Here is a 123426-nt window from a genome sequence, read left to right as displayed (position 1 = left end):
GTGTTAAAATATTGGCTCACGTAAATTGTTTCCTTTTGATGCTATGTGGGGATCCAAAGTGTTGATATTCTTACAGACACGGGAAAGGTATTGCCCTCTTGTTAGTCTCCGCCTTCAGTTGCTCTTGGATGCGTATTGACGACTCCGATACATTGCAGAGGTCTGGGATTTAGTGCGTTGGCACTCGCATGTCCCCGTAGCTGAGCATAATACTGCATGCTTTGTCCGCTGGTATCTGGACGCCCACTAACGGGCCTGGGAAAAATAGCGAGAATCGGCATTTTTTTGCCGATTCTCGCTTCAACTTGACGCCAAAGTTCCGGTCGATAATTGTCTTGGCCAAGACGCTATCGTCAGGCCTTCGTCTTCGAGGTGACCGGTATACCGACCGCGCGCTGCCGCCAGTGACTCCCGACGCAAAATCCTCCTGATGCCGCGAACCTATCGTCGAAATGCAAAGATTCCCTTTGAGGGGCAAGTGCCGCTACCTTCTTGACTTGTAACCGACTATAGTTCAGAACTTCCTGGCCGAATCGAACAGACCTTGATTATGCAGCGAAAACCGTAACCAACAGCTTAGCCATCTCGAAATGATACCAGAAGTTGTATAGCACGCGTGCAGCCCGATATCTGTTTGACCCGCGTGTGAAAAGAGCGTAGCTACGATTCACCAAGCTCGTACAAGGTAAGTGACGACATGCATTGGAACGGTTCGCCGTTTGCCTTCGACCCGCGGACGTCGCCTCTGAGGGAATGACCCGCAGCCTCATCACCGATCCAGTGGATCCGCCGAAATGTGTACCCAGATGCCGCTTCGTGTACCTAAGTGCCGCTTCAGAGGCGAAATCTGCAAACTTTGCTTTGCAAGCGCCCCTAGTTCGATCGGCGTCCGTCGCGGTTGTGTTTGCGCGAAACGGCATGCGTTTGCTCGAAGCTTATGGCTGTCTGCGAGTAATATCCTGCTAAAAGGTGTGACTTTTTTTGCACGTGCTTGGGAACTGCATTAAAAGAACCGTATTTCAGTAAGGTACTGCCTAGGAGACTATATAATTCGAAACAAAATACAAGATATCCATCGACCAACGCTTGTTATCCCGACCATCCGACAAATCTTTGCGTTTTATGACGTCACGCAGCACCTACGGATGTCAGCCATTGGCACTGGCGAAATTCGGGGTGCAGTTTCGTACATAGGATCATGAAAGGTTTAATTAATAACGGGAGATCTTATATCAAAATAAAAATGACGTTTGTCTATATAAAGGCTCCCTCGACGTAACGAGCGCAAGAACTTAAGTACTTCCGGTTTCGACCGGACAATCCCTTTAAGATAATTATGATTTAGATTGTACGGCTTGCCTTCATATCGATTGTTAGTTCTGGGGCCTTCTTTCAGGAAGATGTATGTAGTCACCCGAATCGATATTATGATACTGTCATATAAAACGGCAAGGGTATTGTACGAATGTCAGGGAAGGCATGTCTCACGACGTGTGCCGGCTCAGAGTTTCCCAGAGCTTTCCCTCGTCTTCGAATTCCCCGACGCGGGCGAAAAGTGTCTTTCGACGCCTCGCTCGGCGGTCCCCTTCCCCTCACCTGGCCCGTCCAGGCTCGGTGGGACAACGCTCATATCCCTCGTTTCTGAACTTCCCTCGCCGAGGCTCGGGATACTCTCGAAACCATAGACGGCAGACGACCGCGTCTGGGACATCCGCAGTCGTAAATATGACGAGGCATGTTTTCTTGTGACTCTGCCTAGAGGCAAACGAGGCATAAAATATATACCAAGAGGTCTTTGAACCGCACAGGGTTGCGCCACATAAAACGGCAAGGGCAGACCCGCAGGGCAATGACCGTCTGGGGGAGGGGAATAGTTACCTTTGGTGTGCGAGCCTGGCTTTGGGTGTCAAGAACAAAGGGCGGTGCGAGAAGAGACTCGGATTCGAGCGGACGCATCGTGTCGTCGAGCTTGGAGGGACCACTGTCGACGGCCCCACGCTAAGTACAGGACGGAATTGTCCCGTGTGTGTGTGCGCCATCTCAAGAAGTGGGTGTCAGGCCAGGGGTTCACGCCCATAGCAAGCCAGCGAACCGTCGGAACTTATTCACCTTGAACGGACCGCACAGGGAGACGTCGTCAACCATCGCACTCGCCGGTATATTTTTTTTAATTAGCGCATTTGATTCCTTTAATTGTAGCAACTTTATCAGTGATTGTATAAGCATCCGTGAACACATATTTGTTAGCCATGTTTTAGAGCGCAGCTCTTAGGCGCCCGTTTCCGGCTTAAGCGGCGTCGGCGCCGGCGTGACCGCGCGTTGCATTACGGGACTTTTCCCATAATGACGTCACATGTGACGTCACTTGCGACGAAACCGCGCCTTGTATTATGGGTAAATTTCCCCGCTAAATTTAGCAGAAAAATTTCTCGGCTAAGTTTTGCGGAAGAATTCCCCGCTAAATTTAGCAGAAAAAAATTCACCGCTGTATTTTGGCGAAAAAATTCTCCGCTAAATTTAGCGCAAAATTTCCCCGCTAAATCTAGCGCAAAAATTCCACGTTAAATTTAGTGGATAAAAATCACCGTTAAACTTAGCGGAAAAAATTTACCCGCTCTATTTAGCGGCAAAAGTTCCCCGCTAGATATAGCGGAAAATAATTCCCGCTAAATTTAACGGGGAATTAGCGGAAATTTTAGCGAAAATTTTCTTCCAGATGGGAGAGGAGCAGGAGAGGAGGGTAAGGATGAGGAGCAAGGGCATACCCTCCTCTCCGTTCCCTCTCCTCATTCTCCTCAAGAGCTGCGCTCTGATTCGTCGTTACATGGAGATTGTAAACATTAAAACTTGGGTTTGGGCTAGTTGGTCCATTACTGAATAAAAGGTTAAAAAGCGCGAACAAACGAGGACAATAAAGAAACACGAACGACAGGACAGGCGCTTCACTCTCAACTGTTTTTTATTAACACCATTGTCACCTATATATACACATTGCCCAAAGGCACCGTGCTCCAAGAAACACGCGGTGCAATATACAGCGTGCGTCACCAATGTGGTGTACGAGATTCCGTTTAGTTGTGGCAGAGTCTACATTGGGCAGACTGGGCGCTGCTTCAATGATAGAGCACGTGAACATAATTTGTGTGTGAGCAACAACGCGGGGGCCATCTCGCTGACCATTGTAGGCGATGTGGATGTAAACCTGACCTGACTGGCGCCAAGTTTTTAAGGAAGGCAAAGGAAAAAACGGAAAGAGAGATTATAGAGGCATTCTACATAAAAAAGAAAGAAAACAATTGCGTCAGCGCTCCGTCTTTGTATTTGCTTCAGAGTGAGATGGTGTTTCTGGAAGGTTGGCTCTGATTGTCGCGATTGAATCCAATGTGGTTTGGGCAATGTGTATATATAGGTGACAATGGTGTTAATAAAAACCAGTTGAGAGTGAAGCGCCTGTCCTGTCGTTCGTGTTCCTTTATTCCTTTTATTCCTTAATCTTTTATTCGGATTGTAAACGTCTTTCATTTTTTGTAGTAGTTATACCCAATGTTACAAAAGCGATTTGTGCAAAGTGTCGTAATTAGCTTCCTGACTTGAACCAAATTAAATTGTCTCGGTGTCTTCGTCATGCGGCTCCGGCCCTCTTCAATGGTCAGACTCTCCACCAGAGCGTGGAACTATCACTCGGCCAGTGGTCCACCCTTTAACAAAGTCAGGCCCAGAGAACTCTCGGAATTATGGGTGTGACAGATACCCTTTAGATAATTAGAAGACAAAAAACACAGTAAGCAAACAGTTAAGCCCCTACCTGGGATTTTTAGATCGTCTTTTAAAATGTTCCGTGCGACGTTAATCAGAATATACTAATCATACTGGAAGCCGCTGAGTAAGCTAAAGTTTATCTGTCTTCTACGCCATGAATTGATATAATGTGTGTATATTTCAGATGTTAACAAGCTGTGGTATTGTAAGTACATAACCAGATATGCCGTATTTAATTAGTGCTTTTTTTAAAAGAGGCTATTACTCTCCAAAAATAAAATACGAGATAAACTGTACCTCTAGAACTCATCCAATATTAATATATTTATGCTAATATTATCTTTTCAACAACACACTAGTTTCGTAGGTGAATCCAGTTTAATCGCGGGACCCTCACATTCACCAATCTGGGAAGGCCGCCATGTTTAAAAGGTTGTTGACGCGCACTTTTCACGGTCCCTAGCGCCGCGTCGTAGCGTCGCACCGAGCGCAATTCGACCGTCTCCTTGCACAAACTTGTAGGCTTGGCTCACCCGGCGCTTCCAGTTTCAGCTTCCTCGCTTTCCTTCCGTGTTTAAGCACTCAATCTTGAGATGACGACGTCTAATGCGTCGCTTCCTTCGTCGGGGTCTACTAGTTCCGACAAGTCTTACAGTGATAAGCATGCAGAAGCGAAGAGAGTGGTTGTTATCAAGAAATTTCGGGAGCTAATCATTTTGACTTCGGCCCACTGACGTGCATCGCAGGCTCTAGAAAACAAAAGCTCTACAGAATGGCATCGGTCGTTACACACATTGGAACAAGCCTCATCTCTGGATAAACTCGAAAGCTCTGTACATTTTATAGTTTACACGCCCATTGATCGTGCGCAGAATTTCCGCTTCGATTTCAGAACTCGGATTGGTCTTTACATTAATGGTAATCATTATGAGAAGAATGCACAGACACCTACACCGTTTACAATCATCTGCCCTTTGAGAAGCCAACCACGCCGCTCAAAGGAAGAGAAGAAACGGAATGGATGGCGCCGGACGACTTCAATACCACCTGAACGAAGCAGATATTTGACGAAGAAAAATAGCGAAGCGAAGATTTGAGGCCGTTTGCTGGCTGAAAGCCTTATCGTGATTGCTTGGTGTTGCAGTTATCGAACGCTTATCATCTACAAGTTTCGGAATTCATCTTCACAACCGGCGACCGTGCTTCAAACACCAGGCTGCCCATCTGTTACAGCATCGGTTCCACCGGATCAAGCAGTCCACTCAAGCGGAAATTTCACGTCGTCCGAACTGCACGGGCGGCGCCACCGGGCTTCATCAGCGATATCTAGCAGCACAGCTGCGGACCTTCGGAATCGGCGGCCGTTTACTTGCCGGAAGGTTTACCGTGACTCTGGTTGGTGTTCCAGGTAAGAATACCACGGATCTTTCTTTGTTTCGCAACAGTTCGGGAGCAAAGGCCGGAGTGTTCTTTTTGTCGCGCATATTTGTTTACGAATATGGGCGTTTCTATCTCTCCTTACCGGGCATATATTGTGAGCTTCTTTCGGTCCCACGCCCCCAGGAAGGGAAAGCGACACGTGTTGTTAGCTAGACTGGATCTGGCTCTCCCGAGAGCCCGGAATGTGTTTGTATAATCTGCATATGCGCTTTATTTATCCTTTCTGAAGATATGGGCAGAATCCTGGCCCTGAAAGAATGGAAAAAAAAGAGAACTGCATGCAGGCTTCCCTTGAAAGGCTGCTAAAACACACGAAATCTTAACGGAAAACAAAACTCGGAAAAATTTTAGCCGGGTGTCGCGTGTCATGCTTTTTCCTTGAACTGGTAGCCTCACTTAATATGAAGCATAGAAATTCCGGTGACTTCAACGTAATATTTCGTAACGTAACTTAACGTGAAAAATTGGGGCAGTGTGGACAGTCCTTAATGGTCAAGCTCTAAACGACTTCGATTTAATTCACCTTTTATTCCTCGCAGACATATTGGGCATGCAGCAGGAAGCTCGAATGCAAGGCAAGAGCACATAGCATTGATGGGGAAGTCGTGCAACTCATCCACGAACATACTCATGCCACCTGCCAAATGGATCAAGAAGCCAAGTTGGCTAACTCCTCGATGAAGGAGAGAGCCAAAACAACGGAAGAATGCAACCCAGCCGTTGTCAGACGCCTCATCACCGAGATGACGCCGGAAGCGTGTAGCTACTTGCCACCTCAAGATACCATCAAGAGAACATTGAGGTAAGCATTTATAGGCTACTACAATTTCTACCCAGTTTGCAAATATAGACCTTAATTATATATTTTGGGAGGAGAAAATTTAGAAAAGGTATGGAAAATGGCAGTGGGAAAACAGTTACCATACTTTCGTTATTTTTACAGTTAAAAAAAGTGTTTAAACGCGTACCTCTGATGGGCTAGTCGGTTAAACATCTAGACTGGCAAATAAAAAAAAAAAGTGCAAGCGACTAGGAAAATAAGAAGGGGACAGGACGGCGCTCCGCATAAAAACAGAATAAATAACAAGGCGCGCGCTACAGTTCACGACTGTGAGCAGTCTTGTCCCCCTCTTACTTCTTTAGTCGTCTGCTATTTTTATTTCACAGTCTAGAGATGTTTAGGGCGTAGCCCCTCGTAATGTTTAATATCGTACATTGCACGCATTTTTTATTCACATGTGTCACTGTTTTGAACCGTGATGCCAACGATATCTCAACTTTTTTACGTGCAGGAGAGTTCGTGCAAAGGAGCAAAGGCCCATACCCCTACCCTTGAGGTTAGAAGACGTTGCCATTCCAGCTAACTACGCGTCGAAGAAAGACGGCTCGAGGTTTCTTGTATTCGACTTCGGTGTGCAAGATCAGGACCACTTCCTTATATTCCGCAGTCCGCAGATGATTGCACTTCTTCAAACATCCAAGAAATGGTTTGCCGACGGTACATTCAAGGTTGCACCAGAACTGTTCTTTCAAGTCTACAGCCTACATTGTGAAGTTGGCAAATCTGTTCTGCCCGCGGCTTATATGCTGCTAACCCGTAAAAACTGTAGTACGTACACGCGAGCTCTGAGCGCCCTTATTAGCGAGTGTGGAGGGGTCTGCGAGCCAAGTACCATAATAGTGGACTACGAACTTGCAGTCGTTAGCGCTTTCAAGACGGTCTTGCAAACATCCGACGTGCGTGGTTGCTTCTTTCATCTATCGCAGTGCGTTTATCGCAAGGTTCAATCTGAAGGACTGCAAGAACTCTACGCCTGTGATCCTCAAATCAACTTGGAGGCCCGCATGATACCTTCTCTTTCCATGGTACCCCGGAGTGATGTGGAGGACATCTTCACCGAACTGGCGTCCAGCGTACACTCAACTCTGCAACCAGTGATGGATTACTTTGAAGATACCTTCATAGGACGGCCAACGGCTGGGGGAAGGCGAGACGCACAGTTTCCAGTGGAACTTTGGAATCACCATGACACCGTGCTCTAGTGCGACTCCAAGACCACCAACTCGGTGGAAGCATGGCACAGGGGCTTCCAGGCTCATGTGCAGTGCTCTCACCCGTCTCTTTGGAGGTACCTGGAGGTTTTACAAAGAGAGGACTGCATGCAGCTTCACCGGCTCACACAACTTGACATGGGGCTGCGATTCAAGCCGGCAACAAAGTATGTGAATGTTTTCGAGTGCCTGCAGACACTTGCTAGAGAGTATGACCGCAACCATGCTCTTCGATTTCTCAGAGGCGTTGCTTGTAACGTATCCTTCTAAATTTTTTATTGCACGTGTTTTGTGAATAAACGATGTTTCAAGTTAAAATCTTCGGTCTGGCCTCAGATGTTATGCTTGCTTCTTACACCGAAAGGCCAGTGCACCGAAAAGTCCGTGCACCGAAAAGTCCGTGAACCGAAACGTCCATGCACCGAAATGTCCGTGCACCGAAAACTGCGCACCGAAAAGTCCTACACCGAAACGTCCTGCACCGAAATGTTCAGATCCTCAACGAGTCAAAAGGTCCAATAATGGATCTTATGACTCGTTGGATCTTTTGACTCGCCAGACACGAGTCAAAAGATCCAATGTGGGTCAAGAGGTCCAACGAGCCAAAAGATCCACCGAGTCAAAAGGTCCACGGCGAGTCAAGAGGTCCAACGAGTCAAAAAACCCAACGAGTCAGAAGGTCCAATAATTGATCTTTTTACGCGTTGGATCTCTTGACTCGGAATCGGAGGGGAGGGCTTCGAAGAAACTTGGAACAAGAACAGCAGGAAAAGAAAGAAAAGCAAAACAACCATGTATGACGCATTTCGGGCAATAACGAGGGAGTGACGGTCACTGCACTGCAACGGGATGGGATCCCAACAATAATAGCAAGGCAACAAAAAAAAAAAGGAAGGTGGGAGAAGACGACACAGAGGCCTCGGGTACGACAGGTTTCGGAATCCTAAATGGGTGACTGTGTCATGGCGTTGTGCGTTTTCCATTTCAATTGGCTGGTGACCAACGCCATCTCTTCGTGATGTATGCTTGATTACCGCAGGAATGTTCCAATAGTTTTGCGCGCTGTACAGTCAAAATTAACTGTTAGGCTAGTTGGCTACACATTGTATAAAAATTTTAAATTCGATAAAAAAAATAATTGAAAACAATTTAATGTTTTCTAACCTTATCTTTGACCTGATGATTTTGTATATACTTCTTAATTTTTATTACATTCTTATTTCGCTAGTGTCAAGGGGTGAAGTCAGATTTAGTTTAAATTTTTTAATGGATCTATAAACTATAACAATAATTTTTCTTCTTTTTTTTACCTTCACATGCCTAATTCTTCATTTATATCTTCCTCAGGGAATGCATTAAACTTCCAGTTGGAGTAAGCGCCCTGTCCTGTCACCTCTTCTTTTCCTTGGTGTTTGCGCTTTTGAATTTTTATACAGCGCTGTACAAACTTGGAAGTCAGTACACAAATGCACACGCGCAAACTAAAAGCGCAAAGCCGCGACGCACTCTGTGAGTGATTGAACTAGCCGGTAATAACATGCACAAAAAAGTCAACGAACGCCATTACTACGTTTTGTTTTCACCACTGCTTGATTGGTCGTGTCAGTTCGTAGCGTTGGCTGCACTGTGACTTTAGTATAACGTAGTTCAAACGCAGGAAGAAATTTAAAACAGAATCTGAAAAGATTTTTTGTATAATTTCGAATTAGCGCAATGGCGGTGCCCTAAAACATATAAACATACATGATAAATCAGACATTATCATGAACATACTACATATTTGTACTAACGTGCATGCAGTCTGTATGGCTACTGCGTGATGCACCAGAGGCTAGCAGTGGTACTGCACTGTCGAAAATTCGCGTCTACAGCGTCAACCAGTGTCAACGCTCGTCAAAGGCAGATGAACCTGACACTGAATAAATAAGACAAACCTCAAATATATATATATATATATATATATATATATATATATATATATATATATATATATATATATATATATATATATATATATATATTTGAAATTGCGTGTTACACAACAGCGTCTTTTTTGTGTTAATTATATCAAATATTATCATTGCTATAGTATACGCTTCCCTTCTTTTTGGATCAGCTACTGCATGTAATGTGTTGTAAATTGAATATGTAAACTTTAAAATGGTTAGTGTTTCATATCCTGAGTATTCAGCAAATAATGTTTTTCTATGTCCAATTTGCAGCAAATGAAAACAATCGAGTCACCCCCGAAGAACAAACAAACTTAGTCTCAAAATTTACTTGGGGCCATTTTGTCCGGGTTTACGCTTGGGACCATATTGTCCGGGACCACCGGATCCCGGATCTCACGCAACACATTTTGCAAGGTTTCAGCTTCTCTGCGGTGTTTCTGAAGGCACGAATGAAGATAAACTAAGCTAACTCATTGATGCTATCATGCACATTGTCAACATTATCATGCTTCACCGAAAACTTGAAACAATAGAGTTTGATTCACACTTTCACGTGTGTCGGGTAAATTATGCTTCTCACTCAATTTTCCGTCATGATTGAGTTGTTTTTCGTCAGCTTAGCGCGGCTGACCTTGAGAAAAGAGTAAATAAAGAGGTCATTAACCCCCACCCATGTCGGTGTGATTGTGTGGTGTTTTTGCCATTGTGTTTTATTCGTGTGGGTACACATTCCTATTTTGTGCTTTGTATGAACACTTTTCCAACGCGTGCTTTTCAATTTTCCGCTTATTTAATGCCTTGTAGAATACGTACATCCTATTCCCGACTGAAAATTCATCGGATAAAAAATTACTAGAAAAAATCATGAGCAATTCCACTGTGTGAAGTTGGATGACCAGCGAAGGTGTTTAGCACACGAAAAGACCCGCCCCAAGGACCCGGAGAAAACTAGACACGCGCGATGGTAGCTCCACCCGGAGGAGAGTAGACATGCGTGACGGAACTGCCACGCCAGGAGAGCGGAAGGAAAGTAAGTTAGGCACGCAAGCGGCTTGCAACGACCACAAAGAGAGGATGGTGCGAGCGTAGACATGGCCGACGCAGGTCGCACAGCGGCACATCTGAGAAACCTTTATTACCTACCTGAGAGTCTACTGATCTTGAAAATGGTGTCTATTAATAACTAATCTACTGAATAGACCTATTGCTAAATTACCAAAGCATCAAGGAGAATGCCGGGAATGATGTTTCACACGCCGCACGTGCCGGCGTCTGCAGCAGTATCTGTTCTAAAGCAAAAGCCTAAAACAAATGGTATCTTGCACGCGCGTTCGTCAACGCTTCATTGGGCGCGTGCAGCGGTGCGAGAGTAGTTTTTAGCCACGGACAAGAAAAATCCAAAGAACCCTAGCCTCAAACAGCTTCGCTGTTAAAAGCTCGCTATATACTATTTCTCCGGACATAAGTTCATCTATTTTTAGATAATGAATAACTTTGTTTACACACGGTACATCGCCACTCAGATCATTTTTTCGCCTGACTTTTTCATTTAGGTGTTGGCAATTTGCTTACTGTCTGCTTGCTGGCCCACTAATTATTCGTGACTCCAGGAAAATCGACGTCACCTAAAGACCAAGGTGACGCGCTTTGAAAGCAGGTTTTCTCGCCGTGGTAGTATGCTTGTTCTGTTTCGTTTTCGCGGACATTACTGCTTTACGGACAAAAATGTCACGGTTCAGCGACGCCGCAACAAAATTAGGAGAGTCCCCTCCCCTAGTCGCGGAAAAATCACAAAGACGGAAGGGGACTATTTCCCTTTCTTCCTGCAGCCGCTAGTGCCGGCCAAGAAAATACGCGCGTGACATGAACTGGGTGAAAGAGCTAGCAAGCTCAGTAAGCATTTGCTCGATTTCAGGCTGCATTTTTTTTTCTTTTAAATGTTGTCATGAAAACGTGAAGAGACGCGTCATGACTCATAATCCTCATATTCGTCACTCTTGTTACTCCATCTACCCGAAGCGAAGAAAAGCCCTCCCTCCCCACTTCCCAAAGCCAGCGACCCAAAACCGGATGTCTCCGGGTGCACCACTCGGGCCCGTTTACCGGCCGCAAAACGGAAAACGGTGCGGAGTTGAGCGGCGCGTCAAACTTAAATCTGTCTCACTTTCTATTTTTATTTTTTTTAACAAAAGTAAGGCCCTCGGTCTAAAATCGTTTTCTGACCTTTATTGTGGAACGCATCCTCTTGGCTATTCGCGACTCCAGCGACCTATAGGGGGCGCCACCACCAAACAAACATGGCGGCTGAGTCCAGGTCGCGGCGGCTCGGCCGGGCCGCCTGAACAGGTGGCGCGTTCAATTTAACAGATTTTCTTTTGTTTAATGCCCAATTTTATAGGTATTTGAACTGAGACGGTTAAGTGTAGCCGGTGCAGATAAACTTGCAAAGCATAGTTTTGTTTTGCCGGTGTTTATTTGTTCTTTTCGTGTCAAACTTTCGTTTCGGAGATTTCGTTCAAAACCGAAACTATGGGCTCCGGAGAGACGGTAATATACTAATCAGTTTTGATCATCTAAGGAAAACGGCGATGACTTTAGAATTGTTCCACAGAGAGTAACTTTTCAGCTAACTCGCATGCCTCGACCATGCGACTTATCTGTCCGCGAAATCGAGCTTTTCTGCGTTTCCGCGTTGACGAAACAGCTCCAGTCGTCTGCTCGGCCAACAACACAGGCTGCAGGAGAATTACGAAAATTAAGCAACCGCTTCTTGAGCCAAGGACCATGTTAACCCGCCGGCGCCCCACTAAGCAGCTGATACTCGTATTTCAATTCAGGTTTTAGTAGCAATCGAGAAGTCATTTTGACGAGCGGGTTATGTATTATATTACGTACATGGTCCCACTAAAGCGATATTAGTATATCCTTCGGGTTGAAATATGAGCTTAGTTGACTAGCTATTAGGTGAGCTGCTGAATAAAAGTATATTTGACAGACGGAGACATACTACTTAAACTTAGCCAAATGGTTCCATAGCCGGCAGCACAGAGACAAACTGAAGAGAGTCTTCATTGAAGATCCACGCAGAACCTCTCTGCATTGAACTTTTCTTCGACCAATGTAGACGCATATTGCTGCTGGCTTCGACGTCCTCGTAATATAAATATTGGAGGCGCGATAGGTCAAAATGCCGTGACAGCATCTAACGTTGCGAGACTTGTCTCCCACCTTTTGAAAACATAATTTCCCTCATTCATCATTTGCAGCGAGCAAGTTTTTTTTAATCAAGTATTTGCGAAATCAGCCCAACTCCTTCAATGTGGTCCAGAGGCTTTTACGGCGAAAAGCAGCTAAGATGAATAGCCAACGCACCGACCGGCGTGGGTGGCTCAAACTTGAAGCTAACCGAACACAACCAAACTCAAGAAAAGCAGCTATCGAACCTTCCCATTCACTTGACTGCAACATTGATGTTCCCACCAGTATCAGTTACCAAGCAGTCGTCACTTTGAATGATATTCGAGACAAACAAGAAATCAAAAAGTTTTTCCGTGATTCCTCCCCATTCAAGAAATCGAAAGCACGCGACCGTGTGCTGTAAACGGGCTTTCAAACACGTAATAGAAGAAAACAATCTACTGAGGCTTCACCACACTAATGATCACTCAGGCAAACTTAAGAAATATTCGGACCTTCGTCAAATTACATTGTTCCCCACCGCGCCGACAAGTTCTCCGCGAAAGACACCAGAGACGCGGAGGAGCGCGGAGCGACCTGGACCGGCTGGTTCCCGGTTTTCCCGCTTGGCGGCGTCCGTTTTGCTGGAGTCGCGAATAGTCGGTGACAGGTCAAGAGCGAAGTGAAGGCTCCTCCCACCCCTTTCCACTTCAGCGGAGCGAACGGTGGAGAGGATGTTGCCCTTCCCTCTAGCGTTCGCTCTACCAAAGTGCAAAGAGGTGGAGGAGCTTCCACTTCGTTCTTGACCTTTCACCTCCTATATGGAGGAGTAGTGAGGGGCTTTTCGTGATCTTTTTGCAATATGACGCGGCAATTCGCTGAGCTTTTGCTTTTGACGCGGCAACGAGTCAAAAGATTCATTATTGGACCTTCTTACCGGTTGAATCTCTTGACTTGCCGTTGATCTTTTGACTCGTTGGATCTCTTGGCTCGTTGAAACTCTTGACCCACATTGGATCTTTTGACACGTTTCTGGCGAGTCAAACGATCCAACGAGTCAAAAGATCCATTATTGGACCTTATGACTCGTTGGAACTTTTGACTCGCTGGATCTCCTGACCAGAAGCGGTACCGCCGCTAAGGGGCACCTCCTATATATAGGACGACCTGCCTTTGCTGCGTCAGTTCGTGGAGTGCTACCGAGCCAGGAGCAGGGTTTCTTCGTTGATTCGTTGAGATAGACCTATAAACCTACCAGTGTGGCAGCACCGTTTGGACCCTGCCCGCTCCTAGCCTGCCTCGTCGTCCTTGGCCTTTGGGCTTCGCTATGCCACCCAAGGCCCCAAACAGTGCCCTCAACCAACCTACGGATAATGACTCTGATGACGAGAGCCGCGACAAAAGCGACTCTCTTCGCGCTCTACACGAGCACACTGCTCAGGCTCAGCAAGTCGTTCAAGCTGAAAGGGAGACTGCAAACCAGAACTTCCAACGGCTCCTTCAGGAAAATCAAGGACTCGCTCAGGAGTCGCCATCGACAATGGCTGACGCCCTGGCCACAGCGGTTGGCAGAGCCATCTCACAGAGCCTCCTCCCCGGAACGGCCCAGACCCAGTCCGGACCGACCTCCCAGCCCCCACCTGTCACGGCTTTTGGAGGACTCAGGCTGCAACCGTTTCCACCTACGGACTCCTAGTCCGCCTTCACCAGAACCTCGGCCTCCAACTCCTGGTCGGCTGGTACACAGGCCTAGTAAAAGCCCACCAACTCTACCCATGCCGCTGCAGCAGCTCCTCCAGAGCCCGTGTCTTCGCCCCCTTTGCAGCGGCCCCCGACCCCGGGCGCTTTTCTGTCGCCTCCGTACACTGCCTACAACCTATACGCTGCCTACAACCTGCAGGTCGCTGGGTGACAGAGAGTGTTCACAGTCGCCGACCCGTCTACAAGACGAAACATCGCAGAAGCATTCGTGCACGTACAACGAGCTGCCAGACATTCACAAAATATCGGCCGCAGGGAGGTCGCCGAGCTCCAGCTTCTGGAGTGTTACGTCCAACTTTGGGACTGCCAATGCATCGGACTTTCTTCCCGTGACAAGCTGCGCATCTTAGACAGGGTTCGGCTACTGTACCACGTTGCGCAGTCCGGGTGGGGAGCCGCCTTGGAAGGGTACGCTGACCCCTCCGCATTACTCCTCCTGGGACCCCCAGACCCCTCCGTCGCCCTGCGACAACCAGAGGAACCTCTCCCGACCGCTCCGGCAGCCCCACACGGCCTGCACGACCCAACACCCGCAGCCAACGTCATCCCAAGTCACCCAAAAAGTCCAAGAAATGAGGGACCTCCCACCAAGGAAGCTACCTCTGTGGGCCTTCCCCGCACCGCTGCACTCCCTAGACCACCTAGAAAAATAAAGCCGGCCATCATTCGAACTGGACCTTCCCCGCGTCGACCCTGCCCATGAGCTCGTTTTTATGCCAGAAACTTCCACTTTTCTCCCGGAGTGTCTAGCTCTCTTGGACTCGCTCGGTGCACCGATCGGTATACCCCAAGCCGATCGGTATCTCCCGCGCTGGTGTAAGGTGTGCCTACACTGGCACTTTTGCAGGACGTCCTCCTCAAGGACGTTCTTGCTCAAGCGGTCCGCGAGGCTGGTCTTCCCACCCTTTCGTCACCGTTGGCGACGGCCCTCCCGGGCTCCCCTCCCCTCCTTCGGTATCGCTCACGGGATCCGAAGTTGGGTAGGACACATCCGGGCCGTGCCGGCGTCCGGGTCTTCCCTGGAGTCCGGTGAGGACTCCGACCCTGAGCGGGAACAGGACAGCCTCGCGGACGCCGCCCTCCGTATTTTGCGGTGGCTCGCCCTCCACCAGCCCTTTCCTGCCCCCGACGGGGCCGAGGATGACGACCATGACTACGGATAGTCGTCGCCCAGCGGCCTTCCCGCCTGGTCCTCCCCACACGCCCGTTAGGACTACTGAGCCCCCCCCCCCCCCAAGTCAATTGGGACCTCGCGACCACGTTATATGGGTACTCCCCGCCTTTTGATCCCGGCGCTCTTAGCTTCTTTGCTAGGAAGTCCTCCGTTTTTAACGGACGCCCCCACCTCCATCTCAGCTCCCGGTTCTCCGGGACGCGGTTTAGTCTATGTGCAAGGCAGGTATCGTCGAACCAACAGTGCGGGGCCCGTACCTTTCGCCCATCCAACTGGTCCCAAAGTCAGCTACCGCCTCGCGGTTCGTCTTGGACTGCTCGCATTTAAAGGGATGTTGAACCGAAATTTAAATTTCCCAAAACACGCGGCAAAAGCGTGCAATGGGATGCTACAAACACCAAAACGTCACTCATACAGCGATATTTCAAACGGATGACCGCATTTTTCAAAAAAGGAGGTGCATTCGGCAGGAATGTTGACGTCATGCTTCTCCGAGAAGGAAAGGGAACGGCCCCGCGTCTTCTCCGCCTCGCGGCCTTGAGGGAGCAAAGCGAAGAGAGGAGGATACACGGCATCTTGACGTCACGCGCCTCGTCGGCCTGGTTCAATCTCTACCTCTTTTTCCAAAAATACGGCCGTCTATTCGAGATATCGCCTTGCGAGTAGTGTTGTAGGGATTGTAGCGTCCCGGCCTACATCTCCTGCATTGTTTTTGTTTTTTTTTAATCCCAATTTCGGTTCAGCATTCCTTTAACCCCGCATTTACCTAGCCCTTCCTTTTTGTCGCCCCCTTACCACGGGCACTCACATTTTGCAACTTGCCGCGACGACCCTTTTTTAACGAAAGTGGACCTTCGCGATGCTTTTTATAACTTCTCACTCCATCCGAAGACCCGGTCGCTTACCCGCTTTCGTCTGGACGGCAGGTACTTTCAGTATATTGTCCTCCCGTTCGGGATTCGACCGGCCCCCTTCTACATGCAGAATCTAGCGACGACACTTGCTAGGGAAGCTCGCGCGCGCGGCCTTTGGGCATGGGCTTATGTAGACAACCTTCTGTTTGCCCAGGCATCTTTTCGTTTCTCACTATTTCAAACACGTCGCTTTATCCACAACTTGCTCCGCTGCGGGTTCCGCCTGAACCCTGCAGATTCACAGTTCGAACCCGTCCCCTCCATTATTTTTCTAGGTTTATCATATGACGGCAATTTAGAACGAATTTCTCACACGCCGGGTCGCTACCGCGACCTCGTGCGCACACTGCAAGACCTTCGGACCCCCAGACTTTGAAAGTGTACCAGCGACTCGCTGGCGTTTGGACTTTTCATTTTTCACTGTACGGCACACACTATCACGTACTCTGTTCGCTCCATCTTGCTGCAACTACAAGCCAGCCGGTACTCCCGTAGTGGGTGGATTTGTTCGCGTATGTACTTACCCACTTGCCTGCCTCCATGCCGTTCGTGACCATCAGTGTTGTGAACGAAGCTTACGCCTATGCAAACACCACCGGCTGGACTTTGTTTTCCTGCGGGCAACATCGCAGTCATCACCACCACACCGACACGTATCTACAAACATGAACTTTGGGCAGTGTTCTGGCAGGAGGGGGGGGGAGGTCTGATGACCCCCCCCCCCCCCCCCCAGAACGCTGATTCGCTGCTTCAAAAGAGCTGTAATAGTGGCACTCACCCGAGGACATGGACGGACTTTTTCTGCAGTAGAGGTGTTCGTTGCCGTACTTTTTCTTACAAATAAAGCATCCTGGTTAGTGTGGATCTCCACCGACGAGAACCCAGCCGACGGTCCCTCTCAAAACCACCGCACTCTTTCCAGTGGAAGCGAGGGGGACCGCCGGTAGGGGGCCGCTAATATATATTGGACGACCCGCCTTTGCTGCGCCAGTTCGTGAAGTGCGACCAAGCCAAGAGCAGGGTTAAAAAAAAAAAAAAACACCCTATTGTAACATATGTAGCGTGTTCCCCACTATCCACCGCTTTGTGATCAAGCATTGAAGCCATACGAGGGTATCAACAAAGCCAATGGGCTCGAACCATCCGCAGAAGCATTGATTGAACATGTCTCCCGGCCGAAGCACCCCAACGCTGATGTAGCACGGGTGTACAATTCTCTTTGCCCGTGCTAAGCTCTAATATCACGTGGCGTCCACGTTCGACTGCTCTTGCCCTTCTGGTCCTTGTGATGTTGCCGAGTGTGTCGCATTGATTGAGGCCTGAAAGCGCCAATCGAAGCTACGCGCTCCTTCGACCTTTGCTATATCGCTCCCTTCTATTCTTGCTCGCAATAGACGGACCCCAACAGCGGTTCTGCACATGCTTGACGCCTGATTGGCGCACGCGTCAATCAGGCGTCAAGCACGCGTCAATCAGGCGTCAATAACGCCAGCAGCTTGCGTACGCTGGCGTTATGCCAGCGTACGCAAGCTGCTGGCTTGCGCATGCTTGATGCCAGCATTCTTTACGCATGCTGGTGTTAGGCATGCTTGACGCCAGAGTGGCGCTCCCGTGAGACAATGGAGACCGACGATTCAATCTGTTGTGACGATCCCAAAATTCTTGAAAACTGGCGTATAAAAACATGATGTGTTAAAAAAATTACGCGGTCAAAAAATGTGCGATCAGAATAATGGAGCTTTGATGTTGCAAAACGCCCGTTATTTCAAACACATAACAAGTTTGTTGTTGAAAATATACTTATGTAAAAGCAGAAAAAAAAAAGCAAGACGTTTACAGTTCCCTGCAATTCCGAATTAGAGCACAGCTCTTGAGGACGAGGAGAAAAGGGAACGGAGGGGAGCGAAGCACACGGCGGGTAATTTACCGCGAAATTGCGGGACAAATTTTCAATAAATTCCCCCTAAATTTAGCAAAAAATTTGTTCGCTAAATTTGCCGGAAAAATTTCCCGACAAATTTAGCGGGAAATTTTCTCTGCTAAATTTAGCGTCGAAAATTATCCGATAAATATCGCGAAAAAATTTCCCCGTTAATTGGCGGGAAATTTTCCCTGCTACATCTTACGGGAAAATTTCCCCGCAAAAATTAATAGAAAGAAATTCGCGAAAAAATTTCCCCTCTAGATTAAGAGGTAAAATTTCACCGCTAAGTTTATCGAAAGGTTCCCCTGCTAATTTAAACGGAAAAATATTCCACTAAATTTAGCGGGAATATCTTCCGCTAAATTTAGGCGCCGTGAGACGTAACGACGGCGACCTCGCACGTATCATCACTCGTGACACTCAAGACGTTCGTGACATCACTCGTGATCCTTGTGATGTCACACGTGACGTTACGTTTGACGTCAATACGGGAACCATCCCATAACGAAATGCGTAATTTCGCCGACGGCGACGGCGACGCCGCTCAAGCCGGAAGCAGGCGCCTAAGAGCTGCGCTCTAAACAAATACAGTGAGGTCGTCAGCTGGGTGCCGTCCCCCGGGGGGGGAGGGAGCATTGACTCAGCGGAAAACAAAGGGGATATCTTGTCAACCCAATGTCATGATAAAAGCCTTAAATTTGGCTGTCACATTTGATATACGTGAAGAGGCTCTAATTGCGTGCATAATAAAGGATATCACGCTGTCGGCGTGCTATCGAACCTGGGACCCTGTGTTCTGTAGCCCAAGGCCCTATCAACAGACTGTAGCCCAAAGCCCTATCAACAGAGCAATGGGACGATCACGTCTAGAAGTTTCGAAGCTCATTCTTTGTGCACCCGATGCCAACAGCACGCGCTCGCTATGTCAATAAAAAAAAAACAGGAAGTGGCAAATGATTGATGGCCAGATGGTTACATGACTATGACCCGTAAGGGAACGTGACAACCGTTAATCGATAGTCACGTCACCATTGTCTATGGGTTGTCACACCTTGTCAAAAGCTGGAAATAGCGGGCCAATGGTGGTCGGATGGTCACGTTATTCACGGGCTTGAGTGAGTCGAACACATCCTGTGCTTTTCGGTTTTTGTCAGAATCATCAAGCTGGCCTAACATTTTTGTTTTGTTTCTTGCAAACATTCTTTAGGGCTTGTACTGTCCGCTACCAGCTTGGTTTTGGACATCTTAGGTGACGTGGAACTTCTAGCGCCACTACCACGGAGAGAGAAAATGTCGTGGATGTCAATAAACGTCAAAGTCTATGTAACATACCAAATCTTACAAACTTCCCTGTAAACACTGGTGCGCGGCTACTATGGCATACATTTCAATAATTTTATACCGTCTATGATACGAGAGGTGTCAAAGTAGTCAGCCTGATACTTTTCGCGCAACGTACTCTTCTCCCTAAATTATGGAAAGACAGTTGCTTAATATATAACACTAACCCTGGTCAGCAGAACATGAAACCCTAGAACATGTTGGAGGTTGACGGCCGTTCTCAACGTATGTGCTAGGCACGTAGCCACGGGGGTGGCCCAACGTGCCCAGCCGACTCCCCTTCCCCCTCTCCCCCCCTCCCCTTTCCCCATTTATGGCGTATCGCCATGGCCGTACGTGCCTGAATTGTGCGCAGATTTTCGTCGCGCCGAGAATATTTCTACCTATAAACGCCTAAAATCATTTTGTTCAGTTTGGGACTGTAACCGTGCTAAAACCATACGTACACAGACCAATTGAAAGCAAAATCGATACAGCGCAAGTGTTTGTGACCAGGGACTCAAACCGAAAAATATTACGTTTCAGTTAAAGTTACGGTCACCGTTTCCTGTTGATATCGGTTTCGCTTCGGTTTCTTACGGTTTTAATTTTTACGGTTTTGGTTACCAATTACACGTTCCTAATTTTTTTTCTTTCCTGCGATTTATGTTATTAAAATGCTAGATCAGTGGTTCTCAACTGGAAGTCTGCGGACCCTGTGGGGTCCGCGGAGGCATTCTAGGGGTCCGCGAAGCTTTAAGTCAGGCAATAAAATTTGCATTTTCTTATATTCAAAAGAAACGTTCCAATTTTCAGGTGTGTTTTCTCAGGTGTATGACAATGAGAGAAGTCTGATTTACACTAGCCTTGAGTTATACCCAGCTATTACATCATTATCATATCCAACTTATACGTTTCCCCTCCCCTCACCACGAGCGGGGTTCTACATCATTTCCTCCGATCCACCAAAAGACCCCGAAACTTCAAATAAACGGTTTACAGTAGTCCAAGATATCAAACAACGGGACATTCACAATAACAAGAACTCAAATACGTCTTAGTAGCGCATTATTCTATCTATAGTCCGCAGTGGTCAATTTAGGCCGAAAACAAAAGTTTTTCCTTAGATAATCAATGCCTGGTGCATATTCCGCATGCCGTGGATAGCCCGCACCTGTTTCTTAGTCGACACGAAAATCTTCGCATACACAGCACACCTCGACAGATGTCTGCTTTCTCAGCTCACAAAAAATCATGTATTACACATAAATCATCATTGAGATACTCTTTCACTCACAAATTCCATCACGTCTTGTCACAAAGAACGATCTTGAAAAACGAAAGTCCTGTATAGTCCACACGCGTAGATAGATAGTCCGCAAAGCCTAAAATTTCAACTTTTAAACGTGAATAGTCCACGGACTATAGCCCGGAAAATACGGTGCTTCTGATTGGTGAAAAGTTGCACACGATTCTAGCTCCAAAACGACTTCACTACATATATTTGCATATATAGTTTGATACCCAAGCACACATGTTACCCTCACTACTTGTGCTGCAAGAACCATTCCTACCTTCACGTTGCCATAGTTTGTTGGAACCTAAGATATGCAGAAGGGGGGGGGGGGGGGGCTTCGCCCTCACAGAAGGAAGGATCAGATCTATAGCCCCCCCCCCTTTTAGTGAAATATTAGTAAGCGGAACAAAGAAATAAAATTGTTAGCCGGGCTATAGTTGGTGAAAGTCAAACATCATGTAAATGCAATAGCGCGAAACAAGGAAGGCAAAGGAGAGGAACGGACGACATAGAAAGCTGTAAAGTTATGTGCTGTGTTGTTCGTCCCTTTCCCTTGTTTCCGTTGTTGTGCGCTGTTACACCGACGTCATGTTTGCTATTTCCGAGCAAATGCATATGGTTATAGAAGCGCGCTTTTCTTTCGGATTCTGTGACGAAAGAAAAGTTCTGAATTTCTATAGTAGCGCCATTGGTCTTCGAGTTTTGGCTACGCAGCTTCTCCTACATATATGTTACAACATGGGATGCCCCGAACTTTCGATGAACCGGATTTTTTCGTCGAACCTCAAAGTTCCACTGGGTCGACGAAGCATCGACCTTGAAGCCAGATTCAAGGTTTGACTTTCTGGGCAGTGTAGTTAGACTTTGATACAAGCATGACTCGGTTTAGAAAAAAACTTTTTTTTAAGAAATAGGTTGTTTTATTTTATAAATCAACGGAGCATATTTTAATAACTTAAATGTTAATAGCATAATTTAAATATTGCTATATTACAAAAACAACTAAACTCTTTTGCCCCTACTAAAAGTAGAATATTTGACTTGATCATTTGGTCGTCAGAATCCAATATAACTCAACTGATACAACCCTTTGCGCATGCGAATAACAGTCGAAACATAGTCGAACTTTCTCTACGTTATAATAAAAGTTTGCATAATTTCAACTTGGTCGAATTCGAACTTCAACCGGTTCGTGGCACCCCCAGTTTCCTCCCCATATGGCATAAATTTGGAACTTCGATGATTTTTTATGCTCATCTATGTGGCTGCAAATTGGCAGACCGCATCAATAACCCTTTCTCAACTGATAGCCAAAATGTTTTATAAAAATAAGAAATTTTCCTTGAAGATTTTGAATTTTGAATTTACGCCAGTCGCGAGGGGTATCCAGGAGGCGACTCTCTGTGTGCAACAATAAAAAATCCCTACTTTTCAATACCCACGCACGTCACCGGCGGGCAAGCGGACAAGCCACCCGGGCAGTCGCGAAGTGGCATTCCGGGCGCCAGCGATCGAGAATATTAATGCGAAAGTGTTAACTGGTCCCATCGTGCGAGCCGACGTCGTCAGCCGCGCCAAACGGCAGATAAATTCCTGAAGCCAGGATCTGAGGCATCCCAGCTTTGAAACATCGCAGTAATCCACTCAAAACGGTAGTGATACGAAGCCGCCGGGCGTCAGCTTCAATTAGCGCTTCCACATGGAGCTGCGTGTCCGCAAGGCAGAGGCTCCTGGAGCACTGCACGGTCCGCAACTTCTAGGCCCGGCAGAGACACTGCCCAGGCCCGGCCTGGGTCCGGCTCAAGTTTTCGGCAGAAACTTAAACCGGGACTGAACCTGACAATTTTTTTATTTAATATAAGCTTGACCCCGGTGTGAGCTCGCAAATTTTATGGATGAGCCCGAAAAGTTTTCATGCTTTAACCTAAAAACTTTCTAAGCAAAAAGAGAGGATATTTTTTTTTAAATTTCTTTTATTCTTAAATTGTTTTTTGACACAATAAATATTTGGACTATGCATTTGCGAAAATATGGCAAAATACTCACTTCATTAATGATTATGAGAAAAAAAAAGGCAATATTTTATTTCCTGTATGCACCTGTATGCATTTCTTGAAGAGATCTTGGACTTTTCGTTGTTCTATTCGTTCCACAGAGAACCTCCCTATGTGTTTTTGTGAAGAAACTAGCAGCATCAGTCTAATGCATATTCAAAAGGCTGCATAGCCATTACATTTTTAATGGCTGCGAGCTTATCTTTGCGGGCACAGTGCAAAGTGCAAATCAAGCTCATGCGTTTTGTTTTAGATAGTTTCAAAAGCAGAGGAAAAAGACACTCAATTGGTACCTTGCGACTGGACTGCCCTCGTGTTCTTGACCACATTTTCCCACTATGCTAGTGGAATCCTATACGTTCCTTTTTTTGACGTGAGAACTTTCCAAACAAAAAGATGTTTCTTTTTGTTGTTGTTGTTGTTGTTGTTGTTGTTGTTGTTGTCGTTCTTTTTGGGGGGCGGGGGGGGGGGGGGCGATTAATGAGCTTTTTCTTTTTTCGAACAATTTAGAATTTGCTGCCCACGACTGCCCAGTCACGGCCCGAAAACCTTTTTTGTTCAAGCCCGGACCCGGCCCGCGCCCGAGAAAATGCGCGCTAGCCCGCCCGAGCCCGGTCCGCGGCGCGGGCCGGGCTCGGGCTTTCGGGTTGGCACGGGCCCGTGCAGTGCTTAGCGGCTGCGACGCAACTACGCCGCAGACGAAATAAGAGAGCGGAGGAACGGCACGCATGCTTTCGCATTCACAACTCATAACAAGTGCTTAGGTCTACCTCCAGCCTTTTGTTTCGCAGCTTCAAGACTGAAAGTGTCTTTGCGATGGGTAGTGATCTATGCTTCGCGGTAAATTGTAAAAACAATGCACGGAAAATATTTTTTTTAGCTTTGTTTTTGTGAGAAAAAATATACGCAACCCGGCAGCAATGGAGACAAGCCACGTCAAGATGCTTTTGCGCCAGCTGTGTGCCGAGAGAACTAGTGGCACGTGAAACATTCTTATTTATGCTCGGAATACTTTCTAGCCACGTGCTGCGAGTTGAGTATCCTTCTGGCGCTCCAACCGCTTCAAAAGTGGCAAGCGCTCTCTCAAACCGTCTGTGACATCTACAACATCCGCTCAAAAAGGGGTGCTAATAATATCGAAAAAATTGGTGCACATTCTGGCAATATAGTCGGCATTTGGCGCGGTCACATTTGTTTCTTACAATTGCTTCAGTGCTTTTTTCTTTTTTTACGTAAATATTGCTTTTGTTTTTGACATTGAATATGGCTCGAGCTACTCTCATAGCTCGACTCCCGTGGCCGATCTGTTGAAGACGAGAAGTGAAACGTTCAAACAAAGTTCAATTCTGCGTTTAGACACGACTTTAGACATGTTGCTATTCGTGTCTAGTATTACAGAGAATAATGAAGCAGGTGTAGAGCTCCATTAATATACGACAGTGCACTTTCCTGGTCTGTCAAATAATTGGCGTGCAATATTCTCTCGCAGAAGAGGAGGTGGAAGCGTTTTTGTTTTATTCTATTACGGACAAATGTATATGTGTCTGAAACGATATTAAAACCGCGAAAATATTAATGTCGCTGAGGTGAGGCCTGTAAATTTAGAGCTGACGAGAACAGTGCAAAAACTAAAACTTAATTTAAAAAAAAAAAAATTGAAGTGGCTTAGCTCGGCTATGCCGGAATATACGTAGCGTGATCTTAGGTACATCTGGTTATTTTTAGCTTTCCTGGCTGTCTAGCTTGGTCATCATGCTTACTGCTGCTTCAAAGACACATACACGGTATACGCATTATGTGACACATGTATGCGGAGGGCAAGTTCGTCTGCTTCTTGCGCAGGGGGTAGCGGTGACGTCACAACGCCGAGCCCTGATTGGCTGATCGCGACCCCCTATCGGAGCGTCGTCTGCTCCTTTGCAACGTCGTCTGCTCGCAACGTCGTCTGCGTCTCTCTTACCTTTCCTGCGACTTTCCGAAGCGCAGAAGCCAGATTGACGAAATGATCTTACGCCAAAAATGTGCGTAAGACAAAACTTAAGAACAAATTCGCATTCACGAAACGAAATTTTTGTAAGTTTTGCGCAGGTTAATGCGAAATCCTACGACAGCTACACTGTAAAAAATGGGCCGTCAAAATTACGGTAAGTTGACTGGCATTCCGGCTGCCAGCAACTTCTCGTAATTTATACGGCAGACCGTAAATTCAAATTTACTGCCTGACCGTCATCTCCCAGTAAATTAAACGGTCGCAGTAAAAAAAGATACCGTTAATTTTACGGGGCGATGCTGAACAGACCGTAAACGAGATTTACTGACTGCCGCTAAGATCACGGCATGGTGGCAGTTTATTTGCCGGTCAACTGACTGCTAATTTAATGGTCACCGTAAAAATGTTGACCGTTTATTTCACTGCCAGTTGTCCATCGTAAGAAGTAAATTGAAGGTGCAAAATGCTGGCACAATGAAGCGCTAGCACTTCGTACAACACGTCAGAAAGTATGGAAAATTCGACAAAAGTAAGCATTGTCGGATTTTATCACCTTCCCACCGCATTGTATGACATGCTTAGCGTTTCACCGCACATGTTTTGCTGCTTCGATTTACTTCCTACTACTGGTAAACAGACAATGAATCAAACAATGGGTCATGAAGTCTCCTTATGTTAGCCATTTTGTGCCTGTTATATATGTGGCATGCTGTTTATTGTAATTGTAGTGTGGTCTTCATGTCTGCAATGCGATCGTTGTGTATGTACATGCAAATGCAATTAAGCCAGAACACAGCACATATTATGTGTGGGATAGAAATAAAAACAGAACATTTATTTACTTGGATGATGAGGACCCAGGTCCATATACCCTCTGATCTGGAAAAGAAAGAAACCAGTTATCAATATAACATATATAAATGTGCCAAAATAGAAGCAATTTAACAGATATGTTGTATAATGTTAGCCACGCTTTATTCACTGTGCAAAGAAACTAATGATGCTGATATTGTTTACAATGTTTGAAAGAAGCTTTAAGTGACAACAGAACCCCCCCCCCCCCTTTCTAGCTTAGCTTCTCCTAATCAAGTCAAACTTCGTTATATCTCAGTAGCTATATATTAGCCATGTAGTACATGTATTCTGGTTTTCTCGAATACCATTTCAGTATCCCAGCACAGCCCCTATATACATGGGCAAATGAATGAGAGGATATGCACAAAGTTTGGCAGAGAGTGCTGCACAAAAATATAGCTATTTTATGGGAAAACCTACTATTCACTTACTAGACATTTTTCAACTTAAGAGCTGAGTGAGTTTGTGTTCAAAATCAGGGGTTGACATTAATTAAGCAGCACACATAGAAATTTACTCCTCCTCTTCATCTAGTTAAGCTGGTTGACTGTTGTTGGCACTAACGTAGAACTAGTCTTTCCCCACCACCAGAGACTGCAATTCTCTTGCCACCGTGCACTAATGAACAGGAATCATTAATCTTTCTCTGACATGTTCACACCATAAGAGATACGAATAGTCGTGGCCGGTTGCATCAGGGCAAGCTACGAACGTCAGGCTTAGCTGGCAATAGAATCTCTGTGCACTGTGCCTAGTGTCACTTCAGATAAACAAATGGTTAAAGCAGTGTGCTCAGCACTTCAATTTGAGATGATATCCAAAATAAACATGGACAGCTTGTGATGCAGCTGGGTGATTTCAGATAAGATCGAACAGGGCGTGGCTGGTCGACCTTTTTAATTTGCTTCAGAATTTTATATGTTATTTCCCAATGTCTAAAATAAACAAAATCAGAATTATTTTCACCAAGAAAAAAAATTGTCGGACGCAAAAAATCGTACATCACGTAGAGGTGGAAAGTCGCATTTGCTTGCATAGCCAGAGGGGGCAACTTTGGTGATTAATAACTAAAGTTATACTTCTTAGGTGAGTTTCATAATATTTTAGCACAATCTATATGTACTTAGAAATACGAAAAAAATATTGCTATTGTTTAATATTTTTTTTAAATAAATAAAAAAACATCAATTTCGGCTCCTTGACCGTTTTCCCCAAACTTCGCAGGCCTGTATCTTAGGAAAAAAATTTAGTCAGAAACGTCATATTTTAAGTAAATACACTACTTATAAATGGAAGTACAGTCACTAAAATTCAAATTTATTTAAAGGGACAATGAAGACGATTTTATTTAATTTTGTTAAATGGTGTTTTTAGGCTTCTTGGGAACATAACATGCTGCCCAATATTTGGTAGACATTTGTGACGCGTATTTTTGTGCCTACGAAAGAAGTAAAGAAACCGAAACTGAACAATCTCCATTCTCGTTTCTGGGCCTCCGAAAACGGAGGTGACGTAAAGAGTGACGTCAAGTGTGAATAGTCGGTATCGGTAGTATTTAGGAGATCGAGACTCTGGTTACCGCGGTGGGTTATAGCAGCGCGGTGGCGCGGTCGTTTCGTCGAATCTGTCAACATGGACGGCAACGCCGCTCTCGCGAGCGAGTTCAAGCGTCCATTCAGCGACCCAACACAAATGGAACGGGACTATGTGTGTGACGGCCTCCGCCATCACCTCCTACACCGTGCCCGAGGGAGACCGCCCAGCCGGTAACGAGCGGCCCGCATGCCGAAGTGCCCATAGTTGGCTCGTTGGGCGTTTCGCGCCCCGCGTAGCAAAGAAAAAAACGATTATGCGGCTTTATTTACGGTTCAGTAATCATTTCCGGTTCGATTTATCCTTTTAATGGTTATTCAAGCGGAAATTAGAACAGTATTTCTAAAAATCGCGAACCAAAACGTGACCGAGGGCACGTCTCTCGTTTCGACCAATCGCTGACGCGTCTCTTGTGACGTCGCGCTTCTTGGTCCCGCATCGGCCACGTGAGCTCCGCTTCTCCCGGTTTCTCCCGCAACTCTCGGGGCGTCGCCTCAGTCGATCCCGGTACGATTATTACCTCGACTGTTTAATTGATTTTCGCGGCAAACAAGCGCCGGTTTCGGCTGAAATTTGGACAACGTGTCCCAAGACGTGCCTGGAACCCAGTTTAAGCGCCAAAAAGATGTCCGAAATTGCCTTCATTGTCCCTTTAAGCGCCGGTTGAGGAGATTTTAGCAAGCAAACACGAGACAAGCACCAAAATAAAAATATCTTAAGGGCGATTAAAAAAAAATCCCGTTCTCGATTTTTTTTTAAACTCTGACCAGTCATTCTACTCTATTTGGGGGTTAATATCCATTAAAAACATGTTGCATTATATTAATGGTGTAATAGATACAGCACCTCTACCGACCCCCTTCCGCGAAGATCGGCACGGTGTACCCCTTTGGTGCAACGCAGTTATTGCGACTTCTTACTCCGAGAGAAAAGTATTTTTTTATTCATTCGAGTATAGCAAGTAATAGTTTGTCACATCTTTGGCAGGTTATAATAAATTGAGCATTAAATATAATAAATTACACATCATATACCACACAGTTCTGCTTTCATAGGTTTCAAAATGGACAGATTTTGACGCAAACATTTTCTGACAGTGTGCACTTAGAGTTTCTTCCAAGGGGACCCGACAGTCCGTGCCAATTCCAAGTCACAGGTCAAAGCTTCTGATGTTTTGCATAGCCACACATGCCACGACTGAAAACCAGGAAAGGCGCGCACTCCCACCCACCCTTCATTTTTGCGTTCACGGAATTCAACAACCTTGTCTTCGTCCAGAATTGTGAAATTCATTCCTTTTAGTTTTTGGGAAAGACTGTTCACCATGCATTTTGCAGACTCTATGGCCTTTCCTGGAAGCTGTCTCAAGTTGTGAAGCATTGCTTGGTGTTTGACAAGCCCTCCAACTCCGTCACAAGCGTTTTTTCCGGGCCCAGTGTTTTTAATGGATATTAACCGCTAGATAGAGTTGATCGAATGACTGGGTAGATAGCTGGGAAATAACTGGGTAGACTAGAGTTTAAAAAAAATAAAGAACGGTTTTTTTTTTTTTTTTTAAGTCGCACTTAAAATATATTTATTTTGGTGCTTGTCTCGTGTTTGCTTGCCAAAATCTCTCCAACCCACGCGTATACAAATTTGAATTTCAGTTAATTTACTTCCATTTATAAGTAGCGTATTGAATTAAAATATGACTCTTCTGACTAAAGTGTTTTCTAAGATACAGGCCGGCAAAGTTGGGGGAAAACAGTCAAACAGCCGAAATTGATGTCTTTTTATCATTTTTTGAAACATAATAAACAATAACAATATTTCTTTCGTACTGCTAAGTACACATAGATTGTGCCTAAAAATTGTGAAACTCAGCTAAGAAGTATAATTTCCGTTATTAATCACCAAATTTTACCCCTCCGGCTACGCAAGCAAATGCGACTTTCCACTTCTACGTAACGTTTGACATCTTGCGTCGGACGATTTTTTTTTCTGGGTGAAAATGATCTTGATTTTTTTTTCCGGACATCGTTAAATAACATATACAATTATGAAGCAAATTAAAAAGGTCGACCAGCCACCCTCTTTTCGATCGTATCTGAAATCACCCTGTATCTGTTGTGTAATTTATTCTATATAATGCGCAATTTATTATAACGTGCAAAAGATGTGGAAGAACTATTACTTGCTATACTCGAATAACAAAAAAAAAGAAAAAAGTTTTCTTTCAAAGTATGAAGTCGCAATAACTGCGTCACACCACGGGGGCGCACACCGTGCCGAGCTTCGCAGAAGGGGCTCAGTAGACGTGCTGTATCTATTACACCATCAATATAATGCAACATGTTTTTAATCTATATTAAGCCCTAAATAGAGTAGAGTGACTGGTCAGAGCTTGAAAAAAATCGAGAACGGGATTTTTTTTTAAAAATCGCCCTTAAAATTTTTTTATTTTGGTGCTTGTCTCGTGTTTGCTTGCCAAAATCTTCCCAATCCGCGCTTAAATAAATTTGAATTTCAGTTCATGTACTTACATTTATAAGTAGTGTATTTACTTAAAATATGACGTTTCTGGCTAAGTTATTTCCTAAGATATAGGCCTGCAAAGTTGGGGGAAAACCGGTCAAGGCGCCGAAATTGATGTTTTTTATTTATTTTTTAACACATACTAAAGAATAACAATATTTTTTTTTGTATTTCTAAGTACATATACATTGTACTAAAAGATTATTAAACTCACCTAAGAAGTATAACTTTAGTTATTAATCACCAAAGTTGCCCCCTCCGGCTATGCAAGCAAATGTGACATTCCACCAGGCCACCTCTACGTGATGTACGATTTTTTGCGTCCGACAATTTTTTTTCGTGGGTGAAAATAATTCTGATTTTGTTTATTTCGGACATTATGAAACAACATATAAGATTATGAAGCAAATTAAAAAGGTCGACCAGCCACCCCCTGTTCGATCTTATCTGAAGTCACCCAGCTGCCACTTACATGCTTCTCATTTCATCGACCTATATTTCAGCGGCGTAGAGTTTCCATTTTCCCGGGGGGGGGGGCAGACCCGGAATGTGCCTCAAAAAAAAAAAAAAGGGGGGGGGGGAGGCTGCGGGGGGGGGGGGGGGAGAGGAGGAGAAGGTCCTTGTTTTATTTGTTCCGTGGGTTCTCCCCATAAGGGTCACCTGCAGCAGTCGGAGCCTTTACCGAGCATTTTGGGAAACCCGAGACTGGAGAACAAAGGACAAGGACATAAACAAACGGACACGGACATTGTGACAGCTAACTACCTGGTGTCCCCAAATAAGACGCTCCGCAAAAGAATGACCCGGAAACTTCAGCGGTTTGACGCATCCAGTAGAAATTTCTCTGAATACGTGTTTTACTGGCCACATTTATGCAAACATATTGCAAGACTAAACTACCAGTACAAAAAAGCGAATCTTTTTTTTTTTCTGCAGGGGTAGTTCGGGTCTAAAATTTTGTTGCATAAATGTGACCAGTAAAACACGTATTTCAGGAATATTCCTACTTGTTGCACCAAGGATCTAAATTTTGCGGGCCATTTTGTGTGTAAAGTGTATTTTGAAGACTTTGACGAGCGTGTTGGGACAGATGTAACAGTAAGAAAGCACAAAACAAACAGAGGGACAAAAACAGACATGTACAAGCTTTCACTTGTACATGTCTGTTTTTGTCCCTCTGTTTGTTTTGTGCTTTCTTACTGTATTTTGAGATGCCCATATAGTACCAAACTCCCCGAGTGGATACGCAGGCGCACCAAAAGTGTTAATCCTTTGATCCCTAGCAGACACAAGTTGCCGTCGGCAGGGCTTGTCTACGCTCACTCTCCGCCTGGAGGCACGCTCCCCACGCGGCGACCTTGCTGTCCGGGATGCTCGTTCCTTTCGGTGCGCCGCCTCGTGTAATCACTTTTTGACGAGCTGGACTTCGCTTTTCAACGCAGGGACCCATCGGAGAGCCATTCGTCTTAATTTTTACACAGGATACCGGACGAACTGTCACGTTCTTAGCCGAGTCGGAACTGGGCGAGTCGACTTCCTATGAGAACGGCTTACGTTTCAAGAATGTCAATGGGTTCTGAGTTTAGGTTTCCATTTGCGGTGTTCGTGTCGGCTCACGGTTTAAGTTTCAATTGAACTTCGCTTGGCCCCGCTCGTCATTCCGGGACTCCAATCACGATCCTTCAGTTGCTTCCGTCTCTTTGTCAAATAAGCCTCAACCCAGGGAGTTAATATAAAATAGTTTCCACAGGTAATAAGCTCCGGTGACCTTGCCTCAAAGGAAGTGATCAAGCACTTGCTATTCTACTGACTGTTTGCGGCGTATATGTATGAATGCCTTCCCTGGGAATGTTCGTGAAGCCTATTCAGAATAAAACGGAAAAGGGGAGCGGATTGTGCCGCCTAGCGCCGCACTGTCCATACAAACGTTTTAAAAATGACAAAAGGAACACGTATCGGGCATGATGATTATTCTTTCCCCAAAGTTGGCCTTCGTAGAGACTCCGAAGGCCCAATCGCTCTCTTCCCCACAGGCTTTTGTTTCAAAGCAGTGTCCCTTTGTTTTTGTTGTGTTTTGCGATGCTGTTATTTGGCTTCTGGTGTGTATTTTATTGTCATGTTTTGTTTATTTTGTTAACACATGCAGCAGGGGAGAGTGGGGTAATGGTGGCACAAGAAGCTTTAATTATACGACTGACTTCAATTTTAAGAGGGCCAAAAATAATTCTCAGACGGTAGCAAAGACCATTTGATACCACTACACCTTGTGCGAAGCTGGGGTTACAAATTTTTCCGCCAAAAGTTGTTTTCTGGACGAGTATTCGAGTCGCTGTTCGGTGACAAGACTGGTAGTAAAGCCCTTCACTGACCAATCAAAAATGTGTACAATATTTTCTTGGCCGAAAGGGCATTCATTTGTAGACGCGCAAGAAATTAAAATTTTTTTCTTGGCGAGCAGGTCTGCAGAATCAGTCACTGACTCACTGTGTCGGGGATGCTTCCTATTCTCAGAAGCATTTTTGTTGTCTAAAAACCGACAGAGATGTCGCGACGCTTTCAAGACTTTTTTTAGCCTGTCATAGCTGAAGCGGGCACTTCAGCTGTTCATTCAGACAACATATTCCGCGCATCTAACTCCGTCTGAGGGGAATTTTCCACTGAATGTCTGACCTGTCACTGTCCCGAGATCCACCATTTAAAAGCCTGAAAGGAAATAAGAAGCGGGAATAAACAGGCCCCTGTGAAATAGCTGCCAGTCAGGACGGCCAACAGTCCACTGTCGATGGGCGCAGACCCAAGCTAAGCTCTTTAAAAAAAATCCCGGGCCGGGGCCGGGGGGGGGGGGGGGGGGCTCTGCCCCCCCGTGAATCCGTCCGGGGGGGGCACGAGCCCCACTGCCCCCCCGTAGTTGGCGCTTATGCTATATTTGCCATGTATGAGATGCACTATACCTAGTGTGGCATCATTTCTCTTAAAATATGACTGCATGCTAACCATGTCTCATTTCTAGCATCACATACACATTTTTTCATGTAATTATAGGCAGCGTAGTAAAGCTATGCTTGAGTTTTAAGTGAGGCTAGGTAAGTTATGTTTCAACCCAATAGTGTTAATGCAGCAAAAGAACCGGCGTCTAGCGTCGGCATGTCGAGAAAACCCCTCGATGTTTTGCGCCAGGATCCCTTGTGCATGCAAGGGATTATAGGATTCCCCCTCCCCACTGCTGCCCTCCCTGCCCTTGCCCCCACCTCCCCTCTCCTCCTCCACCCCCTGCCCTCCCGCTGTCGTGTCATACATTAAGGCCGAGCATAAGTGTCCCCCCATTTTTTTTTTCACACAAGCAGCTGGGTGCTCGATCATTATCATACTCACCAAATTCAGACCCAAGTGCCATTGCTTATGGCTGCTGAAATCTTCCTGGTGCCAAGCAGCGTTGCGGAGTTGCCACTCCGGAGTTGGAATGATTCCGGAATCATTCCGAATTTTCGCGACCCCGGAATGGAATGGGAATGGAATGGTGGCAGCGTTGAGGGGAATGGAATGGGAATGGAATTAGATGTCTTTGGCCCGGAATGGAATGGGAATGGAATGGGGCCCGGTTCTTCCCTTTTTTTTTTTTTCTTTAGTGTTTACGGTCAGCGAATTTGAGCCAGTCGGCGAGCCAGTTGCTCAGAGATAAAATGAGCGGGCGGGAAACAGCTAGCCCGCGTGGAGCTCAACAGATTTATACGCAAAAAAATGCAATACGAAAAAGAAGCGTCAAAGCAAAAAGTAGAGGGGGGAGGGAGGGGGGGGGGGGTGGCGGCGGTGGCGTCTTTCGCACAGGCGACGGGCTTTACTGGCGTTACACGAGAGCGAGCGAAACAAGAAACCAAGCACCAAGCAAAAGAAACGAAGGCATGGAGAACACACGCGGGCACAGACTGAGATCTGAGAGCGGGGGACGACTCATAACTCGCAGAGCTTTGATAACTCGTTGACTCGCGCTTCTGGTCAAGAGATCCAACGAGTCAAAAGATCCAACGAGTCAAAAGGTCCAATAATGGATCTTATGACTCGTTGGATCTTTTGACTCGCCAGACACGAGTCAAAAGATCCAATGTGGGTCAAGAGGTCCAACGAGCCAAAAGATCCAACGAGTCAAAAGGTCCACGGCGAGTCAAGAGGTCCAACGAGTCAAAAGATCCAACGAGTCAGAAGGTCCAATAATGGATCTTTTGACGCGTTGGATCTCTTGACTGGGCAGACATGAGTCAAGAGATCCATTGCGGGTCAAAAGCTCCAATTACTCGAGAACTACCGCTTCATATTACAAAGGAGTCACTGAAAGCCCCTCACTGCTCCTTCCCTAGTCGCGGGGAGGCGTTGTACAGTAGGAATCAGTTCAGTAGGCCTTGAGCCAAACGCACGGGGGCTCAACATAATGCTCAGCACCCCCTAGAAAATGTCAGCGGGTGCTTAAGCCCCTGTTGCCCCCCCCCCCCCCCCCCCCCCCGCCGGTTCCTGGGTCCCTGACGCACTAGATTCTTTGAACATTAAAATCATTTCACGGCCCCTTTAAAGGGGTCATGAAACATTATCGGGTTGGAACGTTCATGACTTTGCCGGTTTGTACTGGTCCCAGCCTGGCATAAGTATAATCGCACGGACCGCCACTAATTCAGAAACTTCGCTGTCGCGGTGAAATTGTGAAATCGCAAAGATCCCCTATTTCTTTCAGTCTCGCATTTGCAAAGCTGAATGACGTGATTGTGGAATCGAAATCACCCGAGTGACGAAAGTCGAGCGCGGCTCATGCATAGATTGGACACGAGAGCTAAGTGAGCACTCGCCTTCAGCTCACAACAGTCAATGCCTCGGCGGACACTCGGGTGGTGGCTTGTGTCCAACCACAGCGGTGATGAGAATAGCCCAACTGCAACAATATCTGAGCTGAGCACACGTTCTCTGCTTTGTCAAACCCAGCACGTGGGTATGATTAACGTTAAAGGTATAGGATAGGCGCCGGACCACGTGGCCGCTTGTTCTGGCTCCGAGTTGAGGGGATGAACGATGCTTATATTTCTCAAGTTTATTTGACGACTGTGCTTAAAAAGAAAAACCAATGCAAGTTTATTCAATGATTAACGTTAGGGAGTGATTCTAACTAGTATTTAGCAAAAGTAGAAAAATCGTTTCAAGGTTCCTTTAGGATGCGCCTTAGATGGCCACTTCGAAGAGAGGAACTCCCGATAATTCACCGATTCTTTTCGTGCAGGTAAGATGTCGAACTTGGCCAATGGGATGGCAAATGACGAAAAAAATTTCAAAATAGTAATTTAAAATATATATATATATTTTTAAAGGCGCATTGATACTATGGTAAACCTTTCCTTTTTAATAAATTAGCATTTGATAAGCGGTCGCTGTAATAGATCATGGAACGCAAGGCTCAAAATATGTCGCGAAAATGTGGAAAGTACATTGTTGTTGTTTTTTCTCCGCTTTATTACGTGCGAATAAAATAATGCAGTTTGCACGAACAAAATTGACTAGGTGCCGTACATTAAAAAGATAAGTATTATGAAACTTCCGTGATTATGCAAAAAAAATATATACATATATATCGGTACTATCGCGATACATCAAAAGACTAATAAAACTGTGCATGGCTTTTGATCGATGGTGCTCAACCTGAACACGAGCCAGTGAACCATGTGCATGCACAGCAAGACAAGTGATACTAGGGTACTTCTCCAACTCTGAAATGCCTCGAACACAGAGGTGCTCAAGGCTTCGCGCTCTCGGCTTGGCTGCGGCCCATCCTTAGATGAAACGGATTATAGCCTGGGGTCTTTAACTGCACCACGCAGTAGTGATTACACGAACGTAAGCCGATTCTGGCTCTCCGTATAGCGTGGTGCCAGTTAGCAGTCATGCTGCACTGGCCGGCAAGATACTGCGACATGTTGACCCTCTGGATGACTGCCAAACATTACACTGTAGAAATGATCCATTAACCCTTCCTCCCGGTTGAGCTCATGCTGCTTATAGACGAACGCGCTGTTTCCATACAAGCCCTCACGAGGTGTGGGAAAAGGCGCAGTTTCCGCACGAGATGTGGCCACCGTACGTGCGCAGGGAGCGCGTCAAGTGGACCGTTTGCGCGTGCGCAATACCGATAGCAGCACCCCCGCAGGGGCGGGACGTCAGCACTGCGTGTGTGTCTATACGTGCCTCGTAATTCAGTCACCGATTCACTGTTCGTTGATTTCTAAATTCGAGGAACACCCTACGTCCCCACTACCGTGTAGTGTCCACAACTCTCGGGAAATTCCTGCGTTAGTCAAGCATACCGCACGGAGAGATGGCGTTGGTCACCGTCCGATTAAACTGGAAAACGCAAAGCGCCGTGACACACCCAGTCATTCTGTATCCCAAAATCTGTCGTCCCCGAGACCTCTGTATCCTCTTCTCTCATCTCCCTCTTTTTCGATGCTTTGCTATTAGACGCGGGATCCCACCCTGCTTCAGTGCAGTGACCGTCACTTTCCTCCTTGCAACCCGAAAGCCGTCATTCATCGTAGTTTTGCCTTTCTTTCTTTTCCTGCTCTTCTTCAAAGCCCTTTCACTCTTCCCCGGTGATCGGGCACAGAGTCAAGAGGTCCAACGACTCAAAAGGTCTAAAAACGGGTCTTTTGACTCGTTGGATCTTTTGACTCGCCAAACACGAGTCAAGAGATCCAATGTGGGTCAAAAGGTCCAACGAGGCAAGAGATCCAACGAGTCGAAAGATCCATGGCGAGTCAAGAGGTCCAACGAGTCAAAAGATCCAACGAGTCAGAAGGTCCAATGATGGATCTTTTGACGCGTTGGATCTTTTGACTCGTTGGACCTCTTGACTCGGAATCGTTGACTCGCGTGCCGCCGAAAGATGATCAGTTATTGTTTTCGTATAGTTCGAGGAGCGTTGTTTAACAGGCGGCCAAACCTGCTGCCTTCCACGTTCATTCGTGCGCACTCGTTTGAAGTGCGAACTGTGGGTTTGCTTCGACAATAAAACAAAGCAAGATTCACTTCTCTCTTCTCCTCTTGCACTTTGTTCCGATACTTGTTTTATCATTCTCCATTTTTACGTGTAAGTCCGCCTTTTACTTGAACTTTTTCCAATGCTTGTTTTCGGGTTATATGTTTTACATTCCAGTGGGTTAGGGTTACAAGTAAGCTAGCGGATTCCCGCTCATTTCCTTCGACTTTAGTCTCTGGATACTTTGTTTCACCTCTCGATGGACCGCTGCGGATGCTATGAGTCACCCCAGGCAATCCAGCACCGTGAGCGGGACTACAGGCAAGGCGCGCTGCTGCGCCCCAGGGTCACGCAACACTCAGAAGGCACTGGATTGGTTTCGATGGCTCTCGTGCTGTCTGGTGCAGTCCATCGTAAGGTGAAATAGATTGTCGTCACCGCTCTTGTCGCGTGACCGAACTCACTATGCTCTGTTTCACCTTATGATATACCGCAGGAAAGGCTACAACCACGAGCTCCTTGCTCTATAGGGCACATCTCGGCGGCACAAGCTCTCGTGCGTTAATAAGAGTAGCTCCCAACGCTATGAGATCGCGCTTCTAGCCTTGTCTGCGATACAACATAAGTTGAAACGGAGTATAGACCTGCAGAAAGACTGTTTCGTGACATGGTCTCTCGTGCTGCGCCGTAGAGGTTGCACTTTGTCAGGGGATGTGTTCCTGCCACTGTGCATGGAGTCGCTTCCAGCAGCGTACTAACCGTATTGCTGTGCAGGTAGTTGAAGAACACAGTACTTCATATAGCTTATTTCTGCGCCACGCACAAACTGGATATTTTTATGGTCTTATCAAACAAAAAGGCTGGCCGCGTATGTCCTAGGAGACAAATGCAAGAAAAAAAGTTTGCCAAAGAAAATTAGTGGATTTACGTTTTGCTGTTTGTTGCGAGCCACGTGTTTGAAAGACCGACGTTTCAAACAAGCATCGACATATCAAGAGGCTTTCTCGATGTTTGCAGTGCAATGAAAACAAAAACTTCATGCCACTGGCGCTCCGCTTAGTAAAATCAGTGCTTTTTTTAGACATTTTGCATTTTGTTGCAATTGTCTATGCGTTTGATAATGCCAGCTTCATGGTGCTTATGCCGGATATTTTTACGTTTGGGAATTAGAAGAATGGAATGGAACGATCCAGCCATTCCAGGAGTGGGAATGGGCCCAGTGTCCCCATTCCTAGGAGTTGAAAGGAATTGAATTATCGAAAGCTTTAATTCCCCGGAATGGAATTGGAATGGAATGGGGGTGCCCATTCCGCAACACTGATTTGCAGTATGGTCAGGTGACCACACACTGATGATGGTTATGTGATCCCATTATTTTCAGAATGGTGACAAGCTGGGTGGGACTCTGCGAACAATGATGCACAAAATCAGCGCAAAAGACGAACACAGAAAGAATGAGACAGGACAGAGCACTACTTACAACTGACATTTTATGAGAGGAAAGAGGAAGACAAAGACAACATTGACGCTAAAATAACAGGAAGAGAAAAAAAAACACAATAAAGAAAAAGTAAAATCGCAAAAAAATGTATCACAAAAAGATTATAAAAAATAATAAGGAAAAGTCTTAAGTGATAAACTAATGAAAATAAAAATAAAATTAAAAATTAAGGAGTCTTTTGCACTAGTTTGGTGTCCTATGTTTATTAACTAGGCCATCAAATTATTTTGGAACAATGGTGACTAGATGCCATGGATTATGGCTAAGTGACCACCATTTATTCGCTATTTGCATCTGTCAGTGTGACATGTCAGTCTGTCCAGAGTGTTAGTCACTGACCTTTGCCATGAAACTCGACTGGCAAAACACATTATTTGTTGAAACCTGACATCCCCTTTTCACAGAATTAAAGAATTCATGCAACTTTACCCAAACGTTTCATAGATTAAACACTCATTCGCCAGACTCAATGAAGAACCATTATTGTAAACTACTTCATCACATCCCCTCCCAGACGGGTAACAGTTGCAAAATTGCCTTCAATATTTCACGAACTAACCTTTCCAGGTACCTGTCTACAGCCAGAAATTTTGCTCTAGAATAAGCTGTGTGATATCATTGTTTTGCTATCCAGCAGAGATAATTCGATAAAGGTGCCGACTCACGAGAAGTACTAATCAAGCGCCGAATTCATTTTTTTTTTTTGGCAAAAAACAAAGTGAAAACATTTTTTTTTTTTTTGTAAATCTATCACTGGCAGACAAACACACTATACCAGTGAGTAATGCTTGTAGTTTGATAAGACAGTGGTCTGTTACAAAACCTTCACATACTCTTCGTTAGTGGCAAATGTATCCCTGCATCTATCTATCTCTGAGAATTATTCTTTCTCTCTAGTGACAGTGGACTCATATGCTCATTGAATTATTTCACTTTCTTCTGCTTCTCTTCAAACTGAGTCTCATGTTCACTTCCCATTTATTAAGTGAACACCGTAGTGAATCATACTTACAGCCTCACACATTCCACTCCAGCTCTGCTATTTAAGTACTTTCTTGTTCACTTCTGACTTGGAGCGCTTGGCTCTGGTGCCACGGTCAGGGTTCATGCTCAGGAAACCTCTGCAATAAGCATCAGTTCCATAAAAGAAACATTTCATCCAAGTTGGTAACCTGAAAAGTTAGTCAATTTAGTCATATGTGTCACATATGTATACATGACCGAAGGGAGAGACTAGAAGAAAGTCAAATATTTAGTAAAGAGAATATCAGGAGGGGCCAAACTACGGCTCGTGAGCCGCATGCATCTCTTCATGCCCCCCTATTGCAGCTCTCCTAACCTGAGTACCCACAAGTTATAACAGGTGGGAATAAACACTAAGCTTGTTTACAAAAACGTTACAGTGAGAAGCGGGAGCGTATCAAAATATGCAATATTGCTGGAGTTTCGTTGTAGAAGGGCACGTTAAAATGACATGTAATGGTCAGAAGGGGTAAATCAGTTTGAAAGATAAGCTCTATTTCTTTTTATTTTCTTTTTCACCTTTTATTTCACCTTTATATGCAAGGATGAGGCAGTGTTAGCTTTGTGCTTAAATGTTTCCCTAAAATTGATTTCTGAGCTTTGTTATTACAATGCAGTCCAGCTGCCTGATGAAACACCAAGACCACTGGCCTATGCATACATGCAATTGAAGCTGTTTGATTGACTGCGAGAGCAGACAAGGGTTTTTATTCACCTGCCTCTATCTTGCATGTGCAGTGCCTTGCGGCGAAACGCATGCACTCGATCTGTGGACTCTGCTCGGGTGCAATTTCAATAAAAAGTACAGCATTGGTGCAGGATGTGGGAGCTATAGTTGTTTGGAGCTGGCGGAAGCAAATGGGACAGCTTTCCAATCAGCGAGATATGTGCTCTTCTATTTAACAAATGAGAAGGAAGGTACCAACTGTGGCTCCATATCTTTCATGACAGTAAATGTGCAAGGTGTTTGCTTTATTTCAATAGGAACAATAAGCCTGGAAATGATATACCGGGTGAAACAAGGAGACGGTAGGCTCTTTAAATCGACCGGAAAATTCGGTTCCTTAACCTATCGCGCTACGACTTTGTGCAGCGTTGCCCACAGATGGTGCATTTTTTTTTTTTGTAAAATTTGCAAAGAGCGAACTTACCTGAGGAAAAAGTAAAGAAAGAAAAAGGCTTAGCTCCTATGGAAACGCAGCGACGCCTCCGGTCTGCAATCAACACGGTGCCGTTTTGAACGGTACCGTGTGGCATCAATGCTGAGTGCGCCTGCCATCCATGCTGAGTGCGTACTCGTGGGCAGTCCACAGATCATCCCCTATAAAAGTTTAAAAAATGAGAAAATAGTAAATAGTGTGCTTCTTCCTTGCGGATCCCAAAGGATTCACAACCTCAAAAGCGTCCTGATACAGCAGTAGCTTAAATGTTGGCACCCCAGTACTAAAGAGAGGATTTGATTTGTAGGCTGAACCGTCTGATATGTCTTGCATGTAGCTCGCGCCCCTGTCATCTAAAGACGTGTTAAGAATGCAGTCAGCAAGCGAACCATTCTGCAGTAGGCTTTTTAAGCTTTCCAGTACTGGCACATATTGAAATGAGCGATCTCTCTTGTTTCCGTCAAGCCCAAGATAAATCTGCACTGGCTGGACGTATGAAAACTTTTGTTTAAAGTAGGCTCTTCTTTTGTGTTTATTGAACCCGGTAGCATTCAGACTGCTGAATACATCGTGGCTGTTTGCATCCGCAACAATTTCTTTAGCATCAGCCGTCCCCAGGCGTTCATCCAAGTTGTCATGCAAGGCTTTAAACATGCACTGCTTACTCGAGCCATGCAGGTTTTCGATTTCTTGCCACAAATGCTGAACTGTGGAAGCAGGTAAGCAGTACTTAGATTCTAGTTTTAGGTAAAAGAGAGCCAGATCGTACTCGACACACTCTTTTAACTCACTTGGAGATGGTGAAAACTGAGGGGTGCCACCTCCAGAGTTAGCATCCTCCATGCTTGCATCTTTTGGAGAAGCGCTGCTCTGACAACCGGTCGCAACTAACACGTGTGTCTGTTGCCCTGAAGAACTGGTTGCGCCTAAGGCGCTTGCCTGTTGCTCCGAAGAACCGCTCGCTTGTTGGGCTGATTTTACATGTTTCCTTGATAGGTGAGACGCAAACGTAGGTTTCGCAGTGAACGACTTGTCACAGCTAAAATACGGGCAACTGACTGACTGCCCGTTGTCGATGTGCTCTCTAAGATGAGTTACTATCTGAGCCCTACTCGAGCACTCGCGAACGCATCCGTGCACGCCGCAGTTTAAATTTACGTCACCCGTTAAATCGAGCCGAGGTCCACTCGCGCGCAGTTGACCTTTATGTAACCGTAATATGTGAGATCTGAGCCCTACATAAGTAGTGAAATGCAAACAACAAGTTGCGTGTATACTTGGAATCTGCCGCGCTCCCAACTCGTGGCTGTCATAATGACGCACATATTCGACCAACGTGGTTGACCCCTTTGAACAAACGCGGCAAACAAACATGGTTGTTCAAGCCGTCGCCTCACTAAAGCGAGAGAAAAGAGCTAAGACCGACAAATCGCAAGAATGTGCAGTATTAATCTGAAGCTATCCTTGGCTGGCTCTCAATCGCTTGTGCTCCCTTCCCGAAAAGGAGCGCGAACGACGATCGCCAGCCGGCCAGCGATGCACTCCGTCAACGCACGTGCTGCCGGTTTGTTGGTGTCGGCTCTTTCTCGATCTTGCCAGCCACGGGCATTAATTTTCTCAGAATCGGATCGTGCTTGCCACATTCATATTTAAAATGATACTCACGTTATGTTCGTTTACTATCGGGCCCGCCAAACGCCTCGGGTACTGCGCCGTCAGCCGTCTTGGTAGCCACGGTCGTGCTTGCTTCCGCAAACTTTCCTCGCTTTGTTTTCTTCCTTCGGGAAACAAATATGGCGCCCCGACGGTGGGAACGGGGGATCGGCGCGAATGCAGCGAAGGTGGCGAAGGTGCGAAAGCAAGGAAGCGCGATGGCGAGGGCTGTGGACAAAGGTCAAGGCGCGAGCCGCGAACTGGAGAGCGGCCCGACGACGCAGGCGCAGAAGGCCCCCAACACATCACGTGCTTGCCGTGCGTGTGTCTGGAGCGTGGTGCGGAGTGTGTAGCGCGCCTCGCTTGGGGCGTTCCGCTTCTTTCCTTCCGTCGCCGTACCTTCTCTCGTTCCACTTCTTTCCTTCCGTCGCCGTACCCTTTTCACTCGAAAAACATTGTCAACATACCGTTTTTTTTTTACGGTGGGCGCCCCGTGACGTTCACGGTCAGGTGACTGTTTATTTCACGGTCATTTTTTAGTGTACGAAGCTGTCATACACACCTCTTAAGATAAAATCAGCATGGCCGACAAAGTAGCGGTCGCGACGACCCAAGGACGTTTATTTTTCTACGTGCGCTTCTCACGTGTCCCTACTTCAAGCAGCAAGAAAAAAGTAAAAAGTACTTGATACAGACCACGAAGACAAGAACGCTGGATCCACAAACACCCGGGAAAAGCTCCAACGGCCACAATTACACCGAATGCGACCAAGCGAGCTTGGCAGTTAGGCCTTGCAGGCACTTCGCAACTCGGCGACCGTCTGCCCACGACCGGCTGCTGAATGGAATACGCCCGCGCGACCCTTGTGAACCCTTCCCGTATTATACTTTGATCGCTGACCTCAATTTTAGATTATGAGGTCAATGTCTTCCTCTTGTTATCTCCTTGTTTCCCGACGCAATGGACCTTTTCCGAATACCGACGGCACCAGGCGGTGGCTGCACGAACTAAAGATCGAGGAAGTGACCTACTTGCGCTACCATCGATAATGGGAGCTACGTTACCAGTTCCTTCGCTGTCTGAGCAGCGTCGCGTGCCCAACGCAACGAGGTAGGCCTAACGCGACTTTAAAGAGGGAAATCCGTAGCGTCCACCCAAACGTCGTGTTTTTCTTTCCGTCCAGTTTCTTTTTTTGTGTAACACAATTATATATATGCTGCAATTACGTGTCCTACTCGTCGATTTACAGCCTCATTTCGAATTTCCTCGAATTTTCGTGCCGACTTCCACCGCTTGGCATCGGGCGCTCGCGCGTGCGCAGAACGCTTCTCGGAAAAGGTCCATTGACCCCGTAAGTGATGACGTCACAACTTGGCGTTTGGGTCCAAACAAATCGTTGCTAGGGGCGTTGCTATGGACTAATACATGGAGACTCCACACGAGGCTAGATTTTCGCTAATAAGTAAGTAAATAATTTTTTGTAAGCAACCCAACTTCTTGATATCTAATTATGAAGATGTTCTTGTCATCTCAGCGTCGTATTGCAACGATGAAAGCCATTTCTGAAGTTTCCACTACGCTTTGCTTTGGTAGCAGGCGACACGATAGATTTGCTGGTCTATGTTGCAGCGGGCGTCTTCATTGAATTGAGTCGGTAAACGAGCAACACAAGCAAGTGCATCGTCATGGCCGCAGCGGCCTCCGCAATGTGCTTTTTGTTTTCTGTGGAGAACCCAGCTTAGTTCAGAGGGGCGAAAATTCCGTAAAATCAAGCCACGTTATGCAGATCAGTGACGACGACGACCTAAAGCACGTTACCGGCGTAGTGCAGGCCAGCATCAGAAACAAATCGTACGCCGTCGAGGTAAGTCGTTAATATTATTATTGAGGTTGTCAGGTTATTAAAACATTGCATGTCTATCGCAATTTCGCTTTTTTTTTTTGTATACATTAAATTTAGTGGATCTGCTCTTTCGGTGAAGATCTCCATCGAACCCGCGATGAGGGTACAGTCTGTAATAAACTCACCTTATATTTTTTATCCAGTTCTTTCGCGTTTCGGGGTTTTGCGGAAATCTGAAGAAACTGAAAGAATCTTTCTCCACGCGATCGTTACAATCAGATGCGAAGCATCCTCCCATAGCGCGAGTCCGCAAACAAAATTTGGGATCTCAACCGATCGCCTGAAGTGCTTTTCTCACGGGTGCATTGCGATCTTTTAGCAGATGATCATCTCGATCGACGCCCGGACTTTCGATAAGTCATATTTTGCATCGCACCCCACTATGAATTCTTATAAGTCTCTGAAACTCATTATATCTCAAATAAATGCAATATCAGAATATCGTCTTTATTCACCCGATTCAGACGCCGGCGCCGGCTTGGCCGGCGGGCGTGTGGTAGACGGCATTCTTCTTGCATTCGTCGTCTGCTGCAGGCATCTTGAGGACCGGAATTTGCAGCCGTAAATATTTCAGACACAAGCGATTACCGGCACACTTCTGTCGAAACATATATGACATTCAAGCTTTCTATATCTGTGATTTTTAGAAGTTTAAATCCTACTCCCGCGGCAGACGCACTGGGCACGCGGCGGCGCCAGTGCGTCTGCCGCGGTTATGACGTCACTCCTCTGAAATGCGCAGAGCGGTGAGACGCGCGCAGCGGCAGCCGAGCGCGCGGCGCCGGCGGCTCCGGCGCGCCAGCTGTGCGCCTTGTGACGTCACTGCTCTTCGCGCATGTGCAGCACGGCTTTCCAGGAGCCACGCGAATCTGCTCAACCTCGGCCAGTGTAGCTCAGGCTACAAAAAATCTTATACATAATTACCAACTTCTGATTCGCACTCGTGGATGAGTGCTTCACCGCGTTGCATTTCATTGTGACGAAAGAAAAACAAAAAAAAAAATATGGGGACACTTTTTTCTCTGAGCAATTTTTGTTAACTTATTTTAAATTAAAATGTTTATGATTCATTTCTGGAATTAACGCACTATTGTATCTTCAAGCATATAGTCTTTATTTGAAGATAAATAGTGCATTTGTGCATTCTTGCGCCATTCTTTGAAGCTTGATCTTTGGCCTGGTGGTTGTGGGGTTTTGTAATCTTCATTTTACCACCATCTTCACAAACAGTAGCTTGCCTAATGCCTACACGACTGAGCTTCATTTCATTCTAGACATTTCATTGTTTACGAGAATCACAGTCTACATGGGCTAGGCCACGGCCATGGGCGTACCAACCGGGGAGGGGGGGGGGGCAAGGGTGGCGTTCGCCCCCCCTCCCCCCCCAGTTTTCATATTGGGGCAAGGCATGCGTTTTGCACCCCCCTCCCTGAAACAGCCGCGACTGGGCAAAGCAAGCACAGGCTGGCCGCGGCGCCCAAGGGATATCAAGGGCACCGCCCCCCACCCCAGGGAGGAGGGGGGGGGGGGGTGTCTGGTTTCTGGCCCCACACGAAAACAGGTTGGTATGCCACTGGCCACAGCCAACACGCGCATGTTCGCCGCGTTGAAAGGCGAGCAAAGTAGACCGGCACTGAGGACCTCTCTTGGTCAACTCATGTTAATATGCTCAAGGCTGAACTGCCCCGAGTTACTTGAAGCATATACAAAGTGCAGAGTTGACCACCGACCTGGCTTAAACAAACAATATACTACTCTCTATTTTTACTCAAAAATGAGCTATGGCATCTTGGTCTAGGGAACTACGACAAAAACTAATTACAACAAACTAATTATCTTGCAGAAGAAAATCGTGTGTATGTATGAAAACTATTGAGGCGACAGAAGAAGTTTAAGCACACAACGACTTTTTAATAAATATAATATGCTAAAAGCAGATCAAGTATTTTATTTCATATTATTTCAATTAATACATAGAAACAAGCTCCACACTACACCAACATACAATCTGACCACGTACAATATTCGAAACCCAATAAAAAATATGCCGGGAATAAGAATTAACTATGGCCGACAAAGGCTAAATTTCCAGATAAATAAAACTCTGAATAGAAAAATAGGTGTGTCCTTAGATTTCCATCAACCTTTTATTAGCTTTAAACATGCTTGTAGAAGGATGCTCGTGGCAAATGAAATTGCTTTTTCATTTTTATTAGTGCCGTAAACTTCATGAGTGTTGAAAATATGTCTTTAATTTTTGTGCATAATTCCATTTCTTGTTTCTTGATGTTTAAGTCTGAGACAAAAACCTTTTATTGTTTTTTTTTATTAACACCACTATGTTGTGGCAGATTTTATGTGATGCATTGTATACTTGTATTTTTGGTGTCTACAACGGAGGCATGTTTTTGTTCTTGGTCGTTTTCGATGATCAGTGTCTTTTTATTTTATTTTTATTTTTCAAGTTATATGTAAGTCTACTTTTGATTATATATTTTTAGGATGTTGCACAAATGCTTTGGTCTATTTTCTACTAACAGATCGGTTTGGTAAATAACGAATTTTGTTTCTCTGATGTATTTTCCACTGTGTTTTTGTACTGCGCTGCTGAACTCTACGAGGGAGGGGGGGGGGGAGGGGGGGGAGAGGGGGAGGGCAGAGGCCCTGTCAGGCACAAAGCCTTTATCTCTGCCCCCCAAGCTGAACTTTCCTCGAAACAAATAAAAAACTGACACTGAGCAGAAACGTTTTTTTTTTTTTCGAACGGCGTGAAGACGCTTTGCAGCAGTTGTGCATGGGCGCCGTCGTAACCGACCTTCAACTTTTGTTTTCTTTTTATGTCGTTCACTTACTTCACAATGACCACAGCGCGGTAGGTTATTGCACTTTTAGATTCTACTGTGTCCTTTTGCTGCATTGACCTTTGTAGAACCTAGTCAAAGATCGCTTCACCGGATCTGGTTAGACAAGAGAATGTCAGCAATGACCGCCGTAATCTGGCGCGTGTGCAAAGCGTCCAAAGATATTTTTCTAAATTACGTAAGCACCAAGGAGCATGGGTATGCGTCAAAAGTAGTTACACGCGCTGGCGTATGCTAGAGTAACTTTTCCAAAGAAAATTGAAAGCAAATGGCGCGTTTCTTCATGTAACATGGCATGTGTGTGTGGCACCCGTACCCATTTTCCGAGCATACTCCGTGTTGCTTGGGTAATTTGTCAAACAAAGTGTATTGCGTGACTCTTTGACCTTCCTACGCCAGTGTAACTGCCAGATTTTGGTAGAAGAAGAACGGATTTTCTAGCAATTTCGCTAAACGAGCATTATGGTTACGGTTAGAGTTTTAACGAATTTCAAATAACGGTTTTCTTCTGTTTACGGTTACTGGAAAACTGTCTTCCTAAACGGCTTTCGGTTTTGATTACGGTTGCAGTTTGAGTCTTTTTCTGACCCTATATAACAGTTGCTTATATTTAAAATCTAGGGGACAAATTTTTATTTTAAACATAAAATGTTTATATAGTCATATTATAAACTTCACATTCTTAGTCAACGGACCTATTCCTAAATTACCCAAGAATCAAGGAGAATGCGGGGAATGGTGTTCCACGAGCCGCACGTGCTCGCGACTACAGCAGTAACTGTTCTAAAGCGAAAACCTAAAACAAATAGCTCCTTGAACGCGCGTTCATCAACGGTTTCCTTTGGTTATTTACTTCCAATCTTTCATACGGGGAAGCCGTGCGCGTGCGGCGCGTGGAACACCATTCTCTGCAGTCTCCTTGATGCTTGGGCAATTTAGGCCCAAGCATCCACAAATGCATCGTACAAATCTTTTTTTCCGATTAGCCTATGCAAAGGTAGCTTGGCCGCAAGCTGTTTGGTGCACGGCGGAGTGCTAACCTTACAGGGCAAAATGCAGGCCGATTACGGAAAGTCTCGAGGAACAAAACGTGTTCATTAAAATACCGACATTTTAACTGCGGCATGTGCGACGAGTGGGCGGCTAATATATTCCTCGCGAAGATTACGATTCGTCATTTCAGTGAGAAGAAATTCAAAATGTGTGAAAAAGACCCTAGAACTCAATGAAAAAAAAAAAAATAAGTCAAGCCCAGAACTAAAAAATACGTATATATTCCTGACGTTAAAATAGGGATTAGAGAAGAGTGTATTTGTGCCCTCTATAGATATCCCGGGGATTTAAGGATTTCTGCAATAGTTTGGCTGAACTGAAAATTTTACTGCGTTTTAATGGGAACAGTCAAGAGAGGGCGCAAGGGGAGATTGTCCCGGAATGCTGTGGATGCTTGTGTAATAAAACGTTATCTAATTCCTTCGATTATACGTTATTTCTTCGTTCACATTGCAGGATATTTGTAGCAATAGAAGCCTCCATAGATCGTTCATTTTGAAATTTACGACGCGTAGAATTGTTAATTTGACAATTGCGCACAAAGATCATTATTACCGTTTCCAATTTTTGCTTCCCCCCGAAAATTGTTGACATCGGTTAATTGCTTTTTTCTTATTCCTTCAAGTTTTTAGATTTTGCTTGATATTTTATTTTGAATCAAGCAAATTTTTGTTCGCTGCATATTTGCAGGTTTGCCCAAAGTCATGGTTCCGGTGAACCATTTGAGTACGGGAATAACGCGCGAAATCCGAATTATAACCCGCTTTACTACCCAAAGATCCAAAACGTGTACAAGTTAAATATATAAGAAAGTAAAAAAATTCAGAGCAGTCTCACATCGCTCTTAATGACGACCACAGTACTAGTCCGTCATGTTGTTCTCCACACATGACGGGGGTTAATCTCTGCTCCCTCAAACTAAGTTATGCCCCTCTTCATCGAATCGTTGTCATACCAAGAGACGCAGACGCCGTGGGGTCATAAAGTGGGTAGCGTCGGTGCTGGTAGGTTCCTCTCGGGTCTATTTGAGTCGTTGCCGGAAGTGATGGATGTTTCCGGTCACGCCAATTAAAAATACCATTTCAAGTTTAAAACCGCATAACAGGGGGAACAAAACGTTGCATCGCCAAGATGAGCAGAAATAAACGAGTCTTCCAAGTTTCCGATCAAGATTGAAAAAATGGCACACCGTACAAGAAATATTCGACCGAGATTAAAGGTTTCTGGAATGTTAAACTAAAGATGAACAAGTGTAACTCCAGATGAACACGGGTTCACAAGTTACCGTAATCGACATTCATGTTTGGTATCCCGTCAGGGAAACAGAGCTGGACGAAACTAACCAGTTTCAGCGAAGCGTTCATAAAGTTCATAAGATTCGGTGTCAATTTCAAGGAGAACATTATTTTATAAATTATTTTACTAGTACAAGCCACGCGAAATCGTTGGTGAGAATCTCAATCAGAGCTATAAAACTTAATCATATTTATGTTTATTCGTCTCGTGAACACAAAAAAAACAAAATCCTCGAGACAAGACTGTTTGAGTGCGCAGTATTTTTTAGGTACCACCTCGGTCAGAGGAAGGGCACGATGGTTTGGATTCAATTCATATAGAACGCTATTCTGAATCTCATGCAGCAACGATCACTGATATCATTATAACGAACGTTGTGGTATATGCCTTGCAGTTCAACTTCCGAGAAGGGGATAAACTCGAGTGAAAAGAGCGGAGTGGACCATTTCGATTGCCGTTGTCTTGAAGATCAGCAGATTCGTGGGAGCACGCGGAGGTTTCAGCCTGACTATCATTTCTCAGTCAGACGATGCATCCTACTTACGCCCACGAACCGAGAAATGTTTTTGGGTTCCCAACAAAACAAAATGTGAGCCCTTTCGATGATATATTGAGGTCCAGTTGAAAGAAGATACAAAGAAGTGTCTCGAGCATGAATAACCATTTTAATTCAGCTTGGGTCTCTGAGTTTATCATTAGAGCCTTTCATTTCCAAGGAACCATGGGAAGGCAACGCCAGGTCTGGGAAGCCTGAAACGCTACCTCGTAGACATCATTGTTAATGGAGGAACTAGTGAGTTGTAGATACCGAACTCGCATATATCTTTTTCTGTGAATTAGAGACATGACTTGGTGCACTGGTGCATCTTCAAGGTTCTTGAACAGCAGCAAGTGGTCCAGCACATTGTGACACCTTTTTGCTCAGTGAAAAAACCTTAGCCGAAAAAAAACGCGCTGGAACATTTTTCAAGAAAAGCAGAAGAGAAAAAAGAACCAAAACAGTTTGCCTAAAACAAACAAAAAAATCAGCAGTACAGAGAGGTTCTAAAGTGAACAACCGGACAACTTCAATTGCAAAAATAATTTTGAATTTTAATGCTCACGAAGAGCAGCTATAACAATGTGGGTTGTGGATTCCAACTAAAAGACTTCTATCTCTTTACCCGAGTCTGCATCTGCATCCACTTCACCACGAACTTGTTCAAGAATGATTAAGAATATAACAAGCATGGCTTATTTTAGACACATATTACTAGTTACTTCGATATCGCTTTGTTTATTCAATTTACTTGAATCAGTTGTGCGTGCGTCATTTTTCGTTCAATTTGTCTTGTTCGTGTTTTTCTGGCCCCTTTCTCCGACCCCACGATAAACCAGTCGATGAGAATGACAACTTCCCCTTCAGATTCTTCAGATTGCGCTGTCAACAAACAACGTTTCACAAAAAATAAAAAGTGGGACCTTTTTAAAGACTCAAAAAGTTACGTTTAAACCTTTCCACACACACGGATATTAAGCGAGTTCGTTATCAGTTAACATTTCACCTCGAATTAATGTCACCTCCTGCGTAGTCATAAAACCGCAAAAAAAGTCTATTGAATTATAATTTCTAAAAATTCCCTTGCTGCCACCGGCAAACTTAACGGGAAAAACACATGTGGCCAATCGTGCGTTCGTTGACCAACCCACAAACAATCACCAAAGTTTGTTCCGTTCAACAAGCGGAACGGAACGACGGCGACGCCGCTCAAGCCGGAAATGGGCGCCTAAAAGCTGTGCTCTAAAAGTCTCCGTGGCAGTTGCTCTGGGTAGGAAAATAATACGACGGATTTAGCCGAGTCCAAGGCTATTCTTGCAACACTCAACACCCATGACAAGGCTGAACGCAAGACCAGGGATCTTTCTAGGGGCGAAGCGCCTTAAGGTCTAGCCTTGTCCGTCCGGCGTCCGTGCTCACATCGATTGCCACCATACCTGTCCTCTTAAAAAAAGAAGAAAAAAATGTTTGAGCAGGTATGAAACCTGTGCGGGGAGACCCCAATGATTTTCTAGTCCATCGCCTTAACCACTCGGCCACGACTGCGGGGCGAGCAGAGGGCTCTGAGATGTGGTAGTAACTCAAGAGCTGGGGATGTCATGGATGAAACGTTGCCTGTAGCCGCTCAACGTCTATACAGGAGAGGGCGCTACGGTCAAGTGCTCAAATGCGTATATAATCACATTCCATATCACACATTCCATACCAACGCAACCCGGAACTGAGCACTACCTATGAGCTATGAAAAAAATATCAGCACTACCTATGAACAAAATCAGTATCATCAGCACCACCAGAGCTTCGCCCCAATCAACATCATTCGCCACGTGGAGATGTAGTCATTTTTTATCTTCACGGATGCTCTGACTGAAGAAGCTCAAGCCTACAGCAAGTACTGCCGTGGCATCTATTTTCGGTAAAACCCTGGCATTGTACCGCGCCTATGGTATGAGCAAATATGATATAGCTGCGCCAATACTGGGAACTCCGCCGAAAACCTATGGGAGTGGCGGCGAACGTGACAGTGCTACCTCTAGCGGACTCGGAGTCTACGGAAGAAGACGACGCAATGGGAAGGTATAGAGTCCGCGAAGTCCTCGAGCTTTGTGTGCCCCGTTTCGTCACCCCAACAACTGAAACACTTCATTACGGTCAGTTCGCTTGCAAAGCGAAATCCACTGATCGCAACTGCTACGACAATCAAATAACAGCGCTTAGAGAGAAAGATAGAGAAGTATATTTAAAGGTCTCAAACAGCACTCAGGGGATAGCACGTGTTTGAAGCGCGTCTGCGAAGCGGAAAAAAGGCGTTTAGCTATTCGAACCAAGACGTCTGTTGATCCGTTACAAGCTGAGTTGTCACCTTTTTTTACCCGAATAGATGAATATTAAAACGTGCACAAACTCCATGTAATATTACCAGAGCAAACGTACAAACCTCTGCAGCATTACAAAAACAAAAAATAACAAGAAAAATTACCGTGCAAACTCTTTCCGAGCTTTGCAGGAAAGATAAGGTCCCCATCCCAGGACAAAATAAATATGAAGGGGAAACAGTCGTGAAAAACAGCGAATATGAAACAAAAAAGCAGACGATACAAAGATACAAATCACCCAGCAAAGACCACCTTTAACGACGACGATCGCACGGGGCGTCGGGTGGAGCATTGACTAATAGCAGGTGATGCTCCCGTTGGTGTTGAGTCCACAACACCAACGGGAGCACCAAATATTAAAAAAAAAGAACTTCACTTTTTTTTTAGCTGCACGTTACACGTTTTTTGTTTTTGCTTTCGCGGCGTTGATAGGAACTAAGAACAAAACAGAGGAAAGGAATAACGTAGTCCAGCTCACACTGCCCGGTCAATATATACTGTTTCGTGCTAGCACGAAGCAGTATAGCTCGCTATATAGTGCTTCGCGCTTCGTCACATACTGCTTCGTGCTAGAAGTATGTGACCTCGTTTTGCTTTCGCATTTCTTTTCCTTTGGCAGGTCATTTCTTTGCTCGCTTGGGGAAGCAGTTCAAAAGTGGATTCAAATACTTGTTGAGGTACATGTCCAGGCAATCCTTGCGCACCGCGCCTTGGTCTTGAGTGTCGATCAGCGGCGTCAAGTGCGTTTTCAGATGAACTCTTGTTTGGTGAAATATATCGGTGAAATGTGAGTCGATGGCACGGCTGATGTGACCGGTTATGTGACGATCTAAGTCTTAAAAGGGTGTCAATTCCGTATGCGAGTATTGCTTGTTCTTCAACAGAATGTCTTTCGAGGTGTTCCATGTTTCTGATAGCAAGCATAATGACAGATCTGACTGGCTGCCCACCCGGCTACATAGGACTGGCTGTTCAGTAGTGTATTTGGTCTTTTGTCCGTGAAGTTCTCAGCGATCTCCGTTCAGATGTCCTAATCATCTGTTGAGGCGTCAGTGGCTACTTGGAAACCAGACTTGAATACCTCTTCCAGTTTAATTTGAAGTGACTTAATTACTAACGATTGTTCTGTCTTCGGTAAGGGGAAGAAGGATTTTCCACCGCGTCATCACAACTTGTTTTCGCAGTGGTAAGCAGCACATGGCATGTCAGCCATCTCCAAGTATGCGCTGCTGTATACCCGAAGGCGGCCGGTTGATCAACCAACGATGACCCAAAGCAGACGAGACCGCGTACTCAATTAAAATTCGCATAGAAATGTATAACGACCTTACACTTTTTAATATATTTATTAAGTACCAAAAATTACAAATGAAGATTTCGAATCAGAAACTCGACCGAAGGCGAACATAGGAGGTTATCACAGACGACATTGGAAAAACAAAGAAAAACAATAACAACAAAGTTGCAGACGGCCCTCTAGATGTCCAAGCATAGCGCAGCAGACGAACCGGTGGTAGTAAGCAACGAAGCGAAGGAAAAAAGTAAAAACTTAACTCAGTTCAAATAATTCAATAAATAAATGACCACAACTTAAAAAGGTGGTGTTGATTTTATGGCATCCATCGGTTTCAGATCACTGCAGAAATTCAAAATCAAGGAAGCGATAACCACTCCAGCATCACATTAATTTCACATAGCTGCTCTTCAATAAAGTGTCTTCCATTCCGCACATAACCTTGCCCTAACAGTATGCCGTAAAACGTTCCCGGCAGGCGATGAACCACTTGGCACTGTCACTGAGAGTAAAGAAAGCGCCTTGGAAAGCTATTTGCCGGGTTTATTCAATACATGTTTATTTAGAACACTGATAGTTATTTTCACCTGTATGAGATGGCATTACAAGCTTCCATGCTTCCACGCAAGGAACGTAAAAATGCTACTTCATTCAGACGTAGACGGCAGTGGAGAACCTCAGAAACACAGCCTAGTTTCTTGTAATGTTTCCTTTGGGAGTGGAAATAGTGTTTTGTTGGGCTTGATTCAGACGGGACAATTTCTCTCAGCAGCTCAGAATATGTCATGAGATAGTCATGTCAACTACCTTATTTCTAAGCTGTCACAAGTAGTAGGTCTGATAAACTGGCACCGGCCTATGTTACCAGCAACGGTGAAATTATTATTACACAATTCGTTATCTTTCTCCCACATGAACTATTTTAATTTAGTTTGGGGTACAACGACATCGACGAATCTTGCAAAAATGCACTTGTTTGAAAACATTAAGCGTTAAGGGCTATAGAAGGCGTTCCAATCTACTTCTAGACCACTAGTTTATTTAAGAAGTTTCGCGTTATCACTATACATACTCTATTTGGCCATAGGCTTGTCACTAGTCTCACACAAGACAAATTATGGGTAAAAACGTTTTTAATATCGTTCTTCAGCTCTGTGAAAATATTCACGCGTATTCTACCCGTCGTGAGGCATGTTGGGAGGTGGTCACTGCAAGAGAAAACTATAGCAAACAAGTGCTTCAACATACTGTCCAAAAATACTTAACCTACTTGAAGATAACATATTTGAATTCAGTACAATTTTCATTGAAAAAATTAGACTAATTTTTTCCTTAAATGAATTTGAGTATCAACTAACCTTTCGGGGTTTCAAAAGTTATGTCTGCAAATAGGTCACCTCTCTGATATAGCCGATGATAAAATGCATTTCTTTTTAAACACGCTTTGTTAAATTGTGGTGATCACAATTTGTGAATGTTGTTTTTTCCTTTGGCTGCTGCTTCTGTGAATTGCGGGCGGTGAAGTACTTGTCAAGCTGGGCCATTCAGCATTTTTCCTTGATCGCCACCATCAACGTACGTGTAAAATAAACTCTTTATTGTTATGATTATTATTAACGTAACGTCGCAACACCAGCATGCGCCCGCTAATGTAGTCATGGACGGTGCGAGAGGCTAAATTACTAATTCTTGGCGACCAAAAATAATGTAAGTTGCAACCTTATTGCTACAATTTTTAATCATCACCATTATATTATAATTTTCTAGCACTATTTAGGCACTCATTTGAGTGCTTTAAAGTTTTTTGTACAAATCTTTGAAGATAGTTCAGAATACTCACTCATCATCCTGGTACGATTTATTCGTAAAAACGATCACTTTCGCATAAAACTAGGTCTTTAGTTGTCATCACCCCTCCACAGGGGTGTCACTTGAAAATATCGCATCCCTGATTGACTGCTGCCACTTCAAATGTCTTCGAGTTGTCCGAGTCGCTCGTTCGTTTCGATCCTCGTGCTTTTCGAGCAATTCGTGTCCCAGCGCCAGGATCTAGGGAAAGGTAGAGAAAAACTCAAAAGCAACGCAAAAATTGATGGAAGGTTGCCCGTCTGACGTAGGCCTTAGCGAGAACCCGCTGCTGCCCGCTTTTTCAACATCCATTAATTTTCTCGGGGTGCAGAGGTTAACGGAAAGGGCGTTCGATGAACTTTTCACTCGCATATTTATAAACAATATCTCGGAGATAGTGTGTAAAAGGCATAAAAAGTTAAAAAAGGTCGAATTCTTTGCTGTTTTCTCTGTGGCTGTGCGGAAAGCAGAGACCTTTCAAGCAACATCAGATTTTTTTTTACTGCAGACTGAGAAAATAAAGTCAAGATATTTTTTTAAATATAAGAAAGAAAGTAAAGAACTTCGTACAGAAAACTGATCCTTTTTTCTGACGGTATAGCATGTCAGGGTAGGTGATTTCACTGATAATTTCAGATATACTTCGATCATTTTCTTTGGATTTGCCACCTAAGGCTTCACAGCTACAAAGCGAACTGTAGACAATGTCATGGTAGTGATTGTGGACCTTCTCAAGATAACAAAACTATGCTTGATGACAAATTAACAGTTAAGGGAAGCTCCTGCAACGTCTTTCCCCTTTAGCGAAGCGAACGCCGGAGACGAGGCGAACTCCACTTAAGCGTTCGCTCTGCTAGGGCTGAAAGAGGTTGGAGGAGCTCCACCTAAAGTCTTAAGCTGTCACCGCATACGGGAATTAATACTGGTTTCTCAAACAAAACAAAAAAATATTGTTTTAATCGTTCTTTTCCTCAGAGAGTGATGGCGACTGTACTTTCTTACAGGGTAACTCGTAGCCTATCGTAGCAAGAAATTATTTGGCTTTAATGGCTTTTGTTAATTACGAAATCAAGGCAGACGACTGGTACAGTGATCGTGTTGAGAAAGCTTGTGATTAACTCAAAGTGACACTAAGTGATGCGTAAGAGTTCGTAAAATGTAATAGAATTCCTTTTTGTAGTCGATGCACCACTAGTGACATAAACGTAGAGACTCTTGGAGACATTCATACCCGCCGGCGGACGGAAGAGGCTCTTGACGAAATAAATATACCTCTGCGGACGTTAAAAGTGTCCTTAGACAAATTCCTTCGAAAGATCGCCGAAATAGCGCAAGGCGATAGGCGCAAAATCGCGAGTGGATTCGCCGATTTTTTAAAAGGGTTAGTCTTGAAGTGCCTTAGCGTGCAATTCTGACTGGGGTTTTAGTTTGCATATAAGAGATGTTGCTTCTTTCATTGAGCTGCATGCATTGCGGTTGATTTTTCCGTGAAATTTAACTTCAACATGGCCAACTATACCAAATGAAGTTTTTGTTCTTGGCTGAGGGCAAACTTTCAGTAATGATGTCACGAATAACACTTATAAGACAGAGTAGTGTTCAGAATTTTTTTTAGCGTCAGTCTAAGATATCATTTGACTTTACTATTTAGAAGACCCCATACACACTTTTGGGGTTTCCTATGGCTAAAAAGCAATGCGGCGAGCGGAGAAGCTTTGTCGCGTCTGGCTTGGTACTTTTATCTACGTATAGTTTATATTATTCGCCAAAAGCTCACGAGACATTGAGCTGCATTCGCTTGTAGGGTGCGTTTTTTTTAACCTCACTTCCATCAACACCTACATTGTCAATTGTTTTTGTCTGCGGTTTCGTGGTTTTGCCATGATGCGAAACTACAAAATTATGAAGTTATCAATATTTTTTTTAACCGAAATGCACTCGTTGTCTGATGCTATATATTTTTGTTTTTATTCTTTTGCAGGCTGCACCCTTCACATTGGCAGAAATTTGCATACGGTGCCAATGATAATCGCAAATGCGCCGTATGAATACAAACGAAAAAATAGCGAAGAAAAACACAGGGACAAAGACGAAGGGAAGCAGGACAACGCGCCTTCTCCTGTTTCCCTTCGTCTGTATTCCTGCGTTTTTCGGCGCTGTTTTTTCGTTTGTCAATGACCCAACTGTTTCAAATCCCCACTTTCTTATGGAATACAAATCGGTATCTATACACCGTTTCACATTAAGTCCAACCGCGGCGAACCAATGACATGTAGCGAATAGAGAAGCACTAATAGTGGATCATCAAGTTGCTCGCTGTCTCGTTTGCGTTTGCTATCTTCGGCTAAACCGATCGCGTGCTGTACTAGAGGAGGATGAGGCCGCATTCACACTGCGTGTTCTGTTTAGTCGCTGATAGCGTACGTGCGAAGGCAACGAACGCCGTGACGATGCACTGTCGGCACCATAGAGTTATTACAATAAACGCTAAAATTTCTGGTGGCGCTAGTGTGCTTTTGAATTTTGAAGCAGACAGCAAGCAGTCTAAATTGGAATTCTAATGCAATACTATGGGAAAACGCAAATGCATTTTCTGTTCGAGATTGATTATATGAGCATATATTGATTAGTGCTGTAACCGAATAAAAGGCTGTTAACGTTTTACTATCGGATCTTCAAAAATATGTGTCATAGCTTTTTTCTTTGGAATTCATGGCGTCGAACACTGCGCTAAAATAGCCCAATACATGTTGACGTTGCTATAAGATGATAATGATGATGACTATAATGATGATGATGATGACTCTAATACATGTTGACGTTGCAGACTGCTATTATAGGGCACTCATTTGCGCATATAGTGAGTGCAATGAAGCACACAGAGTGAAACACCTTCATGAAACACCAAAAAGATGCCAATGTATGCCAAATCAAACAAGCAAAACACACTAGAACGAAGCATGGAGTTTTAGAACGAAGGACGCACGCTGGATTAGTAACAAGCTGTGGGTAAGAAGCAAACGTACTGGACTACTAACGAATTCTAAGCACCGTTTATTGGTTCTTTTGATTATATTGATAGCTTGTATTGACGTATTCTGCTGTCGAACATATACCTTGATCTCAATTAATGCAAACTTAAACATCGCTTAGTAATGAAAAAAACCATTAACAAAAAAAACATTAACTACAAAATTACACTTTTATCAGGGGATAAAGCTACATAGTGCCCGTTACAGGTAAAGAAATTACGCTGATCTCTATTATTTCCTGGCCAAAAGAAAAATATCACGTACGTTTTCCCATGGATATACATAGGAAGACTGAAACAGTAGAATGTTTGCTGCCTCCTTCAATATGCAACCGTGAGTCCCGTAGACACTAGCGCCAGTCGAGCCTCCAGCGTTTATTGTAATAACTCTATTTTTGGCACTGCCTGATTGGATCCATCTAATTTTAGTGTTGGCTGCAGTCAAATTTAGTGCGAAAGAGTGGATAAAGCCGCTCGTTATATTAACCTGATCATGAGGTTTTTTGAGGAAACTCGGGAGGCCTGGTGACACGTCAGCGTTCAGGCAGGTCATCCTGATGGCTCGCCCCAATCGTCAGTCATCAAATTAGGTCGAGATTTGTGTTAATTTTTTTAAACGCAAAGAGGATGTATTTCTGAAATATCCTCTTGGCCCCTGCTATAATAACATATTTGATCATCTCGAAGCAGCCTCTCATAGTCGAGGCGGAATTACACACACCTTACTGAAAGAAGGGAGAGTTAATGTTATCGTTTGCTAGATAGTTCCTTCTCTTTATTACTCTAATAACTTTTTTTGTATTTACCTGCTGTATTTTGAGAAAGTCGCATAACGTTAAGAAATAATATGCCAAACTTCAGTAGGAAAAAAAATAAAAGCGGCTCAGCATAGCGATGTGCCACCCCGCCAACAAAATTTGAACAAAATGTTGATACGCGGCAGTATATAGTTATGCTGCCTAATCTGAAGAAGCGACGCGATTTCAAATGTATCACAAAAATAAAAGCTGTGCAAAGCCATCTTTTCTTTTCCTTTTTTTCATTTTTACTTGCGCATAATCGGACATGATTAGGAAGAGAATAAAAATATTGGAAGAGGAAAAGGAAAATTATTTTGAAGTTTCCTTTTTGAATAAAATTAAATTTATTTTTGATTGTGGTGACTGTAGTTAGAGAGCTATGCTTAATTTATAGGCACTTCAACCTCTTTTTTTAACGATGCCAGTTTGGTGCTTTGTGCATAGAGAGTGCAACTGAAAATCGCAATGATTTGAAATTGGAACTTTCTGGATATGCAGTGTCAAAATTCTCGGCGGATGCCCTCCTTTTCTTTCTCCGAACTGTTTTATATTTTATTAGACGAACCTAGCCCATTTCTTGTGACTTCAGGTAAAGTCTAAGAGAGCTCATAACAATGATATTAAACACTAAGATGGCTGAAGTGACGCTACTCTCAGGTCCCACTTATTTAGCCTCTCTAGCCGTAATTGTGCATCACCCTGAAATCTTAGATTTCTCAGCAAGAGTCGACAAAATGGCGCCATAACACGTGTACGTTCTATAAACAGGACGAGGAGAAAATTTTCCAACATGTGCCAAACTGACATGTTCAAAACATGCAAAATATAAAAAATATATATACGTTTCGATTGTTTGAAGTGCCATGTGCTTGAAACCTCGTCTATAAAGTCACCACGGCCTTTCTTACGGAGTGTTTCAATACAGTATTTTTTTAGTGCAGAAGCTAGCAACGTAAACACAAGAAATAACGCGAATAAAGCCTCAAACATATCGTCGCACAAAAAGGTCAACCAATGATTATCACAAAAGTTTAGGATGACCTCTCAGTTACCAAGCCGCGCTTGAGCTTTCGGAAATGTCACAGCTAACGTCCGTATCGTTCTGAGTCACAAACAACATCGTCGTGCGCGTAGGGCGTGTTCAATGCTCCACACGAGAAGCTCTTTATGAACAATGAAAAGCTGACGCCACTACGCCAAACTTTATTGCGCAAAGGCTTGTGCACGTCTTTAAAAGAAGTATCGGGCTTGGGTGAGCCCTGAGAAGAGATGTCTGCCCTTCTAGCTTTTGTGCTTGTCTGTGCCAGGGTGGCGGAGGGCCTTCGGGCAGGTAAGTTAGGCATGGGTCATTTGTAAATATCATCTATGCCTGTGCAGATTGAAAGTACACTAATCGTGTCAGTGAGATATTCAATATTATTATGGTTGTGTTTGTGTAGCGCTTTTTCGCATAAAGTTATTTGAAACTATCAAAAAAGTTTTATTAACCAGCTGCATATATACACGGCAAAGAAGCCAGGCGACAAGAGGCGCGAGAAGAAAGCCTCACGCGCCCGCGGAAAGAGATTCGGCGAATCGGCCATGCCGCACCACGACAACCATTTGAGTCTAATGCAAATATTGTAAGTGAACAATGCAGATGCGAGTCTTTACAAGGGTGTTCGTGAGAGGAATGGAGATAAGTTACCGAAATTGCATCTCAAAGTTCCTTAGTCTGCACCTCAATTCTTTAGAAGCCCGAGTGCCAAATATTTTTCTTAAGCGATCTATATCGCTCAAAGGGCATCATTGGGGGTTACACCAACTATATGTACCATATACGTAATGTGAATGTAGATTTCACATATTTTTTGTGACAAGGTATATGACACTAGATATAACAAGCATCTTGCGAAACTTGTGACATGCTCGAATGCGTTGAGAATTATAAATGTGTGATGCTTTTGGTTGTGGATAGTAAACTATAAGGAAAGACCGGTCGACAATTTCCGTGGGGCACTTATTATCTCACATCTTCTTCCGGAGTTGTTTCATTGTGAAGTAAAATGTGGGATATTTATGTTTTTTTTTATCAATGCCAATTTGATTGTTAGAAATAGCATACATATTTTAGACAAAAGCCTTTGCTCTATTTATAAAAAAAGTTTCTAGTGGAGTTCACACGTAATGTGAATAATCATAAAACCCACTCAGCTCCCGTTAAGGGCGGTTAAAACCAAACAGGAATGCGGGTGCGGGTGGGCGCGGGAGCCGTAACACGGCTATATATTTATCACTTCTGGGGCCCGTTACGGTTAGAAAGTGCGCAGTTTTTGTTTGGTAACTAAGCAAATAAGTAAATAACAGGCATTTTTAGTAGATTGACCCGATACCTCAAAAACTCAATTTTATGCATGCGCAAAGGCGTCCACGGAGAGTCGGGTGTTTCTCCAAGTCATGGGATCTACTAAAATTTCTAATAAAAAAGTTGCTCTCCACAATATTTATACAAGCAATATTTGCTAGCGCACATTACTAGCGAACGACCTTCATGGTAATTAGTCAACAATTTTGCGGTTTCGCCGAGCATTTTTCGGAAGCAAACGATACGGAAGTGCAGAGTGCGAACGCATAGCGGTTTTATACTTAACAGAGCAATAGACAGGGGGCACTGATGCTACCGAGAGCTAAGCGAAGCGATGTTCACACTAATATGGATCGTGAGAGTACATTTCAATCTATCTCTCACCTCATGTGTTACTTAAAATCGCTCTATGTATTTAAAGCATTTTTATCCTAACATTGTTAATAGGGTTGACATTTCACTGGAACAATACGCAATCTTTACAAAAAAAGTGTTGTTCATCCGTTGCTTCAGATTCCTGCTCTTTATCTTCCGCCAGCAGTTTGACACAAACAAGTACAACTTCTGTTAAGAAGTCAATATGATATCTTGTCTGAGTCCCATAAACCAAAATATGAAAATGTTCGGGCCTGCTGGGGTAGAAGTGTTTTTCATATCCACTGTCTGTGCGCCACGGAGTTGTTAATTCCCGAATTAAATTGCCGCTCCTTATATATCCCTTATTCAAAAACATTTCTATGGAGTTTTTTTTTTCTTTTTTTGCTTTGTAGACAAACAAAATCTTATCATTAGAGTTATGCGGTCCAGCACTTTCTCCTTTCTGAACCATGGTATAAGAAAAACAAAAAGAACATACAGGATTGAACGGGACGTGAAAGAGCAAACGAAAATGTTCCTTATATATCGTGATTCAAAGAATTGTTCGTAATTGGCAGTCTCCTTTTGCTTTGAACATCTGCTTTTATACAGATATTTTGAAAGGCATTGACTTATCACGTCGACCTGGAAGCCTTTGCGTTTTGGCAATGCATCTAGAATAATAAGTATTTCATATCAGTTTTGCATGCTAGAGTCTTGCAATTTATCAAGAAGGTGGGGGCATTCCCGTATATAGGGTTTTTTTAAAGAGCAAAAAAATTATGTTTTTATCAGTAGCTGCAAATACTTTACATAATGTTCTGTTTCATGGAGAACTCCAGCCTTTTGCAATTCATATTTAGAAATGAAGACGACCAGATTCTTGATCAAGCTTTGAAGGCGAGTACGTAGGTGGAATTGCGGAACATTAAAACCCAGGATTAAAAAAGGAAGAAGTAAAATTGTTCAGTCATTTCTTTATTTTTTTTTGCCAAATCTAATGCCCTATTGGGCAGGAAGAACGTTGTTTTTTTTTTCAAATTAAAGAGTCTCAATTCCCTTTTGACTTGTTTTGTGCATTTTGATGTTTAGTGGTAACTTTCCCTTGAGGGAATAGTATCTTTCAATATTTTTGTAACCAAACCACAACAAAGGTTCACTTTCATGGTATGGTATACTGCGTAGCATGCAAGGGGATCCTTTTTTTTCCGTTAAATTGGGTTAGATTTGTTGTTCCTCCTCTCTGTATAAAACAAATTATAGAAAAACCTTGATCTTCACTAAATTAAGGCACATTGTTTCGTAAAATGTGCACGTGACTTCCTTTAGTACGGGTGCACGTGGTGCCACTTGCATAACATCTACTTTAATGCGACACGTTCTACCCGGCGTCAAATTTGTTACCTGAGAAGCGGGAGAGCCAGGCGTGTTTAAAATTGTACCTTTTAAGATTTCCGCAGTTAAGAAAAGCCTTAAACGTAAATATTGCTGTTATGCACATCAACTGCGGCAAGAACCTTGCGCTGCGATCTTGAACGCAGGGCCTTCTGCGGAGTATGTTGTTTATCCTAAGCTTCTGGAAGCAAGAGGATTAAATGGAGTAAAACTTCTTCACATCAATGAGAAACTTACTCTTCGTTTAGAAAAAAGCTCCGTACTCGCTGAAAATTTCGTAGTATCGAGCCTTAATGGCGACAAACAAGTGGATAACATTGTAAGTATTTTTGTTACTTTAAGAACCCCGTCGTTGTTTTCTTTGTTCACCTTTCTAGTTCATTTGTGATCCTTAAATATGCATCTACTGAAATGTAAAAGAGATCTGGTATATGATGTCATGCCGAAAGGCGTTGCCTTGATATTCTACTTCAAAGCAAAAAACATGTATGTCATATTTAAATTTCAAAATTCGCAGACGCAGGAAGCGAAAAAGCTATAGGCTTCGTAGGGTATGGGAAACAGAGCACGGCTTTGAAAACACCTCCAGATTTAATTTTTAATTGTTTTATGTTTATGCTTGTTGCATCCTTATGTATTTCTTAGGATTGAGCATCAAGATGTAAGTACCTTTTAAATATATTTTATTTGGGCTGATATAAAATTTTATTTTGAACACCTGTCGATTACTCATATTACTGACCTTACGGTCGTTTCCAACAGAATTTTCACCTTCGATACCTACTTCTAGTCTTTTGCGTCCTCTTTCGTGTAAGAAATAATTTATTTATATTTAAAAGTGTACAAACGTTTTCACAAAAAAGGCTCATGACGGCTGCATAATTTTAGCAAACTGCAAGCCATACCACCGCTCTTCATTCATAAAATAACAGAAACAAAAGACGGTTCATCGATCGTTTCGTCTGGTATTTTAGTCCCTTATTTTCTATCTTTGTTTTTAAGGTGAATGGAAAAGAAGTGGAAAAGAACATTTACCATGATAAAAGTCAGATGGCAGTGGTATCTGTGACAGAGAAAGACGGCTTTGTGGAAGTGGTAAGGAGAGCTCACTTATCGGATCCATGCCTATACTTCGTAATTGATAAAGTATCTACCATAAGAGAAAACAAGTTTAAAGCTGGTATTGACAAATAGAGTGATTCCCATTTGGTTTTATGCGAGCAGCGTTCATTCCAGCCTTTTGGCACATTTTCGGTTTATCCTAGCGTTCTTTTCATATCTATGTATACTCAAAGATATCATGCTTCTTGTGCAAGCAATTTCTTTCACTGGTGACGTCTTTTTTAGTTCGAAATGGCAGATCATACTTTCAGATTTATCAACTTCCTAGGCTGACCAAGCAGATGAACTGATATTGAGCGAACTAGACTAAACATACCGCTGGCCTGATTGGCATTCCTAGTATTGATGAGGCCTTAAGTACCTTTGCTGTGGAAGTTACCCAGCTAGTGCTATATTTGTCTTTTATTGGTCATGAAAATGCGAAATTTCATTTATTTTTGTTTTTGTCTTGTCAACGTATTGGACTAACGGAGTTAGTCTATCTTTTATCACCATATTTTCACGTATATGCCTACCGCAATCCTTTCGAATACAATGACAACGTAATGTCGTCATCACGTTTACATGGCCCTACCGTCGGATTTGAACCGTTACAACGCCTGCCCTCCTTCAACTGTGTGGCAGGAATGCATCGTAATACACAGTTGCAATTTTTGTTGATTGGATTTGTAATGCATAACTCATTCAATTGAAACAGAACACAATACACTGCAGATTTGTATCTCCCTCTTCAGATTTAAAGCAGCTATTTAAGCACGGTTTATTAGAAGCTTAAAACAACACAAGACGTTCTCACCGTGAAGCCGATAACTTACAAATGCCTAATGAAAAATGTCAATACGTTATCTACGTAGATTATGGGTACGGTCCCGTGTTTTCGAATAACACCCCACCCCCCCCCCCCCCCCAAGAAAAAAAAGAAAAAAAAATAGAAACGCCATTGAATGGTTTGTCAATACGGATTTATCCGAAGAACTCCAAAATTTGGGGTCGTAACAAAAAAAAAATAAAGAGCAAAAAGCCTGTGTCTTACGAATAAACTTCACAAAAGCCCAAAGTCAGTGGATCTGATGAAACTTCAGTTTCTTTTGAAATCTTGAACTACTGACAAAAAGGGGTATGCCTCTTAACTCGTCAAGCTTCCTTCAGAACAACGGTTGACGGTACTGGACTTCATTTATTTATTTATTTGATTTTAAAATAGAAACAGAATAAAATTAACTTCGAATATGAAAAGTGGGAATCTCAAAAATAAACTTCAATAAACCTCGACATTTCAGCGAAAAATTACCTCTGAGAAACACCCTCCGCCTTTCGTAACAAAATATGAACCCCGAAAACACAGAATCCTGATTACGGGCAAAGAGATATTTCAGTGCTCTGGACGCCATTTTTAATGGAACTCAACACTCTAATAAAAAGTTTCTCCTTTTTCTTATTCAAATTGTAAAACGTCTAATCTATAATTGAGCTTATTGTTGCATGTACTTTACGACACGTTTATAAAAACATTTCGTTCAAAAATAGAGGTAACTTTAATTGGAGCCAAGTCGATATTTTTGTCCAATAGCGAAATTGAGAACGTGACTTGGTATAATGGCTCTGCTTTTGAATAAAAAAAATAATATGCGGCCAGTAAAAATTATGCAGCGGAGCACTGCAAGCCACGAGATTTTTTTTGACAAACACACCAGAGTAATTTAAAGGGATACTATAACGAAATTTCGGCGCTCATTTTTTGGTCTCTATGTGTTCAAAGGAGCAGCATCACATCGAACATACCAATATCTTGTTAAAAAAGTCACGAAACAGAATTTTAAAACGAATTAAACGACTAGCAAAGAGCACTTGGGGGATGTCGCTAACGCCTCGTTTGTAATGCCCGTCTAGGAACCTTGACAGCTAGTGACGGAGGTTGTCTCGCCTCCAGCCACGATGATAGATGAGGGGAAGGAGGAACTCCCCTCTTCCCGAGAATGCCTTTTGTGTGTCGGAGAAGTCTCTATTGTCCCCCTACAAGATTACAGAAGATTAGCTTTTCCCTCATAAATCGTACAAAAGCAGCCGCCTCGGTGGCTGGAACGACTAGGACATCCTCTCGACGTCAGCCTCGTCGTAGCTTTGCTCGTCCTGAGACGACCCACGTCACGATTGCGTTTGGCGTCACGTGGTCTCCGCTGGGCCTTTTCCGAGCGCTTGCCAGAGTGGGCCGTTTATAACAAAAAATCCAGCCACCAGGCTCAAAATATAAGCGTGCGACTGTCATTTACGGATAATGTGGATCATATTCAACCTATTTTTGAACACGACGGGAATATTTCAAATTTCGTTGAAGTATCCCTTTAAGTCTAGGCACTAATGTGACTATCTAATATTGATATGAAGGGGTGCCTTCTTGTCTCCTTCACAAGCGAGAGAAATCTTCAGGGGTGGTGGCTTCACCTAGCAGAAATTGTTCCAGATAGCTCTTTATATTTCAAAATTAGAGTGTATCAGTATATAGATAGGGTTCATATAACACACGGTGATCATGTAGGGTTTCGGCACTAATTTCAGAAAGAGGACCATCTTATATAAATTAACCTAACAGCTATTTTTTTTCAAATAGAAAGTACAACAAAAACTTTATTCCACTTCCAAAAAAAAAAAAACGTAGAAGTTTACTTTATATAGTTTATTCTTGTTTTATCAATACTAGAAATAATTTCTGCTGAAATTATCTTACATGTCGCCTAAGAAAACGATCGATTACCTGTGATATCGCTCATACATATTACGATAAAAAAGAAACGACAAAATTTTGAGTAGGCGCTTTGATGGGCAGTGTTTTATTGAAATCCAATTTCATGTCAAGAGTAAAAGTATTCTCATAGCATTATCACGGTAGGTTAGCATGATTATCTCAAATTTTTTTTCCAAGATTTAAAGTGCGAAGAGGAGAAGTTATTCCGGTCAATAGGCCTATATCGTGACGCGTCGCTAATTTTAAAACGGAAGTACTTTAGATAATTTTAATATTTCCGCAAATAAATAAAATATGAAATAAGAAGTTAAAAAAACATTTGCTGGAAACGATGTTTCATAAGCCATTTTTCTGTTAATCATAGCGCGGGTCCTTGGGCCATACTCTGAGAATTGCTCCTCTACCACTGATGGGACGGTCCGAAGATGGACACATGGCACACAGAGTCTTCGAAATCGAGGATCCTGCTGAATTCAAAACTGATTATATCGGTGCGGTAACTAATTTAAAAAGGAACATTTCATGTGTGACTTGTTCAAAAACACATTGAAACTTATACTCATGTTATAAAGCGAATATAATATGTATATAAGTATTTATACGATCGTATATGTTTTAATGTGTTCATTGTTCACGAACATTTATTTGTTTCGCTAAAGTACGGGGCTACGACTTGCATAAAATAATTTTCTCCTTTCAGTAATCATAGGCCCTACTCAAAATATATTCAGATGATTGTAACAGAAAGCCATCTTTTCAATCATATTACAGTGCTAAGAATAAAGCCGCCCAATTTTCTTTTCCCTCCATTGATTAAGGCTGAGGAACCTTACGCTACATTCTCGATACACACCACCCTAGGAGCTTAGCTGACTTGAAAAAGGAGATAATCAACAGGTGGTCCTGATAATACGCGAAATCAGTTGGTATTTCTATGTGCCTATAAATTAGTTCTCATAGCGTAAGCTCGCAAATTCATCACGCATTTTGTTACACAGATTTACCCACGTCGACAACTTTTCTATGAGTGCATTAAAATATATCATGGTATAAACCGGTCGTAGGGGCTAAAAAGGTACTATATAGGATACGTCTTAGAGTGAGGACTCTTCATTCTGACTGGTGTGTAGAATTAATCTGGCCAATTGCAGCCAGCATCTGCCGATGTCCCTGGTTGTGGGCGCAAGGAGTGCAAAGCGTCGTTCTACTAGATAAAACAGCTCACGACAAGACAAAACAATGTCGAAAATGATTTTTCAACACCTTGCTACCGCTCAAATAGCCGCATTGCAAAACAATAACTGTCCCGATCGGAGCCTGTGCAGCTCAAAGTACCATTATGGTACCGAAAATGGCGCCAAGATACTCCGAGCCGTACATTCTAACGACTATGGCTGTTACCACAGTCCCCTCTACATGGGAAACGCCTCGAAAGCCTGGAATATAAAAAAAGGCATAAATTAAAATGAACATTAACAGAAAAGCCTCTCGGTAACCTTGACTGGCTACAAAAGGAATAAAACAAACTCAAGACGAGGGACGACGAACAATTACTAAATTTAACATGGAACTGCAAAAAATATAACATTCGCCACAGTTCAACCTGGTACATTCACCACGCTTGAACTAACCACAAATAATTGATCGCTGTTTTTATTATTGCCATTTTTACCGAGTTATCTGAATCATTAGACTTAAAATCCCTTTTTCAATTACGCAAACTATCGGTGTTATTGTGTATCTTTTCTGTCTTGCTTGATATTTAAAATGATGATAATGCATTTAAAGCAAAGGTGCAAGCCAGCTGAACAAGAACCAGTTTAATGGAGACGTTCCTTGTTTGATACAAGGACCAGGCGGATTTTTTTAGTCGCGCACCAATCACCTAGTATTTGGAGATTTGTGTTTGTCCTTTCTCCCACACGTTTCCTTTTTCCTGTGATAATTACATTTTTTCTTGTCCAGCTCTCTTACTAGTATAGCATAATTATTATTATCATCATAAACTTAAAATGCAGACCGTACCACCCTTAGTGTTAGAGTGGTGCAGCTCTTAAAACCGGTTTGCTCTACTGACGTCTAACTCCTTGTTAGCTTAGTTGGTAGAGCGCTCCACTGAAATGGTGGCCCCTGGTTCAATACCAAGACCAGGCGAATTTTTTCAGCAGCGCACCAGTCACCTAGCTGTGTCGGGAGATTTCTGTTTGTCCTATGTCCTACTTGTTTCCCTCCACCATGGTATATTGCCACGCGCTAGACACACCGGCGGATGGCACAAGCTATCACGTTAAGATAAGCACGTGACATCGGGCAGTGCCACACGCCAGTCGCACGGGCCGGTCGCACGAGCGTCTGGCGCTCCTGCCATCGCGTGACTGTGAGTTTTGGTTTTTGGGACATTCTTTATATCTACTCCTCTGGGGATTGACATTGAAGCGAAGTAAAAGTTTTTGTTTTTCCACGAAGCCGAACACTTTTGTGCTGTGCATAAAGTAGTGAAAATATTATCGATATTTAACACATATATTCTGTAGCGTGTTTGCGACGTCAATCACCGAATCATTCACTATACACCCATTTTATATGTGTGTTTTATGTGTGTGTTTGTGTGTGTGTGGGGGGGGGGGGGGGGGGGGGCAGGGTGCAGACCCAGTCCAGTCGCATATTTTATTACTTCTTGCAAGTACCCCCGAAGTCTTGTAAAATTTATGTGAAAATCATTTTAAAAAATAACTTCAAAATTTTACGCAGAAGCAATAGAGTGTTTTCCGTCATAAAAGAGACAGGAAGAGGGATGTAAACACCGGCAGCGGTCGTTCTCCACACTCTGAGGGTGGTATGGAAAATACTCTTAGGTTCGCTCAACAGCCCACCCCTTTTGGGTATCAACCCTTCATACTATGATTTTTCATTTTCTACAACACTGCTATTTTGCTATTCAGTGCAGAGTACACAAAATTGGCAAAAGTCTCTGTTTGAAAATGCTACTTAACTTTGTCTAGATTGTCAAGAAGCTCGGGCGACATCGTTCGGCGTTCGCACTGACTGTTTGAACATATCAAGATGACAAAAAAAATTATTTCTAATACAACTTTCGATAACTGGAGCAAAAAGATGGCTGACTTACTTGTAACTCAGCTTTTTTAATGTCTCTATCTACATTCATACATATCAGAATTCATACTGGGTAAAATTTGCATGTGTTTCTATCCTCACTGCTAAAGTTTGAAAGGAGGTATGCGAACTATTGCAATCACGATGAAAGGGTTAGTTTCCAGTAGGGCTCTAAAGAGGTAGAGCATTAGGCGAATGCGCTTTTTTAAGCAGCGGAAAAAAAAACGTTTCTAGTGCTACGAGTATTTCATACAATTGGGTAGGCACATGTGAGACGTCATTACAAACAGTACCTCTCCCAATAATGTTCTGTGATGTAAGATCGCGACTTCTATATAGCGCACAACAAGGGTGCGCCTAGCCAGTTTTTTATACATTCGTGTGGAACCCCAGCTGAACATAGGAAGGCAATAAGGAACAAATGAAAGAACCAGCGGTTGGTTGGCTTTCCTCATCTCCTTCCTTCCTTTCTATGTTTAGCTGGTTCCATCCGACTTGTATGTAGCATCCAGTAAAGCTTCCAAAGCTCGTAAAATTAAACTATACCAAATCCTGAATTTTGTGATTGCACACTACAGTTAGGTTATAGACTGATTTTTTCAAAAGAAAACCTGATGTAATGATAAGTTCTCTTTTTTTTTGAGCGTACGTATGTCATAATTCTAAAAACGCATTCATAATCGCGCACACTATCACGTACAAGTTCATAAATCATAGCTCCTATATGTTTCAACACCTTTCTGAAAATAATTTTATTGCTCAATAGATTAATTTTGAGTTTTTATTAGTAATATGCATTCTACGAAAGCATTCAAAAACAGTACTAACACAACCCATTTTTTCCAATATTCTCATGACTTGGAACAAAACTCACGTCAAGAATTTAGAACGTACGATTTATTTAGACGAACTCAAGTCTGCAAATAAAGAGGTGAAGTTCATTTTGAGACGAAACTTGTGTGTAAACATTCCACAATTTTATCGAAAAGAACTAAGTGCATTAGACGCCGCTGCTTTTCATTAAGGCTTAGATCTGGTATTATGATTATGTGAAAATTGAAAATAAACTTCGACGTAAAAGAGTGTTATATTCATTTCATTAGAAAGTGCAAACCTATTTTTTATTCAATCATCTGAACGGTCACTGGCTTAATGAGGTTGATCATTTTAAGTACCTAGGTGTTTATTCTCCTTCTGCTTTGACTTGAAATAAGGACATAACTGAATAAACCAATATGCCTAGCAGTACATCATATTTCATCAAAAGTAAGTTCAAAAGAGCACCTGTGTATCTATGACACAAACGTTCGGCCAGTTTTCGCATACGCGTGTACGGTTTTGAACTCCCAAACTCAGAATTTGATTTAGTAATTGGAAGGTATCTAATATCGTGCAGCTCCTTTTGTAGGTGGCAACTACAGATTTCACTTCAGCATTTCAAACATTAAACAACAACTTGGATGGAATCTTGTATGAAACCAAGAAACTTTTCACGTTGTAGGTTATTTTACTATAATTTTCTGATCAAAATAGCTTCAATAAAAACGCTTAAACAAGTGTTATGCATTATAACTCGAAAGAAATGATCACCGGATTAAAATTTGTGACAGTTCATCTCGCTGTCATATGTTTCTGCGTTCTACTGTAGGCTTCTTCTCGTTAAACGTCGGTTATTTTGTGTTATCTTTCTTAGCGTACATTTTGCTGTATGTGTTTTTGTGATGTTCCAACACCTTACAATAATTCCCCCTGGACGAGGTGGGTCCAGGCGTAAATAAAAACATAAATAAGCCCATGGCTTTGACGTTACGTCACTGCGTTGCCGCCGCTGTGTTCACAGTGCATGCGCAGACGCCTCACCGAAATCTGGTTTTTGCAGACGCGCAGTGCCCATACCTTGTGTGGGAAAACCCTGATTTCTTTGTAAACAGCATGCTGGTGTATATATAGAGTCAAAGTCACCCGCATCTTTCTACGCAAACTAAAGCTACGAACTTCGCCATCAACTCTGTGACTTTCCAGAATTGACATGAGAAAACGACAGAGTAAACCTAACGGCTGTTTTTCGGGTGAAGAGCAACAGCGCTAGCAACTCTTTGTTCTTAATTTGTTTCCATGCCCATGGCAGGCTTGCAACATTAACCATTAAAAAGTATTATTACAATGTTTTATTTTGCAGAACCAACGGAACGGAAAATTTTGGCAATGCCACGTAAGTCAAGTCACATATTAACACTACTAAATATATTTGTTTAAAGATTTTATACTTTAATGGCGCAACGCCGAAGAGCGTTATAGTTGCTTTAAGATATGTTAATATAGCTGTCATATTTTGCTAGATTATATTTAACAATAACAATAATCCTAAGTCCGATATAAGTTGTAAATTGCACGACCCGGTCAGCGCGAACCTATCATGAGTGATTCTTCATATTGTATTTGCAGAGTATACCGTCTGATAGAAATACGTGTCATATAATGTCATGTCTAGTATATGCACATTTTACTAGACAGCAGTTTTGATTACTTTGTAATCGCAAAAGTACATTCAGAACACCGAAAACAAAAAGTTGATGCCCTCGGTGCCCGTGAATACTCGGGCGACTCAAACCACAGAGAACACGAGGAACACCAAGCGGTCGGTTGTTCTTTGCTCTTTCTTTTTTTTTTTTCTACAGAATCTTTTCAGCAGAGTGAAAATATGTTATTCCTACTAATTGTGCCTCGCTTTTAAACAATGCAAGAATTAATTCCTCAAAAGAACAAGCATTATTATGTTGCTGCATGACCTTCGATCACAAATGAAGGTATTCAAATAGAGTTAAAGTAGAGAAAGCGATGCACGATGAGGAGAGTAAATGGAGGCCTAGAAGCATTTGGAAATATTCACATCGGGACATGCCACGAAGAACCATTCCCGACACGAGAGTGGGAGGAAACAAAAACAAGCACTTCGGTAGAACGTAGTTCATTTGGGCTTCGAAGGTTTGTACTTAGGAAGCTTCATTAAGGGTAGCTAAAACGTGGCTGTCATAAAATTGTTTATTATTTTCGACTTGTTTAACTTCAAGACTTCAACACAGGTGCAGAAATATTTGTAATTTACTGCTGACTTTGGACGTAAAAAGATGTTCTGGAAGAGTAGCGAAGCTGTTTCTAAATATATTTTCTGATCTTGGACACACATATTTATTGACTACTACCTTACTTATGAATCAAATTGAAGCATAGGTATTGCCACATATATTTAGCGTATTCACACTTGTCTGTGTCCATAATACTGAGAACTGGATGAAATACTATGTTATTTAAGCACTTTCGTTTCATTGTGCCACCTTGATGACATTCTGTTTTCCAGGAATCCGAACCCAAGTACAAATTCCCGACGAGTTCTTTGTCGAGGTGTCGTTTATTTTCGATGAATACCACAGCAAGAACTTTCCAGATGAGGAAAGCCTCTTAGAGTACGCTGCACTAAGTGTTCAGATGGTATGACTTCTTTGATAAAGAATATGATACAATGTTAGTTTTAGTTCTGTTTTTTACTTCGCACTCAAAACAATTTGGGAACTCGTTTTTATGTGCAAAAGTCAAGTCTTAATATCACGTAACGCAGAGCTTTTTTTATCATAACCAGATAGCCCATCAGAGAGCATTAGAAACCCCCTCATTTCCATCATTAATCTCAGTGATTGCACGCTACTCGAAACGTAGCGAGATAGTTTAAATCTCGCTTGCTTTGACAGTAGTCACGCAAAAACAAGTCGCTTCATAACTTGCTCAGGTTTCACCTTTAGTGCAAGTGTAATACTCTTACTGTATTCTTTGAGCATAATAGCAAACACATGAACGCCTCGATTAAACGTGATCAGAAACTATTGATGTTTAAACTCTAAACGTTTTTAGTGACGAGCAGCTTAAGTATGGTCCATCATGCACTGAGAAATGCCATGAAGTTAAAACAAGTACTTCAGAGCACCTTCTGTTCGTGGTCAAAACAATCTGTCTTCAAAACATGCTCACTTTGGCTCGTTCTTCAGAGTTTTATTCGGAAGCCTTCTATTCTAATTAGAACCCAAGTACAACTTGCTGACCTGGTCACGCGAAAAGAGTTTTACTTTTTCACTACCTTCGGAAAAAATAAGAATCTATTCCATACAACTAGAGTATCGAAGAGTTACTTGGTGATTAATCGATAGAATCAAATAAAATATACAATTTCAGACATTGAACAGGATGCAGGTGGATGGGCAAAGCAAGATTAGGTTTGACAAAAAAAAAAAAAGAAATTAGGCTTCTGTGCTGCGGTGCGCAAAGGCTGAGCTGCTGCTTTGTATCCTGGCTTCACAACTGCAGCATCTTTTTATATAACACAAATTTAGCGCGAGACGCGCTCAGATATTGTAGCTTGAACCAACCATGTTTTACTTAAAAGGAATCATGGCTCGTTTATGTCGAATGACGTTATCTTGAATTTCTTTAGTGTGAACGATTGCACTCAAAGTGATAGGAAACCGTTCAATCGAAGTCTATGCGAATTGCGTCTAAACATTAGGAAAACCCCGAAAAAACACAAGTTCTAGCGCTATAGCGTAAGCAAAAAAGATAAAAGCCGAAAGATTCAAACGTCGTCATTCCCGAATAATTAGTCCAAGACATGGCTGTTTTTTAAATATTTTGTGGTCCTCAATCATAGCCCAAATGCAGAGGTGTAGACTGGTATCTGTTTTAGGCGGAAAGGGGGGAGGTGTAACCTTATCAGGCTCCCTACCCCCCCCCCCTTTTCTTGGCTACGCCTCTGCTGAATTCGTGTACGTTATACGCTAATATAAAATACTTTCTAATCTTTACCCCACTTCGTCTCAAGGTGAACCTGCGATACGAGGCTACTTCGAGACCAAAAATTACATTTGTCCTGGTCAATGTTATGACACTAACAGAGGTAATTACATGTTCATCTGTACCTCTCATATAATCGCTGTCTTTTTTTTGCGTTGTTGAAAAGGCCATTTTGCAAAGTCATATTTTTCTCTAGGGGGACTCGTTTACGGACACGATAGAGGCAGCAGATAACTTGAGGCCAGATCGCAATAAAAGATACATGCTCTCTCGAAATACCATCAACAATCTCGGGAATGCTATTAAAACCAAAAGGTTCAAGACTAAAGCAGACCTGACCGTCTTGATCACATCGTAAGTGAAATCGATTTACACATTGTTTATTACAATACAATATACAATACAATACAACTTTATTTTTCCAAATTGAATTTTGCTCAACACCCAAATAAGCCGATGAGGCTTCTTCGTGGGACGCGACAGGTCAAAACAGATTCCTTCAATTTTGTAAGATATTCTGTTTGGATATGTTACGCCCTAGACACTGTAACTTATACTATGAGTTAAAACGAATATACATAGAAAGGTTTGATTAGGCACAGTCAATAAATATATAAAAACAACACAATAACAGGAGAAAACGAACCCAATTTAGCAGTACAATTCTACAGCTTTCCCTCGGTCAATATCTACATAAAAACAAACTCAGGTTGCAATATATGCGTAGTCTGGGACGAAGGAGAGTTCATTTTAATTAATCCCATATGAATCATTAATTATATTTTTAGAGCGCAGCTCTTAGCGCCCGTTTCCGGCTTGAGCGGCGTCGCCGTTGGTGTCGCCATCGCCGTAACCAAGGTCACCCCAAGGTCACGTGACCCCTCCCAAGGTAACATCACCCCCAGGTCAAGTGACCCCAAGGTCACGTGAGCCCTTCTAATGCCACCTCAAGGTCACGTGACCAGAGGAGTGCAACTTCCTATACCGCCCATGGAACGCAAATCGGAAAACCCTGGAGGCCGCAGCGCCATTTGAATTACCTGGTATCTGGTGGCTGTACTAAAATCGACATGGCGGCACAGCGAAACCAAAACCGAAACTGCATGGCAGCGCCATTGTGTTTGGATGGATGGGCGGTAGCTTGCGCCACCTAGAGTTAAAAATATATATATTGCAGCTTTTTTTTTTGCCCGGTTTGCGCGTTGCTTTGCTAGGCTTCTGCTGCTTTGCGGCTGGTTTTCGTATTTCAGCGCTGGTTAATGTGCGTTGAAACGCACACAAGCCAGCACTTTAAAGCGAGACCAGCAGCAAAGCAGCAGAAACCTAGCAAAGCAATGAAAGTGACACATACACAAAAAATATGCAATGCTTGTCCTTTTGCGTTCATTTTTATTCAAGACAAGAGACAGTAGAAAATACAGACGAAATTTCTCAATATTTTGCAGACAAGAATCAAAGAAATTAACAACAAAACAGGATGAAACGTTAAGGTTACGTGCGACGAAGGTGATGATATGCGTCCTAGCAAAGGCACTTCGCTAAATTTACATAAAATCTCTACGTTCGTGAACCCTTTCGAGCTTCTTGGCGTATACTCACAAGCCTTACGCCGTCCAGCCACAGGCGTGGAGCCCAGAAAAAAAAAAAGTTGAATTGCTTGATTGGCCATTACGTGCCTGATATGGTCATATGAAAACAACGAGCTTTTTCTGCGCCTCCTTTCAAAAAACGGTACTTGCAGTTCAACACTGCGACACTAAAAACTCGTGTCTCCTCTATTTTTCTTCTCCTTGACTTAAATGCCTCCACGCAAAATTGACAATCATTTCGAATTTGATTATATAAGTAAGCGTATAAGTAAAGACCGACGACGGTGTCTTGCTACTAAAGGAAACTAAGGAATGAGGTCAAGAAAAACAGCTCAGCTCTGTGGTATTGAGTCTTCATCGAGAACCTGCGTTCGTTTTTAATATTATCACTTAAATTTAGGAGTGCGCCACTGCTCAACGAAACGGGAAACCAGAGCGGATCGCTCCATCGCTCATCCTCAGTTAATCGAAAAATATTTAGGCTCAATTGCGCTCCTCGCGAACAGACGCGTGAATCGCTAAAAACAATGCCAAATAAACAGCTCACAGCAAAAAGTTTCCCATCTTTTAAAGTGAGCATATGTGCTCGATCTTAAATGACACAGAAGTCTCCAGTAATTTGACAATGACATATTTCTCGCGGCGAGTGAAGAGCAATCCTGAACAATGATAGGATTTGGTTTTGTGATTGGAAACCATCGTAGCTATTGCCAAAATCAAACAATTAATACTCACTACCACTGCAAAAATTAGGTTTTGTTGCAAACATCTCATCAGGGAGTTAAGCAAGAGAAGACCAAAAGAGCGTACAGCACGTCTATTGGAGCTCGAAACCATTGATGTCCCGGCTTCCGGCAATCATTGTTTCCCCACTTGGCACATCTGGTGGTGTGTTGATGACGAAAATCCATGCTTGACCACATTACAAAAACAACGAGTTCCCACGAAAAAGAAAAGAAAACCGCGCGCGCACGAACGCGGCGCGAATCTCGCGCCGCGACGCACTCCCAGAAGCGAAACAGCTCGCCAGCTCGCGTCCCTCGCGCGTTCTAACGGTACACCGACCTCCCGGCGCCAGCGGCCAGCGCATGTCGAGGCGCGAGGCGCGGGTTCGGAGAGAGGGAAAGCGCGCCCAGACACGTTGAAAGAGTGAAAGAGAAAGTTACGATAACAAGCTTCAAAACCATTCACACCTTCAAAACAACTTCACCTTTATTTCGCTTCATTAATTATATAAATCATATTTATTTAAAATAAAATAACGAGTGCCAACACCCGCTGGGAGCGCGGCAATCGGAAGCAGTTCGCCGGACCGGACAAACGTCATAAGTATACGCGGCCGGACGGAAGTAGCTGAGAGCTTCACCCCACTGACGTGACCCCCAAGGTCCCGTGTCCCCCCAAGGTCACGTGACCCCTCCCAAGGTCACGTGACCCCAAGGTCACCTCAAGGTCACCTGACCTCCAAGGTGACCCCCACGTGACCCCCTAAGGTCACGTTACCCCAAGGTCACGTGGCCCCCCTCCCCAAGGTCACGTGACCCCCTCCCCCGAGGTCAGGTGACCTCCACGGAACATATTAAAGAATGAGGGGAGGAGGAGGAGGGGTGTACCCTCCCTTCAGTACCCTTCCCTCCTCCTCCTCAAGAGCTGAGCTCCAATTCGGCGTTACACGGAGTTGTAAGCGGCTTTCACTTTTTTCCTACTGCGCATTGATCCATTGTCGTGTTAGTTTTCTAATGTCACAGGGATTTTAAATCCAATCCGATCATCGGGTTATTCCTTAAAAGTTTTCGGTACATAATACATTCTTGTAGCCTCACCGTATTTCGTGTTTATTAATGGTACAGACTATTTCCTGTTACGACGCAGCGTTCTTGCCTTATTAATTTCTTTTTTATGACAACTTTTGAAAACATTTCTTGTTATATCATATTTCAACTGATCACTAAAGCACAGTACTCCCAATTCTTTACACATTTACTCTGTATAATTGCATTCTCCACTTAGGTAAAAAATCTTTCTAAATATCTTTTTTTGAAGAGTTTCTATTTTTGTTTGTAGATATTGAGCACAGTGTCCATAAACCGTTATTCCATATTGTAGGACAGATTTTCCTAGTGAATTATAAATCATTCGAAGTACAGAATGCGAAACTATATCTTGGATGTGAAATATATCAGCCGTCAGTACCCTTAATTTTTTACACACTTGTTCATCATGAATATTCCATTTAAGATGATTGTCTATGTGCATTCCAAGGTATTCGACATTTTCTGCATACTTTATTGCGGCGCATGAACAGTTAAGACAGTTTTTTTCGTGCATTTTAGTGGGTAATTCAGCTAATATTTTTTTCTCGGGTCTCTAAAGCACATTACTTGAGTTTTTGAGGTGTTTACAATAATTCGATTTTACGGAACCACTGAAGAATATTATGGATATCCTCCTGTATTTCCCTAACGGCAGTCTCATAATTTCTGTGGGCAAATACAATTACTGTATCGTCGGCAGACTGAAATAAATTACTTGTTAGTTTGACTTGAGCAATCTCATTCACGTATAGATTAAAAAAAGAGCACCTAGTACTGTTCCTTGGCGTACACCTTGTTTAACCTTTATTGCTGTACTGTATTTCGTCCCTAGTCGCGCTACCTGATATCTATCCAGAAGATAATTTTTAACCAAGTCATATGCCCTACCTCAAATCCTATGCTCTACAACCTATCTAACGATATAGAATGATTTATTGTTTCAAAAGCCCGTGTAAAATCGATGAATAACGCTAGTACAAATTTACCATTATCTAGATTTTCATAAACATAATCAAAACAGTCCTCTAAAAGATCAGAAGTCCCTATTTCTTCTCTAAATCCATATTGTGTATGAATTAAAATGTCATTCTTTGCTATAAATTTTTGCATTATTTTATTTAGGTATCTTTGTTATATAATTAATTACCGAAAGTATACATACAGGTCCATAATTAAGAAATTTATTTTTCTCGCCTTTCTTATACACAGGCCTGACAACGGCTATCTTTAGCTTTTTGGGAATGACGCCCCCCGAGAAAATACCGTTATATAGTTGAGGGAGCACTGGTTTTAATATATGGACGTGCTTCTTAATATCTCTTGCCCTTATTTGGTCTAACCCCACTGCTTTATTTGTTTTGAATTGATTCACGATTTCAATTAGGTCATTCTCCGACATGTCTGGAAGAAAAATTGAGTTGTTCATCCTGATTTGATTTGTCTGCCTTTCTGTTGAACCACAACAAAGACTCTCAATGGGGTGTACATATTCTTTATTGAATCCGTTTCCAATCACTTCTATATCACAATTATAACCGAAATTAATTTTATAGGTGTCCACAATCGATTTATTTTTTTTCGGCCCAACAGCTGAATTACGAGTGACTAGCACTGGGCTAAATCTTTAGTTTCTAAAAATTTCGTCCAATAACAACTTCTTTTCGCACTTCTTACGAGGGAGTTTACTTTGTTCCTAATTGCACGATGTTCATTTTTACACTTTACATTGTTCGGAAAGCGCTTTAAGAGCTGCCATGCCTTCGTTTTTTCTTTGATTAGATCATCGATCTCTTTAGTTATACAATCATTCTGTAACTTGCGTTTCTTTATATTATTTTTGGTTGATTTTTTGTATATATGATCAAATATATCTATAAGACTGTCATATAGTTTTTCAGGAACCTGTTCTTTAGCAATTTCATTCCAGGTCACTTCCTGTATGTAGATATCAACTTTCCTATTATTAACAAAGAAATTCTCAACATATTCTTTTTTTTTCCTCCCTAAAGAAATTCGAAATGGTCACTGCTACAAAATAATGATCAGCTACTTTTTCAGTAATCACTTGTCCTTCAGATTTACCTTCTTTTGTTCCTGTATATATGTGGTCTATACACGATTGGGTTAATTTTCCTCCGGAAACTTTTTCTCTTGTGAAATCCTGTATCAGTGGTTCCAAGCCAGATAATACTAAGCTATTAAGGTATTTGTCATCGTATTCGAACTATGAATGTCGATGTTTATATCACTAGCAATAATTATATCATTCTCTTTATTCTCATTTAATCATTTATTTAGTTCGTTTTTAAAATCACCTGTATTTCCTTCGGGCACTCGATAGAGACCTAATACGGAGAATAATTATTTGTTCTTATCTAGTTCAACGTGAAGAGCCTCTGTTGAGGGAAATTGAGTTTTTTTTTTTGTATTTGATAATTTTAAGTTTATTATTAATCATGACCATTGCTCTACCTCCCCTTCGACCGTCTCTACTGTGAAAAACCACATCGAAATTTTCAAGAAAAACAATGTTTCTGAAAAAAACATTAATATCTAGCTTATCAAGATAGGGCTCTACCCGACTGTTCATTTCATTCCAATGCTTTTTAAGACTACGAATATTTGCATGCAACAAAACAAAAGAACACTCATCAATAGTAGTGGCTACACTTTCCCACCACTTCTCAAGGGATGAATATATCTGTCTTCCATCCATTTTCAATTTATTTTATCAAGATCACTCCGTGTTGCGATACGGATTGCCCGATCACCGTCCTTTTTTCTTACGTACAGTGCTAATCACACTTGTCTATAACGCGCGAGTGTGCGGCTTTCTCCGGGGAGCGCTAGACTGGTGGCATTCCTGGAAACTAAGCTAGTCACGTGGCGTAACATGGAACGGCCCGCTCGAGGGGTGTCCTGCCCCTCGACACTATGCGCAGTCCTTTCAAATCCGGTCAATTGATATGCTTTTTTTTTTTTGCATAGTAGCAAGCCTTATCTTAGCTTGGTAAGCGATAAAAGTAAAGTGCTTTATGATATATTTTAGTTTTTTGATGACGAGATTGTTGATACGCCTTCATGCTTCAGTTTGTTTATTGTTCGAGCAATGATGTTTGTAAAAAGCGTGCGAGCAGCCTTCCGCGCTCGCTGCCAGCTGATAGAGTGGGCAGGACACCCCTCGAGCTGGCCGTTCCATGTTGCGCGACGTGACTAGCTTAGTTTCCGCGAATGCCACCAGTCTAGCGCTCCACGGAGAAAGCCGCACGCTCGCGCGTTATAGACAAGTGTGATTAGCACTGTACGTGCAACCGCCTCTGTGCCACGTGTATCGATATTCAAGTTACTTAGCTTTTCCTCTGGCGTCAAAGTAGAGCTTTTTGTTTGTTTCCGTCAAGTTTTCTTGTAAGTTAATGTTATCGTATGAGTCATCCGATTGGAGCTTTCTCTTACTGTTTAGCCATTCGCCTCGGATGGTTCGGTTCATGAATTTTATCATTATCGGGGGCGTTTTTTCTTTCCTTGTTGAAATACGGTGAATGGCTGCCACGTCCTCTTTTTTTAGCCGTGTTACCTGCAGTTTGTCCGCGACACTACCGAGCCTTTCAATTAGGTTCTCGTTTTCAGTGGCAAGGACGCCAGGAACTTCAAGGTTGTTTAGGCTGCCGTATTGCTCAAGGTTGTTGAGGTCTTGTTTAAGTTTTTTTTTTTATTTCTTCCTCTTTTGGTTGAGTCTCTTCAATATTGATTACTCTCCGTTTGATATCTGTAATTTCTTCTTCTTGCGCTGTTAGCTTTTTCATAGCTTCGTCATATCTGTCCGAGATTATTTGGACCTTTCTTTCGATTTCTTGCACTGTTTCCTTTACGCTGGTCAAATCATCGACCTTATTTTCTTGGGGTCCAAGAACCAATAGCATTTGCGTGATTTGTGCTAACTTCTTGTGAATGCCATGCTCACCTTCCGATACATTCGTTTGCGCGTCGCTTGGTTTTGATCGCTTTTTTGAAATGCGACATGTTTGACACACCCAATTTTCTCTCAAGCTAATTGACTGTTTTTTTTTCTTTTTGACACTACTCTTGGGCACACCAGAGCAGTTCCCTAGGTGGTATCCGAATCGACATTCAGTACATTGCATATCCTTCCCATCTCCTTCCAATTGTTTTTTTACAGTTCAAACAGAGAACAGAAGTTTCATCATCTGAAGACATTTACACTGTTCAACACACAACTCGCAGTCAGCGGCACCAGCAGGTATCGTTAGGTAAAGGTACCAGTGCTTTATGATAAATTCTTACCTGAAAAAGTTCAATGCGTTATGCTCTGGTGTGGTTCCTGCCGCTGACTGCGATGGTTGTGTGGCGGGGTGCTTCTTTTAACCCCTTGATGACGTTTGCTGTCACATGACTGATCGGTTGCTCGTGTTGCTGACCAGTCCTCAGCCACAAGCCCGTTGTAGTTATCAGTCCGGTGTTTGCGCGATGACGTGACTGGTCCGTGACTGAAGAGATGATCCGTCGGGCCTTGGTCGCAGCTTGGTCTCCGGTAGCAAACCGTCCGATTATCAGTAAAGCAAGGGCTAATCTGAAGGGATTAGGCCAATCAAAGTTCATTTGACCTATGAGAAGAACTAGGACTTGTTGCAATGCCTTGCTATGTTCTTTCACAAACGCTTTTTTTTTCATTGTACCTTAAATTAATCAATCAAGCAACTAATGACGTGTTTTACTGCTCTCCGCACTGTTATGCCTTTAGAGGGGTGCACGTAAGGGAAGCGAAACAAAAACTAGGGAGGAAGTATCACTAATAGACTTTTCTTGGACCTTTTTTTTAAATATCGAAGTCCACGTTAGGGTGTACCCTACACAAGCGGCATTCGTGTGACTGGAAGGCTAAATTTATCCCAGATTCAGTGTTCTTAAGCGTGCCTCCTTATTCATTTTTTATTTAACTACTGAGAGTCTTAAATGTAAACATTTCAGCAGAACTCCACCTGGTAAGTTAAGCAATATGAAAGGGGTAGCTAATATTGAATATATTCTGATATAACATAAGCTTATATTAATATATATATATATGATTCCATGTTTTCGGAGTTTTTTTATTTAATTTGGGGGTATTTTTTTATGAGTTAATTTCTTCTTACTGATTCGGTGTTTTTGTGTACATTTGTTATGACTTAAACCGAATTACACAAAAACAGCGAAACTGCGGGTAAAATTAACCCCCCCCCCTAGAAAAAAAATTCTCCCAAATTCGACAAAAAATAAACACCGAAAACACGGAACCCTAATTATATTGTGTTTTGTTACATAGTAATTATTGTGTTATATAAGAATACAGACTATATAATATATAAGCAATATAAGCCATAAGCAATACTTTCCATTATGCCATTCCGGGTAAATATACAACTAAATGGAAAGAAGAAAGGGTTATAAAAATATTAAAGACGTTTACAATTCTCTGTAGTACCGAATCAGAGTGCAGCTCTTGAGGAGGAGGTGGGAAAAATCCGGAGAAGAGGGTGTACCCCTTTTCTCCTTCATACCCTTCCCCCTCCTTCTCTCCTTGTCCCCTCCCATCTAGCCAGAAATTTACCAACATTTTCCCACTAAATTTAGCAGAATTGTAGCGACATTTTCTTTCTAAATTTAGTGGGGAAATTTAATTGGTTTTGAGGTCACGTGACGTCAATTTCCTCGCTACATTTAGCGGTAAAATGTTTTTGCTAATTTTAGAGGAAAAGTTTTTTGCTAAGTTAAACGCGATGTCACACGTGACATCACGTATGAGGTGACGAGGGCGAAATGTTGCCGCTAAGTTTGCCGATAACATTTTTCCGGCAAAAGGTAACGAAAAAGTTTGCCCGCTTAATTTAGCGGAAAAGCTTTCCAGCTAAATTTTGTGGAAGACTTTTCCCGGGTTGAGTGGCGTCACGTGTGACGTCATTATGGGGAGCATCCCATAATGGGGAGCGCGGTGACGCCGACGGCGACGTGGCTCAATCCGGAAACGGGCGCCTAAGGGCTGCGTTCCCCTAAAACAAAGTACAGTAATCTCAAACTTATTTCATGAATGCTCGAAGCAGTGAACGGTGCTAACAATGTTTATGAACAGGTGATTGCTAATAACTGATACAGCATAGGAATGAAGGTATTTTCATTCAAAGAAGTCTTACGGAGGGATGAAGAATAAATTGTATTAGTTGTACAATTCCGGCCACCTACTTCAAACTGATGGTCAATGTGCAGTGTATTATAGAGCCGCGTTGCCCCTGGCTAAGAAGCCTGACTTCGTTACCCCAAGGATCCGTACTTCCAAACCCTCATTTTACAAATATTATGTTAATTTAAAAATGTCGCTTGATATTGCTGGAGTCTAATACCCTATGCGCGGTGCGCCTGCATTTTATTCTAATACCCCAAGCACATAAAACATTTAAAGGGCAATTAGCCTCATGTCACTTGCGAATCGACTAAGTAAGATGATCTTCTGATCACTGGAATATAATTGAGCTGAATGTCGTCTATTAGCCCCGAGAAGTTCGCGTGGCGCCCCCTTACGGCGAACCGGGGTGACGTCACGGCGAGGAGAGAATATTTCCCCGACTCGCCCCGCTCGCCCTGTGGAGGCTGTGACGGGCTGGCTGTCGGCGCGGTCGTTTCTATTTTTTTTTTTTTGCGTGTTTTTCGTAGGAAGTGTAAATTCTTATATGTGACTTTATTGAGGGATGGCCTGTAGCTACAAGCGAAACTTCAACCAACATTTTAAGCATGGCTGACAGGGCAGGCAACGCGTAAATCACAGCTGGTATATGAAAATAAAGAAATATGGCCAAAATTGCAAGAGCATCACTATAGATTTATATCTCACACAATAAATTCTGCTTATGGTCTGAATGAATTGGCAGGTTATGTAGACTATTTTTTTAATCTGTTTTTAAACAAGATCGCCGAAGCAGAAACGTTGCATGCTGCTCGAGCAACATGTTAAATACAGTCTGGGCCATGGGGAGAGAATCACAATTAAGACAGCCCAAGTGCAGGGGCAAAGTAAAAAAAACAAGGAACATTTATTTATACACATCGCTCGCATTTTACCTTCGCTGGATTCGGATAGTATTTTAATGGACTACATGGGTGGTATCTGTGGACTTGTTTATATCAATTCTCAAGTAATGTATAACAAACGTAAGCAAAGGTATCTAGCTCGTTATTAGTACCTTACGCGCTAAAATCGAGATTTTTTACCTCAATCAAAATGTCCTGAAGTTAAAATACCAGAAGCTTCTCTCACGCAGACTGTCACCTTTCACAGGTTCCACATTTCCTGATACTAGTGCTGCATTTACCACTGGACAGCCGTTCGAATGCTTGCTTTTACTCCTGTTTTCCTCTGTTGTCAGAAAGTCCAGCTGTAGGGAGTTTGGAGGCTGAGGAAGCTTTTGGGGACTTGCAGCAGTGTCTCTTTCAATTGGAAATGACAATTCAAACTAAACGGTGTATTTTCCGAATACCCAAGGCTGGAATAAAGAATGTCAGGAAAAAGTATAACCATTCCAAATTACGGTACTATTGCTGTGCATATTTTGTGCAGTTCAATACATATCATACAAGCAACTGGGGGAAATTCAGGTCGTTTTTGCTGCTACCATACAAACTAATTTCCAGTAATTGTGCATCTTCTAAGAAATATGCCTGCATACGTGTATAAACTACATAATTAATTCGCGAAGAAGCTACATTTATGTAAAACAACCCTGTTCCACGAGAACTTCAAAGACCACTAGACGCAGGGCTTTTAAAACATCTGCAAACCAGCGCATACAGAGTGGCATGCGCTGAGTCGGGGTCGCGAGCTAATTTGCCGACCACCCAAAGGCCCATGATATAAATGCCACTTCAAATGCCTTGAGAGCGGTATGTAATATCGTCCTAAATCATGAACATGCAAGGAACAGAATTTCAGCGCCTGAAACATTTGCGCCACCGCTTCACCGACCCCTCGCAAGATTGCCTTGTATCGTGTGGACGGACGGGAAGGTTCGTCGGCTTTTTAAAGGTAAAATGGACAAGCAGGCTTATAAAATGTACGAAAGCACGTCAATATCGGCCTAACTCAACGTCTTGTACACCGGGTAAACGGGGTCCAGCTCCTCGAAGAGCTTGCGGCACACAACGCCAAACCAGGAAACCGGTGCTGGGGAGCGAGCCGATGCGAGATCGCGGAGCGGAGTTATCCCCCTGACGTCACGGTACACCTCACCCAATCAGGGCGCGGCGACCGCAGCGACGCTTGTGTTCGCTCTCGGGGCTAATACTGTAGCCCACCATAACAAGGGGGCCCAACAGAAATTCGGCAGAAACGTGACGTTCAAGGCAGAAAAGCAATGCTTTATTAATTTTTTTCTTAAAAAGACCGCAGTGTCTTGACACAGCAATATAAGAGTTGGCAATTATAATCCAGCATGTTATCCTTAATCAAGGTTTATAAACATAACTAGTGATGCGAGTGGTCTCAATGAGCATTAATGGCATTCCCATTTTAGGCGTTTACTGTGGGCAGTAGGCAGATTAAGGATAAAATGATTAAAATTGCTATATGTTTTACTCGTATTAACAGAATAAATCAAAAATAAAACAAAATGCTACCTCTAAGCGTAATTTACGCACGTCATCAAATGAATCGTTTATCCTCGGCATCTGGCGCTTTTGTACACGTTATAGAGCAGGTTGCTTGTTCTATGTTCTTACGAATGGTGTAGTCACTGACAGGTTAAAAAGCGCAGGCTTTAGGATTCTGACTTCCTGATTCGATGCAGCAATCTTATTTGCGGAGGGCGATAAAAGTATTTTTGAGAGTAGCCATGCCCGCGCCTAGGCACGGAACAAGGGAAGTAACGTGTTTTAATATAAGAAAGCATTACTTAACCGAGTTTAATGACCGTTTCTCATCTCTCTAGGCTGGACCTTGCAGATTATGTTAATGGCGAGCTTTCCAACAGCGTCCTGGGTACGAAATAGACGTTCAACGCCTATGTTTAATTCATAAAGAAAAGGACCGTAATTATTCCTGCATGCGCATGAACACAGACCTTTTTGTATAGAGTGGCACCGTAACTTATATTTCTCCAAGACTTGGAACCACCTTAAGAAATTACTTTATTTGTCGCTTGAAAAATGCAACTCTAGATCCTTTCAAACGCTCACCCCGTAACCAAGTTGCTGGAAATACGAAAATGGTACAGACATTCCCGAAGCTAGTTGAATACACTCAGTATTAAATTAATAGGAAAAATATATTGCTAAATGCTACAAGGAAGCAGCCATCTACATAAGGAAAAAAATTAGAAAGCTAACAAATTGCTTACTCTCTGTGTGCGCAAACTTTACCTCTGCCGATAACGCCGCTATTGTGAGATCGATATTCAAATATATTTTAGTCAGGACTCTTTCGGGGGCATGCCCCGTGAAGTAACGTATGTCACGAAGGTACAACCGGTTTCTAGTTTACAATAAAAAAACAATTTTGATTAGAAAGAAGACAGTGAAACCGAACTGATTGGTGAGAATCACCGTGTTTTTTTTTTGTGTTCCGTAAGATACTCGTCCGATTTAGGTCCACCATTAGTGCGCAAAATTCAAAATGCTACTTTTCCGCAGTGTCCAAACCAATAATCTGACATTCACATAACTATCCGATCGGCATTCGAGCCTTCCCACGATCGCTGATTTTCCGCGAATCGTAATAATTAACCCGTTTCTTATTGCAAGGAAAATCGAGGTGCGGACATTATTAATAAAAAGTTGAGATTGATGCACGAAAACCCAAGTCACTCTGGCGTCTCGTGCGTTGTTGCCGCTGGTGTGACTTGGTGCCTCATTTTGTCAGGCATATGTTGTTTTTCTTTCAACTCTGCAGTCTCTTTATAGCGTGAAGAGTGATCAATTTCTAAGATCTATCGTCGTGAATAAACAATGCATCCGTAGTCTTAATGGCAATCTATACCCCGTATATAGCTACACTTCAAGAGGCATATCAATGAGTTTCATGCTTCTTAAACCTATAGACATTTATGGGCTTATTTTTCTCGGCCAGGGGTGCTACAGTCCACAAGACTTCACCACAAAAGAGGTGCATGCCTCAGGTAACGTCCGGGATACGTGACCATTTAATTAAAGTGCCTGGCACGCGTCTTCAACTGGTGTGTTTACCACGTCAGAAAAAGTGGTCCCTCGGTTTCCGCCTGATAACGAAGTGTCATGCTGTCGTCGGTCGTGATCCTGGCGGAGTCCCAACAGCTGTGGTGCAAGTGGCAGACACCTGTTCTGCTGAATGTCGGGCTCCCCAGTGTGTCAGTAGACGGAAGCTTTCGAAGCCAGAAGTTGGGACGCCATGACGACAGCGACACTCGCGTTCGGTTCTGTTACTCGCAGATTCTCGTTAACATTTCTACGACCAACCGCCAGGATCACGACATGCAACAGCATGACACTTCGGCTTCTGTGACGTCATTTGTTGCTACGTCAGGACCACTTTTGATGTATGACCAGCATAGGTCGCTAGACACACCAAGCTGTGGAACAGAAAAGAAAAAACATTTTAATCGAAGGAACAGACACAAAAGGGAACGTCCCAAATTCAGCTATCTGGTTTACTTCTAAGGCGTCCCATATATACTCTCACATTCACTCTGAGCCACCTCCTACGCAGAGATCTCCTTTGTTGATATCATTTTCAAATATAAAGCACATACAGATTCCCAAGAGACCAAGCGGTCAAACCCACAATACCATCATTGTCAACTACCTTCTATGCAGAGATCTCCTTTTTTGTTTGCATCTTTTGCACCAGATTTTGAGGTGTTAAACGACAGGATTAGCTGACGGGAATCGTCGTCCTGACATCCCATCATGCACGATCCACGAAAGTAAACTAGCGTCTGTCGGCGTCCTTCGGCGTCTATCCATGTGCACCAACAGAGCGTTTGAAAAGATGCAAGGAATTCCTTATGCCTTTACGTATCTTGCTAGATGATTAACTTGAAAAGTTACACAATTTTATATATGCGGTTCATTTCTCAAAAATGAACGCTTTTTTGTTGTATTTTTTCTGATTTGTGTTTAATATTTTTAGCGTAAAAGAGTACCCCATGTTAAAGCTGTTTGCCTTTCATATTCGTGATATAAGAGAGTGTGCAAAAAGTTTAAATGTCAACTGTGTTACCTGCAGGCATCGCCTACCTTGGGGGAGTGTGCCACGTTCGTATGAGTGTTGGCCAATCAGAAGACGTGCCTCATACACACAGCATGGTCCCTATTTTGACGCACGAACTCGGGCACGCGTGAGTACTCGCCTTTCAATGCCCGTGGCGTGTCCTCCTCTTGTGCCAGGGTTTAGATGTTACATTTTATCCTTCCATTCTGTAAACGTTATGTCGCGTGACTGGATCACAAACTGTACTTTCATATTCAATCGTTGGTAATGTGGGTGACTTGTATTCAGTTACCTTAATTGGAATCAAGACCACCAAATTTTAACAGAACTCTATAGACATGTTTTTAGTGTTTCTTCATCCCTGAACAGGCGTCCAAATTTGACGCACTCCAGCGGTTCTTCCGTTTCTCATCATCCGCGTTTTTGGCGCCACCAAACTTGAGCCTGTTGCACAAGTGGTAACTTTAACGTACCCCTCGCCTACCGCCTACTCCAAGTTTTTTTTTCTTTTTTTTTAATACTGATTTGGTAGTTTTAATCACCCAGTTTGTATTTAAAACCATATGTTTATTTCGACAAATTAAAAAGGTAATCAATAACACTTAGTTAATTATTTGACTCTTAGTGAGGCGTATCCTCCCTTTATATTATGTCCCCTTGGCCATATAGCTCACTTCGCAAAGTGCATTAGTTCACGTTTTACGATTTTGTTAATCTGTTCTATTCAAACACCCGGTATTTGCAAGCAACTATAACAGATGAATATAAACATGGTGCCTGGATCATGATTTCATTTCACGAACATGTCACTAGCAGATATCCTAAATTTAATTTTAACGTAAAACGTTCTTTGGCAAGGGGTTCGGCACTTCGTGAAATCTGAATATGTAAAAGCGTGGCCGCCAGGATCGACACTGATTGATTGACGGGTTGGAGACGAGGGGTGAGGTGCTTGAAGCTGATTGGTTAACGGGCAGGTCACGTGACCAGAAGGGTAGGCGTGGAGGAATGAGGTAGGCGTGGGGGAGCTCGACCACCTGTGAGCACTGAGCGAGAGGAGCTCGAGAGTATGGAAGGCTCTGGAAGATCGCCAAGTTTATCAGCCCCAAGAGCGCTGGTTTCACTTCATTCTAGGGACAACAATCAAGTGTACATATGGTGCCCGTTAAACGATCTGATTAAGAGCGCCATGAACCTGGGCGGCTAAAAACTCAAACTGTCGCTAAACCTTTGCGATGCTAAAAGGTTTCACGTACAAAACACAGTTGCCTAGAAATTTTCCATAACTTTTCTCAATAGGCTTGGTATGGTGCATGACGGGGAGACAGCACGATATAGCACTCCTGGAAACAAAGATCGTGTATGCGACCCAAAAGATGGCTTCACGATGGCTCCTGTTGCGCACGGCCAGCGGCAGGGACAGTGGTCCCCCTGCTCCTTGGACCAAGTGCGTGGATTTGTCAGGTAAAAGTTTTATATTCTATCACTTTGATGCTTCAGTGTGCCCTACCTGCCGGCGTCATCTAGCATACGCTCATTTCTAACTTATAATGAAGAAAATTGACTTTAGTGTGCTTCATCCTTTAAAGACCATTGAGATACCGAGTAGTTCGAATGCCTTCCGGATTTATAAAAAAATTTACTTGTTTGTAATATTTTCCCTGCCATTTAGAAACATTTTAGGTAGGCTGGAAGCTAATCTTTTATTTAATAGCGCTATTTACCTGAACTCCTTTCTTTTTTCAAACTTTGAAGTGCATGATCACTCATTATGAGTACAAATGCAGCGTTTGTTGAAGTGTTCTCATTTAAGCTTTCGTAGATGAAGGCTTACTATCAAGCGGCTGTAAAAAAAGAAGAGACTACTTTCTGTCCATTTTTTTTTTTCTCATTTAAACTTTCATAGGCGAAGGCTTACTATCATGCGGCTGTAAAAAAAAAGAGACTACCTTCCGTCCATTTTCTTGTTTTCAGTAGCACATCGGTCTTTAGGTTACTTTCACAAAGAATACAAAATCCCTGCTTTTTTGGGGGGGCAGTTCTTAGGAGCTTTGTTAAGAATATCTAGTATAACAATGTGGGCATTTTCTTGGGTTTGGGTTTTTTCGCTGAACTTTTGGCGTGTGTTTACCGCTTCATAAACTACTAAGAAACATAGAAAATGATGCGTAATAAATATGTAGTTTTATTAAATAAATATACAACGACATTAACCTTGGACTGAATTGTCTAATAAGATCATGTGTATTTATTCAATTCAAAACGCTCCTAGGTGAATTGTGAACGTGAACATGCATGACTTCTCGCAAAATGTTCAAAGAAAAACTTGAATTTACGAACACGTCAATAATTAGTCTATATGAAAAAATAATAACCTGTGGTTACGCAGAAGTGTAAATATTGATGTGAGTGAAAAATGCAGCATGCAAAACCCAGTTTCTAAACAGCCATATTGAACAAACGGGTCCTCGTTTTGTTCAGATTAAACATAGATGACAGCAACTATTAAACAGTCCCTCCGTCCTAAATATAAATGTTTTCACAGACGTCTTGTTAGAAAACTTTATTATCAAGAAAATGACAGAAAAGATAAATAGCAATTTTATGTAACTCTGTGCTGCTTAGTTTTCATAACCAACAATAGACTGCACGTTAATACTGAGTAACATATCGTAACATAGTAATTTTTATGAGGAGGCTCTTCACTGTTTGAGGCGAGAACGTGAATGGTAAGGACAATACATATAGGGCTACATTTCAAGATATTGAGTCCTGACTTGTGCCTGTCTTAAATACTCTTGCTTTCGCTAGAACATTGGTATCTTGCAAATACATTAAGTCCAAAGCATTTGCAACCGGTCTTCAAACATTAGGGCTCCCTATCGTTGGAAGAAGGGTGGCTTGGCTCCAATTCCGTAGGAGTTAAGCCTTTTTCTTTTTTTTCCTTTTTTCTCAAAAAAATTCGCTCTTTGCACATTTTTTTTATGCACCACCTGTGGGCCACACTGCACAAAAGCGCAGCGCGATAGGTTAAAGGGATGCTGAACCGAAATCTGGATTCCCCAAAACACGCGGCAAAATCGCGCAACGGGATGCTATAAACACCGAAACCTCACTCATACAGCGATATCTCAAACGGATGACAGTATGTTTCAAGAAAAAAGGCGCATTTGGCAGGAATGTTGACGGCATGTTTCTCCGAGAAGGAGAGGGAACGGCCTCGCGTCTTCTCCACCTCGCGGCCTTCAGGGAGCGAAGCGAAGAGAGGAGGAAACTAGGTATCTTGACGGTCACGCGCCTCGTCGGCCTGGTTCAAGCTCGACTTCTTTTTCCAAAAGTGCGGCCGTCCATTGGAGATATCGCCTTACGAGAAGTGTTGTAGGGATTGTAGCGTCCCGCCTAGATCTCGAGCATGGTTTTTTTTAGATCCAAATTTTGGTTCACCATCCCTTTAAGCAACCGAAGTTTCCGGTGCATTTAAAGCGCCTGGCCGCTATTTGCGACACCCAGTGAATCGGTTGAGGAGATCTTCGTCTAAACGCCTCAGTAAACGCAGGACAACTCGCACTCATTAAAATATACGAGCTCGAAGAGCTACCCTCGTTAATCACTCCGCAGAGGCCGGCAGCCATGCTTGGTACCTTTTGAAACCCAAGCAGAAATGATATCTCGGGATGTCTTTGAAAACAATATTGAATCTATCCCGATCATTTGTTTTACAAACATAAAATTATTGTTGATTTTTAAAATACTATTACAGAACTGAGAGATAATTTTACAACCGACATTTCAGACGTCTATCATCTCGCCTGCCAATAGGGACGTAAGCACCTTGTAAGCACGGGGCGGGGCCTTAGCGGGCAGAAACCTCCACATACAACTAAACTCTGCCTAATAACGTGAACATTGCTAAAAATGTTTAAACTTATCAAAACTTTTTTTTTCTCGCTTTAGTGTCCTTTTAAATCTAGACACAGGCGACGCTACGAGCTGGTTGAATTAGTCAGGCAGCGTCAAGAGGCACCATCACCGTGCTTCCCCAGTTTCTGTATGTCTTCTATCATAGCTGAACCAATAATAAACAAAAAAAAGCTTAATGACTTACGTCTGTCACAGAGATTGATTTGTTTGATTAGTTCGTAGCGCCGGAGCGAACTGTGCTTATCTGAAATAGAGTGAAGCTCATTCTTAATCCTGTCGAAGTGACATGCAATTATCACCATACTGTATCTTAGTTATATGATGAGTTTCAAAAGTTTCCATTCCTTCACCGCCTAAAAACCGGATGAGAGAACGCTGCTCCTCGTTGGTGCACAGCTCGAGTGAGGCGTCCATCGTCAGGCAGTGACTGTGACGTCATGCTGCTTGTTTGCACTTTGCTATTGGCAAGAAAGGTGAACGCTTACAGGACAATGGCAAGATGGTTTAGGATGTCATTGCAATTTTAAGATTCTTGTTCGACTCATACTAGTATTATATACGAGTGTAATTAGTCAGGGAGGGCTACTTGGCTGGCAACAGAATCTTTTTCTTGCCAGTCATTGTTATCAACACGCTCTTCAGTTAATCTGACTACGAGGCCTTTGAAGATTCTCGCACAACTTCTTGGCTAATTTTATGAAATCTGCTGGCGTCAACCTGTAGGTCCGTTTACTTACGCATTTATATGCCTCCTACACTAAATATATCTAGATTTTTTTTGTGGGTGCCGCGACGTGAGAATCTGACGGTCATGTCGGCGTCGAAGTGTTCAATGTATGCGCTTGGTCGATCGAATGTGCGTGGCGACCAACGAGCAGTGCAGACAGATGTCTTCGGCACCGATGGCTTCCCTTCCGTCCATGGATTTGGCGCTCGTTTCTAACTCAAGTTGCGTTGCAAACTTGTGGCGAGATTAACGTTTTTTTCTCAATGATTTTTGTTGGGAGTGGACGCCAATATTGAGTTTTAGTATTACGTACAGGGGAAAACGCGCGTGTCTCACACAACGCATGCTCCATACGAACGCAACGCCGCGAGCTTTAAGGCCCGTTCACAAACTTGCGTTCGAAGCGACCACTATGCTTACGAACGAATGCAACCGCTGCGACTTCAACGACAACTGTGCGCGACGTGTACGCACACATGCAACTGCATGCAACCACGCAAATCAACAGCCAATAAGAAACGATCTTCAGCTCTTGCTCCTAGCGAATAGGAAGCAACCCAGCTACGCTTACAAACATGGCGGACGGTTTCGTGCCCGACGCGGGGTAGCGGGGTCCTCACCGGAGCAGCCCGAAGTTTCGGCTACGGCTTACAGTCACGAAGATCTGCTATGCGCCTACAATAGCTTTGTAAAGGCTGGTTCAGACATCTAAAACGAACCCGTTATCCGCGACTGCGTCGTTGCGACCAGAGCGACCGGAACGATCGCTCTGCGCCGCGCGTACACTCCTGCTACCACTGCAACAAGCGCAGCGGGTCGGCGGCACGGCGACCGTCTCTCCGTTGCCGTCAGCTATTTTAGCGGTGCCTCCAAAAAGAAGGGGACGCGCTGCCACTCACTTGCGTGACAGAAAATAGACAGACCGTCTTCTATGACCTCAAGGTTTATTACTTTTTTTTTTCAGGATACGCTTGCAGGGTATTGCATTAAAAAACAGAAAAATATGCAGTACGCCGTCTTGCACGATCACGACTTTAATACACGACTTTGCCAACAGTACAAATCTCGCCACACAGCTTTTCTACGATTATAAAAGACGATGTAATCTTAGCAACGATATAGGAACGTAGAAATATAATTTGACAGACGATGCGAGCGTTCAGGATTGCTAACACTAATCACCTTTTTCGGGCGATGAAAACGAGTAACAAAATCGCATCCTTTATACGGTACGCACCAGTAATACCTTGAACTTGGGCACACGCAAGGAATGCGCCAAAAAAGAAATCCGGTCGATGTTCGAGGACACAAATGCTAAGAAAGCACCACTGTAGTCGAAGTAAACAAACACGATGGCACGGGCGTTTCTGCTGTCTTGAGAGTGCCGCCACGAGATCGCCGCACAGGTAGGTGGATCTTCCCTTCTAGTACGTGCTGGGTTATCATAACGACACGCGACGAAAATTCACAGTCAAGGATAGCGCTTTTACGGGGAACGATGAGCGTTTACCACGCCGCCCATGTCGACGATCACCACTGACGCCATGTTTGCAAATAGAAGGAGCCTGACACGACCGGCATGCAACGCGCGCGACCGAGCTCTCCTCGACCTGTGATTGGTCTGTCGCTACCGCTGTTCCCGAACGTAAGGAAAAAGTTCAGCCCGGCTCAACTCCTTGCGTTGCGAACGAACACGAACGAAACGACCGTTTGACGCTTCGTTGCTATGGTAACTCGTCGTTCCAACCGCTTGCATTCGTTCGTAAGCGTAGTGGTCGCTCCGAACGCAACTGTGTGAACGGGCCTTTAAGGGCGGTTTATTCCCTGTCGTAACTTCAACGAGCGCACGCACCTGACAGACGCGTAGCTCTCAAGTTTTGAGAAGCGCCCCTGGTGAGCAAACGCGGATATTTGTAGGTCGCGTTACCATTGTGCGTCGCGCTTCGTCCTTTCAAACGCTCCGTTAGTGCCTGGGGGTAGACGCGAGGGACGCTGACATACGCTTGTTTACGCCCATGGATCGTGCCTCATGGGACTCTAGGAGGCCGCTTCACTTTAGCAGTAAGTGTTCGCGTCTCGCAAACGCTAGCGAAAATGCCTCTTTTGTGGTCTCGTCTCGTGGACGGTACAGCGCCCCCTGGACAAGGGAAGCAGGCCTATAGCGTGGGCCGACGCTGTCTGTAAGCGGGGGTCTTTGCGCCGAGAAACTGAGAGAAAGGACGAGACGGGAGCGCACGGAGACATCAGAACGACCATCTGTTGTTGAAGTGATTCGTGAATACACCTAAAGCTAGCTGCCTTTGTCTCCACTGCGCCTGCTGAGCGCGTTAGAACGCGGAACGACGGCATCTGGGCCCGTTTGTTTGAAGCCGGTTAAACTTAACCGCGGTTAAGAGTTTACCGCCCGTCCCTACTAGGTATCTACAAATACCTAGCCAAGTTGACGAGGGCTGGATGAGCGATAGCTCCGTGTTTTATTATGGGGTGGTAGCTGGTGTCACCTACTGGTTGTAGTAAATATAAGTGGCTTCCGTGGAAAAAGGGGGGACCCAAAAATACGCGCTTCCGGGTTTTCGCGACACAGGGTCAGATAAAACTAAATTAACCCTTGTTTGGAAAATTTCTAAACACTTGGCTGTCTGAATTGAAGACCAGACTCTTTGAAATTTCCTTTCAAGTTTGAAAGGGGACGACGAAGTTCAGTCTTAGAAACGATAAGGAAGAAGTGAGCAGTGAAAGGCGGGCGGTACACCAGCAGCATAGATGGCCAGCATGTAAGAACTGTATATAACACCATCATAAATTGAAAAACCTATTTATTCGGCTCCAGTGAAAATAGACCTATTGGTAAATTACCCAAGCATCAAGGAGAACGCTGGAAGTATAATTGTATGATCCGCGCGCGCTAGCCTTCCGCTAATAAAAGATTCGAAGTAAATAGTCATAAGAAGGATTTGACGAACGCGCGTGCAAGGCAAAATTTGTTTTAGGCTTTTTGCTTTAGAGCAGTTACTACTGCAGATGCCAGCACATGCAGCGCGTGTAGCAACACTTCTAGCATGCATCTTGGTGCTTGGGAAATTTAGCAAAACGACTAAAAACGACTATTGGGAAGCTGTCTCCTTCCGCGTGCTATCAATACCCGGCCGATTGAGTCAAGGCAATCCACTTTCCGAAGTCGTTTCCATGCCGACAATTATCGCGTTCAATCAGGCTTAGGAATGGCCAGAATGGAAAGACTATCTAAAAAATGTGGCGAGTTGATTGCTCATGCTCTGCGATTCAAGTGAGTTAAGGCAAAGCGAAAGCCTCCTGAACAATTCATTGCTGAATAACACGCCCGATATTGCAGCTACAGGGACATATATGTTCCAAAGCGAGCGGCGCTCACTCACCAGGGCACGGCCATGCTTCCCTGCCGTTTTTACTCTGCCGGTCACGTGACCTAAAATTTCCTCTCGTAGGGAAATGTGGTTAACTTCTAACTGCGGTTAGAGTTAACCAGCTTCTAGTAAACGGGCCCCGGTGTTTTTCTCGCATTTGAACGCGTTCCACGAGTGCAGTGCAGACAAAGCAGCTAGTTTTAGGCCTACCATAGCCTCCTCTATACTCACAAAGCTTGGCAGTTCGACGACGAAGCCATCGAAGGCCGGCCGCAGATTTTGAGCGCGAGGATCAGGCAGCACAGAGCATCAAACAGCCATTTGTCGGGATACCTGGACATCAACGCACAGCTTTTGCAGCGGCGAAGACCCGAAACACACTTATTCGCTCGGGTGAAGTGTGTTTCGGCGTCTCGCCGCAGCGGCGCGTCAGTCACGTGGCTCTCCTCTCATCCGTTGCCTGCCGCTCCAGCCTTTCCATTTCGGCGGCTGCTTCTCGTGACGATCTGCCAGGCTTTTTCAGTATATAGGAATAAGTATGTAGTCTATGAATCTACCTACAAATCATTCTTACCAGAGCCCGGCGTTCTGGCGTCCATGCGTGCTTTCGTCTCCTCCCTCAAGGCTCTGTTATAGACCAACACGCGGCCGTGACGTCACGCAGCTGCAGTGGCGCTGTCGACGGCACTGCGCATGCGCAGACGATTCATTTCACGTGAATTCGGTTTCTGCGCTCGCGCAGTGCCCACACCTGGTGTGGGCAAACGAGGGCTTGTTTGGAAACAGCGTGTTGGTCTATAGTCCGACGTCGAGAAGAGCGAACGCAGCGTAGCGCAGGACGTGCGCCTTCCAGTGGCGGTGATAAGGAACTCAATATCTGCGACAGATCAGTATCTACGTGCGCTGCGCTACGCCGCGTTTGCTACGCTCGACGTCGGAGTATAACAGAGCTTTCAGTTTCTCTGTACATCGTCACGCGCAACGTGCTTTGGTGCAGGTGGCAAGCGTGTTAGGTTTTAGTCAAGTAACACTGGGTGTCGCGTACCGCAGCACCACCGTGACATCAGGCCGCGGCCGTACAGCTAATAATCACTGTTGCTCTCGCTCTCTAGCGAATAATTTCTGTTGCTTTTTACATGTTCGAAACCAAATTTTTGCCCCAGTGATATTTATAAGACTACAAACAATATAAACAAGAAAATTTATGCCTCGAAGTCAGGGACATTGACTGAGATGAAAACAGACTTAATCCAAAATTCGAGAATATTGACCGGAGTTGCCCTGTTGGTCAAGACGTAGAGCCGACGCTATGAGCTGAGGGGGCCGATCAAACTTCGTCAAAAGTGCCCATCATGGTGTTTGTCACCATTCTGTGCGTGTCCTATCACCGTCGAACCAATTACAAACAGAGACGACATAGTGACTTTGCTGTTGACGCCGCTTGATTTGTCCCGTTACCCCGTAGCGTCGGCTGCTTTTGGACTTAAGCTGAAACAAAGTATTGCTTGATTAAATGAAAGATGCCCATTGAAATTTTGTCTTCGAAGCTATATGTATTCTTTTCGAAACGTTAAGCCCTTGTCAAGTCTCGCTGTTGAAGAAAGCCAGATGGTAAGCTAGGGAAGCGATGATAGCCGCTCCTACCACTGACACATGTAAATTCACCGGGAGACAAACTTGCAATGGCATCCTCGCGTCTGCCGTGACAACAATAGCAGAAAGTCCTCCCGGTTTTTTATTTTTTTTATTTTTGGGAAGTCGCACATATTCTTTTGTTTCGTCTTCGTGATAATGTCTCACTCTATGACCCGCTATCCTTGGACGCTCCGCGCGAGCCTGGAGCAGGCAATGCAATATATCTCGGCGGCGGAGGAATTTGAAGCCGGCACATTATGCCTGCGGGCGGAGCGTATGTTGCATTTTTTAACTGTGACAAACTGTGGGTAATATTATTTCCCCTTTATATTTTCAGCACTCTTAGAAAACGTTGCTTTGATTTGTTGTCACCGGTGCAACACAGGATAAACATGACAGAACTTCCCGGTGCAAAACTTACGAAACAACGGTTGTGTGAATTAACCTACCCAGGCTTCAGCGATATGAGCACCGAGTATGTAAGTTCCCAGCGCTTAAATCGGTCATCATAAAGCTAGGCTACGCAGAGCACTCTTGGTTACGATTCAGTGGCAGAGACACAACCGAGAGTGTCCTTAAATGCCGGAAAAACGCGACACCCACCGATGTTATTAGTATACCCTGGCTATGGTGTTCATTTTTATAAAGAATTGATTCCTCATCATGTGGTGCAATTGAACGAAATCTATGATATCTTTGAAACATAAATGCACACAAGAATAGTATACTGTAGAGGGGAACTGACCAAGTGTCGCAAGATTATAAAATCATTTCGTGCTTTATCTGAATAGTTACATTAAATTGGCAAAAAAGACCATACAAAATAAGCTATAAACTAAACGCATAGCGTTTAAAATTAGGCTGGAAATGAGCTTTTAGTAACAGATGTTGATGTTGTTGGACAGTCGCTCATACTCTTTACTGGACTCAGAAGTGACATCCAGAACATTCAATGCAGTTTTCGTACACTGTGGGCGGCAGAATAATATCTATATTTCGTTACAGTTTAAGTCGGAGCGCTGTAAGAAACCTAGAAGACGGAAAAGCGCTTATATATAAACTAAAAGCGCAACGTCATGGCGTAGTTTTCGCGGTTTATTGGATAAGCCGGCGAATGAGAAAGTAGACGCACGGCGAATGCCGTGGCGTTGCACTTTCACAGTGCTTTAATTCCCTCTCGGCTTGGAATCGTTGGACCGAAACTGAATGACGGTTCTTGCTTCGAGTGTCGAAAAATTATTCTCATTATTGTTCAACCCTTGTAATAATTCGATACAAAACCTCAAAAATTTAACCCAATAAAAATAAAAACTAGGAGGTAACTCAATCAAAATAATTCGTTTTATATTCATAACCAGGCATATAACAAAGACATTATAAGGAATGATTTAAATGCACAGTTGCTCGGGTGTTTTTTTTTTGTTTTTTGTTTTTTTGAGAAGTTAAAAACTTTTAAATCTTTTTAGTGATTTGGGGAACTACCATGTGAGCTTTTATCCCCCCCCCCCCCCAGCCTCTGATAAATTATAGATATTCCACCTAGACTTGAGGGCATGCAAACTCTTAGTGGTGCAGCTACGTTTTCGATAGAACTGCCCCTTTGGGCGTCCCAAGAAGCGAACGAAACGTGTCTCAGCAAGCTAAGCCTATCTCTTTCACAGCAATAAGAACCTCTTATGTTGTTGTTTTCAATAAATAAAGGAGCACTTGAAAGGATCCAGGCTAGATGCAGACCACGATTGGCACAACATGTTATAAACAACGAGATCTGGAAGCTGTAGTCTCTCTGCTTAACAGGATGAGCGTTTTTCGCACGTGCGAGCGCCCAACGCCAAGCGGTGGAAGTCGGCACGAAAAATCGAGGAAATTCAGAAGGAGGCTTTGGATCAGCGAGTAGAACACGTAATTAATTACATAATATATATAATTGTGTTACATAAAAAAAAGAAGATGAACGCAGAGAAAAACACGATGTTTGGGTGGACGCCACGAATGCCCCTCTTTAAAGTCGTGTTGCGCACGCGCCGCAGCTCAGAGAGCAAAGAAACTGGTAGCGTAGCTCCCATTGTCGATTGGTGGCGCAGGTAGGTCACTTCCTCGATTTTTAGTTTGTGCAGCCACCACCTGGTGCCGTCGGTATGTGGAAAGGTCCATCAGAAGCCTTCCAACAATGTCTTCGCGACGACACTTCAGGGTCAGCATAGGAATAGTGTTGTTCATTTCAGTATACCCCTAACCGCTTCAGCAGTAACAAAATGAACACTCTTAGAAACAAGATTTGATATGGCTTAAGGCACACCCTTTCTGAATTGACACTCACTGTGAGGAAATCGCACGACGGTATTGCTAGCATAGGAGACGAACCTGGGGCCCTAATCTGGACACTTGGCGAAAAGGTCGGCGAGAAATCCGGCGGTTGTGATTGGCCAACTCCGCACTTGACCTTGGCGCCGGCCACTCAGAGCCGCAAGATTTCGCGCCAATTTTTCCGCTAAGTGTCCGAATTAGCGCCCCGGGTCAAGGCAGCAGGTTTAGCCCGAGACCTCCACCGCGCCATCACTATTCAAAAACTCAACCTTTCTTTTCATTTTCTTGGAAACAATTTGGCATAATTTTATTTATTGATTATTTCACGTTGTGTGGCTACAAGTGCCGAAAAAAACCACTAGACGATACAATCGTAACGCTATCCCATAATGAATTATAAACTTCATTTGTTTACATGAATCGAAGAAAGCAAAGGAGTGCAGCGTGATGTGTTGCCCTACGGAACTCAACGGACAGTGCCTGTATGCCGGTTTTACGGATGGAATGGAGTGTGCAAGCGGACATGTAAGGCCTATTTTTTTGTAATTTGTGTCGCAGATCATTCGCACAAAACGTTTCTTGTAATAATAGTTCTGTTCATTGTACGTCGTTCGCTAAATACGAATTTAACCCTGATGTTTTGTTCTCTGCTCTAAACCAAAAGCTAACTTTAAAAAAAATATACGAGAAGCTCGCCTTGCTTTTGGTTGGGATAGTATTGCCGGGATGTAATAAAATCCGTTAGCCATTTAATAACTATATAATATCGTATGATCCATCGTCACTGTTAGGTTTCTTGATATATTACTAACTCATTAATGACTAATATTTCCTATTTATAAGAAAGGCAAGACTTGATGCAAATATGGCAGCCTGGATTACTGTAGGTAATCCACTTTTTCACTTTCGGTGAAGTGGTTGTTTCTTCTAAGCTTTGCAAGCTGCTCCTGTCAAAAAACTAGAACGTTGACGAGGAATTACGTTACGAAAAAGTTTATAATATCTTCGTTTTTCTTACGCAATCAAACAAACAAACGTTAGTTGTTTCTTTATTAGGCACTTTTTTAGAAATTTATATAGATCACTCATGATTAGAGCCAAGGTAATACATTAGCTTAAAATTATTTGACGTTTTCTTGCTAAAGAGCTGTGTATGGCAGAGATCACCGCATAAGCAAATACATTCGTTTATTAGAACACTGAACTACCAGAGCTGTAGGGATTATTATACACATGCGATAAGCCGAGATCAGTCTCGGTCGGATTACCGAATACGCGCATATTTACGCCGACCTTCAGGAGGCGACGAGGAAGGAGATGTCCCAACGCCCCTATATATGCATCGGAAATACGCCCTACATGGTTCAATCTTTACGCCCTCTCGACGTCAGAATTAGAACCGCTAAAGCGCGCGAAAACACGGCGTGAAGCTTACGTGACCTCGCTGGGCTTTAAGCTGCAGTCTAACACCCACTATTGTCAGCAGAGAGAGGGAGAGGAAGCGTCCTCCGAGAGAGCACAGGGGAAGCTACACGACACCCCGAATGACGTCGCTAGGAGTGCGACCAGGTGTGACCCTGAATGCTGGGAGTGAGTTGAGGGTGCCAGAAATGCCAAAATGTATCTTTTTTTCTTTCTTTTTACTCAACAACTGGAACACGCAGGCGAAATCGTTTTTCTGTTTTCTACTTCAGAAGTGTAAAGGCCCGTACAGACTCTTGCGACTGAGTAAGACCGAGAGAGACCAAACCGGTTTTTAAGCCTCTTGCAATCTCTTAGGACCAGCTCCGCTGCATCGCATCCGGTCCTAAGAAGTTGCAAAACGCTTAAAAACCGGTCTGGTCTCTCTCGGTCTTACACGGTCGCAAGAGTGTGAACGGGCCTTAAAGTGCCGTTCACATATACGCAACCGAGTACGACCGAGAGAGACCAGACCGGTTTTTAAGCCTCTTACGATTTTTTAGGACCGGACGTGCTGCTGCGGAGCTGGTCCTAAGACGTCGTGAGAGGCTTAAAAACCGGTCTGGTCTCTCTCGGTCTTACTCGGTCGCAAGAGTGTGAACGGGCCTTAAAGTGCCGTTCACATATACGCAACCGAGTACGACCGAGAGAGACCAGACCGGTTTTTAAGCCTCTTACGACTTTTTAGGACCGGACGTGCTGCTGCGGAGCTGGTCCTAAGACGTCGTGAGAGGCTTAAAAACCGGTCTGGTCTCTCTCGGTCTTACTCGGTCGCAAGAGTGTGAACGGGCCTTAAAGTGCCGTTCACATATACGCAACCGAGTACGACCGAGAGAGACCAGACCGGTTTTTAAGCCTCTTACAATTTTTTAGGACCGGACGTGCTGCTGCGGAGCTGGTCCTAAGACGTCGTGAGAGGCTTAAAAACCGGTCTGGTCTCTCTCGGTCTTACTCGGTCGCAAGAGTGTGAACGGGCCTTAAAGTGCCGTTCACATATACGCAACCGAGTACGACCGAGAGAGACCAGACCGGTTTTTAAGCCTCTTACGATTTTTTAGGACCGGACGTGCTGCTGCGGAGCTGGTCCTAAGACGTCGTGAGAGGCTTAAAAACCGGTCTGGTCTCTCTCGGTCTTACTCGGTCGCAAGAGTGTGAACGGGCCTTAAAGTCCCGTTCACATATACGCAACCGAGTACGACAGAGAGAGGTCAGACCGGTTTTTAAGCCTCTTACGATTTTTTAGGACCGGACGTGCTGCTGCGGAGCTGGTCCTAAGACGTCGAGAGAGGCTCAAAAACCGGTCTGGTCTCTCTCGGTCTTACTCGGTCGCAAGAGTGTGAACGGGCCTTAAAGTGCCGTTCACATATACGCAACCGAGTACGACCGAGAGAGACCAGACCGGTTTTTAAGCCTCTTACGATTTTTTAGGACCGGACGTGCTGCTGCGGAGCTGGTCCTAAGACGTCGTGAGAGGCTTAAAAACCGGTCTGGTCTCTCTCGGTCTTACTCGGTCGCAAGAGTGTGAACGGGCCTTAAAGTGCCGTTCACATATACGCAACCGAGTACGACAGAGAGAGGTCAGACCGGTTTTTAAGCCTCTTACGATTTTTTAGGACCGGACGTGCTGCTGCGGAGCTGGTCCTAAGACGTCGTGAGAGGCTTAAAAACCGGTCTGGTCTCTCTCGGTCTTACTCGGTCGCAAGAGTGTGAACGGGCCTTAAAGTGCGGTTCACATATACGCAACCGAGTACGACCGAGAGAGACCAGACCGGTTTTTAAGCCTCTTACGATTTTTTAGGACCGGACGTGCTGCTGCGGAGCTGGTCCTAAGACGTCGAGAGAGGCTCAAAAACCGGTCTGGTCTCTCTCGGTCTTACTCGGTCGCAAGAGTGTGAACGGGCCTTAAAGTGCCGTTCACATATACGCAACCGAGTACGACCGAGAGAGACCAGACCGGTTTTTAAGCCTCTTACGATTTTTTAGGACCGGACGTGCTGCTGCGGAGCTGGTCCTAAGACGTCGTGAGAGGCTTAAAAACCGGTCTGGTCTCTCTCGGTCTTACTCGGTCGCAAGAGTGTGAACGGGCCTTAAAGTGCCGTTCACATATACGCAACCGAGTACGACCGAGAGAGACCAGACCGGTTTTTAAGCCTCTTACGATTTTTTAGGACCGGACGTGCTGCTGCGGAGCTAGTCCTAAGACGTCGTGAGAGGCTTAAAAACCGGTCTGGTCTCTCTCGGTCTTACTCGGTCGCAAGAGTGTGAACGGTCCTTAAAGTGCCGTTCACATATACGCAACCGAGTACGACCGAGAGAGACCAGACCGGTTTTTAAGCCTCTTACGATTTTTTAGGTCCGGACGTGCTGCTGCGGAGCTGGTCCTAAGACGTCGAGAGAGGCTCAAAAACCGGTCTGGTCTCTCTCGGTCTTACTCGGTCGCAAGAGTGTGAACGGGCCTTAAAGTGCCGTTCACATATACGCAACCGAGTACGACCGAGAGAGACCAGACCGGTTTTTAAGCCTCTTACGACTTTTTAGGACCGGACGTGCTGCTGCGGAGCTGGTCCTAAGACGTCGAGAGAGGCTCAAAAACCGGTCTTGTCTCTCTCGGTCGTACTCGGTTGCAAGAGTGTGAACGGGCCTTTAGAGAGAAAATTGCACAAATTTTCGACCTAAGTCCGGAAATCATTGCGCTACCCCCCCCCCCCCCCCTTCCCTTTCCTTTGTCGCTTTTTGGTTGGTTCCATTGGAACGTAGCATCAGCTATGGTCGGCCTTAAAATGAAACTGAGTATCGCTATGGGCACACTCGCCGTCCGCTTCTTAAGAAGCGATGGAATATTGTGTGCCTTAGGCGACTCGGTGGGTGCCGGAAACAAATGGTGATCTCATTTCCACGCTGCAATATGACTTCCGTTTTGTCAGTAATCAGCTTAAATAGTTTGGCCCGCCTGTGCGGTGTTTAACAACAGCGAGAATCCAGGCGAACGCGAAGCAAGTCGAAATAAATTCACTCGAGTTACGATTTCAAGAGTGCATCCTTTTGTGTTGCAGCACTGCGTCAAACACCAATGTGTTAAGAAGGAGCGGCGACCTAGGCCAGCGTCGCCTACAACACAGTCAAAAAGAAGAAAAACGGCCAGGACGTGAAGGACACGCAGCACTCGATGAAATTCGTGGCCGTTTCGGCCGCAAATGGGCCGAAAATGACGCCTTTGAGGGTGAAATGATTGAATTGACTAATAAATAAAGCACACCTAGAAAATCGTATTCTCAATTTTATAACAACCGTCGCTATACGAAAAAAAAATGCCATCAAGAAGTTGCAGTTTTGTAGAAAGACTTTCACTTCACGGAACAAATTCTGAGTAAAACAAGCGATATGAATGCCCATATATATCACAGAAGATAGAATCTTCAGCACACGAAAGGTATTATTCCAGTGCTTTTCAAGTTGAACATGAACGTCCACAAAATCATCCTACTCATACTATTTAAAACGAACTGCCATCTTTTTGAATAAAATCGATGAAAACCAAATTTCGGTATTTTCTGTGTTATGAATCTCACCAAAAGTGGTCATTTGAGCTTCTCCAGTACTCGGTTGTTCTTTGGATAATTATTATTTAAATTGTACGGCTTGCCTCCATATCGATTGTTAGTTCCGGGGCCTTCTTTCAGGAAGATGCATATAGTCACCCGAATCGATATTATGATACTGTCATATAAAACGGCAAGGGTATTGGACGAATGTCAGGGAAGGCATGTCTCACGACGTGAGCTGACTCACAGTTTCCCGGAGCTTTTTCTCGTCTTCGAATTCCCCGACGCCTGCGAAAAGTGTCTTTCGGCGCCTCGCTCGGTGGTTTCCTTTCCCATAATGACGTCACCGCGCGTTGCAATATGGGTAAATTTCCCCCCTAAATTTAGCAGAGACATTTATCCACTAAGTATTGCGGAAAAATTCCCCGCTAAATTTAGCAGAAAACAATTCACCGCTATATTTGGCGAAAACATTCTCTGCTAAATTTAGCGAAAAAATTTCCCGCTAAATTTAGCGGAAAAATTTCCACGCTAAATTTAGCGGACAAATACCATCACTAAATTTAGCGGGAAAAGTGTACCCGCTATATTTAGCGGATAAAATTCCCCGCTAAATTTAGCGCAAAAATTCCCCACTAAGTTTAGAGGAAAACAATTCCCGCTAAATTTAACGCGGAATTACCGGACATTTTAGCAAAAATTTCCTGCTAAATGGGAGAGGAGCAGGAAAGCAGGGTAAGGATGAAGAGGAAGGGCATACGCTCCTCTCCGTTCCCTCTCCTCATGCTCCTCAAGAGCTGCGCTCTGATTCGGCGTTACAGGGGGATTGTAAACATGTTTCACTTTTTGTAGTAGTTACACCCAATATTACAAAAGCGATTTGTGCAAAGTGTCCTAATTAGCTTTCTGACTGCAACCAAATTAAATTTTCTCGGTGTCTTTGTCATGCATTTTCGTCTCTGTTCAATGGTCAGACTCTCCACCAGAGCGTGGACCTACCACTCGGCCAGTGGTCCACCCTTTAACAAAGTCACGCCCAGAAAACTCTCGGAATTTTCGGTGTGACAGATAGAGGATTTGTCACCTGCATCGTTTAGTTCGTCTCAAAGTTGATAGTGCAGTGGCTGACATATGAGTGGCCTATCAAGCAGTGGCCTTCAAGTAGGTGCCAAACTGTCTCATCACCCGCCTGGAGACTGTAGTCACGTCACCATAACCGGAGACATGAGTGGCCTAAAATACGCATAGCGTCTACTCTGTTGTCAATAACAAGTGCACAGGACAGATAGAAGAGTGCTAGTATTCGGGGTTTCAAAAGAACTGCCCAGCCCAAAAGTTGACCAAACAAAAAGGCGCAGTACCATCCTGCGTAAGGATTGGAGATGCTGGACGTTATGGTTCGTTTGCCGGTGTCTCCTTTCTATCGTACACACATGACGATATCGCATTGTGTTTATGCGTTGGTTCGATAATGGCGTCATAGGCGTCTTCAATAAGGGTATCCGCTATGTTAATGTTAATCCGTGTGGGAAAGGCTCCAACAGCAAGAAGCTTGAGGATGTTGAAAATTACCCGAGCAAAAGTTAAGTGTTCGCAGAACTTTATGACGTCTTTTTTTCTTTGTCATTTTTCTACCACGACGTCTCCCATCTTTCGACACAATCTCGGGTTATTTTCAACATAATCAACATCCACCAGCTCGTCTGCACACTCAACGTTTTGTCGTAAATCTTGAGAAGTTGTTTATCTGTTTAGCTCAGAATAATTTGGAATATCTTCAAATAGGCGTCTGCCGCAAAATCGTACAGCATCGATTTTTCAGCACACCTGATATGAGAAATTAAAGTACTTCCTATCTGTCACGCGTCACAAGTTTTGTAAAATAAATTAGAACATAAGACACATTAAAATTACCCGAGACTGTGGTAAAGGATGGGAAACGTTGTGGAAGAAAAAGGATACAGGAAGAAGGACGCCTCAAAGTTCCATGAAGTTTCCCAATCTTTTACATCTATCTCATGTAATTTTCGACATTCTCAATCTTCTTGCTGTTGGGACCTTTCCTACATAGATTACCAATTATAAAGCCAATACCTTTACAGAAGACGCCGAGCACGCCTGTGTGAACCCAACGCGTGAACAGGATGAGATGCGTCTAGATTGTATGTTGGAAAAAAAGACACCGGCAAACGAAACATAACGTCGAACATTTCAAGTTTTCAAGCTGGATGGTGCTGCGCCTAATAAAGTTACTTAGATCGTATATCAGTAGGTAAAAAAAAAAAATAATAAAAACTGTAAATGAATGTCCAAGTCTACAAAATGATAAAGTCCAAAAAAAGGAAACTTTACCTAAAATAGTCTTTTAGAAAAAAGAAAAAAAAACTCGCAATTTTGATTGATCGTGAACCGAAATGTCGGTGCACCGAAAAGTCAGTGCACGGAAATGTCCGCGCACCGAAAAGTCCTTGCACCGAAAAGTCCGTACACCGAAAAGTCTGTGCACCCGAAAGGACCGCACCTAAACACCCTACATCGAAACATGCTACGCCGAAACGTCTTGATCCCCCTTTAACGCACTACTTCTCTTTTTACGCGCTCGAAGTCTTTCTAAAAATTGCTGATTTAGGAGTTCTGGACGATGCTCAGCATATTTCTGATTGCGATTCTAAGACTATTTTAACTAATAAAGAATTTAAATAACAAATTTTACTTAAATATTTGTCTTATCGCAAATGTTTGCCACCCATATAATGTCCCCCAGGCTGAATACTCACTCGCACAAACTGCATAAGTGAAGGTTTCATGACTTGTTTAAAAGAAATCTGTAAAAAAAAAAAAAAAAACTGAAGATATTTATATACAGTGGAACCTCAATTTAACTAAGTCACCGGGACCCGCTAATTATTTCGTTAAATGGGGAGCTTCGTAAAATCGAAAAAATCATTTCTCCGGCACAGGGTGCGCGGGGAATCCGAATTCGTTTGTTAAATCGGGAAATTCGTAAAGTAGGGTTTCGTAAAATCGAGGTTCAACTGTATTTATATCGGAGGCTGGTTTGTTGTTAAGAATACTTTGCCTTGCAAGCACGGTCGGGAAGATCGAGGCGCAGTCGGCTCTTGTGTCGCGATTTTTACGTCGTTGCTCAGCCTACACTGATGACATGTGCACTTACATTAAAAATAGCTCTCTCGATAATGCATGCGGGTCAAACAGGCGTGCCCTTGCCGCCGCTCTGAACTTCAGTATTAAACGGGATCACCACGTAACGGGATAGCCGTTTATAAAACCGGTGCAGTTTTACGGTCGCCGCTCGCCTCCTCGTGAAAAATAGACACTCGTTTGAGCAAACGGGTGAGCCGCTTGCCCACACAACTGACCTGTTTTTTCTCAATAAGGGCCCCGTCCACCGAAACGAGTGACCCGTTTACCGAAACGAGCGACCCGTTCGCCCAAAGGGGTGAACGTTTTGGCTCAAACAATGACCCGTTCAACAAACGGGTGACTTTTATGGCTAAAGTGTTGCCGGTATGAACCCGTTTACATTCATATAGGTGCCAAATGGTTTTTAAGAGCCGCTTAGAGAAAGAGTTTTGTCCATGAGAGGAGCGCGCAGAGCCAGGACGTGCACCACACGTGGATAGCTGGCTTGGCATGCTGTAGCTCTTCAGGGATGAAAATATGGTACACATAATGTTTTGAATATGATCATGCAAAAATATGTAAGAAACGAATGCGCCGCTCGAACTCTATTTTCCTCGAACAGAGTGTGTCCGCTCGGACGGCAAATTCCTGGCCTTCGGCGCATGGAGTACGGATTATGTCTATCGTTCACTAGTCGCGCTCTTCCGCCATGATTTTGAATGACCGTGATTGAAACATCACTTGCAGAATATTTTTTGTCACCGAGAGTAAGTCATGCCACCATAGGTGTGGTGACAGTTTTTTGTTGCAAGTCACAAGGTTGTCAAATGCTGGTTTCCCTTTGGGAGTTGTCATGGGCGTCGTGGAATCCTTGGTTAAGGTGTTTAAAGCGCCTGATAGTACTGAGGCAAGGCAAAAACTAACGGTAAGAAATGTGGTCTTGCCGTATATGACAAGGTGTCCCATGGTGTCAAGAAGGTTGCCAGTAGGTACAACGTGCCAGTTGTGTTTTCGGCTCCAGCTAAGTTGGGGCGGCTGTGTGCAGCCGTGAATCGAGGTGGCCGCGTGGGTACACAATGTCAAGTTAAGCACCGGAACCCGTTTGTCGCCTGCGCATGTGGGGTGGTGTACATTATTCCGTTGTCCTGTGGAAAAGTGTACATTGGGCAGACGGGGAGAGGTGTTAACGACCGGGCGAGGGAACATTCTCTGTCCTTACGCTTTTCCCCGTCTGGCAACTTAGCGGTCCACTGTGACAGATGTGCGTGCTCTCCAATGTTTAGCGAAATTAAGATTTTAGCACGACGTAAAACTAAGTATGCTCGGGAGATTGACGAAGCTTTTTTTATTGCCAACCATGACGCGGGCATGTGCATTAGTGTTCCGTCACTTGCCCTGGTTAGTGATGAAATGAATTTTATCAGAAAGGCGGGTAAATACGTGTAGCCACGTATCGGCTTGAGTGGAGGATGACGTGTTATCGGGCCGATTGCTTTTATGTTTTTCTGTTTCAAGTTTACTTGCTGAATGCAGCAGCAGTAAATATTTCAGTTGTAATTCAGCGCTCTGTCTGTGTGTTTCCTTTTACTGGTCCTTCGTCTTTTTTGTGCTGTTTTAACCCATTCAATATGACCATCAACCAACTCGCCCAACTTTACACCTTCTTGAGAGTACCCCGACGCACTCATTATTTCGATTCTCGCGACCACCGCCAGTGTGTTATTTCCGGCTTCTGGTAGGCCGCATTCGAATTTGTAAAGAGGCCCTGGAACACGCCAGCACTCTTTCGGCCAATGGCGCCGCTTCATTTCCCTCTTATTGGCCACGAGACCCAGATTGAATTGTGTGGAAGCGTGCTTATGTTTATCCATGGTTCTGTATTAGGCACGTGTTGATTCCATCTGTCCAGAAAGCGGCTAGAGACAAAGCATCCAGACTAAAGGGACATAGAGTCACTAAATAAAGCTACAATTTCAGAGTACCGAAACTCCCACACTATGCGTCTGAAACGCGTCAGGCGCCGCCACCTTGGGTCTACGCGCAGATGGAGGAGTGCCTGTAGCTGAGCCAAGCCGAGCTGTAGCCGTCGCCTTCGCCAGCTGCCGTAGCCGGAGCTGTGGCAGCGAATCAAGGTCATGTTGTTCGTATCTCTACATAAGAAAGAAAAGGTGGGCGCGCAGTAAACAGTAAAACAGCAGCAGGCAGCGGATCGCTGGACCCAAGATGGTGGCGTTGAAAAAACGCGATGATGATGGTAGTGACTCACGTGACTGCCGCTGTCGAATGATGCCGCAGCGAACCAGAATATTGTTGAACAGAGCGACTGTATTGTCGGCGAAGTGCCAAAGAAAAGGAATACGATACTCTGAAAGCGTAGCTTATTTAGTGACTCTAACGGCACAGAGCGCGGGCAAGGGTACAGACCACGAGCTCTTAACGTTTGATTTCAGTGTGCGAGCGCTACATTGGTGCCTTTCATGGCTTCAGCCTCGCTTGGGTAGCCTTCGATTTGCTCCAAGTAAGTAAAAACAAAGCGTAGTTCTGCTTTTCACCACGTCAGCCGTTTCGATCGAATCTTGAGGCGAATACTTCGCAATGAATAGCCAAATTCTCGAGATATACCGTTCTGTTTTTGTTTTTTTTTCAGCAGGGGATGCCATGACGTCATGGGCCCATAAGATGTGGCGCCAGTTCGCGGCCATATCCATCGCTCCTGGAGTTACTTACAAAGCCCCTTCAGGTTTCAAAAGTAGCGCAAGGTGCGTCGATGCACAAGGCACAAGGCACGTGCAACGTGCAGCTCTTGGGAAGATCATGTCGGCACAGTGCAGCACTGATAGAGTGTACTAGAAGGAACGAGTGGGACGAGCTACAGGCTCCGCTCATGCTCTCAGTTCTACCTCAAAATGTGAAAAGCAATCAGGTGGGACCAAGCCCCTTCGATCGCAGCGCCACCTTCGCTGCGATCAAGCAACGACACAGGTCAAGATCATATGGGCAATATAGCACCTTAGGGGCTATATTGTGTTTTTTCATGATTTTGACGTTAGAGGTAACGTCAAAGCACCACGACACGACGACGTTACGACGTCATCACCAACGACGTTACGCGACTCCAAGATGGTGTCGTAAGGCCGTTGTGATACCGCGTCGCGTCAAGGACGACGCCCAATGGCGACATCAAGTCGCGATTGTGACGCGGCCGTGACTTTGCGTCGCGTTGAGGACGACGCCGTTACGCCATATGAAGTTGCCCTTATAACGTGGTCATGACGTCGCGCGCCACATCGAGTACGATGTGGACGTGGTCGTCGATGCCGACATTGACGTCGACGCCCCACACAACGTCAAACATCGCTATGACGTCACGTTAACGTCGTCCTGACGTCACCGTGAACGTCAACGTCAAGACGAAGCCTTGACGGCGTGTAACGTCGTCGCCTTCGCCAGAATCGGCGTCGACGCGCAGTCACGACGAAGTCTTCACGTCGTTTAGCGTTGTCGACGATGACGTCGCGACGTCTTCGTGACGTCGCGTGGCGTCATGTTGAAAACGACGTCCACGAACTGGCACCAAGCGTTCTTATGACGTTGGATTCACAAGGACGCCGTCATCTTAACCTCCTTTGACGTTTTCGTTGTCGTCATCAACGTCAACGTTGACATCGTCGTCTTTGTCAACGGAATATGATGTCAGAACGCAGTCTTGATGTCGGGTAACGCACGTTGTCAACGTCGATGACGACGTTGACGTCAAGACGTCGTCCTGATGTCGCATGGCGTTGTGACGACAAGTTAGGTCGCAGTGATTTTATATACGTGACGCCTGACGTCTAGGTTATATAAAAAATACAGTCCGGCGTTCTATCGTTTCTATGACCTTGACCAGGGGCCCTATGTTGCACGTTTTGGACTCCCACGGCGTCTACGGAGAAGGGAGTGACGCCAACAACGCAGCTAATGCAGATTGGATGTTGACTGATCTCTCATCAATCAACATCCAATCTGCACTTGCTGCGTTGTTGACGTCACTTTCATTTCATTTCATTTCATTTATTTGGCTCAGGAGAGTCGGGAGTACAGCAGAAAGGCCGAAGGCCCATACCAGTTGGTCTGCAAACACCCAAACTAAAGGGGGGGGGGGGGGGGGGGAGGGGAAAGCAAAAGCAACAAAATACTTCCTTCTCTTTAGTCGCCATCGGAGTCCAAAACGTGCAACATAGGGCTCTAGTGTGCCGGTCGACCTTGAGGTTGGAACGAAACGTGTTTTTCATAAAAAGAGGCTAATCCGAACCACTTCGCTCGTAGTGCCTCAGAGGGCGCTACGCGCGAAGTGGCCTTAGAGTGCCTTCATACACACGCGCGCTTTTGCTTGAGTGGTGACATCTCAGCCATTTTCACGCCCAATCGTTTTCTTATGCATTTTGAAGTGCGCGCAATACGGTGTTACTCAGCTCGAGCGCGCAGGTTTGGCTAATGCATAGACGCCATTTTATCGCCCAAGTTACGCCCCAAGTGCGCGAGAGCGTCACGCGCTGGCCCATTCAGTGCAACAATAGATGTCTTCACCCTGAGACAGACAGACATGTAGGCACCCTAAGTGGCCTGAATTTGCCGTTTTTTTCCACATGCGGAGGTACCAAAAAAGCGCTCCGGTGGCCCCACTTGTTCTTTCTAGTACACTCTAGCACTGAGCTAAATTTCGGACGCCATGTTATGCCTAGAAGTGGCGCGCGGCACGTGTCTCGAGCATTTTTACAAATATGAGTGACGCCACTTTTCCCAGGATAGAGGGGCTTTAGTTACTTGGTCCTGAATGCGACTTGGTGGAGGACGCAGTCGAGTTTACTATGTTGTTTATATTAAAGCTCCCAAAGTGCTTCTGCAATGTTCCACACCATGGAGACCGCCATTCTTTGCAGACGATATGCAGAACCTTGATCTCAGGATGCGGGGACCTCTTCCAGACAGATCACACCATTCCTGCCCCCCCCCCCCCCCTCCCTGCCAGATACGCTTTTAATGAAACGCTCGAGTACCCAGCGAATAATACTTTAGATACTGAGTTTGTAGGTGTCGCTATTGCTGCCTACTGACGGTTTTTTCTACTTAATGATCCCTTCGAGCTACTACTTCTGAAGTGTGAAACCGACACCGTGAGTTGAACGCTCGCGGCACATAAAATACCGTCATGGCCGCGAATGATGTTACGGGCAAGCTATGTATAGGCCATACCGCACAAATTCCTCGGATACTACTACTAGGCGAAATTGTTAAAGCGAGATTGTCACGCGTTGATTCCGCCAAGTGGCAACGCTTCCAGTTACGGTACCCTTGGCCGTGCAAGGGCCCTTGAAGTCACGATAGCGATACGCATTGCGCTTTTCGCTGGCGGATTTTCAAGCAAGAGGTAGAGAGCTCGAGGTAACTTCATTTCGTTTCCGTACACCGTTAAACCTCTTGCAAGAAGGCGTACTAGAGGCCATCTTCAACAGCATTTAACACCATACTCCGTTAGTACCAATGGGTTCAAAATTTTCCTCGTTTTTTCCCAGCACAGTCAACGATTAGAATTCTCTACCGTGTGATATTATATCGTCAAGAATTATTGCATTATCACTTTAAAATATGCTGTAGAAGTGTTATTATATTTGTTTGGGCGTGTTGGAGCCCTGTATTTTATATAGGATTACAGTAAAAGTGCGTGTGTACTTGTATTTATTCGACATATTGAGTGTTTTTTATTTATTTTCTTTTGTCTACTGTCGATTGCCGATTTCTTTGTGGTTTCGTATTAGTGTGTCGTATTCTTTCTTTATCTGCACTGCCCTTCCTGTTTGGACCGCTCCAATGTCCGCAATATTTAATTAGAATAAAACAAAGGTATTGCAATATATGGGTTGCTCATTTAGTGGGGGTTTGAAATTCCGATCCACTTCCTGGTTACCATGCTCCCACCTCTGCTGGCTAGATTCGCGGCTCCTAGCCCCATTGCCGGCGCCAGCGCTTTGGGTGGTCAGGTACAAAAGCTCTCCTCTAGTGTTACAGAGATGTTCTGTGACCAGGCTCGCTAAACTCGTCAAACACAAAGTTGGGGCTCAAGCTCACAGAACGTGCTGATTGGACTCTCGCGACAACGGCGTCACGCGGGACGAGATGTCAATCATCAAAACACACCCGGAGGCGAAATACGCCCTTAGGCACACAGCGTCACTCGGCTGGTTCTGATGTAGTTACGTCGGGTTGCACTTTGATCATATCCAATAGGCGGAAGGAAAGAAAAGCAGCGGCGTGGACGATTTTCAGTAAATTATACTTTATTGGTGGAAATAAGAACGATATCAGACTGTCAGCATCGACTGTGTTGATTTTAGAATTGAATTACCCAAAGCCTATACCGCGTTTCTCAGAGACCATCAAACTTGTTGGTCGCAGCTTATAATATTTGACCTGATATCACACGTGCGAACCACGGCATTCTCCGCGCGCTCTCTCAGGTTGCTCTTGTTCGGCGCCTAGGGAGTGATAGGGACTTTTCGCCCCATCAATGAAAAACTTCATAATAAACACATTTGTGGGTTTATAAGAAAACTTTGCTACGTTCTTTCTGACCCTCCCTTTCCTTCGTCATAACATAAAGAATATTTGTGTTCCGTGAGTTTAGCAACCCAGTAGTGCATTTTACCGTTTAGGTCACGCACCGAGTGCGCCCGCGCGCCTGGTACTCAGAGTTCAACAAAAATATGTCTCCATCCTGAGATAGACAAATATTTAGGCACACTAAATAGCTGTGGAAAGTTACTGCAGCCCGTGAAATTCCCCTGAGAACGCGTTCAGTGTTAGCAAGTTTTCAACGCTTTTTTTTTTTGCGTGTGTGTGTGTTTGCTTTGGCGCATCGGTTTCTTTGGCGAACTGACCAGGAATTTCTCATTTCGTGTGTCTGTTGGAAATACGTTCAAAATGTGGTGTGCTCTCTCTTTTTTTTTTTGTGGGGAAGGTGGACACGCAAAGATAACGTCAAAAGGCCGTCGACACGGTAGCAACAAAGCAAGATACGCTATGCGCCTGCGGTCGAATGCGCAGTCTTCGCTGACGAGTTGATCATGGCAGGATCTCGCTTTGAAATCCTCGGCCCCCGGCACAAGCTGGTTGCCTACCGTTATTTAGCTCCTCGCGCAGGTTCCCGAGACGTCGGAGCGTTATCGAAGGTAGAGAGCGCGCTGTGAGGGCGGGACGACTGAAACTCCTTCCTGCTGTTCTGATCGTGACTATGCGCTGAGAAAGTGAGGGCGAGGAGGAGACGAGAGGCGACGTCAGAACACCTAGCTGTATTTCGAATAATTAGTGGGGCAGACTTAAGGCTAGCTGCATTTGCCTCCACTGCACTCGTAAAACGCCTTCCAATGCGAGAGCCAAATGCTGGACGCCAGCGTTCCGCGTTTTAACGCGTTCGGCGAGTGCGGTGGAGAAAAATGCAGCTAGCTTCGAGTTACCCACTAATCCTTCCAATCACATCTCGGCGCTTTGATTTTCTCTCGCGCTTTCATCTTCTCCTCTTCCTCAGTTTGTATTCGTAAAGAAGTACGTGAACTTTAGCGGACCGTGTATTTTTAGCCTTTGAAAAGGCAAAGCCGCGAGAAAAGTGTGCGAGAAAGAAATTCGTGAAGACGGGACAAAACGCCCGAGAAAGCAGAGCACTCTGCGAGAAATATTTTTCACGCCGTTTCACCCTTCATGATTTTGTTTACAAGCCGAACTATCGAACGACAAGGTAAGCTTCGTATTCTCGCGCCTGTCGGCGAGCTTGCGAACAACCGCCTGTCGCCATCTACACCGCGCGCCTCACGCCAGCCGCCCGGGGCCCGACAGTAACCCATTCTCGTAGATTGAAGACGGGAGCCTGAAAAGCAGCAGACACGAGACACCGTCAGGTGGAAAATGTTAGACGCGCTGTCACTTTCACGAAGACGTTCACCTCTGTCAAGCGTAATATATGGAATATTCCCAGCGAAAGACGTTGCCACGCGTAAGATGTGAAGTGCAGTCTGTCGTTGCGATTAGTAGGCAAGGAACGTCGACAAGCGGAAGACGTAGAATTTGCACGGTGCTTCTCGTTCGCGGTCTTAGGAAAGCTGGCGGGGAGGGACGCTAGAGCGCCGAGCTATCACTGGATTGATTCGTGGGCACGGACATAAAATGGGAATAGAAATAAGTTTGAGAGCGTGAAATGCTTTTAACGCTCCCCCAATCCAGAAATGTTGTCAGGCGGCCCGTCCGTCCGTCTGTTCGCACATATGCTGATAAATTTAGCGGGGAAAGTGGCGTCACGTAACCTATACAACTTGAAAAAATTGACTGCACGTGACGTATACGTCAACTCAGTTTTCCGATAAATTTAGCTTGAAATATCACGTCTCGTCGCCAACTTAGATGGTCGAGGCCACTGCCATTTTTTTTTTCCTCTTTTCGCGGAATATATCTTTACTTGTGTTCCCTGTAGAAAAACCACGCAAAATTATCTTGTTCGGGTCTTGTATAATTTTTATACGAGCCTATTGGTTTCACGATCCTGTATACACTTATACGGCACTCACATCCTCGAACAGAATCCTCTATACAAATATGGGACCCACATCTACATAGAGGATCCCTTATATCTATATAGGATCTGTATCCGCATACAGGGTCCCGTCTATATATTGACACTTGTCGTCGGTTTGCCTTGCTGCATACCCGACACGGAGGAATAACACGGGGCCAGCGCTTTCAAGAACAGGGAACCATATTTAAATGTACATGGACGAGATGATCAATACACTAAATTCGTTACCGGCGGCGCGTGAGTCCGGGCAGCGACTGCCTGCGCGCCCCTCCTGATCCGTCTTATGAAGGCGGCGCGCGATTTGCGCGCAGAAGGGTTGACTCTGCTGCCACGCAGTAAAGTCCGCCGCCTGTGCACCGTAGTCTGGCACAGGCAACTGGCCTGGGGAGCCACCAGGGTGCCCCGCTCCCCCCCCCCCCCCCCCCCCCCACACACACACACACCTCAAGGTTAGTCCGGAATGTCGATGACGGTGTCGTCGTTATGGGCGTTATGGGGTGGAAGGCGCCGCTGGTCCGACTAGCGTAGCACGTCCGGTCGGCGCCGCTGGACGAGCACAATGGGCCGTTCGAGGTCGCGCTCGCCGAGTCTTAATTCACGCGATGTGTTCGACGTCCTCCCTCTCTCCATGAAGGTCCCCGCGTTCGTGTGCCGCAGGTGCTCCTGGAGCACGGGCCATGCAGGTAGCGACGGTACGATTTGGCTGTACGCGGCATCGCCGGCATAAGCCGGGTCTTTATGGCCGTCCTGTAGGATGTGGCCGCGGTCCATGGTTCACGGTCCTTTTGGCCGCCCCTGACATGCCGCGGTTCTTGGTGGCCCGGTCCACCCCAAGCCCGGCCGCCATGTCGTTCTGATGGCGGAGTGTGGGAACGATGTTGGCCACGAGGCATCTTCCAGAAGAATCAAAAGAGCAGGCGACATAAATGCTTAGTTCAGGGTTGAGCCTGACATACCTTTCTTCACCTTCCAGAAAGGCAGAAATAACGGATCTGGAGGTGGGCACACAGTCTTCTCTCCTCCTTTCTTGAAAGGGGTCAGATTCGAGAAAGCAGAAAACTACCCCCGAAATGCGAGAGAAGTGAGGCGGAGAAAACAAAAACAAGAACACCAACAAAAGGTTCCTCCCTTTTTGGTTTTACCGACGTCGCAGGTTATACCGCCGCCTTGGAGACGAGGGGGCTTCCGTGACGCGACTGCCGTCCGTGTCCTTCCGTTCCTGCAAGAACTCTTCGTCTCCTGTTTTAAAAAAATTGTTTAAGGACGGTGACACGAACAGGACAGGTTTCTTCACTAGACTCACAGTGACCTAGTTTGTAAAAGAGTGTGTAGTACTTTGCATGCACGCGAAATGGACTTTCAAACCTGTTTGCGAGGGAGGCTGCGAAGCCTCGAGCGCTGGTGTCACTTAGTGGGTGAGTATGCCGGAGTACAAAATCTTCCACCTCGAACTGCGGGTCACGTCACCCCTGGTTTTACTGTTCCGACTGTTGCACTTGGGCGATGTCAAGATTTTGTAGGGCCTCTCAAAGCTTGTTGAAGAAGCGCTTTCGCAGATCCCTTTCGAACTTCACGTAGGGGCGAAGCCTTTTCTCAGGCTCTGTAGAAAGGAGGCTGTTAAAAACGGAAACGCCACCTCCTTGCCGAAATTCAATTGGGCAGGAGTGAGACCCACTGGCCGATTTGTTGTCAAACAGGTTGCGAGTGCCATCTCCGTTGGATTCGCGTCCAAGGCCTTGTGGCATTCGGTGTAGGCCACTAACATCATCCTAAGGTTCCGGTTAAAAGCCCATTCACACTGTGCCATTTCTTACGTTAAGTTACCTTTAGAACTTTTACGACAACTTAAGTTACGGCCGCTTACGATCTGCGCGCCCACACTCTACCCTGCCGTCCGTAAAACGGTTTTATTTTATTTTCAGCCTAGTAGTTCTTAGTGTTTTTATTTTTTTTCTTCACCATATTCTACACTTAAATTCTCACCGCATGTTTCCCTCTAATGTTTCGTTTCTCAGTGAGAAGAGAAAGATTATTAGAGAAAAAAAATGCAAACCTGAGTTGCTAGTCAGCGCTCTTATAATGGATATCCAAACTTTCAGCGATGGTGGTACCGCGGTCTGAGAATCGCTCTCCCTAGCTCCTGGATGATTGGCCTCATAATAATGCTCTTGGCTACACCTTCTTGGTGGGAAAATATAACGTAAGACTCTAATACTGCTCGTATATAGCAAAACTGGAATTAGTTACGCGTCGCGGACCCAGCCTCGTACCGCTGTTCTAAGACGATAATCCAGATGACTAACATTTTGATAGGCACCAGTGCGCCTCCTATAGACATTTTCATCCCCCCCCCCCCCCCGCATAGGTGCTGCCACCTTGGAATCACGTGACGCGGCAGCCATTAGGTTGCTTCTACTTGTTACTCCGCTCTCCCTTCCGCGCCTTGGCGGATGAGTTGTATTCGCGTTTTTCGTCGCGTTTCACTGTGCTTTCTTGCCTTACTTTGCAAGCTGTGGTCCGATACCTCTACTCAACTACTAAGACCTCACGAGGGTTCAGAGGTCCTTATGACAACTGAGGTTTGTTCACTAATAATGGCGGAACGTTTTCAGAAAGAAGCACATATATTTCTTTCGCGCATTTAGGATCCGAAGGCGGCAAGAATTGTCAGCGCAAGGAGGCTATCTGAATTTCCTGAAAGTATCATTATTTGTATTGATAATATACCGAGAACAGTTTGTGTTGATTCTGTGAAAAACACTCGCGGAAGAGATAGACAACGAAGGTTTAACTTGTATTTTATCTGAGGCTAGAAGTAATGGTACGTCAGCATCAGGCGATTTGTTTGTTCCTAATATCACACGTGTGTATCAGGTTATCAATCTTTTTTTTCAACACAAACGTTCGTTTGGTCGGTTTACTTATGAAGTTTGAGAAATTGTATACCGTGCTTGCTCCCATTTTGACAGTCATTTAAGTGATTTATATTATATTTAGGCAACCAGTGCCACCCAATTAATTTATTTTAACGCAAAGGTTGGGATTCCCTGCGTAAGAAACTGCCACAGGCACTTAACACTGGCGAGTTTTAGAGTAGCGTGCACAAAGAAATAACGTCGTTTCTATTTGCAAATACAAAACGCGGTTTGGATTCGGCGCATGCGCAGTAAGGACGACCCTTTTTTTTTGCGTACGCTGTTTTAATTTTTGTTTGTATCTGAAATATGGAATATTTGACGCCGAAAAAAAAGAAAGAGCTGTCTGCATAACGATCACTCCAGTCCAGGATTGTCGATGGCGAATAGAGATTTATTTTTAGTGGCTGGCGACGAAGAAATTTACAAAGCGAATCTGTTCAAGCAAATAAATATTTGTTCACACAGGTCTGTGAAATGGTGCCTAGCGCTAGAATTTAGCCAAACTTTCCGAGATATTTCTCCTCCTGCAGCCCTTTAATTTTTTTGGCCAATATTACGGAAGACAAATGCCAGATTTAATTTGACGGGTCTGTCACTTACGTCATATCTTGAGTAAGCAAATGTTCATATAAAAATAATTTATTTCCCAGGGCCAATATCTCGAAATGCTCCTTATGCAGGGTTGATAATTTAAGAAATTCCCTACTCGGCCTGTCAAAACATGCTCGAGTTCTGAATTAAAAAAAGAGGCCTTAACGATACCATTTGTTTATATCTATTATCTTCGTCATTACACGATACGTTTTAATCCTGCGAAGTTCACTAAAGGTTGGGTGCCCACGAAGACCAAACAGTGAGTAGTAAACTCGCGAGTTCATCTGTTTTGGCAGATTCAGCACATTGCTAATCAAACTGTCGATATACTTATTTACATTCACGTGTTAGTCTCTTTATTAGTTACTTTTTGTGGAAACTGGTGTCATCGGGTTGGGACGTAGATGATGGTAATCTTCCCTGTTCATTAGTCAAGCGTTTCACAACCGACCACAATCGATCTATCAAAGGAGTTGGTAGAAAAAAAAAAAAAAAGCCCGACATTTAGCCTAAAATATACCTCGTAGTCCTCAAAATGGCTCAATACCACTGTTGCAGTAGCTGTGTGCTACAAGGGAAATTATCGTATCACGAAATTAAGCAAAAACAACGTAAAATTGCAACATTCGGGCAAGGTTTGGGCAAGCCGGTGGGCACGAAGAGAGTAACTAAGTATCAGTGCGTCATTATTTAACCGGACGACCCGGAAACCTCCTCCTTTTAATACTGGTAAGAGAAGCTAATTGGCTTCTTCTTAGTCGAAACACAAAATATAAGTGGCGCGAACCGTTTCAATTCTGTATTTAAGTAGTTTTTGGTCAGTATTTTAGATCAGAAAAAACAAATGCAGTATATAAAGTACGGAAACAAGAAAAGACCCGTCGACAGACCCGACACCAAGCGGAGGAAAAGGCGGCGCCTACTAGAAAGGGGTAGTGGGATCAGGCACCGACGAGCGGAGAGCCTAGAAAGGACCCGGATGTACGTGGCGGCGCTGCGGTCGTATACGAGCTCGAAGATCCGACCGGTTGTGAGTGTTCAGGACGCCTTCCGCAGCAGGGTTGGCTTGCGATTTGGCCGTTTTGGTGGTATTGCGGCGCGAAGTGGCTCCCGTTCTGAACTGATCTTTACCCCGTGTTTGCTGTCGTTTGCGGCTCGCTGAGCCCACTGCCCCTCCTCTAGCTCACGGCCACTCAAGCGACCAAGGGCGTCATGAAGAAGGTTATTTTTTGCTTGTTTTTCTCATTATAATTCGCCTGTAACTTTTAAACTAAAGCGAAATTCCAGAAAAGAAAAGTTTCATTATGTTACTACCTTCAATACGCTCAGGTTCGGTGCAAATTAAAAACGAGTAAAAAAGCTGTTTACAACTCCCTGTAACACCGAATTAGAGCGCAGCTCTTGAGGAGGAGGAGGGAAGGGTACTGGGGGGGTTGAAGTTACCTGGGGGGGTCACGTGACGATGCCGATGATGTCATCAGTGACGATGACGATGCGGGCTCCGATGACATCAGCGATGATGAGGATGA

At 44.2% G+C, this 123426-nt stretch overlaps 1 protein-coding gene and 1 pseudogene across 1 annotated transcript; both read left to right on the top strand.

The window, feature by feature from the left end:
• The first annotated feature begins 7044 nt into the window (after positions 1-7044).
• LOC115310777 lies at positions 7045-7521 on the top strand (annotated as a pseudogene).
• A 52870-nt stretch (positions 7522-60391) lies between these two features.
• On the top strand, positions 60392-106338 carry LOC115310778 (A disintegrin and metalloproteinase with thrombospondin motifs 7-like). Its single transcript, XM_042293768.1, has 14 exons — positions 60392-60452; positions 63365-63537; positions 64221-64313; positions 67448-67574; positions 72377-72409; positions 73556-73686; positions 75065-75139; positions 75233-75390; positions 87409-87458; positions 89679-89790; positions 90963-91127; positions 99667-99806; positions 102052-102161; positions 106151-106338. The coding sequence occupies exons 1-14, from the start codon at positions 60392-60394 to the stop codon at positions 106244-106246; spliced, it is 1524 nt and encodes a 507-aa protein (XP_042149702.1). The 3' UTR covers positions 106247-106338.
• Positions 106339-123426: the final 17088 nt, after the last annotated feature.

This window comes from Ixodes scapularis, unplaced genomic scaffold (assembly GCF_016920785.2).
Source record: "Ixodes scapularis isolate PalLabHiFi unplaced genomic scaffold, ASM1692078v2 PGA_scaffold4__175_contigs__length_147842914, whole genome shotgun sequence".
NCBI lineage: Eukaryota > Metazoa > Arthropoda > Arachnida > Ixodida > Ixodidae > Ixodes > Ixodes scapularis.
Note: the sequence above shows the minus strand (reverse complement) of the source record. Positions and strands in the feature narration are given on the sequence as shown.

What these genes read in the sequence shown, in the direction of transcription:
- LOC115310778 (XM_042293768.1), top strand. Translation starts at nt 60,392, where the DNA reads ATGTCTGCCCTTCTAGCTTTTGTGCTTGTCTGTGCCAGGGTGGCGGAG. An exon ending in AAGACGGCTTTGTGGAAGTG is followed by an intron (nt 64,314 to 67,447) that starts GTAAGGAGAGCT and finishes TGTTAATCATAG; the next exon opens with CGCGGGTCCTTGGGCCATAC. An exon ending in CAAGTGCGTGGATTTGTCAG is followed by an intron (nt 91,128 to 99,666) that starts GTAAAAGTTTTA and finishes TTATATTTTCAG; the next exon opens with CACTCTTAGAAAACGTTGCT.